This window comes from Bufo gargarizans, chromosome 3, assembly GCF_014858855.1.
Source record: "Bufo gargarizans isolate SCDJY-AF-19 chromosome 3, ASM1485885v1, whole genome shotgun sequence".
In the NCBI taxonomy this organism is placed as follows: domain Eukaryota; kingdom Metazoa; phylum Chordata; class Amphibia; order Anura; family Bufonidae; genus Bufo; species Bufo gargarizans.
In genome coordinates this window covers 90962271-91106449 of record NC_058082.1, presented here as the reverse complement: position 1 = coordinate 91106449, position 144179 = coordinate 90962271, and the positions used below count along the sequence as shown (strand labels likewise).

Here is a 144179-nt window from a genome sequence, read left to right as displayed (position 1 = left end):
AAACAATCAAGCGCTACAAAGAAACTGGCTCACATGCGGACCGCCCCAGGAAAGGAAGACCAAGAGTCACCTCTGCTGCGGAGGATAAGTTCATCCGAGTCACCAGCCTCAGAAAACGCAGGTTAACAGCAGCTCAGATTAGAGACCAGGTCAATGCCACACAGAGTTCTAGCAGCAGACACATCTCTAGAACAACTGTTAAGAGGAGACTGTGTGAATCAGGCCTTCATGGTAGAATATCTGCTAGGAAACCACTGCTAAGGACAGGCAACAAGCAGAAGAGACTTGTTTGGACTAAATAACACAAGGAATGGACATTAGACCAGTGGAAATCTGTGCTTTGGTCTGATGAGTCCAAATTTGAGATCTTTGGTTCCAACCACCGTGTCTTTGTGCGATGCAGAAAATGTGAACGGATGGACTCTTCATGCCTGGTTCCCACCGTGAAGCATGGAGGAGGAGGTGTGATGGTGTGGGGGTGCTTTGCTGGTGACACTGTTGGGGATTTATTCAAAATTAAAGGCATACTGAACCAGCATGGCTACCACAGCATCTTGCAGCGGCATGCTATTCCATCCGGTTTGCGTTTAGTTCGACCATCATTTATTTTTCAACAGGACAATGACCCCAAACACACCTCCAGGCTGTGTAAGGGCTATTTGACCATGAAGGAGAGTGATGGGGTGCTGCGCCAGATGACCTGGCCTCCACAGTCACCGGACCTGAACCCAATCGAGATGGTTTGGGGTGAGCTGGACCGCAGAGTGAAGGCAAAAGGGCCAACAAGTGCTAAGCATCTCTGGGAACTCCTTCAAGACTGTTGGAAGACCATTTCAGGTGACTACCTCTTGAAGCTCATCAAGAGAATGCCAAGAGTGTGCAAAGCAGTAATCAAAGCAAAAGGTGGCTACTTTGAAGAACCTAGAATATGACATATTTTCAGTTGTTTCACACTTTTTTGTTATGTATATAATTCCACATGTGTTAATTCATAGTTTTGATGCCTTCAGTGTGAATCTACAATTTTCATAGTCATGAAAATAAAGAAAACTCTTTGTATGAGAAGGTGTGTCCAAACTTTTGGTCTGTACTGTATATGTATAATGAACATTAAGTTTTAGTATAAGATAATCAATAGAACATATGTATTGTACTATGTTGTTGAATATTATGAAGGACGTCAGTGCATCTATTATCTTATATATTTCTCACTAGAAATGTATACACTCCTAAAGCATGATGAGAAGAATTTTAAGTGTAAACTTTGTTAGTAATATAATAGTAGTTTTTGGGTTTGGGAGGCACTCAGTATATCTCAGGTTGTATGTAAAAACCACAAAGATCGTGGTGCTATTAATAATTTATTATGTTTACAAATCAAGTGACCAAAAATTATTAAAAGGTATGAAAAACGTACTGACAGTTGATCCACTTGAAAAAAATATAAATAAAAATGGAATCAATAATCTGCAAAGATACATAGTGATATGCAGTACCCAAAATTCGCCACTAGATGGCAGAACGCAAATACCAGTGTATACACAGTACCTCTCAGACAGAAGAATATAATTCCATCCGCCTCGACCACAATTTTTAGATATAAATAATAATAATAAAAGATACGAACCCTTGCTCTGCACCCAACTATGACAAATCTCGGATAATGGGGTAGCAATATAAATTATCAAGCCTGGATTGACTATGGAATGAAATTATTCCAATCAGAGTTACCTCTGAAATCAATATGTAGGTCTTTTATTCAGTAATATGCATCGTTACTGAGTGGTGACAATATTGATGTAGCACTTTTAACAACTGTACATCCGCCAACAGTGGGGAATTTGCTAAATATCAGGCTGATTAATCTATATCAATACTACACGAAACAAAGTTATACATTACCGAAAATACAGATGATATGCAGGGACTAAGGGAAGTCAGCTCTAATGTACGATCTGGTCATTAGGATCTTTCTCCTTGGCTTTCTTTGTTTTTCTGTGTTTTCTCTATTTTTTGTTGTTGTTGGTGGTGGCGGTGGTGGTGCCTTTCCGCATGTGTGTGTGGTTTATGATCACAAACTTATCAGTTAAACACACCTTCCTAGCTTGGAGTTTTCCAATCATTGTCGGCTAGGTGTGTACATGTGATAAGGGTGGTGATGTCACTACATCACCCAAAATGCACTTCTGCTACTGTTGTAATGTCACCTACTCATACCTAAGTGGCAATGTTGTATAAGCTATTAGCATCATACTATAAAGCATTAACTACGCAAGTCTGACTTCATCTTGCATTCTATACACATGACCTCTGGAACCTCAATTAAAGCTATAGGGATTCATTCTGACACTTCTTACCAGATAAGGACAAACTTCTAGTCACCCCTTGAATGTTTCTCACACTCCTAAATTCATAATATAGATAATAAAATGATAAGCTTGTTTTCTCACAGAGCTATCTGTGCCTCCTCTGCTACACCAACGGTTAATAGATATTTAGTTAAAACACCACATCTTTATAGATACTCATTAACAAAGTCCATACCCAAATTGTCATCATATAATAAGCGTATAATATATGCGTTCCTAATTTTATATATATATATATATATATATATCCATAAAAAGATTCAGGCAGCACTCCCTTTAGTGCAGAAATAATGCAGGTGCCCGCGGTGGTCCCTCGATATGGGACAAATTCAGTAGAGAAGGAAAGTCCGCAGCACTCCTTTAAGTAAAAAAGTGAATTTTATTCACACATGTCAGACAACGTTTCGGTCCTCTCACAGGACCATTTTCAAGTCAAGTGAACAAAAAAGTGCACTTTTTTGTTCACTTGACTTGAAAATGGTCCTGTGAGAGGACCGAAACGTTGTCTGACATGTGTGAATAAAATTCACTTTTTTACTTAAAGGACTGCTGCGGACTTTCCTTCTCTACTATATATATATATATATATATATATATATATATGATAACAGATACAGTTGCAAGAAAAAGTATATGAACCCTTTGGAATGATATGGATTTCTGCACAAATTGGTCATAAAATATGATCTGATCTTCATCTAAGTCACAACAATTGACAATCACAGTCTGCTTAAACTAATAACACACAAAGAATTAAATGTTACCATGTTTTTATTAAACACACCATGTAAACATTCACAGTGTAGGTGGAAAAAGTATGTGAACCCCTAGAGCTAATTGGAGTGAGGTGTCAGCCAACTGGAGTCCAATCAATGAGATGAGATTAGAGGTGTTGGTTACAGCTGCCCTGCCCTATAAAAACACACACACACCAGTTCTGGGTTTGCTTTTCACAAGAAGCATTGCCTGATGTGAATGATGCCTCACACAAAAGAGCTCTCAGAAGACATACGATTTAAGAATTATTGACTTGCATAAAGCTGGAAAGGGTTATCAAAGTATCTCCAAAAGCCTTGCTGTTCATCAGTCCACGGTAAAACAAATTGTCTATAAATGGAGAAAGTTCAGCACTGATGATACTCTCCCTAGGAGTGGCCGTCCTGTAAAGATGACTGCAAGAGCACAGCGCAGACTGCTCATTGAGGTGAAGAAGAATCCTAGAGTGTCAGGTAAAGACTTACAAAAGTCTCTGGCATATGCTAGCATCCCTGTTAGCGAATCTACGATACATAAAAAACACTAAACAAGAATGGATTTCATGGGAGGATACCACAGAGGAAGCCACTGCTGTCCAAAGAAACATTTCTGCATTATTACAGTTTGCACAAGAGCACCTGGATGTTCCACAGCAGTACTGGCAAAATATTCTTTGGACAGATGAAACCAAAGTTGAGTTGTTTGGAAGAAACACACAACACTATGTGTGGAGAAAAAGAGGCACAGCACACCAACATCAAAACCTCATCCCAACTGTGAAGTATGGTGGGGGGGGCATCATGGTTTGGGGCATCAGGGCCTGGACGGATTGCTATCATCGAAGGAAAAATAAATTCCCAAGTTTACCAAGACATTTTGCAGGAGAACTTAAGTCCATCTGTCTGCCAGCTGAAGCTCAACAGAAGATGGGTGTTGCAACAGGACAACGACCCAAAGCATAGAAGTAAATCAACAACATAATGGCTTAAACAGAAGAAAATACACCTTCTGGAGTGGCCCAGTCAGAGTCCTGACCTCAACCCGATTGAGATGCTGTGGCATGACCTAAAGAAAGCGATTCACACCAGACATCCCAAGAATATTGCTGAACTGAAACAGTTCTGTAAAGAGGAATGGTCAAGAATTACTCCTGACCGTTGTGCACGTCTGATCTGCAACTACAGGAAACGTTTGGTTGACGCTATTGATGCCAAAGGAGGTTCATCCAGTTATTAAATCCAAGGGTTCACATACTTTTTCCACCTGCACTGTGAATGTTTACATGGTGTGTTCAATAAAAACATGGTAACATTTAATTCTTTGCGTGTTATTACTTTAAGCAGACTGTGATTGTCTATTGTTGTGACTTAGATGAAGATCAGATCACATTTTATGACCAATTTGTGCAGAAAAAAATATAATTCCAAAGAGTTCATATACTTTTTCTTGCAACTGTACATAAAAGTCCTTAATAATACGTAACAATATAAAACGATACATATGTCTTAGTGATTTTCTTATACAAAACTAAGGTTGATTATAAGCGTATATAGATATCACAGATTTTCTGCCCCATTAATAAATACCAAACTGTAGAGGTAATTAGCACCAGCTGCTTCTGGAGAGCACCCTTATCGCCTGTCATAAATCCATAAGGAGACAAGAGGGCCTCTTTTCAGACTGAGAAGAAATTATCTGAATTGTCCTTCCCATGACTCTCTCTCGACCATCTTTAAAATACATAACATATAACAATATGGCCTCTTATAGGTAAATATAATAATATCCACTATAACTAGGATTTAGATAAATGTTTTATACCCTTATGAGAAGCACAACAGAGTAAGAGACAGCAAGTGGGAGAGAAAGAGACTTTTCCCGGTAATCAGAGCACTTTCAATATAAGATATACAGATATAAGATATATAAGATATACAACCCATCTAGCTAGGTGACGCGATGATGTAGTTACGCTACGTTGCGCCTCCCTCCTCCCACTCCCCCTGCCACGCCCTGTAACCTATCTGCCACCCTGAACGATCCGAGGGTTTTACCGCTGTTGAATCCTGGTGCATGTCCGCACCTTTCAGATTTTCCCCGCCTCTGTGCAGTGACTGCCCGCTTCCATCCGTGGAGGGCTCCTGTCCCCGGTCTCTGCCTGTTCTCCTCAGCCTCTCTGCTCCCTGTTCCTCTGCCTCCAGCCGGTCTCAGCATTTAGGTTTGAAGAGACGCTGTTCTGTGTCCTCCCTGGCTTGTTTCCTTCTGTGTGTTCTCTGTCCCTCCTGTGTTTGCTTCATCACAACAAAGGTCTGTCTTATTCAGTACTTCTTTGAATGTGCTATTGGACTGGAACTGGTCCTACTCTGGATGATCTATATGATCCTTTTTTTCTTCCTTTTTTTCAGTGTGGTCGGTGGGGGGGGGGGGGGCAGATGAGAAGAGGTGGTCTTAGTTGAGAGATCTGTCCTAAGATGGTGGCGGATCAAGAGTTGGTGGGTTGGGGGGTATGTAGTTTGTGGGGTGGGTTGCGATACGTCTTCCAGGTTATGGGGGGAAGAAGTGGGAACTGCCCTATTATTATTATTTTTTTTGCTGATTGATGTCGGTTAGAATTCTTACCTGGAATGTTCGGGGTCTTGGCGATAAACTAAAAAGACAGGCAGTTTGTGATCGGGTTCGGAGACATCTTCCAGCAATTATAGTTTAGTAGAGACCCATTTTACTGAGGGGGAGATTCCTCAACTCGGTGGGGGATAGGCAATGCAGACTTACTATTCCACTTTTACTAGCTATTCAAGAGGAGTAACAGTATTAATTCATAAAGGGGTTGATTTAGTCTGCCGGGCCTCCTCCACCAACAAGCAGGGGAGATTTGCATTTCTTTATGGAAACCTATATGGGAAATCATGCATTTTGGCTTTTATTTATATCCCTCCCCTTTTTTCTCTTTATGTACTTAATTGTTTACTAACTTTTATGGATCAGTGGCCTGAATGCCCTGTCATCGTTACAGGGGATTTTAACTGTGTTATTGATCTACAAAAGGATAGGGTTTCTATGGAGAGAGATACAGTCCTGATCAAAAGTTTAAGACCACTTGAAAAATGGCAAAAAATCATATTTAGCATGGCTGGATCTTAACAAGGTTCCAAGTAGAGCTTCAACATGCAACAAGAAGAAATGGGAGTCAGACCAAAAAGTGTTGATCCCATTTATGGTAGAGTCTTGGATCCTGACTGATCTTTCCAAGGTAGGGTGCCATAAGTCCAAACGGATTCTTTTGGTTAAAATAATATTTTTGGCAAGGCTTTTGATTGCACAGGCTTGGTTCTCATCCAATACTCCAAGTATGAATACATGGTTAAATCTTGTTATTAACATTAAAAGGTATGAACACATCTTATACAAACAAAGAAATTCTGAGTTAGTTTTATTAAATAAAAAAAAGTCTCCAACAAACAATGCCAGAATGGCAGTTTTTTTGTTTATTTGCTACCACAAAAAAAATGAATAAAAAGTGTTACGTACCCCAAAATCATATCAATAAAATCTACGAGTCATTCTTCAAAAATCCTCACACAGCTATGTAGAACAAAAAATAGTTATGAGTCTTGGGCTGTGGCGAGGCAAAAACATTTTTTAAAGGGGTTTTATTGTGCAAAAGTAGTAAAATGTTGAAAAAAAACATGTATTTAAAATTATACAAGTTATAGCATTAAAATTGTAATGCTATTTATGCCAAAAAATAAACACTGCAAAATGTATAATGTAAAAACTCAGCAGATTATGTGTACCCCAAAATGGTGCCCTTCAAAACTACCACTTGTTTTGTAAGAAAACAAGCCCTTACATGACTACATTGACAGAAAAATAACTTTTGGAAGACGACCGTGGAAAAATGAAAAAGATTGCTTGGTTACTAAGGGCCAAAACAGGCTGGTCACTAAGGGGTTAAAATATAAAATGCTTCCCGCAAACCTTCGCACAGCTATGTCGCTGGAGAGATTTACAAAATGATGTCTCTTGGAAGGCGGAGATGAAAAAAAAAATTGAAAATGGCTATCACAGGAAGGAGTTAATGATATCTTTTTGGTTAGTCATACTCCCCCATTATGGCATAACAATGGCCCTGTGATCTCCCTGCTGCTATCTGATCTGCTTATCACCTGTAAAAGGCTGGTAACAGTGCAGCATTAGACATCATTAAACTCTGCAGTTGTCGAGTCCTGGAAAAGCTGCTCTAAAGGTCCCTGTGCTAAAATTACAGGTTTTACCAAGCGCTCACGCATTTCTGAGCAGTGTATTAACTGAGGAATTTGACTTTGTAGTGTTATCTTTATGTAGTCTCTGCCCTGACCGTACATACCCCTGCTGTTCATCCACTCATCACAATGTGACAGTGCAGCATCGTCGGGCACACTACTTAGGGTTTCTTAAAGGGCTTCTGTCACCCCCAAAACCCAATTTTTTGGGGGGGCTTTTTAAAATCCTTATTTAACGACTATTCCCTATATAGGGCTCTTACCTTTGTCTGTGGCTTCGTTTCCTTAAAAATCTATCTTTTAAAATATGCAAATCACTTCACTACCAGCAAATAGGGCGTCTACTTGCTGGTAGCCGCCGCAAAAAAAACGCCCCCTCCTCCTGTTGATTGACAGGGCCAGCGAACGCTCTCCTCCGGCTGGCCCTGTCAGCATTTCAAATCCCGCGCCTGTCTTCATTCGGCGCAGGCGCTCTGAGAGAAGGAGGCTCGCCTCCTCAGCACTCCCTCAGTGCGCCTGCGCCGATGACGTCACCGAAAGAGAAGACGTCATTGGCGCAGGCGCACTGAGGGAGTGCTGAGGAGGCAAGCCTCCTTCTCTCAGAGCGCCTGCGCCGAATGAAGACAGGCGCGGAATTTGAAATGCTGACAGGGCCAGCCGGAGGAGGAGAGCGCTCGCTGGCCCTGTCAATCAACAGGAGGAGGGGGCGTTTTTTTTGCGGCGGCTACCAGCAAGTAGACTATTGCTGGTAGTGAAGTGATTTGCATATTTTAAAAGATCGATTTTTAAGGAAACGAAGCCACAGACAAAGGTAAGAGCCCTATATAGGGAATAGTCATTAAATAAGAATTTCAACAAGCCCAAAAATATTGTGTTTTGGGGGTGACAGAAGCCCTTTAAAGTACATATTTGTCGTGATGCAAGTTGCAATTAAGCAACAAGGGAACAGGGCCCATTTTAGTGATATGGTAGTGATGGTACCCAGGTGTAGGAATACCAGAGTGGTGTAGGGTGGCCTAAATGTCCCTTAATGATGTTACATGTGTCATACGCTGGAACGCCAGACGTGGCCTTCCGATACGCAGAAAAGGGGGTAGTTGTAGTAGGGGACGAAGAACAAATTGAGTCCAGACCTTGTGATGAAAATGATAACAGCTTTACTTGAATAAACTTTTCTCCAAATGATTTATAGGCTTTATCTTGGTTTCCAGCAGGTTTTGGCATTAACTGTGGCAGGCAAACTCCTCTCTGCTACATCAGTCGCTCTCTGACTCTGCTGTGTTGACAGGATAGCTATGGAACTCAGCTTTTTCTTTATGCTGTACTTCACTTTGTAATCTGGTCTGTCTCTAAACTGTCCAGGGAACACTTTACTCCTGGTCTCTGAGGCTTCCAGCTTCTGCCTCCATGTCCAGCTGAGCTGAAGGTGCTCCAGCTGGCCTAAACAGGGCACATCCAACAGGGAGTGCACCTGCTGCCTTCCCCTATCAGGGGGTAAACTAGACTCTCCCCTAGCAGGGGGTGGTCTGAACTCTCCCCTAGAAGGGGGTAAGCTGAACTAACTAACTAACACTCCTCCCTCCCTGCAGCAAGTGGGACATGCCCACCACACCACAGAGGGGGTTAGAATGGAAGGAAAAGCTCCATTCTCTGTGAGCTAGCTCTACCGTGGTTGCTGCTACCTGCTGGTGAACCAGGCATATTACACTTAAACACAATAGTTACATGGAAATAGATATGCACATTGTGGTGAACCTGGAATAAATACACAAGATGACATTTAGGTTAACCATAGGACATAGTGGCAAGGTGCAAAAGTGGTAATGCACCTCTGGGGCGTTACAAAACAATTATGGAGTAATGTAGCTTTAGGTTCCTTTGACGACCTGCAAAATGTTCTATAAGGTTCCACCATGATTTTTAGTATTTCTGAAAACGTGCACACCAGTATCTACAGGGAAAGAGCACCTCGAACATAGAAGAAGGGGAGCCCATGACAAAGATTAAACGGGGCTCTTTCTTTTGCCACACAGATTAGAAGGGCCTGTGCTTGTTTCCCTCATCTCACACTTCTATGACTTTTGGGCCAAATCCTTGTTTGATCATTTGCAGTTGAGTATCTTCCATAGAGGCAGACCCCAGAGGGGTCCAACGCTGAGCTGCTTTTTCTGTTCCAGACATACAAACACTGCATTTGCAAGCCACTGCCTCTAGGGGGAGCTCCGTGCAAAGAGATTTTTTTACAGCTTCCATGGCTGTTATGGGTAGCTGCAGGGGTGCACCACCAATGAGGCCAGGTGAGGCGATCGTCTCAGGCAGCACCAGGTAGGAGCAAGAGGCAGCGGAAGGGCCATGGGCAATGAGCGCTTTCATTGTGGAAACGCTCATCTCTACATATTAAACTGCATAGCTGTAGGCCTAGTTCTTGTAGCCTATCAGAGGCCGGTGTTATCATTATGGACCTCCCTGAGCCAAGCTGCATAGACCTTAGAGACTAGAAGAAGTCCATTTCTTGCACTGCATCGCTGACAGCAGAATGGAGGTATTTGAGTTAATTATTTTTATTTTGGCATCATGGTGTTTGGCCACAATGGGGTGGAGGCATTATTTTGTAATTGGAGAAAGCACTATGGGACATTGCAGCTGTAAAAAGCAGCATTTTTGTACTGGCACACATTATAAGGGGGACACTATGGGGATATTCTTGTAATGGGGGCACTAAAAGGGGGTAATTTTTTGTACTGGCACATAAGGGGGCATTTTCCGTACTTAACACACATTGTAAGGAAGCTAGTGTCGAGCCTGATAAACCGCTACGGCTACTACTTCAAAGCAAGGCAGCATGAGTTGCAGGCCTGCTGGTGAGCTGACCCTGTAAAACATTATATCCGAGGGCCTGCAGCTGAGCTGACCCTCTAAAAATTTCTATGCGAGGGCCTGCATGTGAGCTGACCCTGTAAAAGATGTGAATTGCGGGCCTACAGGTGAGGTGACCCAGTAAAAGATTTTAGGTGCGGGCCTGCATGTGAGCTGACCCAGTAAAAGATTTGAGTTGCGTGCCTGCAGGTGAGCTGACCCAGTAAATGATTTGAGTTGCGGGCCTGCAGCTGAGCTGACCCTTTAAAAGATTTTAGGTGCTGGCCTGCATGTGAGCTGACCCAGTTAAAGATTTGAGTTGCGGGCCTGCAGGTGAGTGAGCCCTCTAAAGAAATATATGTAAGAGCCTGCTGGTGAGCGGACCCTGTAAAAAAAATTGATGTGAGGTCCTGCTGGTGAGCCCCGGCGCGGCCTGTTGCCGCTTCCCCACTGCAGTGCTACACTGCTTCCAGCTACCGACTGAGTGGAGGAGGAGGCGGAGGAGGAGAAGTGTGGGTTAGAGCCACTAACGTAAGTGGTGGCGGGAACCCGGTTGGAATTGGGGCCCGCAATCCTTGGTGTCGGTAGCACCTGTGCCATCCCAGGGTACGAGTCGCTCCCGGCCTCCACAACATTCACCCAGTGTGCAGTCAGAGAAATGTAGCGTCCCTGGCCGAAAGCACTTGTCCATGTGTCCGTGGTTAAGTGGACCTTCCCAGTAACTGCATTGGCCAGGGCACGTGTGATGTTAAGGGACACATGTTGGTGTAAGGCTGGCATCGCACACCTTGAAAAATAGTGGCGGCTGGGGACTGCGTAACGAGGGACGGCTGCCGACACCAGGCTACGGAAGGCCTCAGTGTTCACAAGCCTAAATGGCAACATTTCCAGGGCCAGTAATTTGAAAAGCTGCACATTTAGTGCTATGGCCTGTGGGTGGTTGGCTGGGTGTTTGCGCTTGCGTTCAAATGCCTGGGTTAATGACATTTGGACGCTGTGCTGGGACAGGGAAGTGGATGTGGTCGCTGATGGTGCTTGCGAAGGTCCAGGTGCAGGGCGGGAAGCATCCGGGCCTGCGTCTTGGACAGGGGATTGGCCAGCACGTAACACAGGGGAAGAAGAGGCAGTGGTGTGACCCGCAGACACAGATTATGGACCCAGGCATTTGGCCCACCTATTAGGGTGCTTTGATGCCATGTGGCGGATCATGCTGGTGGTGGTGGGGTTGCTAGTGTTCATGCCCCGACTCATTTTGGTGTGGCACAGGTTGCAAACTACTATTATTTTGTCGTCCGCACTTTCCTCAAAAAACCGCCATACTGCCGAACACCTACCCCTTGGCAAGGGAGATTTACGCAAAGGGGTGCTCCGTAGAACAGTTGCGGGCCTGTTCGCTGGCGCCCGACTTCTACCTTTTGTCACCCCACTGCCTATTCCAGCCTGTTGCAGTGTTGCAGATCCCTCCCCCTCTGTACTGCTCTCCTCGCTCGGCTTGTTGCCACCTTCCCAGGTTGGGTCAGTAACCTCATCGTCCAGCGCCTCCTCTTCCACTTCGGCACTCTGATCATCCTCCTGATTTGTTGATCTAACCACAATCTCAGTGATTGACAACTGTGTGTCATCCTCTTCCTCAACCACTTGAGACAGTAATTCCAGTTGAGTCATTGGCAACTGTGTCTTATCATCATCCACCTCATTAAACACTAATTGCCGTTCCCCAGCATCATGTTCTTGTGACTCTGGATGCTCAAGAGGTTGGGAATCGGGGCACAAGATCTCAGTTCCCTCTTCAAGCGTGCTTGGCGAGAGGGCCAAATCAATTAATGGCAATGCAAAGAGGTCCTCGGAATATCTGAGTGTGGGATCACTTGTTTGGCCAGACTGTAAATTGTCAGGAAGGAGGATCAGGGTGAGGATTGTGTAGACCAGACTCCTGGCTACTGAGACTGGACTTGGTGGAAGACAGGGTGGTGCTTAACCGACTGGAAGCACTATCTGCTGCAATCCAACCGACCACCTGCTTGCACTGGGCTGACTTCAAGAATGGTCTCCTGCGCTGCCCTGCAAACTGGGACATGAAGGTAGGTATCTTGGATGATTGTTTTTCTTATGCTCTGGCAGCAGGCACAGTTTCAACGTGACCAGGGCCACGGCCTCTGCGTGCACCATCAGCATCACGCCCACTTCCCTGTCCCTTAATGCTTGCCTTCTTCATATTAATTGTTATATGCATGCTTGACACACACGATGTGGCACGGATGTCTCAGTTTACAGCAAGCATAGTATATGGAAAAAGTACGTAAAAGTATGGAAAAAGGAAAATAGATTTCACTTATATTTTTACAATCTCTTGTCCTGACCCACACACACACGCTATTGCAGAGCAGATGTGACAATTCACTACAGACACCATTTATAGGCAAAGTGTGGATAAATTATGGAAAAAATATATTTGTTGTCACTAATATTTTTCCCAATATCTGGGCCTGACCCACAGATGCTATTGCAGCACAGATGTGACAATTCACTGCAGGGACTGTTTATAGGAAAAATGTGGATAAATTATTGAAAATAAATGATTGTTTTTGCTAATATTTTTCCCAATATCTGTCCCTGACACATAGACGCTATTGCAGCACAGATGTGACAATTCACTGCAGGGACCGTTTATAGGAAAAATGTGGATGAATTAGGGTAAAAATATAATTGTTTTCAATAATATTCTATACTGTGGGTGCTGTATCTTGTGGAGTGCTATACTGCTGTACTGTATACTGTGGTGGGCTGTATACTGTGGAGGGCTGTATACTATATACTGTGGGTGCTGTATATTGTATATTGTGGAGTGCTATACTGCTGTACTGTATAGTGTGGGGGCTGTATACTGTGGGTGCTGTATATTGTGGAGTGCTATACTGCTGTACTGTATACTGTGGGGGGCTGTATACTGTGGGTGCTGTATATTATGGAGTGCTATACTGCTGTACTGTATACTGTGGGGGGCTGTATACTGTGGGTGCTGTATATTGTGGAGTGCTATACTGCTGTACTGTATACTGTGGGGGGCTGTATAGTGTGGGGTGCTATACTGCATACTGTGTGGTGCTGTATACTGTGGGCTGCTATACTGCTCTACTATATACTGTGGGGTACTGTATAGTGTGGGGTGCTATACTGCATACTGTGTGGTGCTGTATACTATAGGGGGCTATACTGCATACTGTTGGTTGCTGTATACTATAGGGTGCTATACTGCATACTCTGGGGTGCTGGGGTGCACTGTAACGCTAGGGTGAGCTGAGCACTGTTCTCCTTCCTGCAGAGCGGTGCCCACTTCCATCCGGAGCCCAGATTTGATAGATGTTACCTGCAGTCCTATGTAACATCCCACATAACACAGTGAACTATTGTGTTATGTGGGGTGTTACATAGGACTGCATAGAACATCTACTACTGTTATCTGGGCTGTTACATAGGTCTGCAGGTGACAAATTAAAATTTTGAAAGGAGAGAGAAGTCCAGCTCAGTTCAGGTGCGAATACGTGGCTTCTTTATTTCAGCGGTTATAAAATTTCCATACAGCAAGGTGCAAAGCAGTGACGCGTTTCAGACCTCTATAGCATAAGGGTCCTTCTTCATGTTTGTCATGAAGAGAACCCTTATGCTATAGAGGTCTGAAACGCGTCACTGCTTTGCACCTTGCTGTATGGAGATTTCATTCATTCCCGCGTCCAGGTGCGGTGTCTGTGCCCGGAGGGTGTCGTGGAGCAGGTGAGAGCTGCTTTACGCCTAATCAAATTAAAATTTTAGTTGCCAAATTTAAAATACATACGATTATGATTAAAAAAAAGACATGGAGGAGAAGATGAGACGCAGGTCACAGTGGTGAGCCAGCTCTACGTATAGGGGAATACAGCACCACATACCATTTACATTCAGTAACTTCTCCTGTCATGAAGATCTTCTCTTTCCTCTTCTCCTCCATTTGACCCAGACCGCCATGACAAATTCTTTCAGCCGCATCTCGTCTACAGAGTTTTTTACACAGACACGTTAGATTTCTCATAATTGGGGTCATTTATCAAACTGGTGTAAAGTACAACTGGCTTAGGTGCCCATATCAACCAATCTGATTCCTCCTTTCATTTTCCAAAGGAGCTGTCAAAAATGAAAGGTGGAATCTGTTGCAATTGGTAACTAACCCAGTTCTACTTTGCACCAGTTTGATAAATTACCCCAAAGGTCCCTATAGTGTCTACAGCAATTATAATGTCCCCTAGAGTCCCCCACACTGCCCCCATATAGAAATTTCACCCACACTGCCCCATATAGTAATTTCCCACATAGTAATTTCCCCCATACTGCCCCCACATAGTAATTTTCCCCACACTGCCCCATATAGTAATTTCCCCCACACTGCCCCATATAGTAATTTCCCCCACACTGCCCCATATAGTAATTTCCCCCACACTGCCCCACATAGTAATTTCCCCCACACTGCCCCATATAGTTATTTCCCCCACACTGCCCCATATAGTAATTTCCCCCACACTGCCCCATATAGTAATTTCCCCCACACTGCCCCATATAGTAATTTCCCCCACACTGCCCCCACATAGTAATTTCCCCCACACTGCCCCCACATAGTAATTTCCCCCACACTGCCCCACATAGTAATTTCCCCCACACTGTCCCCACATAGTAATTTCCCCCACACTGCCCCCATATAGTACTTTCTTACACACTGCCCCCATATAGTACTTTCTTACACACTGCCTCCATATAGTAATTTCCCCCACACTGCCTCCATATAATAATTTCCCCCACACTGCCCCCATATAGTACTCTCTTCCACACTGTCTCCATATTGTAATTTCCCCCACACTACACCACATAGTTATTTCCCTCACACTGCCCCATATAGTAATTTCCCCCACACTGTCCCATAGGCCTCATGCACACGACCGTTGTGTTCCGTTCCGCAAAATGGGGTTCCGTTGTTCCGTGATCCGTTTCCGTTTTTGTTTCCGTGTGTCTTTCTTTATTTTTGGAGGATCACCAGACATAAAGGAAAGTAAAAAGAAATCTAAGACAGGTTTGCCATGCAAATGATAGGAAAAAAAACTGACGCGCGGACGCAGAGGACAATCTTGTGTGCCTCCGTGTTTTTTTAGCAGTCCCATTCACTTGAATGGGTCCGCGAACCGTTTTCCGCGGAAAAAAATAGGACAGGTTATATTTTTTTGACGGACTGGACCCACGGATCACGGACGCGGATGACAAACGGTGCATTAGTCGAGTTTTCAACGGACCCATTGAAAGTCAATGGGTCCGCAGAAAATCACGAAAAACTGAACGGACACAGAATAAAAAAACGGTCATGTGCATGAGGCCATATAGTAATTTCCCCCACACTGCCCCATATAGTAATTTCCCCCATACTGCCCCATATATAGTAATTTCCCCCGCACTGCCCCGATACAGTAATTTCTTCCACACTGCCTCCCATGTAGTAATTCCCCCCACAAAGTAATTTGCCCCCCGCACTGCCCCCATCAAGTAATAACCCAGACACTGCCCCATTAGATAATTTGCCCTGATACTGCCATCCATATAGTAATTTGACCCCACACTGCCATCCATTAGGTAATTTGCCCCCACACTGCCATCTATATAGTAATTTGCCCCCACACTGCTATCCATTAAGTAATTTGCCCCCACACTGCCCTTCATTAAGTAATTTGCCCCCCACACTGCCCCCTTTAGATAATTTGCCCCAACACTGCTATCCATTAAGTAATTTGCATTCCACAGTATTAATTTCTCCACACTGCCCCCACAGTATTAATTCCCCCATGTTAGTTATTTGCCCCCACAGTATTAATTGTCCACCACACTGCCCCAGAGTACTAATTTCCCCCACACTAGTAATTTGCCCCCACGTAGTAGTTTGCCCCCACTGTCCCTTCAGTGATATTCTCCTGTGCCCCCAGTAATGTCCCCCAAAGTTGGCACACAAAAAAATAAAAAAATAAAAGCTAATACTTACCTGTGTCCTAGTCGGCGCTCACTCGTCGATGGTGCAGGCACGCTGCGCACACACGTCAGTGTGCTGCGTCCGGGCACAGGTGGGGATTTTACTACCGCATAGGCATCAGGCCTACTAGGCCTGAAGCCTATGGCAGTGATTGGCGGACAGCGGCGGGGCCGGGAACTATGCACTCCCGTGCCCCGCCGTAGTTTGCGGGCCTTTGGGTCGGCGTTGGGCCCCCCCAAGGATGCCGGGCCCGGGGCATCCGACCCAAACGCCCCAATTATAATTTGCCACTGTTGATGACCTGTCCTGCAATAACCTCGAGAATGGCAATGCTACAGTAACCAGACGAGTTGTTTCAGTGCCTGGTTCAGGTGCACTGCAGCTCCAGAAGACAAGAAAGGGAGCTGGGAATCAAACCCACAATGATCTGATATTGATGACCAAAGGATAGGTCATCAATATGATTCTCCTATAAAACCCCTTTCCTGTTAAAGGGAACCTGTCACCATCCAAAACCATCCCAAGCCACCAGCAGCATGTTTCTGATTATGCCTTTCTTCCTGAAGGCAGATGCAGAAAAAGTGCTGAAAACGTAGTTTTATCCCCTGCCGGCGCGCTTCTCTACACATGCTTGAAGTCAAGGAGGCAGCGACCTCCTTGCTGCAAGTCACGGTAACCACGTCCCCTTCCCTGCCAGTTCGGCTGGCTTTGCCGAACCCTCTACATAAGCGCTGTAAGTCACAGCGAAGGGGCAGGGAAGGGGGCGGGGTTATCGTGACTTGAAGCAAGGAGGCCGCTGCCTCCTTGACTTCAAGCATGTGTGGAGAAGTGCGGCGGCAGGGGATAAAACAAAGTTTTTAGTACTTTTGCTGCATCTGACTTTAGGAAGAAAGACATCACCAGAAGCACACTGCTGGCTACACGCAGGTACTGCTGGCGGCTTGGGATGGTTTTGGGAGGTGACAGGTTCCCTTTAACTTTTGATGGTGGGTTGTGTAGGTGTCAAATCTGAAACAACATCTTTTATGCTGATTGAAACAATACATTTCTTTTTTGTCTGTATGTTAAACAGTTGCAAAGATATCAGTATTTTTATTTATATGCAAATCAGCAGTGGTGGAGCTGAATCCTTGGAGGGCTGTGTTTATAACAACCCTGTGCTCTGCACACAAACCCCTCCCCTTGATTGACAAGACTAGACATCAGCATGCTGAGGGCAGAGATGTGTCCTAGAGCTGTTTCCTAGCATGTACAGTCCTGGCCAAAAGTTTTGAGAATTACATAAACATTGGAAATTGGAAAAATTGCTGCTTAAGTTTTTATAATAGCAATTTGCATATACTCCAGAATGTTATGAAGAGTGATCAGATGTATTGCATAGTCCTTCTTTGCCATGAAAATTAACTTAATCCCCAAAAAACATTTCCACTGCATTTTATTGCTGTCATTAAAGGACCTGCTGAGATAATTTCAGTAATCATCTTGTTAACTCAGGTGAGAATGTTGACGAGCACAAGGCTGGAGATCATTATGTCAGGCTGACTGGGTTAAAATGGCAGGCTTGACCTGTTGAAAGGAGGGTGATGCTTGAAATCATTGTTCTTCCATTGTTAACCATGGTGACCTGCAAAGAAACGCGTGCAGTTATCATTGCATTGCATAAAAATGACTTCACAGGCAAGGATATTGTGGCTACTAAGATTGTACCTCAATCAACAATTTATAGGATCATCAAGAACTTCAAGGAAAGAGGTTCAATTCTTGTTAAGAAGGCTTCAGGGCGTCCAGCAAGCGCCAGGATCGTCTCCTAAAGAGGATTCAGCTGCGGGATCGGAGTGCCACCAGTGCAGAGCTTGCTCAGGAATTGCAGCAGGCAGGTGTGAGCGCATCTGCACGCACAGTGAGGCAAAGACTTTTGAAAGATGGCCCCTGGTGTCAAGAAGGGCAGCAAAGAAGCCACTTCTCTCCAAAAAAAAACACCAGGGACAGATTGATCTTCTGCAGAAAATATCGTGAATGGACTGCTGAGGACTGGGGCAAAGTCATATTCTCCGATGAAGCCTCTTTCCGATTGTTTGGGGCATCAGGAAAAAGGCTTGTCCGGAGAAGAAAAGGTGAGCGCTACCATCAGTCCTGTATCATGCCAACAGTAAAGCATCCTGAGACCATTCATGTGTGGGGTTGCTTCTCATCCAAGAGAGTGGGCCCACTCACAATTTTGCCCAAAAACACAGCCATGAATAAAGAATGGTACCAAAACACCCTCCAACAGCAACTTCTTCCAACAATCCAACAACAGTTTGGTGAGGAACAATGGATTTTCCAGCACGATGGAGCATCGTGTCATAAGGCAAAAGTGATAACTAAGTGGCTCGGGGACCAAAACGTTGACATTTTGGGTCCATGGCCTGGAAACTCCCCAGATCTTAATCCCATTGAGAAGTTGTGGTCAATCCTCAAGAGGCGGGTGGACAAACAAAAACCCACTAATTCTGACAAACTCCAAGAAGTGATTATGAAAGAATGGGTTGCTATCACTCAGGATTTGGCCCAGAAGTTGATTGAGAGCATGCCCAGTCGAATTGCAGAGGTCCTGAAAAAGAAGGGCCAACACTGCAAATACTGACTCTTTGCATAAATGTCATGTAATTGTCGATAAAAGCCTTTGAAACTTATGAAGTGCATGTAATTATATTTCACTACATCACAACTGAAACAAAGATCTAAAAGCAGTTTAGCAGCAAACTTTATGAAAACTAATATTTGTGTCATTCTCAAAACTTTTGGCCACGACTGTACATATCATATACACTACTCACTGTAGCCTTACCATGTTGAGAAGATTGGATTTCTATGCTTAGATGGCTAATACATATTTCTGGTTTATTCACAGGCACAATATATGATTATAAAAGACCAGTAATATTAGATTTCTAAGTATAAAAAAAAATAATCTTTATTTGTAAGTCTATAGCCTGGTGATAAGTTGTCAGGCTTGCATGTAGAGATCTAGGTTCAAGTCCTAGCAGAGACTTTCAAATTTTGGGAATAGCGTTTTTATGGTTCGACAACTAAAAACATATTTGGTTTATTCACAGGCACAGTATATGATTATAAAGAAACCAGTAATATGTATAAGCTTTCTAAGCATAAAATCTGTATTTTCAATATTGTAAGGCTATAGCCATTTATTTTTGGGTCAAATGAGGGAGAAAAAAATTCTAAAAGTCTATCCCAGGATTCAAATTTGAGATCTCTACATGCAAGGCAGACCACTTGCCTCCAAGTGTCACGCTGCTGGATAGGAAGGGGGTAGGTGCACCCACTGTCTGCCACCCACGCCTCTGTCCCTACCTACTTGCACTTGCCTGTACTAGGTAACGGAGCACAACTGGGCGACGGTCCCTGACCTCAATAAGTGCGTAGAGACAGAGAGGACAGAGATGGAATAGCGGGCGGAGCAGTGACACAGTAAAAGACCAAGCTAGGCCAAGAGGGCAGCTGGCAAGGCTGGGGTTCCTACACTGAGGTGGAGTCTACACAGGGAGAAACAACAAGACGAGTCCGTAAGCAAGCCAAAGGGTCAAAAACCAGGAGGTTGCGTCAGTACACAGGAGTGGACAAAAACAGGTCAGGTCACAAGCCGAAGGTCAAGCCAAGAGGTCACCTCAGGAACTAGGAGCAGGCAGTAGCTGGTCAAAAACAGGCACAGGTCAATATCCAGATTAGTGCAGGGAACACAATAGCAATAGCCTTAAGACACTTAATCACAGGCAACCTGTGGCCAGCAGGTTGCCTTCTTATATACTGAATGGCAGGGGTCATCTGACGTGGCCAGCTACACATGACCTCCCACCATGACTGCAGCCGAGCGCCGAGTGCCCAGCTCGGCGCTCAGCCCCCTGCCCATCACCATAGGAATGGGGGACGCCGGCTGCACAGAGAGGAAGCGTGCAGCCTGGCGCGCTCCGCCCCCCGTTACCCCAGCAACCAGGACGCCACAGCAGGATGCGGAGTGCGTGCCTGCCTCCGTTTCAGACCAGGGCGCCGGCGGTGCAGGAGAGGCGAAGCACGTCACCGGCGCCCTGTGACACCAAGCTACATTAAGGTTTTTCTATACTTATTTTATTTATTTTACACACTTATATAGTGCTACTTCAAAAGCTAATACATACAGGTCCTTCTAAAAAAATTAGCATATTGTGATAAAGTTCATTATTTTCTGTAATGTACTGATAAACATTAGACTTTCATATATTTTTGATTCATTACACACAACTGAAGTAGTTCAAGACTGTTATTGTTTTAATATTGATGATTTTGGCATACAGCTCATGAAAACCCCAAATTCCTATCTAAAAAAATTAGCATATTTTATCCGACCAATAAAAGAAAAGTTTTTTTAATACAAAAAAAGTCAACCTTCAAATAATTATGTTCAGTTATGCACTCAATACTTGGTTGGGAATCCTTTTGCAGAAATCACTGCTTCAATGCGGCGTGGCATGGAGGCAATCAGCCTGTGGCACTGCTGAGGTGTTATGGAGGCCCAGGATGCTTCGATAGCGGCCTTAAGCTCATCCAGAGTGTTGGGTCTTGCGTCTCTCAACTTTCTCTTCCCAATATCCCACAGATTCTCTATGGGGTTCAGGTCAGGAGAGTTGGCAGGCCAATTGAGCACAGTAATACCATGGTCAGTAAACCATTTACCAGTGGTTTTGGCACTGTGAGCAGGTGCCAGGTCGTGCTGAAAAATGAAGTCTTCATCTCCATAAAGCTTTTCAGCAGATGGAAGCATGAAGTGCTCCAAAATCTCCTGATAGCTAGCTGCATTGACCCTGCCCTTGATAAAACACAGTGGACCAACACCAGCAGCTGACATGGCACCCCAGACCATCACTGACTGTGGGTACTTGACACTGGACTTCAGGCATTTTGGCATTTCCCTCTCCCCAGTCTTCCTCCAGACTCTGGCACCTTGATTTCCGAATGACATGCAAAATTTGCTTTCATCCGAAAAAAGTACTTTGGACCACTGAGCAACAGTCCAGTGCTGCTTCTCTGTAGCCCAGGTCAGGCGCTTCTGCCGCTGTTTCTGGTTCAAAAGTGGCTTGACCTGGGGAATGCGGCACCTGTAGCCCATTTCCTGCACATGCCTGTACACGGTGGCTCTGGATGTTTCTACTCCAGACTCAGTCCACTGCTTCCGCAGGTCCCCCAAGGTCTGGAATCGGTCCTTCTCCACAATCTTCCTCAGGGTCCGGTCACCTCTTCTCGTTGTGCAGCGTTTTCTGCCACACTTTTTCCTTCCCACAGACTTCCCACTGAGGTGCCTTGATACAGCACTCTGGGAACAGCCTATTCGTTCTGAAATTTCTTTCTGTGTCTTACCCTCTTGCTTGAGGGTGTCAATGATGGCCTTCTGGACAGCAGTCAGGTCGGCAGTCTTACCCATGATTGCGGTTTTGAGTAATGAACCAGGCGGGGAGTTTTTAAAAGCCTCAGGAATCTTTTGCAGGTGTTTAGAGTTAATTAGTTGATTCAGATGATTAGGTTAATAGCTCGTTTAGAGAACCTTTTCATGATATGCTAATTTTTTTAGATAGGAATTTGGGGTTTTCATGAGCTGTATGCCAAAATCATCAATATTAAAACAATAAAAGGCTTGAACTACTTCAGTTGTGTGTAATGAACTAAAATATATGAAAGTCTAATGTTTATCAGTACATTACAGAAAATAATGAACTTTATTACAATATGCTAATTTTTTTAGAAGGACCTGTATTATTGGTGTCTTAATAATCATATATTGTGCATGTGAATAAAACAGTAATATGTATTGGCTTTCTAAGCATAGAAATTCACTCCTCATTATGGTAACGCTATAGTAAGCAGTGTAATGATATTTAGATGTTAGGAAACAGCTCTGCCCTCAGCATGCTGATGTCTAGCCCTGTCTATCAAGGAGGGGGGGGGGGAGTGTGCAGAGCACACAGGACGTTACAAAGCAGTGCTCCAAGGATTCAGCCCTGCCGCCTGGTGCTCCAATGTGCTCATTTGCATAACAATAAAAACTCAAATATCTCTGCAGCTGTTTAGCATACACAAAAGAAAGGTGTTGTTTTATTCAGCATGATTAACCCTACCAGGCGGTATGTTTGGTTTATTAGAGTTGACGGAGGCTTGTACAGCTCTGACAGAGGCTTGTACAGCCCTGTATCAAATTGCACCACTAGAGGGAGGTAGCACTAACAGCATATTGTCATGCTCTGGTGTACTCGCCCTCTAGTGGTGGCAGAAGGCAGCCTTAAAGTTATGTTTTAAATCTAGGTCCATGCAGGGGATTTGGATCTCTCTATCAAAAAAAATGTTCTGACTGTTATAAAGATATATTAAGAAAATTATTTGTAAATTTTTACAGAAAAGGACATGGTGTCAAAAGTGCAAACGTGTGAGGTACGGAAATACAATTTCTAACTCATCCTAGATGGCTTGATTTTTATAGTCCAGCTAAAATGCCGAAGGAGCATTTAAGTATTGTGATTAGAAAGGGAAAGCCTGAGTCTGTTCTGGCAGCGTACCAGTCTCGCTGCAGGGCGATGTACTGTAACCTGCTTTCCTCTGCCAACAAATCGGCTGTACCACTCTATTCTTTGTTGTGCTCTCTGTGGCTGCCTCACTTCACATGCAGTTCAGGTTAAGGTTTCTCCTGCTCCCCTGGGAACGTTCCCTGCCCTTATCAGTTCTGCGAGGTTTTGAGCTTATTTGCTTGCTACTTTATCTATTATGGGTATTACAAAGATATGCTGTGCATGAATGCTCCGGAAAAAGAGCTTGTACATTGCTCAAAGCATGTTACATAAGGCATTTACAGGAACCTGCCGCGGGGTAAATAAGCACATTCTGTGAAATAGTTTTAATTTGTAATAATTGTAGAAGGCACATTTTGATATAATACGACCGATTTACAGGAACAGCAACATTTACAATCCATTATATGGAGCCGGAGAAATACGTGTCAGAGTTTATTTTCCCTCATTATTCTCTATGTAACACAATATCCTAGTAGACAGTACCACCATACAAAATATCAGGGCCCTCATATAATCAAATGGTTGGAGACCCCCAGTAGGCTCCCTTCCCAGATTTTATATATGCCATATCATACCCCCATTGGGTGGGAAGGAGGGTGTTGGCGGGATGGATAAATTATCATATTACTGCCATTTCCATGCACATTGTCTATTATTGGAGCCCTTTTAATTAATACAGTTGGAAATGTGTGGACCCAATTGGTATCCGACAGGCTAGCTTATTAGCTTGGACCGTGACTGGCAACCATCTGTTCTGCCCTGATGATGGCCTAGTAGAAGCAAATAAACCAATAATCCATGAGTGAGCTTAAATTCAGCATTGATTAGCAAGAAACTAGCCTGACTAACCTTTGGGGAGAGGTAGACAATTCTTGGTTGGTCCTGTCCCCTTTGTTACTGTGGATGAGAACCTGTGCAGGAACCCAGAGAAAACTACATGGCAATACATAGCATATGCTTACCAAAACACATAATAAATCCTCTAACTGTAACATTAGTGAAATAAAACGCCAGACTACAGAGTGGAGACACGTGGAGGCCTGTTTATTTATAATTAAACACAACTTTAATATATAACCAAAATATTAACCATATAAAGACCATATGCCTAGTCATAAACTCTGACTCGTTTAAACCATCAATACATCAGAGTCCATCCCATCCCGGGATTACTATATCAACCACCCTGAACAGACCTCGACATTACAAAATAAAGGGGTGGGGAGGGGGGAATGCTTGGTCCAGGCACCCCGGGCAGGTGCGGCAAACAGGCAAACCGGCCCTCGGAGCCTGCACATTTATAGCCCTTATCCCCACTGACCCACCAATAACTAACTGCCACCAGGGCTCGGGCAAACTTCGCCCGATCCCTGTGACCTCATAGGTCATCCAAATGACCAATAAAGAGCATCGCTAAGCAGAAATAAAACACTGCCCTATACTCCCAACAGAACGAGTAGAGATGGCAGGTGCAGTGTATGTGAATGGGAGAGACATCACATGGGGGTGATTTGACTGGTCACGCGACTCTCCATCAGCAGCCATTTTATGGACAGGACCTCTATGTGGACGGCACAAAAGACTTTGCAAACAAGGGAGAAAACCTTATGAAATATAGAAAATGGAGCAGAATTTCAACAAAGACTATATTAGTAAGTCCCATATAATCATCTTTGGTCAACAGTAACCAGAAAGTGGCCAACCCCTTTAACTATCTCAGTCTATGCTGATCATTTCTGAGAAGCGAGTCTATTTGCTCTTCATTTTCTGCTTCTATTTGCTCTTTATTTTCTGCTTTCATTGCTTATTACTTTTGTTACTTGCAGCTGCTACCGTTTTCACTTTCCTGTTCAGTCAGTGATGTAACTCTCTGCCTCTTGGCGTTCTTCTTACCCACCTTGTCTTTATTCATTTGCTTCTTTATTCTTTATTAACCTGATGTTAACATCACTTGTTATTTAGGCTGGCCAGATCTACTGTATCCTCAGGTTCCTCCTCCTTTTCTTGGTTCATTAGCCGAGTCCCCAACCTGTCTTATTCAATGGAAATTCCATGACAAGTGATGTCACCCTGGGAAATATCGTACAGTGATCCCTCAAGATACAATGGCCCCAGGATACAATATTTTCAACACAGTCTTTCCTGGCCCATCGTAGGTTGAATCTAGACTCCACATACAGTGCTTCAGACTCAACCAACCAACTAACATGGCCATTTCTCTTGTAATGCACCTGTATTAGTTGTCTACAGTTGTCTTCTTTAGAGTACAGTGTTCTGTACAGCCCCCTGTCTGTACCAGGATGAACTACCCCTTTGGATGTCAGGTATGGACGGCTCCATTTTATTTTCCTGTTACACTGTGTAGTCAGTACAGGATCCTGAAGAAGCTCCTTCCCTCATCATAGAAAGTGATTTACAGCTTCCAACAGCTATTTCTGACGGTGACAGGTAAGAATTAGCTTTTTGCATCTTAGTTATCTGCTTATTTTATTTAAATCATAATTTCCTCTTATTTTTGAACAATATTTATAGCTAGGGATGAGCGAATTTGCATCATACTTCATTTGAATACTGTACGGAGCGAGTGCTCTGTAAGTATTAGAATGTATTGGCTCCTATGATACAAAGTTATTACTTTGCGAAGTCTCGCGAGACTACGCATAATAACTTCATAACTGTGGTACCTTGGAACTGAACCAGAGTTCGGGAAATGTTTTTTTACAATAGAAATTAATTTATGAAGTTATTATGCGAAGTCTCGCGAGACTTCGCAAAGTAATAACTTCGGTTCATAGGAGCCAATACATTGTAATTGTCACGGATGGTGTTACAGAAAACTAGAAGACACAAATGAAGATCCGACTGACTTGATCCAAAACTAAGGAACAAAAGGGTAAGCCCTGTAACAGCCCTTGCTCTCTCCCTTACTGCTCAGCCTATGCAAAAATCTCAATGGTAGACAATTGCATACCCTCGTTCCTCGACTGTATGACACCTGAACACCCTATAATGGTGAGGGGACACGAACACCGGCTCCCTACACTTAATACGGAGGGAGACAGGGTCACCAGAAATAAAGAAACAGACTTATCTTGTGAATGCAGCAGTAACAGCTTCTAGCATCAGCACACTCCAGGAAGTTGTATAAACCGCAAGGTAAGGCAGTATGGGGAGGAGATATATAGAGAGTCAATCACTGCTAATAGATGACAGCTGGGAGAGGGAGGAGAGATGTCAAAACGAAAGCAAAACAAAAGAAGATCATGCAGAAGGTACTGAAGAACGTCTAACAGAACTTCTCAAAGATCTGGTGGTGACAGTAATACTGTACAGAGCACTTGCTCTGTACAGTATTCAAATGATGTATTATGCAAATCGACTTCAGATGTTTCATCCGAAGTCGATTCGCTCATCCCTATTTATGGCCTTTGGAACCAATTACTAGTTTTCCATACAGTTATGGTCTCAAGTTTCAAGGGTTTCAACGTACAATGGTCATCTTGGAATTACAGTACATGTAAACCCTATGCTGTGCAGATTATATCATAAACAACTTATTTTTATTAACTCTCTGTTAAAGGAAAGTTAAGCATCACATTTTCAGGCTCAAATCTCTACAAATTCCAGAAAAAAATTTGCTCATCTCTACCTAATTGCCTCTGCTGTGGCTGGTGACCAACGAAAGGTAGCCCAAAAGTCTATTTGATCTACTTGGTCTATCATTAGGAACATTTCTTCTGCAAAACCCAGATTTTCAGACAAACGTTGGTGTTCCATCAGGAAGAAGGGGGCAAAAATAGGTCCCTACTGGGACACATATTTTCTATCTCCATTGGGAGATGAGTCAAGACACATGGCTAGACTGAGCTGCAGTGCAAAAACAGTATCTAGGCCCATTGTTCCAGTGGGGACCAGAAGCGAAGGAGTAGAGATTTTGGCACTGGTCCTGGAGCACATGGGACAGTTGATACCTTGCCTGGCAATCTAAACAGGGGTTCCCAGTCTTGGAGAACCCCTGTAATGTAACCCCATCAGCAGAAGGCAAGTTATTTCTTATTACTTCTGTCTTCCCTTTTACAAGAGTGATGCATTAACCCTTCGGATACCAGCACCGTACATGTACGGCGCAGAAATGCGGGACAGAAATCCCAGCGCAATACAGGTACGGCACGCTGATTGGGCGGGTGCAGGAGCTGCACCCGCCCGATCAGAGGCAGAAGTCAGGCTGTCACTGATAGCCGAACACCTGCGGTATGCTCCGGCATTGGTGAAATCACCGAAGCTGGCGCATTAACCCTTACACGGCCGCGGTCAGCGCTGACCGTGGCACGTGCGGTATCCTCATGGGTGCTGGTTTCCATGAGGTCCCCGTGCTGTTGTGATGGGGACCCCATGGCAGGGAAGGCAGCCTGATGCCTTCCTTAGGCATCGTGGCTGCCTTCCGGGAGAGCCTGTGAGATCCAGCCCCCGGGATCTTACAGGCAAACAGGCTGTAAGTGTATTACTGTGTGTAATACACTTACAGCTAATGCATCACAACCGCGGCACGTGCGATGTGTGGAGGGAGGGAGAGAGCAGCCATCGGATCCCCGCGTTGCTGTGACGGGGACCCGATGGCAGGGAAGGCAGCCCGATGCCTTCCTTAGGCATATTGGCTGCCTTCCGGGAGAGCCTGTGAGATCCAGCCCCCTGGATCTCACAGGCAAACAGGCTGTAAGCATATTACAGTGGTAACACACAAAAAAAAAAGCGTCCTTTTCCAAAAAGAAAGTTTAAAAAATTGTAAAAAAAAAATTGAAAAAAGAAAAGTAGACATATTAGGTATTGCCGCATCTGTATCGACCGGCTCTATAAAAATATCACATAAACTAACCCCTCAGGTGAACACCGTAAAAATAAAAATAAAAACTGTGTCAAAAAAGTAATTTTTTGTCACCTTACATCACAAAAAGTGTAATAGCAAGTGATCAAAAAGTCATATGCACCCCTAAATAGTGCCAATCAAACCGTCATCTCATCCCACAAAAATGATACCTACCTTAGACAATCTCCCCCAAAAAAAACTATGGCTCTCAGACTATGGAAACACTAAAACATGATTTTTTTTTGTTTAAAAAATTATATCATTGTGTAAAACTTAAATAAAAAAAAGTATACATAATAGGTATCGCCACGTCCGAAACAACCTGCTCTATAAAAATATCACATGATATTAGGGTAGTTTTATCCTAATGCATTCTGAATGGAGAGTCCGTCCCTCAGGATGCATCAGGATGTCTTCAGTTCAGTCTTTTTGACTGATCAGGCTTTTCAGAAAACCGTAGCATGTTGTATTTTTATCTCCGGACAAAAATCCTGAACACTTTGACTGAACGCCGGATCAGGCCTTTTTCCCATTGACTTGCATTAACTCTGGATCGCCGGGTGCCGTGTGTTCAGTCAAACCGGATCCGGCTTTTGCATGTTAAACCCGAAAAATGTGAAAAAAAAGTTAAAGTCCATAAATAGCGGATCCGTTTTTTCCAATGCATTTTTTCATTGTGATCAAAATCCTGATCAGGATTCAAATGTAATCCGTTTTCACACGTTTTTCCGGATCCGGCGGGCAGTTCCGGTGTCGGAATTAAACGCCGGATTTAAACAACGCCAGTGTGAAAGTAGCCTAAGCTGGCAGTACTATTGCACTACGGGGAACAGTGTGGTTAACCAGCCATGTTACCAGTTAGTGGCAAATATGAAGTTTTTATGTATTTAATCTTATTTTAAAAACTGCCCTGAGGCATCCATTTTGGAGGAACACACTTCCTGTATTGTCTATATGGCGTGTTCTACGGCAGCTACAATGAATGGGAAACAATGAACAGAGTAATGTAATTCACTATTAGGCCCCCTTCACATGCGTTCAGGGTGCATTAGGGGAAATCTGACCTGCGATTGCGTTCCAATGTTTAGTTTTTTCTGCACGAGTGCAATGCATTTTGAACGCACGTGAGAAAAAACTGAATGTGGTACCCAGACCTGAACCCGGACTTCTTCACTGAAGTTTGGGTTATGTGTTCGGTAGATTTTATTATTTTCCATTATAACATGGTTATAATAGAAAATAATAGCATTCTTTAACAGTGATGGTCAGTTTGCAGTGTTCGCCAGCGAACACATGCGGGCTGCCATCTTTAGTAAGGTAGACTCACCCGTCCGGCGATGCACAGGTAAGCCCTCATCTGTGCCGGGAGCCGGTCTTAAATAAAATGCAGTCACCGGGAGCAGGCAGTTCCGAGAACAGCCGCCGGGGACCTTCATCGGGCTGTTCTCGGAACTGCCTGCTCCCGGTGACTGCATTTGATTTTTAGACCGGCTCCAGACACAGGCACAGGAGTTCACTGTTCTTTAATACAGAATGCTAAGTATAATGTCAATTGAGGGTTAAAAAAATAATAAAAACATAACTCACCTCATCCACTTGATCGCGCAGACGGCATCGTCTTCTTTCTTCTTCTTTCAGGGCCTGCAAAAGGACCTTTGATGACGTAATCACGCTCACCACTTATAATAATGTGTGAAAGGGGCCTAACGGTCTCCTGAAAGTGATGGAAGTTCAGTTCCTTCTACAAAGACCAGGCAGTGACAGTAGAGCTGCATATTGTGCTGTCTCCACCCCCCATCCTCTGCTGACCCTGTCCCAGTCTACACAGCAAAGCTGAAAACCTGAAGTGAGCTGCGGAAAAAGGGAGATGGCAATCACATAAGTCATACATAACCCACATTTGCTGTTGAAAAATATAAAATGTGAACGACTCTGTTCTAATCTCTCTCACATATCCACCTGTGCCCCCAAAAAGTGATTCCTACAATACACATCTATTTCCAGAAGAAAGGGGGACCAGCATTGTGAGTTCCTGCAAACCTAGTGACCGAGATTCTTGTATTGATTAATAGCCATATCACGGTACACACGCGGCTTCAATAAATATAGGCCAATAACTGTAAGTGGTAATTATAACAATTACCTGGGATATTAGTGCTATCAGTGGTAATTAACAGGTCTCGGGTCCCCTATCGGGTTTGTTTTTCAGTAATACATTGATTTGGACCATTTATCTGTGTTTCACTGGCAGCAAAAATAGATTTAGGGCAAGTCTGACTCAGTAAGCGCTGAAAGGAGCCAGAAGATTGTAGTCAAAGAAAGTCATTATGTAGGTCAGTGGACCAGTCTATTCAGCTTTTCAGCAGCAATTGTCAAAAAGTTTCCACACACGTGACACTAGTGACACACGCTGCTATGGAGTCGGAGCACAGGGGTGGTGTATTTCAGCCTCGGCCATCCTTCTCTGTTAATACAAGTACCTTGGCGCGGTACATGAAGGGTCAGTCTGGTCGGCCTTCTGTTGTGCCTAGTGTGCGACACAAAACCCTCTCTAAGGCCTCTTGCACACGACCGTATGGTTTTGCGGTCTGTTTTAAACAGATCCGTTTTTTCAGTTATTTTGTTTCAGTAGTGTTTCCATTTCTGTTCCGTTTTGCCGTTTGGTTTCTGTTTGTGATCTGTTTTTTTGCGGATCGCAAACGGAAACGGAAGCATACAATAATGCTTAAACTGTAAGTACATAAAAAAAATTGGGCTGGGCATAATATTTTCAATAGATGGCTCCGCAAAAACAGAACAGATACGGAAGACATACGGATGCATTCCATATGCATTCTGTTTTTGTTTTTTGCGGAACCATTGACTTGAATGGAGCCAAGGATCGTTATTTGCGGGCAATATTAGGACAATTTCTATCTTTCAGCAGAACGGAAACACGGAAACAGAATGCATAGAGAGTACATTCCGTTTTTTTTTTTTGCGGAACCATTGAAATGAATGGTCCCGCATATGGACCGCAAACAGAATCCGCAAAAACAGTAGGGAAACGGAAAAATTCAACGTTCGTGTGCAAGAGGCCTAAGGCTATCCTATCAGCAGATCACTTGCTATGTCTTTTGGGGGTTAATTCCTAAATAACCCTTTAGCCCTTAGAACAGGGGTAGTAGGGTGTTTCATTTTTCAAAAAGATGTGATTTTCATATGACTTTGCTTAATCCCCAAGTCTCAATAAGGTAAAAAAAATATATATTCCAAATTTCAAGAAGATTGGATAATATTTAGGGGTTGCACACATTGATCACTTATATTACTACTCTCACTCCTGTACCCAGGAGGTTGCCCTCGTACGGCTATGTGAGTGGGAAATAAAAAAGTTATGGCTCTGTGAAGGCAGGGAGTAAAAAATGGGGGGGGGGGGGACTGAAAATGGCCCGGTGCTGAAGGGGTTAATGCATTTTCTGCTCTTCAAACTCGCAGCACTTATATTATTACAAGCTTTTAGTATTTAGTCATTTTATGGCATTGAAAGTACTTACCTATAACTATACATCAAACCCCAGGGGAACAGATTTGGAACTTTTCGTGTGTATCTGAGAACTATTTACTGTGATATTCTAAAATTTGATAAAAAGGGAACATACGACAGGCGCAGGACTACTTGTGATATAGGCTGGTAATGACATTATAATATGCGGCATGTCATAGAGGAGCGCTGAGCATGTGAGGGCTGATTTCCATGTCTCGCTATTTTCAGTAACTGTTAGAACATCTTGTCTCGAGAACAAAGAAAATCTCCACTTTACGCTTATCACATTGAAAAACAGCAAAAATTACATACATTGAGCGCATCAGAATATTTTTTGCATAGTGAATAATGACTGTTAACTAAGGAAAAAAACAACAACATGTACTTTTCGTTGCAGACAATACAGAGTATTCTTACCGCAGAGGCAGAATCAATACCAGGGCTACATTAGCTGCAGCTTTCCTGGATTGTATATGGACTGGGCTGGCAGGGAACGAGTCATCTCCAATTGGCCTATTGTTTAAATCAAGTTTTTATGTAAAAAAAAAAAAAAAATGTAAGAATTTTCGGTGATGTCATTTGACGTCACTAGCTATATTTATCTTAAAATTCCGCCGTTTTGGCACTGGCCACTAAGCCTAATAATAGGTGCAACTTCTTGGTCTGTACGGATCGTTTTTTCAGCAGTCATTCCATTATCATCATAGGCAGGATGGCAATGACAGATAACACCTCTATATTAATAATAAAGGATCCACCAGACACAATAAGTGATATCACAGCTTATCTATTCCTTCCTTGTACAATGACCTCTGCACAGGTCACAGAGCCTAGACAACTCTCCCATAGAATTAAGGAGGTCCCCTCCTGACCATTGTGTCTATGGCTGCCGTAAAGCAATTTTCTAAATGTTGTTAAGAACAGCTCAGGCAAGATGGCCACCCCCGTAATCATGTTCAGAAAATAGAATAAAAAAAATCTACAGTCAGAAAATAAAAACAGATTAGAAAAAAGGATATGTGGCACTACCTGGTCTCAGCCAGCCTTCACATGCGTGCCTCTGTGTCCTACAGTAGGCCGGGATCAAGGTCCAGGAAGATCCGAAAATTTGGCCAATATCACTGTGTGGATTTTTTAATGTTCTTTTACTGGATCAACAATAAAAAGCATCTTCCAGGGTGCCAGCCAAGTAAATGGCTACGGTATCCGGCTTTAACTGGACGAAAGTGGAGTGTTTTTTTATTTTTTTACTTTTTTATAATCACATTTTGGGGGTGCATACTATTTTTATCACTTTTTATTCTATTGTTAAGGCAGATGAACCAAAAAAAACAAATGCTAGCACTTTTTTTTATTATTATTACAATTAGATATGGCAAATTTCTGCTTATGAAATTCTTTGCGATTCGTTTACTGGTAAAAGCAGAAATGCGTTATGGATTCCGTTACCACGGACCATAACGCAATTCTATGACGGAATGCCTTTAGAGGATTTCTGTCAAAATAGAAGTATCCGGGCTGCATAATGGATCCGTCCCGTTTCCGTTATGCAGGGGAGTTTTGCAGCCCATAGACTTTTATTATAACGGAATGGCATTCTGTTATGCATTCCGTCATAGAGTTGCGTTATGGTCTGTGGTAACGGAATCCATAACGCAATTCTGCTTTTACCAGTAAACGAATCACAAACAAATTTTAAAATATGAAATTCGCTCATCTCTAATTACAATATATACACCATGCAGGATAAATGTGACAATTATATAATGCATTATGGATGCAGCACCGATATTTACATGCAGCTATGTAGATTGTGCATATTCCCTTCCATCTGTCCTATTTCTTGCCATGTTACCAAATGTATGCTTGTAAGAAGTAGGGGCAAATGGAAGGGTGGATGACTGCACACTACACAACTGGAAAACCCCTCATCTTCAGAATGTGGGGTTTGGAGCGCATGTAAGTAGTCTTTAAGCCCTCCATCACAGTTCTTCACTGTAAAGCCCTGCTTCCTTCCACCCCATGTGCAGGGAAATGTAGCAGAGCCTGTTCCCCTGAATGGAGCTGTGCTCGTGTTTCAAGCACAAGAGGATGCTGTTTTGAAAATGGGGAGGTATGAGGTGGAGAGGATGGGAGTTGTCTCAGTGCCGCTGAGGGTGGTTGTAATCCTCACGGTAGTAAGCCCTGCTCCGGTGCTCGCCGGGCCAAGCGTGCCATGTTTGGAAGCACGCTTTCTTCCTCTTGGGGCATACCCTGGTTTTGGGGGCTCTTTCCTGGTGGCAGCTGGGGTGTCCTTGATGTCAAATGAGCAGCGGCGTGCAAGGCAGGAGGACAGGGGCCGGGGGAAGAGGGAGGGAAAATGACCAGGCTGGCTTAGTTGCAACCAATACAGTCTTTACTGGGAGGAAAGATAGCAAAGTGCAGATATACTTAGTAGGCACAGTTCTCAGGTATAGCACAAGACAGTATATAGGACTCAGGTATATCACAAGACACAAGTCTTTTCCTAAAGGTTGTGTATTGGGGTGGATGGTATGAGGATCCCCTCTGAGTCGCTCTCTTGGCTAAGTGATATCAACTTCCCAATTCGGACAAAGGCATGCAATTTCTCTATATATATATATTTCTGCAATGCCCAATGGTTGCAGTCTTTTAACAGATAGACAGCATGTCTATATGATGTGAAAGGGCACCTGAGGCAAACGGCCCTATCCACGTGCAGTGAAGTCCACAGCCTAACACATGCATTCCCTTCACTGGCTTCTTGTAGATGTGCTGTCCCTTTTTATGGCTCTCTAACCTTCTGTAAAGGTTCTGTCCTCCTATTACTCAGCGGCTTTTCACCTGACAGGGTTGGTGGTTCCCTGGATAAGGATGCTCTCTTCTCTACACACAGGCTGCTGCTCACTCTCCAGCAGCTATTATATAGGCATACACATCAGCAGTAACTCACAGACTTCAAGAAAAACTACTCACAAATGGTTTGGAACCAGACCACAACCGGCCACTGTATCTAGTTCAGTAGTTAACTCCATCCTCCCTGTATTCAACTCTTGGAATTACAAGTGCATACTAGAAGTGTATTAACCGCTCTTTTTGCAGTGAAAGTGCATAATCAAATATACTGTATGTTAAACCCTTTTAGCAGTGAACTATATTACATAATACCATTAACCTGTATAGCAGTGAACCACCGGATCACTGCAGATACACTCGTAGCAAACTCAATTGTGAGAAGTAAATAATTTTCCCAGTGGGTTGTAAACCTGGGTGTATTCATTCACATACAGCAAACAGACATCTTGAAAATGACATAGAATGACAAGTCATCAGTATACAATCAACAGGGGTCTGAAACCCTTCCCCCCTACCAATCAGCCATTCTGCAGTAGCTCCAGTGTTGGAAATGGACACCAACAATCCACATCTCCGTCCATTGTATGTAGTAAACCATGCGATTCGTGACAAAGTAATTCATCACAAAGTGGATTTTTTAGCAAAATTCGGCGAAGCAGCCGAATCTATTTTTTTATAATTTGCTCATCTCTTTATATAATAGAAGAAATACAAACTATAGTTTCTAGCGCAGATCCCAGAAAGCAGAATACTTGGTGGAGCCGGTGCTTCTCGGGGGTTAGCAATGTCTTCCCGCCTTGTAGGCACCTGCTGAGAAAGTTGGCCCAGGGTCAAACACACTTGTCAGAGCGATCCATGCGCACTCAAGGTCTGGATTAGAGCACGCATCATTGCACTGCATGTAAGAAGCGTGTCCGGGGAAAGTGAGGAGAAATAGCTGTCGCCTACACAACAAGACATTACTCAGGAACCCTGCTCATTTTTTGTTTTCTTGTTCTCTTTAGTACTTTACACATTTCACAAAAGTACTAGCCCTAATGCAAAGCTCACGTTGTATATGAAGCCGTTTCTAACATGAAAGACGAACAGCACGTCTATATTTTTCATATTTCCTCAACTATGAAAAGCCAAATTTTGTGTACTTGCTAGAAAACCACCATTAAACACGTTAAAGGGGTTTTCAAATAGTTTTTTTTTACTGATTACCTATTCTCTGGATAGGTCATCAGTATCTGATCCATGGGGGTCCAACACCCAGGACCACATCCGATCAGCTGTTTGAGAAGGCGCCGCTGCTCACAGTAGCGCCGCGTCCTTCTCTTAGCTCATCAAGCACAGCGCCATACATTGTATAGTGGCTGTTCTTGGTATTACAGCTCAGCCACATTCAGTTCATGTGATCGTCATTGGCCTAGGCTAAGGGTACTTTCACACTAGTATTGTTAGAATCCGGCAGGCAGTTCTGTTGCCAGAACTGCCTGCCAGATCCGGAAATCCGTATGCAAACGGATATCTTTTTTTTTCTGGATCCGGATACAGATCTGTTAGACTTATTCATTGAAATACCGGATCCGTGTTTCCGGTATCATCCGGAATTTTTCAAAGCTAGAAAGAACTGAGCATGCGCGGAACGGAAAACGAGATCTGGCAATGTGGCAATTCCTGGAACACTTGGTACTGGATCCGGCATTAATACATTGCAAGTGCAGTGATGTTCCGAAATTTTGGCCGGAAAAAAAATAGTACCGTACAAGGGACGAAACGGAAGAAATCCTGATGCATACTGAATGGGTTCTTTTGGGACAAAACGGAAGTGTTTTTTTCCGGTATTGAGACCTTTTACCGGATTTCAATTCTGGAAAAATATAACGCTAGTGTGAAAGTACCCTAAGCTGTGAGAAGGCCATGGTGCTACTGCGAGCGGCTATGCCGTCTCAAACAGCTGATCTGTGGGGTCCCGGGTGTCCAACCCCCACCAATCATATACTAATGACTTTTCCAGAGGATAAGTCATCAGTAACAAAAAAATTGGAAAACCCCTTTAAAGAGGACCTGTCACCTCTTCTGACATGTCTGTTCTATGTAACTACTGGCATTCCCCATGTAATAACAGTTTTGTAGCACCTATTCTAATGACTCTATGTTGTGTTATTCCTCTATTATTCCTGTTAGAAGTTATGAATGAATCCTGGGAGTGTGTCCTTGCACAGTCTGACCCTGGCAGCACTGATTGGATAGTGTCAGACTATAAACAGATGCTTGTGGGTACTGACCTGTACGAATATACTCAGTCTCTGGGTGTCACTCTAAACCCTACTTGTTTAGGCTATATGCACACGACCATTGTGCGTTTTGCGGTCCGCAAATTACGGATCCACAAAACACGGATGGCATCCGTGTGCGTTCCACTATTTGCAGAACGGCACGGACTGCCATTAATATAACTGCCTATTCTTGTCCGCAAAACGGACAAGAATAAGACAGGTTATATTTCTTTTGCGGACCACGGAACGGAGCTACGGATGCGCACAGCACACGGAGTGCTGTCCGCATCTTTTGCGGACCCATTGAAGTGAATAAGTCTGCATCCAAGCCTCAAAAACTGCGGTTTGGATGCGGACCAAAACAACGACCGTGTGCATGTAGCCTAAATCTGTTTTTGGCACACTGGGTGCTCTATCTTGCTGGATCTCCCCCTGGATCTAAGCTGCCACCAGTGTTTTGAAGGCTCCATTTAACCATTGACTGCCAATTGATTAGAATGCTGATGCTGCCATACTGTAGGCCCTCTGTACCTTAAAGGGGTATTCCCATCTGAGACAATGGGGACATATCACTAGGATATGCCCCTATTGTCTGATAGGTGCGGGTCCCACCTCTGGCATCCAATTCCCAGCGGGTGTATTTCAACTTGCCTGACGATCAAGCGGCCGACTAACGGAAAGTCAAGGGTGAGATTCTGGCAAGACTGGGAGTGAATGTGTTGGTCCAGGCCCAGCGGGTGCATCAGTGTCACGGCTGAGGATGGGGGAAACCCCCAGCCGTGAGATGCCAGGTGTTGCAGTGGCTACTCGGCCATGAGGCCACAGGATAGGGAGCAGGTCACCTCCTACAGCATCCCTACCCTGACCCTAACTCCTAACCTGCATGGGCCAACCTTTAGGGTAGGAGGGCCCATGCGCAGGAACCTCGGAGCCCTATCTTACCCTCCGCAGAGCCCTGCGCTAGGAGGCCAACTACATCATGCCTCAGCTGCGGTTGACACAACAACCAAAACCGCGGGCAACTGTATGCGGCTCCCAAGGAGTCACGACCATAACCGTGGCCGTGACAATCAGTGGGGGTTCAACCCGGCGGAGGCTGCAAGACCCCAGTATTATAACTTACTTCACCACTTGCAAAAATGGCTACAGCCTGACGTGCTGAGTCCCACTGCTATGCTGGATTGTCTGTTGGCTGATTTGTTTCGGAATGGCTTTGCCATACCCTCTCCAGCACTGGATCGGTCAGGTGTCTCCTGGCAATGCCCTTGAGATGGTGGACTTGGTGGAACGCTATGAAGCTACCAGGAATCTAAAGGAGGGTTCTGTCGGGAGGGGGGTCCGCAAACCCTGGAAATCTCCACTCCAGGCTCGGAGATTTGAGTTGATAAAACCCACCCGGTATGTACCCATGGCAGACCTGACTCCGATAGTCTGCTGGCAGTGTCAGGAGCCTGGCGATGTAAGGGCTGACTGTCCCCATCAGGTTGAGCCCATGGACACTAACTATGGCTACCATCAGTCGCTATATGCCAGGACGCTGTGTGCAACAGGTACCCCAGAGTCTCTAGATCATTTGTGCAAAGTGGAAGTGGCAGACCCTCTGGCGGAGGATCTGCTGGACTCAGGGAGTCTGGGGACCCTAGTAAGAGCTACCCTGGTGCGGTCCCCTGAGTATACTGGCCGGAAAGTCGGGGTGATGTGCATCCACGGAGACTTAAAAGACTACCCCACCGCGCTGGTGTCTCTTACTACGGTGGCCGATAGATGGACCCACTAGGTGGCTGTTGCCACAAATCTACATTATGAACTCATAATAGGGAGAGAATTCACGGGCTTCCCGGAACTGTGGCCTGCCATGAGAGTGACTGATGCCCATGAGACAGGGGTAACACTAGCAGAGTGGCCAGGCTCAGGGGGAAGACCAGAACCCTGGGAACCTGAGACCAAAGGGCCAGTGGTAGGGGTGACCGCCATTTCGGTGGAAGAGGGGGAGACAACCCCGCTAAGTGTGATGGTGAGAGACATGGAGGACTTGCCGCGGGTCCTGAATTGGCAGACCTCAATGTCTCCGGGGGATAATTTTGGTACTGCCCAACGTCCGGACCCAACCCTATCCCGCACCTGGGAAAATGTGTTAATAGTAGATGGTGAACCACAACAACCTGGGGCAGAGTCAGTGTTTCCCCGTTTTGTGGTTCATCAGGATATGTTGTATCGGTTAAACCAATTACGGAATGAGCCTATTGAATAATTGGTGGTCCCCAAGGCAAGCTTGTGTTAGATCTAGCCCACCAACACGTTCTTGGGGGTCACCTGGGGCTGCAGAAAACTCAGGATTGTATTCTACAGCGATTTTACTGGCCCAGCATATTCAAGGAAGTGGAAGAGTTTTGTAAGTCTTGCCCAACCTGCCAGATAACTAGCCCTCAGCCACATTTCCGTAGTCCCCTAGTACAGGGCTGGCCAACCTGCGGCTCTCCAGCTGTTGTAAAACTACAATTCCCACCATGCCATGGGAGTTGTAGTTTTGCAACAGCTGGAGAGCCGCAGGTTGGCCAGCCCTGCCCTAGTACCTCTCCCAATTATCGAAGTAATATTTGACCGAATAGCTATGAATCTCATATGACCAGTACCAAAGTCCGCCAGAGGGCATCAGCACATCTTATTCATTCTAGACTACGCCACTCAGTACCCGGAGGCGGTGCCACTGGGACATACCTCGGCCAAACTCATAGCTAAGGAATTAATGGAGATGTTTTCCCGAGTAGGACTACCTAAAAAGGTCCTGACTGACAAAGGGACCCCTTTTATGCCCAAGGTGATGAGGGAACTCTGTAAGTTGCTGCATATAAAACAGCTACAGACGTCCGTTTACCAGCCGCAAATGGACGCTCTGGTAGAAAGGTTTAACCAAACATTAAAAATATGTTGAAAAGGGTGGTGGCTAAAGATGGGAAGGACTGGGACCTCCTTCTGCCCTATCTCTTGTTCGTAGTGCAAGAGATACCCCAGGAATCTACTGGGTTATCGCCCTTTGAACTGCTATATGGCAGACACCCTCACAGTCTCTTGGATGTGACCAAATGCGGTACACAGCCCTTCAGGGTGAGGCAAATGGTGAGGTCACAGGGTAGTTACTAACCGAGGGTGGTTATAGTACTCACAGTCTTTTATATACCCTGGGCAGACGTACAGCAGTGATGGAGAGGCTGGCACAGGGGTCCTCTGGGGCACTCTCTGTGTATAGGGACCAGGCCTGATGGTAGGTGAGGTGCCCTGGATGTTGCAGCTTTGTTTAATGTGCCGGTGGCAAGATCCCTTTAAATTCGTGACGCCAGTGCCGGTAACGGTGGCACACCGATTTATGGTAGGAATAATTGAGGAACATGATGTTGTGGTGAACCAAAACTTCTGTTTACTGGAACAGTTAACTATATACAGTCTTTGGTCAGAGTTCCATATGTAAGAAGCAGTCACAAGCAGGCTTTACATCAATGGCAGGCACAATGTTCTTGCAAGATACTCAGAGGGTTAAAACACTTACAGATCAGGTTGCACTTTTCCTCCGAATCCTGTCTGTCTTTATCCCAAGGCCCGTATGCCCTATTGCTGGCTTTATCCTTGGTTACGGAAAACTTCCTCAAGTATATATCTCCTTGCTTTAAATAGATCCTTCTGCCTTCAGCTCTCTGGTTCAGCTGGAAACACTTTTTCTCTGCTCTGTACTCTCATAGGAACTTCAGGTTTCTCTCAGGAGGCAACTCTTCCTCTGGTGACAAGCTAGAAGCCTGGGCTGTCTAGTTGCATGTCAGGAGTTGGCCTTCAGCTCCACTCTGGCTAAAGTACCCACTCTCTTCTCACTCTCCACAGACTCTTGACTGACTCCCCCTGAGCTGGGCCTTACTATAAATACTAGGGGTTCCCTAGCTCCCTCTGCTGTCTAGGAGGAGGAATTATACCCTAACAGGCCTGATACACAGATAACAGGGACAAATCACATAAAAAACATTATATACAATACAATGACCCTGTCCCGCAGGAGGTGGGAACAACGTGGCCCAATTGACCCTTGTGTAGTGCCCACATTACCTAGTGGGACACTACACAAAGAGGCGTGGGAACAACAACCCACTCCACGTAAAAGTGTAATTGAGTACCCAGATGCAAGATCGGATAGAGACAGTGTTTCCTCTTGTTAGGGAGCATATGGAGGCAGCTCAGCGAGCCCAGAGTCTGGTATATAATCGGCAGGCTTGGGTCCGGATCTTTAACCTGGGTGATCGGGTTTTGGTTCTGGTGCCAACCATGGACAGTAAGTTCCTGTATATGTGGCAGGGGGTCTACAAGGTACTCGAGAAAACTGGAGATGTAAATTACAAGGTACACCAGCCAGGGCAGCGAAAGCCAGAGCAGGTTTACCATGTTAATTTTTCTGAAACCGTGGAAAGATAGGGAAACCTGTACAGAAGACAGCACGCGCCGGGTTTTCTAGGAGAAGAGTTACCGACCCCTCTGTCTGATGCAAGAGAGGTGGCTGCCACAGTAAAAATTGCTGACAGCTTCTCCTCTAAACAGACTCAGGAGGCCAGGGAGTTCGTTAGTCGGAACGTGGATGTGTTCTCGGACCTCCCTGGACGCACTTCCATAATCCAGCATGGCATTGTCACTGAGCCTCAGGCAAAAGTCTGATTAAAACCATACCGGGTACCTGAGGCAGGCCATATCTTTCGAAAACTTAACAAGGTTTCCAAATTCGATGCGTATCTCATGCCCCGGGTGGATGAGCTCATTGAGAGGTTAGGACAAAATCCCGGTATTTTTATGTTTTGGACCCCACGAAAGGGTACCGGCAGGTGCCCTTAATAGAGGCTGCCAAAAAGAAAACTTTTCAGTGACTAATGGACATCGTGCTTCCTCTACATCGTCGGTACACTTCGGCTTACCTGGACGATATTGTCATCCACAGTACCGACTGGGAAAGTCACCTACCCAAAGTGCAGGCTGTAGTGGACTCCCTTCGGAAAGCTGGCCTAACCGCGAACCCCAAAAAATGTGCGATAGGTTTAGAAGAGATTAAGTACCTGGGGTATGTCATTGGGCGCGGAGTCATCAAACCCCAAGTGAACAAAATAGAGGCGATACAGAATTGGCCCCGACCTGTCACCACTAGGCAAATAAAGTCATTCCTGGGAATGATGGACTATTACATGAGGTTTGTTCCCCACTTTGCTACTCTAGCCGCTCCCTTGACAGGACACAAGTCAATGATGGTTCGCTGGGATGATCAAAGTCGGCCCTGTGCGGGTTCCTGGTTTTGGTGACGCCCGACTTCAAAAGGGAGTTTATAGTACAGACTGATGCCTCCGAAGTAGGCCTCGGTGCTGTACTGTCTCAGGAAGTCAACGGGGAGGAGCATCCCGTTGTCTTCCTCAGCAGTATGCTCACCCCAGCCGAGACCCGGTATAGTATAGTGGAGAGAGAGTGCCTGTCTATCAAGTGGGCAATCGAGTCTCTCTGCTATTATTTATTGAGGAGAAAATTCTGCTTGGTGACTGACCACTCCCCTCTCAAGTGGATGAGCCAGGCCAAGGACAGAAATGCCCGGGTCACCAGATGGTTTCTCTCCCTACAAAACTTTTTCAGTGGAACACAGGGCAGGCCAGTTACAGGGAAACGCGGATGCCCTGTCCCGGGTACACTGTCTAGTGTGTGTTCACCCCCTCAAGGTTGAACAAAGGGGGGGGGGATTATGTGACACAGTGAGAGGTTTTGTCTGGGAAAACAGGTATTTTCCTCATAGCATGTGCTGCTGGCTGATTTAGAGCCAGGTGAGGTCAAATACCGGACCAGATTTTAAGTGCTGGTCTGGGTTTTAGCAGCACCTGGCTGTCCATAAATAGGCAGCTGGGCTCAGAAGCGGTGTCTGTGTTGGGATCTGGGAGCCTTGTGTCTGGATGAAGGCTTGTTACCTGTTTGGCGTGAAATCAGGTTGGTGCTGCTATCAGCAAGGTCTCTTTGAGGCAGAATTGCTGCATGGTGTGAATTACCACCAACACCGCAAGGTGACTTTTAGTTTTGATCATGACTGCTTGTTTTGTCACTTGCCTAAAGTGTGAATAAAACACTGAACTGTTTGATTCAAATAACTTGTTGTTGCTTCTATACTGCATCCGCTAATACTGTCTACTAGAGTGAAATCCCACAATATATATATACAGTACAGACCAAAAGTTTGGACACACCTTCTCATTCAAAGAGTTTTCTTTATTTTCATGACTATGAAAATTGTAGATTCACACTGAAGGCATCAAAACTATGAATTAACACATGTGGAATTATATACATAACAAAAAAGTGTGAAACAACTGAAAATATGTCATATTCTAGGTTCTTCAAAGTAGCCACCTTTTGCTTTGATTACTGCCTTGCACACTCTTGGCATTCTCTTGATGAGCTTCAAGAGGTAGTCACCTGAAATGGTCTTCCAACAGTCTTGAAGGAGTTCCCAGAGATGCTTAGCACTTGTTGGCCCTTTTGCCTTCACTCTGCGGTCCAGCTCACCCCAAACCATCTCGATTGGGTTCATGTTCGGTGACTGTGGAGGCCAGGTCATCTGGCGCAGCACCCCATCACTCTCCTTCATGGTCAAATAGCCCTTACACAGCCTGGAGGTGTGTTTGGGGTCATTGTCCTGTTGGAAAAATAAATGATGGTCCAACTAAACGCAAACCGGATGGAATAGCATGCCGCTGCAAGATGCTGTGGTAGCCATGCTGGTTCAGTATGCCTTCAATTTTAAATAAATCCCCAACAGTGTCACCAGCAAAGCACCCCCACACCATCACACCTCCTCCTCTATGCTTCACGGTGGGAACCAGGCATGTAGAGTCTATCCGTTCACCTTTTCTGTGTCGCACAAAGACACGGTGGTTGGAACCAAAGATCTCAAATTTGGACTCATCAGACCAAAGCACAGATTTCCACTGGTCTAATGTCCATTCCTTGTGTTCTTTAGCCCAAACAAGTCTCTTCTGCTTGTTGCCTGTCCTTAGCAGTGGTTTCCTAGCAGATATTCTACCATGAAGGCCTGATTCACACAGTCTCCTCTTAACAGTTGTTCTAGAGATGTGTCTGCTGCTAGAACTCTGTGTGGCATTGACCTGGTCTCTAATCTGAGCTGCTATTAACCTGCGATTTCTGAGGCTGGTGACTCGGATGAACTTATCCTCCGCAGCAGAGGTGACTCTTGGTCTTCCTTTCCTGGGGCGGTCCGCATGTGAGCCAGTTTCTTTGTAGCGCTTGATGGTTTTTGTGACTGCACTTGGGGACACTTTCAAAGTTTTCCCAATTTTTCGGACTGACTGACCTTCAAGTAATGATGGCCACTCGTTTTCCTTTACTTAGCTGCTTTTTTCTTGCCATAATACAAATTCTAACAGTCTATTCAGTAGGACTATCAGGTGTGTATCCACCTGACTTCTCCACAACGCAACTGATGGTCCCAACCCCATTTATAAGGCAAGAAATCCCACTTATCAAACCTGGCAGGGCACACCTGTGAAGTGAAAAACATTTCAGGTGACTACCTCTTGAAGCTCATCAAGAGAATGCCAAGAGTGTGCAAAGCAGTAATCCAAGCAAAAGGTGGCTACTTTGAAGAACCTAGAATATGACATATTTTCAGTTGTTTCACACTTTTTTGTTATGTATATAATTCCACATGTGTTAATTCATAGTTTTGATGCCTTCAGTGTGAATCTACAATTTTCATAGTCATGAAAATAAAGAAAACTCTTTGAATGAGGTGTGTCCAAACTTTTGGTCTGTACTGTATATATATATATATATCAGTTGATTTTGTACCTTAGCGGGTACCATTCCACTTAATGACCAGTGTTTTGACCACCACGAGGGGCATTAAGGAACTTCTGCGACCATACGTTGCCTCTTGGCCATTCAGGACCATGAGTTCCGATGACTGGCATATGGCACGCTTCCATTAGACGATGTCCGATTGGCGCCCCTTTTAGTGGTTGCAGATAGTGACTATGGATGAGCAAATCGACTTCGGATGAAGCATCTGAAGTCGATTCGCTCATCCCTAACAGTGACCGATTCTGCTTTATATTTCTGGCAAAAAAAAAAATAATTTTCTAAGCCGCTGTCTAGAATTTAGGGACATATTCATGCCTATTGTTGCTTTCACAGAAGAAATGGTAGGTCTGAATGGTCCTGAGTGGTCAGTCCTGGGCCGGCAGCTGGTAAATGGACTTAATTCTCTGAACTAACACTTGCATTTTCATCCCGAAGAAGTCAGTGAATGTGACTTGAGTAATCCCGACTTGCTCCGTATTTCCTTTACAGATGTTGTAATGTGCTTACCATTATCTGATGCCAGTGACTAATCTGAGCTGAATGTCACAGCGGGCACTGATTAGCTTTTTAGGATGGCGGCCTTTTATTTGCTGCGTGAAAAGACCTCTAATCCAGTGCTACAGATCAGAGGGCCTGCTGTTCACGTCGGTATCTCTCCTCAGCCTTTCTGATCAAATACAAGTTCTGCATTTGTGTCTCCCATTTCCTAACGGACTGGAGTTTTGCATATGAAATGCACGTAATATTAATAATGGAGAGTGGGGCACGGAGGAGTCTTATCCTGAGTGTGTTATGCAAATAAGGCCTCTCTCTTAGGAGGCAGAAGTTAGAATAATCACTTTACTTGCTTTTAGCTGCTGCCTGATAGAGATAATGGACAGATTTACAAGTCTACAAAACATAATTAGGATTTAGGGCTGAGGACTGGGACAGTTATCGGGAATGAATGTTCCTACGAATGCTCGTTCCTGATAATTGCCCCATGTAAAGGTGCCGCTGATCAGCCATTGCTGCTACAGTACGTCCGGTACATGCATGGTGGAAGCTGGGCGCTTAAAGGGGTTCTTCGGGCTTTTAATATTGATGACCTATCCTCAGCAGCGGTGAACAGGAAGAGAGATGGGAGACGGCACGTGCACACTCCTCATACAGCTGATCGGCAGGGATGCCAGGTGTCGGACCCCGCCAATCTGATATTGATGACCTATCCTGAGGATAAGTCATCAATATTAAAAGCCCGAAGAACCCTTTTAAGGATGGTACCATAGCCATCAGGTGACCACTGTGTTATACAGCAGAGACCCACAGACAGCTGAAGTTGTCTCCAATCACGGACATTTAACCGCTCAGATTCCATATTTATTGTGAACCCAGCATCTGAGAGGTCATTAAGAGGGAGTGGACCCACGTAAACCCCCACCCTCCCCATCCCACAACAAGATCACAGTAGCCCTTCGTTTTTTTTTGCAGCTCGGAGCCTTGTGAAAACTCACAAACTTGCCATTGTAAAGTTCCTATTAAGCTCTGCCTCAGGCACTACTTAATAGAAGCACAGCATTTTTGCCATGGACTCCAATAGAATTTTATTGCAGTCTATGGTAATAGCGATCCAATAATCGCATGTCAATAAAAAGTTTAAATAAAAGTAAAAAAAAAAAATGAAAGAATAACAATTGAAATCATTCCCTCTCCAATTTTACTAATAAAAAAATATGAACAAAAATATAAACATGATTGGTATCTGCGTGTTCCAAAATGCCTGAACTATTACAAAAACACATTTATCCAGTTACTTACTACCTTTTGACTAAAAATCCAGCAGATTCACAAAATTTGTGGGCATATTACGTTGGGAGCAGCAATGCGACCACATTGATAATCATTAGGTGTGTTGTGACATAACTGCAATCTACATATTCCATGGCCAAGTCATCATGTAGCCCTAGCCTTGAACATAGCTTACTCAATGGTACCATCATCAGTGCCAGCTCATGCCCTCATTTATAATGCCTGTCCTATGCTTTTTTAACAGTGTCACCCGTATTCCTCTGCCACTTCTGCCTCTCATTAGAGTGAAGGCTCATGCCCCTTCCAACACTGCCAACCCCATGCAAATGACCACAGTGCCAACCACGTGCCTAGGTACAGCACATTATGAGTGATCTAGGTGTGTGGGGAGTATCTCTCAAAGAGAACAAGTCAGTATGAACAAGAAGCCACCATTGATATATTCTGTGCCCATCCCTCTACTGATCAGCCATAATTTTGCTCTGACCAGATGTATGCCAGTCATATTATGGGTATACACGACCTCTAGGGAGAGCGTAAATACCAGACCTCCAATCTCTGGATTTTATGATTTAGAATCTGTTTTAATCTCCATAAAATTACATTTTAACCGGATAGACAAAGGATTACAGTCTGGTCGGATTATAGTATACCACCCTATAATAAATAATCCACATAACAGAAACAATGTGGGACAAATCCTACTAAGGCATCGCAGGGAGACATTACCAACAGCATAGAAGGTGGAAAAAAGACAGACATGAGGGTGATAGGTCAAGCCTCCACACGTGTCACTCATGGCCTGAAGAGAGGACACAACTGATGTCTAAGGTCGTTCTGCATTTCTGTTTCATACTAACCTATTTTAGAAAGAAAACAGAATTGAATTATTTAGGTGGTTGCTATGTTCTCCAGCACTCAGCAATTCTCCTGGTACAACTTTGACTTTATTGCTGGTCAAAGTGTGAACTTCTCCTACTCGAGACAGCTGCTGGTTTCTAGGACAGTACAGCAATACAGGATGAAAGCCCCATTCACCACCACCTCCTGTACCTAACGAGGGTGGACATATCATTAGTGCAGTGGTCCTGTATGTATAGAGATCAGTGCTACCATAAAAATAAAGATATTGCCCACTCCTGTCCACTAGATTGCAAACCAGGGATTTTGCTAACTTCCATATATGTCTCATAATTATAGACACATTGGTAGATGTTTTTCAGGAGAGCCATTTATGAGGTGGTCAATAGCTAGCACCCTTCTCAAATGATCACTTACAAAACACAGGGACAAGAGTCCACTTGAGTAGTTACCGTAGTTAGTGTATGGCACAGTGCTGCTGAGCCAAGCAGCACCTTGCTCTAGTTAGTGTATGGGGAGGAGGACCAGTGGCTGGAGCTGGGCCTGCCTAGAGAGGTAGATAGTCTAAGATCCAACAGGGTGGGGATGGACCGCCGTCTATGCCATGGGACTGCTCTGGACTTCTGCCACAGTCTGGGCTTCTTGAGTAAGTGCCCGTCTTTGGTGAGGAGACCGCCTTGAGAAAATCAAAGGGTTGTGGATCACTTCCAATTTAATGGCTTATGCACACGACCATTGAATGTTTTGCACTCCGCAAATCGCTGTAAAATAAAGTAGAAGGGCTTGGTGATTGAAAATAAACTTAACTACACTCACCTAAAGAATTATTAGGAACACCTGTTCTATTTCTCATTAATGCGATTATCTAGTCAACCAATCACATGGCAGTTGCTTCAATGCATGTAGGGTTGTGGTCCTGGTCAAGACAATCTCCTGAACTCCAAACTGAATGTCAGAATGGGAAAGAAAGGTGGGCTACAACAGCAGAAGACCCCATCAGGTACCACTCATCTCCACTACAAATAGGAAAAAGAGGCTACAATTTGCACGAGCTCACCAAAATTGGACTGTTGAAGACTGGAAAAATGTTGCCTGGTCTGATGAGTCTCGATTTGTGTTGAGACATTCAAATGGTAGAGTCCGAATTTGGCGTAAACAGAATGAGAACATGTATCCATCATGCCTTGTTACCACTGTGCAGGCTGGTGGTGGTGGTGTAATGGTGTGGGGGATGTTTTCTGGGCACACTTTAGGCCCCTTAGTGCCAATTGGCCATCGTTTAAATGCCACGGGCTACCTGAGCATTGTTTCTGACCATGTCCATCCCTTCATGACCACCATGTACCCATCCTCTGATGGCTACTTCCAGCAGGATAATGCTCCATGTCACAAAGCTGGAATCATTTCAAATTGGTTTCTTGAACATGACAATGAGTTCACTGTACTCAAATGGCCCCCACAGTCACCAGATCTCAACCCAATAGAGCATCTTTGGGATGTGGTGGAACGGGAGCTTCGTGCCCTGGATGTGCATCCCTCAAATCTCCATCAACTGCAAGATGCTATCCTATCAATATGGGCCAACATTTCTAAATAATGCTATCAGCACATTCTTGAATCAATGCCACGTAGAATTAAGGCAGTTCTGAAGGCAAAAGGGGGTCCAACACCGTATTAGTATGGTGTTCCTAATAATTCTTTAGGTGAGTGTATATAAGTGCAACAGACCTGGTGGGAGACGTGAGGGTAGAAGACGAGAGTGGTAGTGGTGTGAGGATGGTGTCACTCATGGTGGCAGCTGTCATGCTCCAGTGCTCCCTTGGGAAGTGCACAGTGAGGAGGGAGCATACCTGATGGTAATATTCCTAGGGGCCACACCCTGGTCAGGGTCTCCTGCCTGTTGGAAAGATGGGTGCCCTTAATGTGGGTAGCAGCGTGAAGTGCAAGGCAGGAAATGGAGAAATTGGAATAGAGGTAGAGGTAGCTAATGGAACAAGTAAACACAGAGGCCATGATGTATCATGCCTTTACTCCAGAATTCAGATTTTTTGGGCTCACTTGTGACTTTTTGCATTTTTACACCACTCACTGCAGGTAATATAGGTTGAGAAGTGGGTGTGATTAGCTTGGTTAATGAGTTTCACTTCAGATTTATCACTGAGACTTTTCGCAATCTCACTCCGGCAGGTGGGTGGCGTAGGAAAAATGGAGCAGCTTTTCTAGACGAAAGTGTTAGGTTTAAGGATAAGACAATTTTATCAAACAACATGTGACATTTGATAAATGTGGTATAAAGTATGCTAACGCAGACTCAAGCAAAACTGACTTCAAATATTCGCCTCATCATAAATTCCCATCAGAATCTGCAGAGATGCAATTTCAAATAAACTGTTCTATACCAATTCATCCAGGTGTGTGTCACAAGTGTAATAATCTGTCTGCATTTCCTTCAGTGGTGCAGGCTCTTCTTCTCAATCAGCAGGGATACGAACAGGGGCCAGAAGCCTTTACAATATACCTAAACGAGTGCTGCCATTCTGGGTATGACCAGGGGCTGTGACCTTTAGACCTGGCCAGGTGCTGGGAAGTCTATAGCCTTGTGCGTTACCTTCACAGATTTCCACACACACCCTCTTGTTATGGCTGCTTGACCTTCTTATGGAATTCTGAACTACAATCCTTCTTGGAGAAGCTTCCTGGTCTTTACCCTGGGTCTCTGTATGCTGACTGTGGCTGCTACTTAACTGACTATGCATTTAGCTGCTCACACTTTAGCTACCAGATCTAGATGAGTCTAACTGAACAGGAAAGTGCCTACCCCAGGGGTTAGGAGTGCGCCTTCCTTAGAGAGCATACAAAAACTGAAAGAAGTTTGGAATGAAATAAAAAATGAAATAAATGGATACCTACAAGCTGACTATGTTCTTTAAAGGGGTTTTCCGACACTTTTTAACTGATGAGTGACCTGTCCTCTGGTGGGGCTTCCGACACCTGGGACTCTGCCAATCAGCTGTTTGAGAAGGCACCAGTGCGTGCTGTAGTGCCATGGCCTTCTCGCAGCACATCCTAGGCCAGTGATGTCACGTTCATCGGTCACGTGGCCTAGGCGTCGCTCAGCTCCATTGAAGTGAGCGATATTAAGCACAGCCAGTATACAATATACAGCGCTGTGCTTGTTTAGCTGCAACAAATCGAGAGGATAGGTCATCGGTTAGAGTTGGAAAACACAGACACTTCTGATTCTGTGAGCTGGTAACTCCATACTGCCATAATAGCAGAATTACAACCTACCGATACACTGGGAAAGAAACGGAGCAAGTCTGCCAATGAACTTCATTCTTGTCGATGGATGATAACTGGTATTGCATCTCAGTTCCATTCAAATGTACATAAATTATGTTAATCACAGCAAAATAAACCTTGAGGTAACCGTCTACCACCTACAACTCAGTCTTCTTCATCGGTCCCCTCTCTTCAGCCCTTTCTGGCATGGCATATAGTCCCATGTAAAAAACATCACTCATCTCCCTTCAGCCCCTCCAACATACAGTCTCATGTAAAAAAACATTGCTGTCCTCCCTTCAGCCCCTTCCAACATGCAGTCCCATGAAGAAGAAAAAAACATCACTGCCCTTCCTTCAGCCCCTCAATAAACAGTCTCATGAAAATGACATCTCTGTCCCCTGTGACATGCAGTCCCATGTAAATAACATCCCCCCTCCCTTCAGCTCCCTGTAACATACAGTCCCATGTAAAAATATCCCTCTCCTCCTCCTTAGCCTTCTGCAAAAAGGGTCCTAAGTAAAAGAAAAATAAATCTTTATTCGCATCCACACACCAATCTGCAAAAACCAGCTCCTCTCTCCACTACAAGCCTCTCCTGTAATCTGGAGGCCACACCCACTAGATGACAAGACTCCGCCTCTTCCTCTGACATCATACCAACTAGGAGCACCTCTATTCTATTCCCAGGGTAGCAGAAGACCTGGCGCAGGCAGACGCTGGTATACTGCCTCATAGGCTTCAGGCCTAACATGGTTTGCGTGGAGCTCAAGACCGCCACCTCTTATAGCTCAATGTCGATCAGTCGATTGTGTTGTCAATTGTTTGTGTCTAGTTTTTGAAGTTATTCCCTATACACAGGGCAAGAAATAACTGATCGGTGGGATTTGACCAGTGGGAAGCTCACCAATCCTGTTCCCTGTCCTGATGGAACATGCATCCTGCCACTCCATACATTCTGTATGGGACTGCTGAGCATAGCTTAAAGGGGTTGTCTGAGTTATGGAAAAAAATAAAATAGCACTGTAAATCGGATGGTCAGCGATATATAACTAAGCTAAGCAAGTTTTAGGCAAAAAAAATATCTATTTCCTCCCTGGTTCTCTTCTGGCCCTTTGTTTACTGGCAATAAAAACAAACTCTGCCCCTCCCCCTGCACTGCTAAGGGCCCTTTCACACCTGCGTTATAGTCTTCCGGCATAGAGTTCCGTCGTCGGGGCTCTATGCCGGAAGAATACTGATCAGGATTATCCTAATGCATTCTGAATGGACAGTCCGTCCTTCAGGATGCATCAGGATGTCTTCCGTTCCGGAACGGAACGTTTTTTGGCCGCAGCAAATAGCGCAGCATGCTGCGCTTTTTGCTCCGGCCAAAAATCCGGAACACTTGCCGCAAGGCCGGATCCGGAATGAATGCCCATTGAAAGGCATTGATCCGGATCCGGCCTTAAGCTAAACGTCGTTTCGGCGCATTGCCGGATGCGACGTTTAGCTTTTTCTCAATGGTTACCATGGCTGCCGGGACGCTAAAGTCCTGGCAGCCATGGTAAACTGTAGTGGGGAGCGGGGAGCAGCATACTTACCATCCGTGCGGCTCCCGGGGCGCTCCAGAGTGACGTCAGGGCGCCCCAGGCGCATGGATGACGTGATCGCATGGATCACATGATCCATGCGCATGGGGCGCTCTGACGTCATTCTGGAGCGCCCCGGGAGCCGCACGGACTGTAAGTATACCGCTCCCCCGCTCCTACTATGGCAACCAGGACTTTAATAGCGTCCTGGGTGCCATAGTAACACTGAAAGCATTTTGAAGACGGATCCGTCTTCAAATGCTTTCAGTACACTTGCGTTTTTCCGGATCCGGCGTGTAATTCCGGCAAGTGGAGTACACGCCGGATCCGGACAACGCAAGTGTGAAAGAGGCCTAAGGGAGTGAATACAAGAGCTGCCCTGAGTGACATGTCTGCCTGCTGGGAGACTCTGCAGCATGTTGTATTTGTAGAACTACAAGTCCCAGCTCTATAATGGGACTTGTAGTAAATACAAGAGCTGCCCTGAGTGACATGTCTGCCTGCTGGGAGACTCTGCAGCATGTTGTATGTGTAGAACTACAAGTCCCAGCTCTATAATGGGACTTGTAGTAAATACAAGTGCTGCCCTGAGTGACATGTCTGCCTGCTGGGAGACTCTGCAGCATGTTGTATTTGTAGAACTACAAGTCCCAGCTCTATAATGGGACTTGTAGTAAATACAAGTGCTGCCCTGAGTGACATGTCTGCCTGCTGGGAGACTCTGCAGCATGTTGTATGTATAGAACTACAAGTCCTAGCTGTACAATAATACTGCTAATACACACAGGATCTTCCCCCTACCTGCAATGCTCTGCAGAACTTCTCTTTCAGCTCCTGTGCCCAGCATTTGTCTCCTCACTGCCTGCAGCTACACAGTAAGGCTGGGTTCACACCTGAGCGTTCTGAAACGAGCGCTCTATATGTGCGATTGTACGGGCGTTTACAATCGCGCATACAGAGACAGGCGTGCACACATTGTCGCGCGTTCCCGAATATCTATGTGCGGGAACGCGCGACAAACGCCCCAAAAAAAAGCTCAAGCACTTGTTTGAGCGTCGGGCGTTTTACAGCGCGATCGTACGCGCTGTAAAACGCCCAGGTGAGAGCCATTCCCATAGGGAAGCATTGGTTCTTGCCTGTTGTGCGTTTTACAGCGCGTAGGAACGCGCTGTAAAACGCTCAGGTGTGAACCCAGCCTAAGGCTACTTTCACACTAGCGTTCGATCGGATCCGTTCTGAACGGATCCGATCATATTAATGCAGACGGTGGCTCCGTTCAGAACGGATCCGTCTGCATTATATTGGCAAAAAAAAGCTAAGTGTGAAATTAGCCTGAGCGGATCCGTCCAGACTTTTACATTGAAAGTCAATGGGGGACGGATCCGTTTGAAGATTGAGCCATATTGTGGCATCTTCAAACGGATCCGTCCCCATTGACTTACATTGTAAGTCTGGACGGATCCGCACGCCTCCGCACGGCCAGGCGGACACCCGAACGCTGCAAGCAGTGTTCAGGTGTCCGCCTGCTGAGCGGAGCGGAGGCTGAACGCCGCCAGACTGATGCAGTCTGAGCGGATCCGCATCCATTCAGACTGCATCAGGGCTGGACGGAAGCGTTCAGGTCCGCTCGTGAGCCCCTTCAAACGGAGCTCACGAGCGGACAGCCGAACGCTAGTGTGAAACTAGCCTAAACACGTCAGCCCTGGGTCTGTGCAGCTGAAGGGGTTAAGAATCCTGGGAGTGAGCAATAAGCAGCAGCTGGCAGTGCAGGGGGCGTGGCCAGCACTGTGAGATCTCCTGTACAGATCTCTCAGGCTTGTGCACAAACATTATCAGAGCAGGGAGAGAAGCTGACATCACAGGTCATGTGACCCTCAGTGAAATCTGAGAAACCAGCCACTGGAGATAAAGTGAGTGAATTGGAAAGCTGTTACATTTGCCTAGTTAGAAACACAGAAAGAATAAAAAAATAACTCGGACAACCCCTTTAAGATCGGCTGCCACCCAAACACAAATTGGCTTGACAAAAGGCCGTATCACGTTATGGCCCGAAACATTGCTACAGTAATGCAGTATCTATGGCTGGAGTAATAAAGAAATGATTAACTGCAATTGGAGTGCTGTCTGAAGTCGTTTGTCTGCATCTAAGTTACAAGGTCCTTAGGTGAAGTAGGACCAAAACAGGACCAGCACCCTACAAAAGCCCCAAGTTGGATAAGTGCTGTGGCTGATATACTTATAAAAATATGTTCCATTTATAATATTGGTAACTTCTTATATGTCACAGGGGTATTTGAACCCCTTCAGACACTAGATCCCAGGTGGGACTGCTACCTCTGCGCCCACTATAGGTACAGCCCTGCTTCTACCCTCTTGTCTCATTGGTATGTAAAGGGTTTGTGCCACCAAAAATGTTCTATGTTTTTCAAACCAGCATCTGGATCTGAATAATTTTGTAATTGCATGCAATTAAACATTTTGTATAGCCACTGAGTAATTGAAATAAATGTATAGCGCCACATGCTGTTTGTTCTTTTACCTATTTCTCTGTCCACCTCTCTGAGGTGGTCGAACGCGCTCAGTTTAAATCTTCAACTACCACAAGCCATATTCTCTGTTCACAGTTAAAGGGAACCTGTCACCGGGATTTTGTGTATAGAGCTGAGGACATGGACTGCTAGATGGCGTTAGCACATCCGCAATACCCAGTCCCCATAGCTCTGTGTGCTTTTATTGTGTAAAAAAAAAAACGATTTAATACATATGCAAATTAACATAAGATGAGTCCTGTATGTGAGATGAGTCAGGGACCGGACTCATCTTAGGTTAATTTGCATATGTATCAAATCGTTTTTTTTACACAATAAAAGCACACAGAGCTATGGGGACTGGGTATTGCGGATGTGCTAGCGCCATCTAGCAGTCCATGTCCTCAGCTCTATATACAAAATCCAGGTGACAGGTTCCCTTTAAAGGATAAGAGCTACAGCAGAAAGGACAAGCACTGAGAGAAAGGGCATGCTTCCTGAGCTGGCAGCCTTAAATAAATCTAGCAGAACAATCGGAGCAATGAATGGGGAGATTTCTGGATCCATGTCAGGTACAGGACTGGTTCTAGCTTTGTTAGAAAGATATTACCATGTACTAGATGATGTCCAATGGAGGTGGTGTAGGGTCCCTACGTGTCTAGACTGTCTTCCAGGTTAGCTTTGCAGCGAATGATTCAGGATTATTCCAGAGGTGACAAGGGATGGTTCATCTAATCCTTTGATTGGGTACGAGAATTCTGGAATCTGAGAACCAGTTGAACACCAGTGATGTAATTTGTCTGATGCTCCTTTGTAGAGTTTAGAGCAGCCGTCACCCTTTCCCCCATATTGTCTTTTCAGTTGAGACCCTGTTAACACTATTTGTATAAGGTCCGGCGCACATCACCATTTTGTTTTTCATTCTTCTGATCCATCAGAAAAAGAAAGATACATTTAAAAAAAAAAAACAGATCCATTATTTTGGGCATCAGTTTGCACTAAAAATAGCTTTTTTTGAGCATCAGTTATGATCAGTTTGCATCAGTTTGTGTCACTTCCGTCAGAGATTAGTTATTTTTGACCAGGACTGTTTTTCCTTCTAAAATAATGGATCTCAGTCAGAAATGGCTAAAACAGGTGCCAAATGAGCATAACGGAAGCTTAAAATATGGGATCCATTTTTTTCTTTATTCTTCTGATGGAAAAATAATCGGTGGTGTGAACCCGGCCTAAAGTCTTTTTTTAGTTGCTACCTCTATATGAAGATATTGTCATACGTCACCCATAATAAATACCGTAATCTTTCCTTTTCATTTGGACTTTACAATTCGGTGTCGGCAGCTGTGAATACTGAGCTCTATCAAACTCCCTCCCAGATAGAAAATAGGATCTACATCTGAGAAAATGGCCATGTTACTGTCAGTACATATTTTGCAAGGGGTCAGCAATTTGCTTAGACACAGTTATCCGATAAATAGGCGACTTTCGCAGCAGCCTACTGTCCCTTATGTCCAGTGTTCAAAGATTTGCTCAAGGAAAAGCCTTTCTGACTATTGACTGAGCGCACAATAAAACTGCCCTTGTTCTGCATGTTACTTACCATCTGTTCCCATTCTCTGAGCTTTACTATTTAAAATTCATGGTAAAGCAGGACTTCAAATACAAAAAAAGTACATTATGTGCAGACTGTGTAAACATGGTGCGCTGCTGAGTGTTGTGGTGCTCCAGGGGTCACTCGGGCTGGATCACACATAAACTGCTCGTACATATCAGTCCAGCAGCAGTGGGTCCTGGAACATATTTGCAATTTATTTAGTCATAAATTCAGATAAAAAGAGTAAAACATCTGTCGCTAAAAAACCTCATCATCAGTGCACATATTCTGGCCCATTTTTACATTTGCAGTTTCCCTCTGTGCTGCCATTAGTTTAGTCTAATTCATAAATTAGGCGCATCTATGGTAGTCCTTGCGCCTGGCGAGAAAACTTTGCCAAACCTGGCTGGCGTCGTTTTTCCAGGCATAAATGTTAGAAAAATTGCCAGACCCGGCCCCCCGGCACATTCCCACTCCAGCTGTTTTGAAACTACAATTCCCAGCATGCTCCGTTCATTTCTATGGGAGTTCAGGAACAGAGCAAGTATGCATGCTGGGAGTTGTAGTTTCACAACAGCTGGAGTGCGTGCCGGAGGTTGCCTACCCCTGGACTAGATATTAAAAAAGGGTATTGCAACTATTTTTTTGACTAAAACAGTCAAATAACCCCCATAAATAACCCCAGGCCAGTATAGATAGCTGAGTACCGTTTAAAAAAAATTTTGGGGAAATTTGTCCTGTGTTTTTTTTTTTATTGAATCGACCCCACGTGTCATATTAGTGAATGGGAACTGGTGAAGAACCTCTGACCCGAGGGTAGTGCCCTGAGGTCGTTCATGTGGTAGAATAGCTGGTCCGCAGTGTGTTACATTACCAGCAAAGTGGAAGACATTTTACCAAATCTCATCCACGTGTTGTGTGGACAAGCTCTGAACCTCTCTTTGTTACCCAGTGCAACCAATCAGGGCCCAGCTTTCATCTTTCCAGAGCAGTTGAAGAAATGAAAGCTTCACTGGGATTGGTTGCTATAGGCAACAAAGACAGTCTTTAGACAGCTCCTAGGCCCCAGTGCAAAATATGTAATGGGCCCTCACTCATCAGCTGTCTTTTTATGTGGCCTTCGGGTCTAAAAAAAATTCTGCCACTATTTAGCGTAAAAATGTCAAACAACCTTTTTGCAACTTTTTGAACATTTATGTGATTTTTTTTGTCGCACAGGCGTTCTTGCGCCGCATTTGACACACAGGAGTGTTGAGGGTGTGGAGGGGCTGGCACACAAAGTGCTGAAGGTGCACCTAATTTTTGACGAGGTGCATCTAACACCAGCAAAACCAGCAGAAAAGGAGAGTAAAAGACCAGCGTAAAAAGCCGGTCATTGTAATTTGCAGCGTCCGGGCCACAGGGGCGCATGAGAGTGTAGATGGCTGCAGTGGCGTACACACAATCCATGGGGCCCCGGTGCGAAACTGATCTATGGGGCCCCCTCCCCGTCGCCCCCCCCCCCAACCTGCCTCCTAGCCCCCCCCCCCCACTACCTCCCCTACCAGTGGTGTAACTATAGTGTTATGGGCCACAGTGCAAACATTTTTTCAAAGAACCGGCAGATTTTTTTACTAAGGGCTCTTTCCGTGCGGCTAATCCGTGGCGTGACTGAGTGCCAAGCCCCATTCTAGACAGCAGAGACACGGAGCAGTAACATGATTGACTGTGATCTTTTTACTACAAAATCACGGTGACAACTTTATGTCTCTGTGATTTTGTAGTAAAGAGATCACAGAGAGGCACGGAGCATAATCAGTCATGTTAATGCTCTGTGTCTCTGCTGTCCGGAACGGGGCTTGGCTCTCATTTACGCAGCGGATTCCTCGCACGGGATCCGCTTGTGTTAAAGAGCCCTAAGCCCAATGCATGGCTACACTCACCTAGTCCTAATAAAATCTGGTCCTACCTCATCCAGGGTGTCGCTGGCGTCGGCGTGATGTCCGCTTGATCCAGAACAAGGTCCCTGTGGTGAGAAAAAAAGAATAATCACATAAGGAAGGGATGGTGACTGCCCCTGTGAAATCACCAGCTGGCCTGTAAGACTGAGCCATGCCAATGTGTAGCAGGGTAATCTAGGACATTTCCCCTAAGTGCAACCACACGGTACTAATGCCCACCTTGTGGCCCCTCACAGTAGTTATGCCCACCTTTGTTCCCGTCACAGTAATTATGCCCAGATATGTGCCCCCTCATAGTAATTATGCCAAATATGTGTCCCCTTACAGTAGTAATGCCAGATTATGTGCCCCCTCACAGTATTAATGCCAGACTATGTGCCCCTCACCTAGTAACGCCAGATTATATGCCCCTTACAGTAGTAATGCCAGATTATGTGCCCCTCACAGTATTTATGCCCAGTTATGTGCCCCCTCAAAGTAAATATGCCCACATATGTGCCCCCTCAGAGTGGTTATGCCAGATTACGTGTCCTCTCACAGTAATAATGCCAGATTATGTGCCCCTTCACAGTATTTATGCCCGGTTATGTGCCCCCTCAAAGTAAATTTGCCCAGATATGTGTCCCCTCAGAGTGGTTATGCCAGATTATGTGCCCCTCACATTAGATATGCTCACATATGTGCCCCTCACATTGGTTATGCCAGATTAGGCTCCTTTCACACTAGCGTTCGTCGGTCCGCTCGTGAGCTCCGTTTGAAGGAGCTCACGAGCGGACCCGAACGCCTCCGTCCAGCCCTGATGCAGTCTGAATGGAGCAGATCCGCTCAGACTGCATCAGTCTGGCGGCGTTCAGCCTCCGCTTCGCTCAGCAGGCGGACACCTGAACGCTGCTTGCAGTGTTCAGCTGTCCGCCTGGCCGTGCGGAGGCGAGCGGATCCGTTCAGACTTACAATGTAAGTCAATGGGAACGGATCCGCTTGAAGATGAGCCCATATGGCTCAATCTTCAAGCGGATCCGTCCCCCATTGACTTTACATTGAAAGTCTGAACGGATCCGCTCAGGCTGCTTTCACACTTAGAATTTTTTCTATTAGAAGTTATTAATGCAGACGGATCCACATCCCAACCTGCAAAAACTCATTTCAGGGAGGTGCACTTCTCATTTCAGGGAGGTTTTCTTTCTTTTTTTTTCACGAACATTTTATTACATTTTCCAAACATATGAAGTATCTGCACACTTTGCTCTATGGTATGGAGGACCGGGCTCATTACCCTGCCCCAAATTATCATATTTATATATATGATTAAAGCATCCAGGGGGTGTGAATTTAACACTGGGGTAAATAATATAATTAAAATGGAGGGTTAGGCTACTTTCACACTTGCATTCGGTGCGGATCCGTCTGGTATCTGCACAGACGGATCCGCACCTATAATGCAAACGCTTACATCCGTTCATCGTTTGTTCATGATAGTGCAAACGGATCCGTTTTGACTTTACATTGAAAGTCAATGGGGGACGGATCAGTTTTTTTGAAAATTGAGCCATACTGTGTCAACTTCAAACGGATCCGTCCCCATTGACTTACATTGTAAGTCTGGACGGATCCGCACGCCTCCGCACGGCCAGGCGGACACCCGAACGCTGCAAGCAGCGTTCAGGTGTCCGCCTGCTGAGCGGAGGACAAACGGTGCCAGACTGATGCATTCTGAGCGGATCCGCGTCCACTCAGAATGCATTAGGGCTGGACGGAAGCGTTCGGGGCCGCTTGTGAGAGCCTTCAAACGGAACCCACAAGCGGAGCCCCGAACGCAAGTGTGAAAGTAGCCTTAAATGTGTAAATGTATTTTTTTTTAAAAATGCATCTCTCTCAATAGTTATATAGCTACTGAATGAGACAAAAGGGATCCCTTTAACATATATATCTCCTTGAGAAGCCAATTTGACCCTAAAGGGTTAATTCAACCTGTAATCTAAACTCTGTCCTGTCACTTCTCTTATCTCTCTGCTCTGCTATCTGACTGAGATAAACCTTTCCGGGAGATATTGTTTCACATGCGGGTGTCAGGGAGCCGCTATCTAATAGCGGGAGACTCCCTGAACCTCCGGGAGAGTTGAGATCCCCGGATCCGCTCTGAACGGAGCCTCCGTCTGCATTAATATGATCGGATCCGTTCAGAACGGATCCGATCGAACGCTAGTGTGAAAGTAGCCTTACATGCCCCGTCACAGTAGTTATGCCTTCATATGTGCCCCCTCATAGTTATGCCTTTATATGTGCCCCCTCACAGTAGTTATGCCACATTAGGTGCCCCCTCAAATTAGTTATGGCAGATTAGGTGCCCCTCAGTAGAGATGCCAACTTTTGTGCCCCCTCACTCTAGTTGTTCCCATCAATCCCCTCTGCCCCTCTGCCCCTCTGCCCCCTGCCCCCCTGCCCCCAGTCTGCAGCATTAGAAAAAAAAATTCTTACATACTTACCTTCTTCCCTGATGAGAGTAGGCAGCTTGCCGGGTTTTTAGGTCTCCTCCCACAGTGACAGGCAGCAGCGCGATCTGGGGCCAGCAGGGGGAGCTCCTGAGCTCTGAAGATCAGTGAAGCAGGGAGCAGAGAGGTTTCCCTGCTTCACTATAGAAACGGAACTGCCGGCCCTGTGTGTGTGAGTGCGTGCCCCCCCCCCCCCTCCCTTACTTGACCCTCCGGCCCCCCCACCCCCCATATTATACATGTAATGGTGGCATGGAGCGCTCTGATGGGGCCCGAAATTGCCACTGTACTTCATGCCGGGCCCCACCAGAGCGCTCCATTACATGTGAGTACAGCGGGAGCCCTGCCAGCGGCCTGGGGGGGGTCCACAGGCGGCCGGGCCCCCTGGAGTGCCGGGCCCGGTCGCAACTGCGACCCCTGCGACCCTGGTATGTACGCCACTGGATGGCTGGATGGGTGCAGTAGTCATACTCATGGTTTCCTGAAGCTCCCTGGGCGCGATGTGCAGTGACGGGAAGGATGTACGGTTCTTACCTTTGGGGCACACGCTGGTTCTTGGGATCTTCTGCTTGATACCGGTTGAGGTGCCCTTAATGTTGCTGTTTTACAGTGCGAGTCGGGGTCCCGGTTGCCGTGACGCCAGCACCTTGTGGGCCAAATATAGTGAGGTATAATGATGAGACTGGTTCTGATATAACAAATCCATAGTACTTTACTACAGCCGGTCGGCAGGTGATCCACACAAGCACTATTCACATGAAATGCAGTCCATACAGTCGATTCAAGTGGTTCCCAAAGGTTGTATATGGAGGCTATCTTCTCTCTCTCTCAATCAGACTGGTCAATCTCTCCTTTTCTCAACCTAAAGGGATGCACTTTCTCCATCATGAGATATATATAAGCATATGATATCCACAGTATCCCCAGAGGGATACAGTCTCTGAACAGGGTGCCCTCCTGCCCTTTGGTTATGGTGGGCAGGTTGTGCTACACCCCAGATTGACATTACCGCTCCTACGCCCTGCTTCTATCTGTGTATGCTAATATCATGTCAGCTTGTGTATTTATTTAAGGTCCACTATAATAAGCATTTCTATTTCTAATGTAACTGTTATGTTGACGTGTAATATGCCTGGTTCACCAGCAGGTGGCAGCAAACACGGCAGAGCTGTACTTAGCTAGAATGGAACCTTCCATTCCATTCTGACCCCCCTCTGTGGAGGAGTGGGCGAGTCCCACTTCCTGCAGTAAGGGTGGGGATAAGAGTTAGCTAGTTCCAGCTTACCCCTTGCCAAGGAAGGGTGTGCTGGGCACGTCTCTTCTGGACATGCCCAAGCAAGTCAGAGCACCCTCAGCTCTGCTGGCCATGGAGGCCAAAGCATTAAGCCTCATGAGCAAGGAGTATAGTTCCCTAGCATAACTTAAGAGACAGACTACAAAGAGAGAAAGTGCAGCAGACAGAAGAATCTGAGATATACAGCCAGCGCCAGCCTGTCAGTACAGCAGAGCCAAAGAGAAACAAGTGTAGCAGAGATGAGTTTGCCTGCCAAGTTTTAATGCTAAAGCCTGCTGGGACCAAGATAAAGCTTGAAGATTGTACTGGATGAACATTTATTCAAGTAAAGCTGCTGTTCAACTTTATATAAGGTCTGAACTTGATTCTTTCTTCAATCCCTCAATTATTCCCCCTATTTATTGCTTCGGAGCCTAAGCCTGGGGTCCAGCTTTATCCAGGTAGGAGCACCGTGACACACATAAAAGGACATTTTAGGCCGCACTATACCACTCGGCATTCCTATACCTGGTTCGCATTACATAGAGGGCCCTAGGTGGAGGCGCCCATTGTAACTGGTGTCACAAACAGGATTTACTTGCATGCCTTTATATTACAAGGCCTATAGACTTGTCAAAAAAAACTTTAAAAATGACTTTATTATGTTTACTGCGAAGCGACAGGCGCAGAAAAGTGCGTGTTGGCATCTGAGGGGTTAATCTGCCATCTTTCCCTGTTATGGCATATCTTCTTCTTGCACCCCAAGAGCGGGAAAAACAGGGAACGCCCAGCCCTAGAGCGGGAAGCTACAGCCCTGCCCACAGGGAACAACCTGATGCAAATATACAGAAAGGAAACTCCACCCCAAAAGCTCCTCCCCCCTCACCAGTTCATTGTGGCTAAAGAGGAAATAAGATGGCATGGCCTAAACCGAACTGGGGCGGAATGGTCTGGGGAGATGAAATGCCTGAGATGAAGGCTTCCCTGCAGGAGATTCATGTGTCCCAACTGCAGCGACACCCCGGGAAACAGTCTGAGGCATCCGCCGAGTCGGCTGGTGCGGGGGAGGTAGCCAGAGTACCCACTACTCCGCCCAGGAAGAGCGGGACATTTGTGGGACTAAACCCTAGCATGTACCATGTGGGACTACAGAAGAGCCATAGAAGACTGGGTGGTCCGTGTGTTGGATCGACCACAGCTGAGAGACCCAGAATTGGAGAGGAAAAGAGGAACTGTCATCTGGTTCTCTGTAGAGACAGGCACCGGCTTCCTAAGGGACGATGAAACTGGTGAGGAGCTGTTTGTCAATCGTCGCTCAATTAAGTGCCCCTATCTGCCCCAGGCCTGGCACAGCTTGTACAAAGGAGATCAAGTTGAGTATACTCCCATAGAGTCCCACAAGGGAACCTTCGCTACCGGAGTGACCCTTCTGGAGAAGCCCCTTATCCCAGCGCTGGCACCGGAGTGCTGGTAGGAAGACCCAGCAGGTGTGGGTCGGGTCCGATGCCTGCAGGAGACCGCAGGGGAGGTACTGCGCTTCTGTGAAAAACCCCAACCAAAGCCGGAGCTTCTAATGCCTGGTCTGCCACCACCACCAACGTACCAACTGGGATGCGCATGTACCACAGCATTTATGTATAGCCCGACGATAGTGCAATGCCAGTTACCGTGGAAGATGGCGTCGGCGATGACGAGAGACACCCAGGATTCACCACCACGACCGGAGGATTGGCTACCAGCTCCTTTGCAGCCAGATATCCTGAATCCCTTTTCCATGGCAGGAGGTTCCGGACCCATGTATCAAAAATTTGCAGCAGTGATGACAAGTGTGACCACCAGGTCACTTCCAAGATCTGCCAACAGGAGTTGCCAGAGCACCACTGTTGCTGCACGTTTAGCCTACAAGAGGCAGGAGAGACCCCTGATGTCATTCAGCAGCAGTAGCAGTGAGGGGGATCTAGGGTACCTTCTCTAAGGAGCTACTCTACTACAGTCATCATCAGGACCTAAAGAACTTTGGACTAATGGGAGCCACTTCATAGACTGGACTTGACGGGTGAGGACCTGTTGGCTGTTTTGTGTGTCTTGTTGCCCCCGTCTTATCCTCACCCAGATGGACATGTTTCTCAGGACTCCCCCCATTTGCAAGAACATTTCCAGTTGCGCACGTCTGCGCCAAAATCCCCCCCCCCCCCTCTCAGGTTAATTGGGAGCCCCCTTTGAAAAAAAAGAAGGATTCTCATTATTATTGCTGCTATCCTATACCCCATGTGGATTACAAATGACATTGTGCCTTATGTGGATTACCAATAATGACGTTGTTATTGCTCGTGGATTACAAGGGACTTTTCACATTAAAGGTTCCAGTTTGGGCATTTCATCTGCCAGCATTGAAGAAAAGGACTTGAATGTGATTTTATTGCACTATTTAATTGCATAATATATTTGCACTATTTCTGCACTAACCTTTTCTAGTTTTCAGCAACGTTTAAAGTATTGTGCCTGTTGTGTGTACTGTATTCCTTTACAGGTACTGCAATGTGATTGTATGCACTTTAATTGGATCTTTGCACTTAATCCTGTTAGCCAGATAGTTAGCTCATATGGACTGCCTCTGAGGACGTCAGGTTATGCTAATATGTGTTTGGAGGGAATAACTCTCATGGAGAAATGGGAGAGAACCGGCTCCTTCTCCTAGTCTGTCTATGTCCTAAGGCCTTGTGCACCGCCTTAAGGAAAATTTTGTAGCTACCTGTTAGTCATCAAGGTGACCGTGCGAAAAGCTATTTATAGACCTTGGTGCTTAGAAGGGAATATACGACTTTGGCCACGTCCCAGAGTATTTGAGCGCTTTGTGCAGTCTTGTTTGGTTCACTAGTTATTAACGAGAGGGCAAACTGTGAATAGACACCCTACTCATACGGGGAGGAACCTAGTGGTAGCTGTTTCTATGTCAGTCTATCTATGTGTGTAATAGTCCACATTTTAATGCAGCACTTTAACTTTTCCTTGGATACCCTTAGAGCATATCCTAAGCACAGGTCGAGGGCGGTTTGGTTTTAAGTAAGGGGGAATGTAACGCCCCAGAGTGACATTACCGCTCCTATGCCCTGCTTCTATCTGTGTATGCAAATATCATGTTAGCTTGTGTATTTATTTCAGGTCCACTATAATGTGCATTCCTATTTGTAATGTAACTGTTACACCAGCAGGTGGCAGCAAACACGGCAGAGCTGTACTTAGCTAGAATCGAACCTTCCATTCTGACCCCCCTCTGTGGAGGAGTGGGCGAGTCCCACTTCCTGCAGGAAGGGTAGGGATGAGAGTTAGTTTGTTTCAGCTTACCCCCTGCCAAGGGAGGGTGTGCTGGGCATGTCTCTTCTGGACTTGCCCAAGCCAGCCAGAGCTCCCTGAGCTCTGCTGGCCATGGAGGCCAAAACATAAAGCCTCAGGAGCCAGGAGTATAGTTCCCTAGCATAACTTAAGAGACAACCTACAAAGAGAGAAAGTGCAGCAGACAGAAGATTCTGAGTTATACAGCCAGCCTGTCAGTACAGCAGAGCCAGAGAGAAACAAGTGTAGCAGAGACGGGTTTGCCTGCCAAGTTTTAATGCTAAAGCCTGCTGGGACCAAGATAAAGCTTGAAGATTGTATTGGATGAACATTTATTCAAGTAAAGCTGCTGTTCAACTTTATATAAGGTCTGGACTCGATTCTTTCTTCAATCCCTCAATTATTCCCCCTATTTATTGCTTTAGAGCCTAAGCCTGGGGTCCAGCCGTATCCAGGTAGGAGCACCGTGACACACATAAAGGGACATTTTAGGCCGCACTATACCACTCGGCATTCCTATACCTGGGTCACATTACATAGAGGGCCCTAGGTGGAGGAGCCCATTGCAGTTGAAGCTTACAGTGTTTCCACCATATGCAGAGGAGGCTGTAGCCAGATTAGTGGCAATTACTTTATTTGCCAAAGTCTGAAATCCCCTTCTGTCAGCTAAACCTTCTATAGATCTTTCCCCTTCTTTTGGGCTGGCACATTCTTGTGGGCTGTAGGAAAATGGAATTTCCCTACAGGGGTTGCTTCTTGCTGCTCTGAGGTGTTCACTCCTCAGCAGTCAGCCATTAACTCCAGAATCTTCCTCCTAGAGAGGAAGGGTAAAGCCAGCCAGGACTAGCCTCATGGGATGACTACCAAGCCAAGAAAGGAGGCCTATTCTCCCCCATTTGAATGATGCGGCACGGCAGTCACTCATGCATGCATGTCCGGCGTTCCATTCAGCTCTATGGGCCTGATGGAGATAGTCAAGCTCTTGTACTCAGCTATCTCTGACAGTCCCATAGAGTTCAACGGAACACTGGACATGCATGAATGTCTGCTGGTCCATTCAGTTGGTGGAAGACAGCCCCTGTTCTCGTGATCAGCTGGGCCCCGATGGTTGGACCATCACCAATCAGACACTTGTCCCCTGTTCTTTGGATAAATGTCTGATCTGATTGACTAAGGCTAATTTTATAGCCATAGTTTCATATGCATTGCCGGAAGCTTAAACGGCGTCACCGCTAAAGGGGCCGACCCACAACGTTTAAGCTTCCGGCAATGCCAGAATGCAAAGAGCAGGGGACAGCCTGCCAGATACTAAGCGCTAGTGTGAAACTAGCCTAAGACAAATATGCATCGTGCTCCAACACCATACATGACATTAGCACCCTTCATGTCCATATCTCCTTTTCAGAAACCCAAAAAGGGACACTTAGAGTGGTTGTTAGAGTTGAGTGAGAATGCTCAGAAGAATACTGCATGTGCTCGAGCGCAATGCTCGAGTCTCCTCCCCGCTAAGCAGCCAATAAACGTGCAGGTAAGTACTGCCCTCACTGTAATGTCAGTAGTCATGTTGGCTACTGGCATTACAGTGATTGGCTGGCCGGAACGCGTCATCCGGTGCTATATAACACCCAATGACGGGTGTTCGGCTCATTCGAGCATAGAAAGGGACAGACAGTGTAGGGAGTGTATATTGAATATTATTTCTGTACAAAAACGTTTCAGAGACCCAAAAGTCCTTGTAAGGACTATTGTGTGTGACAGCAGCAATATGTTTGTAGCGCAACCTGCGCTGAATTGCTCAGTGTTAGGGAGAGCTGTGCATAGGAAGGGACAGACAGTGTAGGGAGTGTAATAGGAAGATTTTTATATAAAAAACTTTTCAGAGATCCAAAAGTCCTTCTAAGGACTATTGTGTGTGACAGCAGCAATATATATTTTTAGCGCATCCTGCACAAAAATACTCTGTAGTAGGCCGCTGCGGACAGTTAAATTATTCGCGCCACATCTCCTGTGTAAATTGTGTGCATCCCTAAAGTATCAGTGACATCCAGTACACTTTTTCCATAGACAGTGTCCGCTGCGGACAGTTATTATCCGCGCCACATCTCATGTTTAAAGTGTGCGCATTCCTAAAATATCAGTGACATCCAGTGCACTTTTTACGTAGACGGTGTCCGCTGCGGACAGTTAAAGATACCTGCCTTGGAGGTGCTGTCCTACCCTGCCGCCAGCATTTTGTCTGAGCGGGTATTTAGTGCTGCTGGTGGCATTATAACAGATAAGCGTATCCACCTGTCAACTTAAAATGCTGACAGGCTGACTCTTATAAAAATGTACAAGGCCTGGATTGACCATGACTTCTCGACTCCACCAGAGGAAAGCTGATAAACATAAAGGCACTTTACATGTGTTGTTTATAATATACTGAATACACTGTATTCCCATGCACCCCTTCCACCACAAACAAGGGTATGTGGTTGAATCTTCCTTTTTTCATCCTCCTCCTCTTCCATCATATCAACATGCTCATTTGTCACATATAATGCCCTCGCAATTATTCCCTTCGCATATAATGTTTTACAGGGTCAGCTCACATACAGGCCCTCGCATATAATTTTTTAGAGGGTCAGCTCACCAGCAGGCCTTCACCTACAATCTTTTACTGGGTCACCTCACCAGCAGGCCCACACATAAAATCTTTTACAGAATCAGCTCACCTGAAGGCCCTCGCATTTAATTTTTTAGAGGGTCAGCTCAACTGCATGCCCTTGCATCTAATGTTTTACAGGATCAGCTCACCAGAAGGCCCTCGCATATAATGTTTTAGAGAGTCAGCTCACCAGCAGGCCCACACCTAAAATCTTTTACAGGGTCAGCTCACCAGCAGGCCCGCACCTAAAATCTTTTACAGGGTCAGCTCACCAGCAGGCCCGCACCTAAAATCTTTTACAGGGTCAGCTCACCTGCAGGCCCACATCTAAAATCTTTTACAGGGTCAGCTCACCTGCAGGCCTGCACCTAAAATCTTTTACAGGGTCAGCTCACCTGTAGGCCCGCACCTAAAATCTTTTACAGTGTCAGCTCACCTGCAGGCCCTTACCTAATTATACCTAATAGGTAATCTGTGTGCATGCTGCATTGCTTAGATGTGGTAGCCATAGCTGTTTCTCAGTCTCCCTCTCCGGAATCAAACCATGATTCCCTCGTTACCCATTGCAGTGTCGGACTGGGGTACCTAGGGCCCACCAGTAAAATTTATTTTGGGGACCCACAGTACCATACATTCAAATATAATAAATTATTTGTGGTCGTGGCAACCAAGTACGTGTCTGTCCTACCTGAGCTACCCTACCCCTAAGCGGTCAGTGTTGTGCCGTGACCGTGTCGTGGAGGGACGCCTGAAAGAGGGCATCCCCTTTGAGAGTAACAGGAGAAAAGGGTGGGTGGGAGGACTCTGCACTACGTACGTTTGTGGGAGGGCGCCGGCCGTTTAAGTAGGTGGCCAAGCCCCTCCCACAAATACAGGCCAATGAATCGGCCTTACACTTGTGGTCGTGGCAACCAAGTACGTGTCTGTCCTACCTGAGCTACCCTACCCCTAAGCGGTCAGTGTTGTGCCGTGACCGTGTCGTGGAGGGACGCCTGAAAGAGGGCAAAAGACATACTGGTAGGCAGAAGTATTTATTGCAAAGACGTTACAAAGCTAAAGTTTGAAATGCTGCCGACATTTCGGCTTCAGGGTGTGGTATGTAACGGTTGAAACAAGACGAGTGCCAACGCCCCAGTTTCTGAATGACATGCGCAGGCACTCGGTTCTTGGAGGCCGCGGATGCCGCGCCTATGCGGAATGAATGGCCCGAAATGGTGGCAGGGTCGCCGCCCGTGCTGGCCACTAGTGACCTAACGTGGGATATGAACTGCTGGGTGGTGAGCGGCACCACCCCGAAGGGTAACAGAGGACTGTTCGGTCCGGCCCCGGACAAGGCGGACCGTAACCGACGAAGCACCGTGACGGGACACCATTGATGTGCTGTGGGAAAGTAGGATATCGGGACAGGGGGTCCCAACTGGGAGGTTTTAGACGTCTTGAGCAGCAATGTGAACCCGTCGGAGTTCTGGACCAGTTGGCTGACCTTGAGGAAATTGTCGCTGCCTGGTGAACAGGTGAACTCCCCAGGTCTCAGGAAGCCGTAGAAGGCCAAGTAGATGGCGGATTTAAGTACCAGGCTGGCCAAAACCCCGAAAGGATTACCGTCCAAGGCATCAGACAGTTTGCGGAAAAGAGGGCCGGTGACCGGCTGCCTGCGTACTTGGCTTTGAGGCCCGCACTTGCTTAAACCCTTGAGGGCGGCTTTGACAGTGTGTAAGGTGAACACTGATGCTAGCTCGGGGTGGCTAAGAGAGAGAAAGTGTTGTACTCCCGCCAGGTATGACCTCACTGTAGCGTGGGAGAGCTTGCGTACAGAGTGGCAATACCCGATGAACGCCAGGATGTACTCTGGAAAACTGGAGTCCTCCTGAGGACATTCTCCTCGAAACCTGCAGAACGTCTTCCACCCGGTGTTGTACGCCCTGGTCGTGTTAGGCGAGAGGGAATGGCGTATTAGAGCGTGGGCCGTCCCAAGGTGGTCGGCTACACTAGCCTTAAGGACTCGAGAGGAGGGATGGTGGCGCCTGTCGCATCTGCCTCTGGCATTATCTGGAAGAAACGAGAGAAGTTAGCCCTCGACAAGGCGTCAGCAGCCCCGTTCTGCGCACCTGGCACATGCGCACTAAAAACATGAAAGTGGTGTTGCAGGGAGAGCTGCACTAACCGTCTGAGAAAACACATGACTTGGCTAGATTTCGACAGTCCACTATTGAGAATGTCCACTACGGCTGTGTTGTCAGTCACGAACAGAACAGACTGACGTGCCCAAATCTTGCCCCAAATGTGGGCGGCTACCACAATGGGGTACAGCTCGAACAGCGCCGAGGTCTGGAGGAAGCCTGGGATTTGTCCCACCTCGGCAGGCCATGCGTCTGCCACCCAGTGGGTGCCGAAAAAGGCGGCAAACCCTGAGCCCGCAGCTGCATCTGAAAAGACTGTAGGCGACTGACACGACAGCTCGGGTACAAATAAGGAGACCCCGTTCCACTGGCTCAGGAAATGATCCCACATGTGGAGGTCCGCTAGGGCTTGACTGTCCAAGCACACTGGGCTGTCCTGTTCTGGGGCGGAACTCAAGAGCGCGAGTAGGCGGGATATGAAAGCTCTGCCCTGTGGGATGATGCGCATGGCGAAGTTCAACATGCCCAGAAGAGACTGAAGGTCCGCCTTAGTGACCACGGTCGTGACTGCGAACCTGTGAATGACTCCTCTAATCCTTGTTAACTTGTCCGCCGGCAATCTAGCTAGCATGCGCTGGGAGTCTAATTCGATGCCAAGAAAGGTGATGACTGTGGCCGGGCCTTCTACTTTCTTGGGGGACACCGGGACACCTAATTGGGAAAAGCACCTGAGTAACTTGCCCAGCCCTAGGGGGAGTGCCCCTGGCCTCTCAATCAGCAGGAAGTCATCCAGGTAGTGGATGACAAATTCACAGAGGACTACGTGTTCCAGGATCCAGTGGAGTGCCTGAGCCAACTGATCGAAGAGCCAGGGGCTACTCTTGGAACCGAAGGTGAGCTTAGTGGAGAAATAGTACAGGCCTTTCCACTTGATGCCGTGCCACTGCCAGAGGGCTGGCATGATGGGAAGCAACTTGAAGGCATCCGATATGTCGGCTTTGGACAGCCAGGACCCTGGGCCCGTTTTCATGATGATAGCGATAGCCTGGTCTATCGAGGCATATCTCATGCCCACTTCCTCCGAAGGAATGAGGGAGTTGAGGCTGGGGACCTGGGAGCCGTGTGGGGCCGACAAGTCGATGATGAGTCTCTCCTTCCTGCTGAACTTGCCTGTGACTACCCCCACGGGACTGACTCTCCAGCGTTGAAAAGGGGGCACACCAAAGGGACCGATTAAGAACCCCTTGCTCAACTCGGCTTCTATCAGTGCGTCTACCGAGGCGGGATTTCTTTCGGCTGACTGAAGGTTTTTGCACTCGTGTGTGGACTCTGGAGTCGTGATCAGTCCCGTGTGGAAACCCTCGTGAAATCCTGTCACCAGGAACTGAACAAACCCAGGGTTGTGGTGGCCTCGCAAGAATTCTTGTAGACGGCTGATATTGACCACACTCATGTAGCTTTTTACGGATTTTAATGAGCATGCTACTCGGGGGTGGGCCCTGAAACAATTGGTACAGATATGCAACAACCGGCACTGCCCAAAATTACAGGAGGCGTAATTAAAGTTGTTGCATATCTGTGCCCTTCCTAGATGAATGATGGGCCGGCCCAGCTTGTCTACTGAGCTGGGGGGACTGAAGACCTCAAGAGGACCAGCTGCCGAGCTGGAGGGGTAGGACGCCGTGCTGACGGCGGACTTGTCGCACCACTCAACCGAGTGGAAGATAGATTGACAGGCGGAACAGGAGGGAGCCTTCAGACCTGCAAAGTGTCTGCAGAAAAGCTCAGTGTCCAGGTTGGACCAGTCAGTGATGTGCTGAAACTGGGAGAGAGCCGCTGCCGCCTTAGCTGCAAATGAGCAGTGGTAGTCGTAGAACGCGGTTCCTCCATACCTATGACCCAACTCTGTGACCCTGAAGAGATAATGGTCTAGTTCCTCCCTCCTGTCCGGCCTGGCAGTGCAAATGACATCCCTGAAAAGACTAAATGCCATGACGAATTCCGGGATGGACAATTTGCGGTTGAGCCGGTGGTCGCGGCTCCTTAGTACCACCGACACTTCTCCACAAGCTATAACCCTGTTATCAGAGAGGTCCCTGGATGCTATGAGTAGAGACGCAAGATTGACATCCCTACCCTCCAGGATGTCCTTCCTGATGTTGAGCGGGACATAGTGGGAGGGAGTCACGTTAGGGACGGACTGGGCAGAACGAATGTCTGCTGTGGCAGAGGTGGAGGCGACCGGAACCTCAAGGGAGGAAACTGGTGCGACTGTGCTGCGAGCCTCGATGGACTCCAACCTCGCCTGCATGGATGTGACGGCCGACGTCAGACTGTTTAGCATGACGTGTATCTGAGTCAGCGATGTCTGCATCGTAGTTGCAGGGGGATCATTGGCACTGGGTGCCAGGGAGTCTCTCCACAGCCGATATAGTTCTGCTTTCCTAGCGGTTGCCGGGAAAGGAACGCCCCGCTTTGTCAACTCCGCCATCAGCCTAGGAATTGTCCAAGCACGTAGGGACGGTGTGCTGCCCCTCTCGGATGTCTGTGCTACGACCTCGTCCACCGACGCGTCGACAATGTCCGAAGCACGTGACATAGCGGCTGTGGAAAGAGTAACGTAACATGACCGACTAGCCTGATGGTCGCTGGCACCCGTGCAGCTGTCTAACCACGTACAGAAAGTGAACAATTGCCGTGAGGTATGCACACTGAACCAGAAGAGCCGTGAAGGAATGGCCAGGAACCGCCACCCGGGAGTCCATGCAAGGAGACCCGACGTACTTACCAACTGAGAATCCCTATGCACTGACCTCACGGAAGTGTAATGAAATGAAAATGACCTGTGCGTTTAACAAAAAAAAACATGAGACCCCAGCCTGAGACCAACCACTTCCCATCCCCCGACGTGTACCTCACTACCTTGGTAGCCAAGGAAAAATCAATTGAGATCCCACCAACTTCTCTCAAACTAACCACTGTGTAGAACCTGGAAAACAACAATGGAACAAATGCAAAAGAATCAGTCAATGCGTGAGGCTCAATACCAGGACGTGTTCGTGAGGGGAGGTATGGTGACTGGTGGGAGAGGGTGTTTTTTTTTTTTTTTCCCAGTGCATTGCGTTGATGATGGAAAAGAACCCCTACCTATCTAGGCGGCACGGCGGCCCGTGCCAGACTTTAATGTGGGCGGGGAGCGAGCCGTTGCCTGCACCGCCGTGCTCCATGGTAACCGCGTGGGGAGCGCGGAGTTCCCTGGTACCATGAACCACGTGGGGATAGATATTGGCAACGGCTGACAAACCCTGCAAACATGAGACGAGTGCCACGTGGAGAGCTGACGCATGTCCCTGACAGGGTGCTCAGTGCGGGGCCCTCTCTGTCCCTGGGTGGCGCCGTCCGCCGGCTGAGCACTTCTGCCGCGTGGGGAGCAGCGCAGCCCTCAGGCATGAGGTCGGCCCAGGGGGGCCCCTGGCGACGAGGGCCCCATCTTGCCGAGGCTAAGCGTGCCGCGTGGGGGGCTTCACCGGTCCCTGATGGGGCGCCCAGTGCGGGGGTGCCCCCCTACTGGACGAGGGGCCGCCCCCCGCCGGCTGGGCACCTCCACCACGTGGGGAGAAAATGTGCCCCCTGGCGATTTAGGGGAGTGGGGGTTGCCGGCCCACAGCTGGTGGTGCTGCCGACCCGGCGAGGGAGCGAGGCAGGCACAGGCTGTGTGCCGGCCGAGAAGAGGGGGGCGGGAGCGGGTGGGGAGGCGGGCGGGGGGTTTGGTCGTCATGTGACCACTGGCTCCGCCCCCCACCGGAGAGCGGTGCCGTGCGCGAGCCTGGGCAGTGGAGGAGGGCGGTGCCGTGATGGCTACATCCCCACCCCTCCCAGAGGATGACAAGGTGCCGCTTGTGAAGCGGCCAGGAGAGATGAAACCGGCGCAGCGTATGGCGGCCCCTACGCACCAAAGGGCCGACCACAGCACGCACGCCTGCACTTACCCGATCCACGAAGGAACAGCCAGGTACGAGCGCGCTTCCAAAGGACTCTGCACTACGTACGTTTGTGGGAGGGCGCCGGCCGTTTAAGTAGGTGGCCAAGCCCCTCCCACAAATACAGGCCAATGAATCGGCCTTACACTTAACAAGTTTTTTATATGAACATAGGCTAGTGGAAGTGCTGTACATTGAATATATGTCTGTAGTGCAGTAAATCGAATGTGTTATGTGCCACTTGTGCAGGGGGTGGGAGACTAGGGGCCCACCTTGCTCAGGGGCCCACCGGGGGATTCCCCTGTACCCCTGTGGGCCAGTCCGAGCCTGACCCATTGTCTACATGGTACATGGTTTGGGCTGAAAATAACATCGAAAGTTGATAGGGCAGACATCCGAATGGATCGTCGCCGTCACGGGGACGTGCGATCGTCCCCAGGATATCTAGAGTCACCAAAGTGGAAGCAGGCCCTCGCCCATAATTTTTTAGATGGTCAGATCAGCAGGCCCTTGCTCCAAATGTTTTTGAGGGTCACCAGCAGGCCATCAATCATAATTTTTCAAGGCTGTGTATGATGCCCTCCTTTATGTGTAATAAAGGGTGTATTGTAGTGCCAGTTCCTTGTAATTTTTGGCAGCCCTTTCACTTAGTGCATAGGGTTTATGAGTGTAGGAGTCCCACTACATGGACAATTGTACCACAATGTGAATGAGGCCCTCCTTTATGTGATATACAGGATGTATCGGAGTGTCTCTTCCTTGTAATTTTTGGCAGCACTTGCACTTTATTTACAAGTAAATATACAGGAAAGAATGTTTCCTATCAATTTTTCCTATAAAATCGATTATTTTTTTCCGGTTTTGTGCGTATTATTGTCAGTCTGTAAAAGTGGCGTACTATTCGGACAACATCATTCCCAGCAGCGACCTGGGAGTCCAAGATGCATCCAGACATCCTCCCCATGCTGTTCCCGAACCATTTCGGTGGTGTTTACATCAATTTCTGACATTTTCCTATGAACCAGGCACCCTCCCCTCTTCAGAGCAGGGGGTGCCTGGTTTAATGCTCGGGTTCTCCCATTGACTTCCATTATACTCGGGTGCTCGGTCGAACATCCCAATGTGTTTGGCCCGAGCCCCCGAGCACTACAGTGCTCGAACAACACTAGTGGTTGTACACTGTGCGGATTATGCATAGTTTTTCTGCATGGATTTGATCCATCTTTTCTTGTATGATAATATCTTTAAATAGTTATTAATTTACACATAAGCACACAAAAATATTGCTCTAGTCCCCACTACTACTACTCTCCACTTTCTCCAATGTGCCACTCCAGAAATGCCAGGAAAGTCATCTCAGACAGTCACTGGCCATATTGGTGACCAACTTCAGCCACTGAGCAGGCTGCTCCTGGCACTTCTGGCATGTCAACTTGGTACCAGTAAGTGTAGAGCAGCGAGGACTGGTGCAATGTTGGAAAAGATGGTTATTCTTGAGGCCCAACCTCATATCACCAATAAAGTCTAATAGGTTTTGAATCGCAGGAATAGACCCTAGTGGAAAGTGATTGGCTCCAAGGCAGCCATATTTTTTTCTGCTGGACCTTTGGGGCCCTAATATGGTATTAAAGCCTGGACTCACCGGAGGATCCTCTAGCACTCTGGTGGGCGAGTCCGACCCCGGTGATCAGTGAGGGTGAGTGTGGCTACTTTAAAATTTTTAACAGAGAGGTAACAGTAGGGACGTCAGTCTAAAATTGGGACATCTGAGAGGTATGCCTATCACTATGCTCTACTCCATGCCCCCATCATCCCAACTACTGAATTTTTTGTTTTCCACGAGTACTTCCGAATAGGACGTACGTAGCGCAGCCTCTCTATCAATATTCCCCTTAGTTCCATATGTTGTCCGTCCAACCCCTACAAATACAAAACTTTTGCCACCAAATAATTTCCTTCTTTGTTTGGTGAATTTAGGAATAATGCGAGAACGTGAGGCCTGTCCAGAGCCAGGTGCTTTCTGTTGGCAGCTTGTTTGCTAATGACTCCAGCTCTCAGAGAGCAGCTGCCTTGCTGCCTCCTTTGTATGGCCTATTGTTGCAGCACGCCCCTCGTTAATGCACATGCTGCCTGGGGGCAGACCCTGGGAATGGAAGCATCTCAGAAGCCTCCAAACCTGACACAGAGCTAGGGTTTGCTTTGCATCTGCCTGGCCCAGTCATTGTGCACCTGCTGTTCCCTCATTGGCTGCTTGTCTACTCGGTAATAGGTTCAGCAGAGACACTGCTCTCCCATCTGTCCCCTTCTTCATTGTTCACGCTGCCTGCCTGGGATCCTGGAGCTGACACTGTGTTAAGGACTTTGCTGCTAAAACTACTCTGGAAAAACCAATGTCTGTGTGTTCACCGGCTAAAGTGAGTACAGGGCGGATTTGTGCATTTGCTGGATTTATGGATTTTCTTCGTTTGGAGGCAGCAGAGCCGAGTTTGTCATTTGGCCCAACACCTCATGATATGTGATGTATGGTTTCCATAGGGCTGCAGGTAAAGCTTCTACTTTATCTTAATGGAGTTAAAGCTCCTTGCCAAGGTTTCCATCAAGAATGTTTTTCCGATTATAAACCTTGACTGTATACTTTTAATGGATTCCACTTAGTTATACCTGCCATAACGAGATTTTTTTTTTTTATATTGTGCAGTATACTTTTGAATGGAATAGAGCATTTTTTTATTTATTTTTTGCTCTAATCCAAAAGGACATTATTTTTGGCCTCATCTGGTGAATGGGGGCCTGTGGATCCATCAGAGGTATATGGTGGGAGTTTTACTAGCAAATACGGAAAACTGATAACTAAAGCGCAGTCTGAAAAGAGCCTAAGATGGACCAACGAGGCAGCTACTAAGCGTTAACTAACTTCAGCTCTGCTGCATCTGTATTTTGTCTTAGCAGACGGTGATCAGAAAGTGTTTAGGACGGCAAGTAAACTTACTGCTATAGCCTCATGCAAAATATTATCTCTATGAATGATGCAGTGGGATAAAACCCCCAAAATACAGTCTGTGTCCTAAGCAGTAGATACCGCCAACCCCCCCCGCTGTATACATCAGGGCGCTGTGTTTACATGCTGCGCTGATTGGCTGCATTGATGTGGTGCTGAATCTTCCCTGTACAGGGCGGACATGGACCCCGGAGCAGGTGCCGGATCTGCCGGCGATGCTGAGGGGGCAGTGACAGAACAGCTGGATGAACAATTGTCATAGTTGCATTTGTATACAAAATACCATTGAGAAGTGAACTGCACTGATACAGTGTTGCAAAGGAGCTCTCTCTAGATGTGATCTGCGGTGTGTACGGTGTAAACGTATTAGAGAAGCCATGATGGTATGTTGAGCACGAACCTCCATCTGCAACGGTATGCCTGGTGTATCGATTGCAAGCTCTGCGGCCAAGGTCTGCCAAATGCATATGTTTTTTTTCCTATGATGGAGGTGGTTATCCATACCATAGTGTAGCATGTTGTTATAGGTCTCCATGATGCATTCACAGATGCTTTGCTAGTGCTAGAGGTTTCCAGTCACATACCATTCAGGCAGTGGCTGACCAATTGGAAAAAAATACAAATAAATGAGGCTACAGGCGGATAGTTCGAGCTGAGTTTGTCATTTGGCACAACTGTCACAATGTGTGCTTTCCCAAGGCTGCTGTTGCAGCACTCCAACATTATTCAGCACAGCTACATCTGACCGTGTAGTGGGGAGGGGGTGGTAGGAGTAGAGTGGGAGTTGCACATTCAGTAGTGGACTGTGATTTGTGTTTAGGGAGCACGCCAAACTCTTAATGGGGGTCTTTTGTCGATGAGTGCTGTCGAGGCAGGTGTGTGAAGGGTTAACATAAAGGCAGCACTCGTGCCACATGCCCCTATTATTCCGAAATATGCATTAGGCTATTGAAAGTTTCCAGGAGACGGGCAGACCACCAGTTGCCGATCTCCTGCAGCTCCAGTAGACATCTGTTGCCTCCGAGTATTAACCAATCTGTTCACTGGGACGTCCGTCCTTTGTGAGCTGGAGGTTAGCAGACAACAGCACTCACATACACAATGGCCGTCAAAGGCAGAGGATCCAGGGCCCCAGCTTTTTTTTATTACATATTCATTCTATTTCCTACATTGTCTCTCAATGTTGCCCATCAATGCCTTAATCAGGGGGGGGGGGGGAACTGCCATTCTGTATTCAGCAAAAAGAGCTACCATTGGGATTGATTATTAAAATATCTTTAATGAGCTGGTTACTTAATTATTACAATGTATCAGCTCACTGTAAACATGGCACAGGCATAACAGACAAACCAGTATACAGATGTGCTGGGGAAATATAAATCTTTTTATTTACATCTGTATGTAAATATTTTCATATATATGTGTGTGTATACAGTATATACCGTATATTAATTCCTGCCAATCTGGAACTGGTCAGAAGTCGTCCGAATAGTCTAGGTGTGCCCATACAGATTTCTGTGCGTTTCTGCACCATATCCGCGCTGCAATCCGCAATTTCTAATTGCGGATTAGCTGCGGTTTTGCCTCAGATCTGGCCCTTCCATTGAAAAGGGTGAAATCTGCAGTTAAGGGCTCTTGCACACAAACGTATTTTCCTTCCGTGTCCGTTCCATTTTTTTTTATTTTTTTTTGCGGACCCTATGCGGAACCATCCATTTTAATGGGTCAGCAAAAAAAATTTAAGTTACTCCGTGTGCACTCCGTTTCCGTATGTCTGTTCTGCAAAAAAAATTGCAGACAAGCATAGGACTGTTCTATTAGGGGCCAGCTGTTCCGTTCCGCAAAATACAGAATGCACACGGACGTCATCCGTATTTTTTGCACCACAAAATACATACGGTCGTGTGCATGAGGCCTAAAACCGCAAACATAATTGACATGCTGTGGTTTTAGAAATCTCAATTTCCGCCGCACAGAAAAAATCTGCAAAGTATACGTGAGATTTGTGTTTTGCTGGTGATGTACAACGCTGCGGTTTTTCCTACGGGAAACAGAGCAAAAAAAAACACACACGTATTCTGCGACATATGCAGGCGGCCTAATAGCGATCAGTCGAATGCTCTGTTAGCCCCAGCTTTTTCTCCGGGCTCCCCCATACACATGGTTCACCAGAGCATGCATGTGTTTTCAATGGCAGAAGAGGAGACAGCCGCTGCCATTCACCTCTGGCGGAGGCTTAGGATAAGTTGACATGTGCAATGTGAACTCCGGCAGCCTTATCCGGCATAGGAACAGATGCCAGAGTTCACCGTATCTGGCAGAACCAGGCAGGGCCGCGCACTGATGGATCCCCTTTGACTACAATGGCATCCGGGCAGTTTCTGTCATAAATGTCGGCTTTCAGCCAGACAAAAAGTCCTGCAAGATATCGGTCAGATCTCATCGTAGCCAATGGGGATCTGGCTAGGCCGGATCTGGTCAACTCCGACAGTCTGTTCCTCTGCCATATGAGGCTGCCAGCGTTCACATTGCATATGTGACTGTAGCCGTATCTCCAGCCAGATCAAGGATATCAAGCGCTGAAAGTTTTTCTGGAGGAGGTATTTGAGGCAGATTTTCCTGCAGGTTTTTCAGCCAAAGCCAGAAGTGGATCCAGCAGAAAGGAGAAGTATACTGTACATCCTTCCTTTTTATATTTTTGATTCATTTTGGCTTAAAAACCAGCTGGATAATCTGCCTCCTCAAAAAAAAAACACTACGTGAACCTACCCAAATTCAACTTTCCCAATCCTTCTCTTCCCCCGACATCATCTGACTCCCATGTATAGTAGATACTCTAGCACAGGGATGCTTAACGTGCGGCTCTCCAGTTGTTGTAAAACTACAACTCCCACTGTGAACTCCTGTAGGCTGTCTGGGCATGCTGGGAATTGTAGTTTTGCAACAGCTGGAAGGCCGCAGATTGGGCATCCCTGCTCTAGCATGATCAAGTCTGTATGACGGCATTAAGGCTGAATTCATATGTGGCCAATTTCTGCAACCATCTTTGAGCAGAAGACAAAGCATGGGTGGCCCCATCTTGCCCAGGCTCTACTCTTGAAGACTGTAGCTCTGTACTAATGTCTGCCCATGTGCTGGATTACCAGAATTTTCATATACCACACACGCACATCATTTCTGCACTGGTTCTAAACAGTGAGTCACCACAGTAAAGTATGCAATGATCTTGAACTGTCAAACTTTTCATATTGTTCTTGGAATTATACATCTCAGGATGATTGTAACAGCTTTTATGTAGCACGTTACATCATTTGGGCAATTATTCTGCTAAAATGATAACAAATGGTGAAATAAGCATGAACGTTGACCAGAAATATTGAAATCTCGCTCACACATGGGTCTCACATGTCAAGGTAACATTGGTAGGAGGATATGAAATTCAGACCCCCACCACTGGCAAGGTCAGGAATGAAGAGGTCACAGCACCTGGTAATGTGTCCATCAGTTTGATTGTGGTCAGAGATCTGAGAGTGAGTTGTTGACATCTAAGGCATAAAAGAAGATCAGGGAGGTTACCAAATGTATGCAGCAAGCTTATGGGTCCTTAGTGATTTTACTTTTTCAATTTCTATATTGTCAGAAGATTTTTGGTAGTGGAAGACCCCTTTAAATATTCATAATAGCATTATCTTCAAAAGGCCTTGGACCTTCATGTACTTCATGTCAATTACTGACCATAAGAGCTTCCATGTGTAGGTTTATCAATACTGGACTTGGCAATACAAGCTCAATAATCTGGTTTGGTGAAGATGTGATCCGTTCCTGTTCCCTTCAACCATTAGAGGGGTTGTCCAGGTTCAGAGCTGAACCCGGACATACCTCCATTTTCACCCCGGCATGCTCCGATGCTCTCCTAAATCGCGGGGCAAAGATCCGTAGTGCTGTACCGGGGCTCTCCATGGGGCTGCCAGGAAGCCAGGTGACTTCACTGGCACTGATGGGGGGGGGATTTAGCGTTGCCCTAGCCAGTAAAACGGCTAGGGCAGAACTAAAGCCCGCCCATCAGAGCCGGTGACGTCACCGAACACACTGCCGGGCAGAAGCTTCTGCCCGGCAGTGTGTTATTGAAAACGAAAGAGACCTTGCCCTGCGCGATCTAGCGCAGAGCAAGGGAGCGCATCGGAGCATGAGATGCTCAGATGCTAGCCTCAGGGGTGCTGCCTGGGTGAAAATAAGGGTATGTCCGGGTTCAGCTCTGAACCCGGACAACCCCTTTAAGATAATCTGCAGTTATAAGGTACCACTAAGTTTATTCCACCCATCTCCTGGTAACAGATCAATAGTGTGTTTCTCCACAATGTCCTGTCTTCTGTTTGGCTCATCAGACTTTTCCATGATTTCTATACTAGTCACCATTCATCTTGCAGCAGGTTGTCCTCTTCCTGGATCCCCTACAATTCTTCATCTTTAGAAAAATGGTTCAAAGATGATTCAAATAGTCATCCGAAGTTCTGGCATCATTTTATTTTTATTTAACATGGTATTTATTGTACATGATCGCATTTCACATATAGACTATAGACACATAAGACATGGATGGAAGGGCACATACACAAGGAAGGTAATGATGAAGTTACAGAGGTCTTATTTAAGATGAAGATAATGCATTATTCATGTATCGTGCTGAATATTGTGTGAGCGGAGATGAACACCACTGTCCCCACACCTTGTCGAACTTAGACTGACATCGCCTATGCTTCTATACAATGTATTCTTATGAAATTATGACATTTACCAATGTTTTCCACTGGTTTAGTGACGGACTTCTCTCTCCCATCCATCTTAAGGCAATGGCTTTCCTTGCCAAGAATAGTGAGGAATACTCTGATATAATGGGAGTATACCACATCATCTAATATACCGAATAGACATATCTTAGGGTGGGTGTCAATCGGTAGCTTGGTCAAATCTGCTAGGAATTGAGTGATTTCCGTCCAGAATGCTCTGATAATGGGGCAAGTCCACAGCAAATGCCAAACGTCCGCACCATCCCTGGCACAGCGATGGCATCTGGTGTGGGGTAACCTATCCATCTTATGCAGCCTGACCGGTGAGAGGTAACTTTGATGGAGAATACATAGCTGTATGAAACGAATATTAATCGCCGGGGACACATACATAGGCGATTCCAGCAATTCAGAAATGTCTTCATCCGACAAGTCAGGGACCACAGTCGTCCATCTCTCCAGCACCTGTAGCTGTGTGGATTGTATTCTAGTAGTGATCAAAGAGTGTATGTAATACCTCTTAGGACCCTGTGACCTCAAAACTCCAATTAAAGGATATTTGGATATAGATACCGCGGTGCCAGAAAATTGGGCATTTAGCGCATGTCTGACCTGCAAGTAGCGGTAGAAATCTGTACGGGTCATATGACATTGCGTTTGAAAGTGACTAAATGGGTAAACCACATTGGGCCAGATTTATCATTAGCTCAAGTCAGAATAATGGAGTGAAAAAGTCGAAATTTTTTGCGCAATCACTAAAACTGCGCAAAAATTTGCGACTTTTTTCTGCTCTGCACTATGCTCGCCAGTTTTCTGAAAGTGGGCGTGTTTTCTTATGTAAATTAATCTCTAGACAGATTTACTATTGGGACTATTTAAAAAGTCGCAAAAAAGTCGCAAAAAAGTTGTCGCAAAAGTCGCAAAAAATTGCGCAATTTCACTCCAGTGAGGACCATGCTTATCTTATGAGACTTTTTAATAGAACATGCGACTTTTTCATAAAAACGTGCGACTTTTATTCGTAAAGATGTGCGACTTTTGTAAAGCTGCTTACTGACGGATAAACTGCTACCATCAAACCACATTTATCACAGTCTTAAAGGGCCGATCATAAATCTGACTTGGCTAAAACTGACTTTAGCCATATGTGAAAGTGGAGTGAGCTGTCAGAGTCGTGATAAATCTGGCCCATTGTCTTGGTATACATCCTTAGGGTCCATTCACACGTCCGTAATTTGGGTCCGCATTCATTCCGCAATTTGCGGACCCATTCACTTTCAATGGGGCTGGAACGGATGCAAATCCACATTTCCTGGATCCGCATCCGCGTTTTTGGGATCCGCATCAGTTTTTTTCGGGATCCGCAATTTAGTTCCTGAAAAAAATAGAACATGTCCTATTCTTGTCCGCAATTGCGGACCAGAAAAGGCATTTTCTATTATAGTGTCTGTGATGTGCGGTCCGCAAATTGCAGATCGCACATTGCAGGTGTCCGTGTTTTGCGGATCTGCAATTTGCAGATCCGCAAAACACTTACAGATGTGTGAATGGACCGTTTTTTGCGGAACAGATCTGGACCCATTCATTTTCAATGGGTCCTGAAAAAAATCGGACAGCACAATGTCTGATTTTTTTTCAGGACCCATTGAAAATGTATGGGTCCAGATCTGGTCCAGATCTGTTCCGCAAAAAATGGAACAGATCAGGAAAGAAACAACGGACGTGTGAATGGACCCTAAGGCCTAGTTCACACGAACGTATGGCTTTTATAGTTTTTTGCGGTCCGTTTTTCACGGATCCGTTGTTCCGTTTTTGAGTTCCGTTGTGTTTACGTTTCCTTTCCGTTTTTCCGTATTCCATGTACAGTATACAGTCATTACATAGAAAAAATTGGGCTGGGTATAACATTTTCAATAGATGGTTCAGAAAAAACGGAACGGATACAGAAGACATACGGATGCATTTCCGTATGTGTTCCGTTTTTTTTACGGACCCATTGACTTGAATGGAGCCACGGAACGTGATTTGCGGCCAAATATAGGACATGTTCTATCTTTCAACGGAACGGAAAAACGGAAATACAGAAACAGAATGCATATGGAGTACATTCATTTATTTTTGCGGAACCATTGAAATGAACGGTTCCGTATACGGACCACAAAAAAAGGCCCGTACACTCGCAAAAAAACGTTCGTGTGAACTAGGCGTAAGGCCTAGTTCACATGAACTTATGGCTTTTATAGTTTTTTGCGGTCCATTTTTCATGGATCCATTGTTCCGTGTTTGAGTTCCGTTGTGTTTCCATTTCCTTTCCGTTCTGTTTTTCCGTATGCCATGTACAGTATACAGTAATTACATAGGAAAAATTGGGCTGGCCATAACATTTTCAATAGATGGTTCAGAAAAAAACGGAACGGATAAAAAAACGTTCGTGTGAACTAGGCCTAAGGCAGCATATGTTATGTGTTTTCCAATATTGGGAGTCGGGAAAGGCAGACAAAATGGGAAACATAGGGTTATCCCAAAGTTCTGGCATAATTTTAAATGGGAGTTTGCAATGTTTCGCTGTTCTACGTGTTTCAGCAACATGGTCGGAATGACTACTTGGGCATCGGCTGTTTCAAGAGGGCTGCCTCCGCTTCAATATTATCTGTGCGTCAGGGGTGTAACTATAGGGCAGTGATGGCTAACCTCCGGCACTCCAGCTGTGGTGAAACCAGGGGTGCACCTAGCCTTTCTGCTGCCTGAGGCTAAAACTGAAACGGCGCCACCCCCCCTCCCCATGCCAATTTCTTAACCTAACCCCCTTTGCCACAATGAAAGCGCTCATTCCCCATGGCCCTTCTACTCCCCCCCCTCTTGCCCCTACCTGTTGCTGCCTGAGGCGATTGTCTCACCTGTCCTTATTGGTGGTGCACCCCTGGGTGAAACTACGACTCCCAGCATGCTCCATTCATTTCTGTGGAGTTCTGAGAACAGCCAAGCAAGTGTACATCTTGGGAGTAGTAGTTTTACCACAGTTGGAGTGCCGGAGGTTAGCAATTACAGCTATAGGGAAGCAGGGGAAGTGGCTGCTCAGGGGCCTGACTCAAATGGGGGCCACCCAGGAGGAGGACTAAAAGATTTTATTGTCGGGGCCCCATCAATAGTATTATACAATGAGATTATATACAAAGACACTGTAGGAAACTGATGGAGCGGCTGACGGGCCTTGTCTGAGAGAGAGATTTTGACTAGCCACAAGAGTGAGGGTTGCACGGGATGAGGGGGGACCCCGTTTAAACAATTACTGTCTGGCCCAGTCATTTCTCGCTATGCCACTGCTGTGCGTCATCTCCTTTGCAGTGGCGGCGCAGTGCAATTACAACAGCTCGACCCTACACTGCTCGTCCCATTCACTACTTTTGTAGCAGAAGCTACCCCTTCAAAGAGCTGACCAGATGGGGTTTCAGGAGCTGGACCCTTGCTGATCTGATATTGATGACCTACTCTGAGGATAGATCATCAATATTAAGCCACTGCAAACCCGTTTTAATGTTTATCATGGCTTTAGTGGCCACTAAGGGGCATCATAAGAGCCATCCCAAGTTGTAGTAGTTTGGGTTCATGAGGGGTTTACCTTGAAGGGAAAGCAAGCATTGTGGGGTGAAAACAAGGGGACCATCCCTAGAAATCCAAGACCTATGGGAGCCTTACAGATGGCTCACTGCCATTTTAGTATTTAGTATTTAGTATTGATTTGATTTTTTTTTTTTTATGAATATGGCCACTGTGAAGGCAATTGTTTTATCTTACATTTGAAGCATTTTTTTAATCCTATTTTCTACAAAGAATTTCAACAACTATGTGGAATCTTGGTGGAATGGTTATAAACCAAAAACATGTAAGGTGTTCCATATTACTTTACTTTTTGACATTGGTAATATGACAAGCACAACTTATGGAAGCAGATGGCATCATCTTGTGTACAAAGGCAGGGACTAGGGAAGGGATGGACAGCAAGCACTATTTGGATCAATCCAGGGGCCAGTTTCACACATTGTATGGCCCTGCATATGCCCTTGATAGGCCTGAATAAGAAACAATAAAATCAGGAGCCAGTAACAGATTTTGAAATGCATTGGCTACTTGGCTCTTGGGATTTGGCCAGCCCTGACTTGCTACCACTTTGAGGAACATGACAGATGGTGCCCATAGATATTGGGGACTGAAAAAAGATTTGCCATTTGTTTTTGGTTTTTTTGAGTCATACATTGTATTCGAGACATTTAATCAACTTTTATTTTTTTATTTTAGACGTTCTAATCTTTTGATAAGAAGAAGGTCATCACCTTCTTGAATTGTTTTAGGCGATGTCAGCTTATTGGTCTTGGTCATTATATTGCAAAGATGGAATCGTGATGGACTCAATAGAAGCCTATAGGCCCGTCTCGATTCCATCTCCTACTGCAAGGAGAGAGTGCAACATATGAGTGCTTCTCTCTCCTCGTTCTAGCGATTGGTTTGCGTCTCGGCACTCAGATACGCACTGATCAAAACCTTTGATATCTCTCTATGACATGTCAAAAAGTTTCTAAAAAGTCACTGAAGCTTAATATATAGATGTCTGCGTGTGTTTGTAATTAAAAAAAGGCTTGGTTTATATACTATACTATTCTCATCTGACATCCGTTTTTTTCCCTAATGTTCTTATTGGTCATACATTCCCATGCCGTGGGGATATACAGCCAAAGGCTGTCCAGGAATGCTGGGAGTTGTAGTTTTGCAACAGCTGGAGGCACACTGGTTGGGAAACACTGATCTACTGTATTGATAGATAATAAAAATTAATGAGGAATATCAGCCATCAGTGGGAATTTTTTGGACTTCACCACCAAGGAGACCAGTGGAAGTTTTTGAGGATGTATTTTGTTTCTGCTGGCAGTATTTTGTGATGGACTGTGGTATTTGGCTCTGCTTGGGTGGTATAATGTGCCACAATATGGTATTGCTGGCTCTGCCTTCCATCAATTTGGGCTACAAAACAGGGCCACTTCTAGTATTTTTTCAGGGCCACTTTAAGTTCCCAGTCCGTCCCCGATTGTGTTAGATTATTGGCCTACACGAACCAACCCAATAGCCCCCATGAATAATACCAGAATATACTCATGTAATATATTATAAATCTTTATTATTACAAAAATGTAATGGACAAGGTGAAAACAGAAGAAAAGGGGAAGGAGATAACTGGATCTCCTCACTCCTGATACCCCTGATAGAGGGAATCGCACAGGTACTCAGCTGACTGTAATAATGATGTGAAATAACCCCGGGTAAAACATGTATAGATGGCTCCCACAATGCACAGTGTGAAAAGAAAACACCAAATAGATCAAAGGGTCCGCATGTCAAAGTGTATAAAAAGGGGGCTGCAAGTGACCACAGCTACTAGCTGCAATGAACACTAGTGCAAGATACATCAACAGATGCCCACAGTGAATATGTCAATGAACATACAGAGAAGATCGAGCTGCATGCAGGTGGTTTGGGGTGACCAGTGGTCTGTCTGACAGATATCTAGTACCAGATTATATAATATAGCCCAATGGTAAACCCACACAACCATTGCTGTAAATAACCCAATGACTGTAGAGAAACATTGTTAATTACCCATGATGAGCGGAGTACCCGAGGCAACAGAAATGCCTATGCCGCAACGCGCGTTTCGCCACCCTACTGGCTTCGTCAGGAGGCTGATGTCAGTGAATTAAAAGCGGGTATTTATGCTGAAACAATCAGCAAAGCATGTCCAGCAAAGTAAAGGCACCTGAGGTGGATGTGTGACGCATATCCAGCATGTTGAGTTTTGTATCTTGCACTAGTGTTCATTGCAGCTAGTGGCTGTGGTCACTTGCAGACCCCTTTTTATACACACTTTGACATGCGGACCCTTTGATCTATTTGGTGTTATTTTTGACTGGACACAGTTCCGGCTTGATAGTGGTCCCCATTCTTCGTGTGTATATTTCAGCTGTACCATCAACTGCTATCTTTTTGCACAGTTACAGTGTTTTTTATTCACACTGTGCATTATGGGAGCCATCTATACATGTTTTACCCAGGGTTATTTCACATCATTATTACATTCAGCTGAGTACCTGTGCGATTCCCTCTATCAGGGGTATCAGGAGTGAGGAGATCCAGTTATCTCCTTCCCCTTTTCTTCTGTTTTCACCTTGTCCATTACATTTTTGTAATAATAAAGATTTATAATATATTACATGAGTATATTCTGGTATTATTCATGGGGGCTATTGGGTTGGTTCGTGTAGGCGCTGCATTATGTATGTCTAGGCCCCTCTGTTATTTACATTGATTTATCTGAGGTATATGTCGGTTCTAAGATTATAGGCAATGACCTGTACGAAAATACAACATTTATTTAAAGTGGTATTCCAGTTGCTAAAAGTTATGACCTATCCACAGAATACAGGGATAACTATTAGATCGATGGAAGTTCTACCTCTGGGAAAACCAAAAAACCCCTGGGAGTCCCTCAAAAAGAACAGAGCAGCAGGTCAAGCTCTTGGCTATTTCAGGAACTCCCATTGAGGTGAATAAAGTGGCAGGTTGCATGCCCAACCTGCAGCTCTGTTTATTTTGGGGTGTTCCAAGGGGTACAGGTCCCCATTTTCCTAATCAGTGGGGTCCCAACAGTAGGACCCCCTCCTGCCCATGGATAAGGGATAACATTTAACAACTGGAATGTCTCTAAGTTTACAGGATTTCTCTACCCTACACATTTACATTTCTATAATATTCAAAAATTAAATAAATATATATATATATTAGGACCGAAACGTCCAGTCAGCAACATTATCAAGAGTGGTTTATCCAATTGAGCTTACAATGTAACTGGATCATAAATTTTGTATTATATTGCATAAATAAATAATCTAAATCGCAAGCAAATATTCTCTGTGCCGCAATTTACGTATTATATATACTGTATTAGACAAATGCATTATATGGATATTTAATGCTACACCTCAAGCCAATACGATCCATACAACTGCTTCTAGGTCTGTACATTTTTATTATTTTCCCTCACTTTTAAAATCACTTTATCATCACAGTTGATGGATTCTAACAATGAATGAAAATAAGATAAAAAATAATGGAACAGGAGATTGATTATCTGTAGAAAATGTACACTGAATGAAAAAGCCCAATTTTATAGAAAGTCCTGAATCTCATGGCCCCTGGATCTGCATTATCTAGAACCAAATTATGATGTAGCCAAGTAAAGAAGCAGATATTTGATATATTACAGTGGTATTTACTACAGATGACAAATAGACCCCTCCAATATTGGAGATTTACAACATGTCAACACTGTTTAGAGGGTGGGCATCTGGTTGTGTAGTCTACAGAGCATATATAACAGCAGTCTGGTTGTGTAGTCTGGACCTCCTCCTATAACAACAGTCTGGCTGTGTAGTCTGGACCTCCTCCTATAACAACAGTCTGGCTGTGCAGTCTGGACCTCCCCCTATAACAGCAGTCAGCAGTCTGGCTGTGCAGTCTGGACCTCCCCCTATAACAGCAGTCTGGCTGTGCAGTCTGGACCTCCCCCTATAACAGCAGTCTGGCTGTGCAGTCTGGACCTCCCCCTATAACAGCAGTCTGGCTGTGCAGTCTGGACCTCCCCCTATAACAGCAGTCTGGCTGTGCAGTCTGGACCTCCCCCTATAACAGCAGTCTGGATGTGTAGTCTGGACTTCCTCCTATAACAACAGTCTGGATGTGTAGTCTGGACCTCCCCCTATAACAGCAGTCTGGATGTGTAGTCTGGACCTCCCCCTAGAACAGCAGTCTGGCTGTGTAGGCTGGACCTTCTCCTATAACAGCAGTCTGGCTGTGTAGTCTGGACCTCCTCCTGTGACAGCAGTCTGGCTGTGTAGTCTGGACCTCCCCCTATAACAGCAGTCTGGCTGTGTAGTCTGGACCTCCCCCTATAACAGCAGTCTGGATGTGCAGTCTGGACCTCCTCCTGCGACAGCAATCTGACTGTGTAGTCTGGACCTCCTCCTGTAACAGCAGTCTGGCTGTGTAGTCTGGACCTCCCCCTATAACAGCAGTCTGGATGTGTAGTCTGGACCTCCCCCTAGAACAGCAGTCTGGCTGTGTAGGCTGGACCTTCTCCTATAACAGCAGTCTGGCTGTGTAGTCTGGACCTCCTCCTGTGACAGCAGTCTGGCTGTGTAGTCTGGACCTCCCCCTATAACAGCAGTCTGGCTGTGTAGTCTGGACCTCCCCCTATAACAGCAGTCTGGATGTGCAGTCTGGACCTCCTCCTGCGACAGCAATCTGACTGTGTAGTCTGGACCTCCCCCTATAACAGCAGTCTGACTGTGTAGTCTGGACCTCCCTCTATAACAGCAGTCTGACTGTGTAGTCTGGACCTCCCTCTATAACAGCAGTCTGGCTGTGTAGTCTGGACCTCCTCCTATAACAGCAGTCTGGATGTGCAGTCTGGACCTCCTCCTGCAACAGCAATCTGACTTAGTCTGTACCTCCTCCTATAGCAGCGGTCTGGCTGTATTGTCTGGACCCTATTATATATTATTATATTATATCATCGCTATATCAGTTATGTCTATGGTAGCCACTTGCTTCACCTCAAAAAGGAGGACATTGTAGGCCACTCGCCAACTCCACAAAGTCATTCCCCTACCTCTTTTAAGCCACACCCCTTCCCAGTAATGGTGGCAGGCAAAAATAGAAAAAAAAAACGATGTGAAGACCTGCAGGTGAGCTCCGTGGGGGTCCGTAATGCTTCTCTTACCCTCTGTGACTGACGAATATGTTGGCAGGCTCTAGTAACTGGGGGTGAGAGATGCCTCAGTCAGTCAGTTTGTGGCAGAAGCTGTTGCTCAGACAGAGCAATACATGAGGTCAATCCGCATCAATTGGTACGGATTTGCATGCGGATGTGATGCGGATTTTCTGCATGCGGATTTTACTAGACGGCCACACTAGAGCCGGAGGCTACAAGCTGCACGCATGGCATCAGTGGCGTGCAGCCACTCTGTGTTTGTTCGTGTAGGTTGTCTCGTTGTTTCGCTCCTGATGAAAGGCTGTGTTAAATATCAGCCAGGAAACGCGTCGAGCTCTAGATGCAACTTAAGTAGCAGCAACTACGGCACCATATGTAGCCATTAAGGCGTTAGATGTTTCATGGGAGGGATCCCAGTATATACTGTGGGCGACCTGAGTTCCCAGTGTCTTGAAAGGCGGTATATAGTGATGGCTGCTATGAAGCCAGTACATAGGGCTTTATTGCATTAAGACAGCCATAGAGTGTATATAGACCGTATATTGGGATCCTGTATATTTCTCTGTAGGTGGAGTGGTATAGAAAGTGAATCTCCAGTACAGAGATAATATTAAAGGAAGGGAGTTTGACTGATGGAATAGCGACTCTGCTAGTCATGTGCTAATAGAGTATATGGCACATGGGAGGCAGATAATAGTGGAGGTGCAAGAGATATTACGTTTTAATATGCACCCCTGTATCTCTGATCCCCCTAGTTTGTGAACTATCGCCTTGTTTTAATAGTTCTTTAATAAAAGTATGTTTTAGCGATATTAAGTCAGGCAGTTAACCATATTACATTCAATATCGCCAATCTCGGTAGTGTTGTTTAGTTATCCTCTCCCCATTAAAGTGAATGCAGAAAATCCAGTCACCGAAAATATAAAATAAATTTGACATGCTGCGGATTTTAAAATCCGCACTGCAGGTCAAAATCCGTGCGGAAAAAAATCTGCATCGTATGCATGAGAATTTCAAATTCTCATAGAATACAATGTACACGACCTACGGTGCGGATTTTCCGCACGCAATCCTGATCGTGTGCATTTACCCTAAGTCTACCAGCTATATTGGTTTCTTTTAAAATCCAAGTAGGATGGGACACTAGTGACTCTTTGCCTCAGGGATTTCATCACTGAACTGCACATCCTAGCAAAAGAATAGTAACCATCTGTGTGACCGGTGACTGACAAAGCAGCCTAATGAGAACAAACATGGCTGACAATTACAGTCATCCGATGGCTTCTTCCTGCTCATAAAACTTTGAGAAGCGGCGGTATAGGGTTCAATCTGCACATGTAGAATTTGAAGTCCAAAAGGATAGCTAAATTTCAAATTGGAACTTGTACTCATCAGGACCCTTGGTGACTCTTTACGTATGAGACCCAAACTGTACTCCTTGTGATATTATGTCCCAAGTGTTCCACACCGAGGGGATGGTTGTCTATATTTCCATTGACCTCAATGTAAATGACATGTCCTGATGGTGTAATGCATTCTTAGGGCTCATGCACACAAACGTATTTTCTTTCCGCTTCCGTTACTTATTTTTTTTGCAAACCGTATGCGGAACCTTTTACTTCAATGGGTCTGCAAAAACAACGGAAGTTACTCAGTGTGCATTCAGTTTCCGTATTTCAGTTCCGCAAAAAAAGTAGTGCATGTCCTATTATTGTCCGCAAGTCGTGGTCCGAGGCCCCATTCAAGTCAATGGGTCCGCAAAAAAAACGGAGCACGTCCGTATTTCATCCGTATTTTGCGGATCCATACTGTAGAAATGCTATGCCCAGCCCATATTGCTCATGTGTTTGGTGATTAATAAGTTACCGTTTCTGATCCGCAAAAAAAACGGATCGCATATAGAAACCATACGGATATGTTTTGTGGAATAACTGAACGGTAGAGGACTTAAATCGGAGGGAAAAAAAACACAGATATGGAACAACGGATCTGTGAAAAACGGACCGCGAAACAACAACGGTCGTGTGCATGAGCCCTTACCCAGAGCAAATGAAGGAGATTCTTGAGCCTCTGCGCCCAGACATTCAGCCATTGACTTGTGTCTAAAATATTTGTGATCTTACAAACTTTATGAAGAGCAAAACCATCCTCCACATAAAAGACAACTGCAGAGAAGTCTTCTGCCCCCAAATCCACAGGGAATAAAGAGGAGGACACAGATGCTACTTAATATATTCAGGACCTTCGCATTTGCAAGATGACCGTGGGCCCGGCAGCTCAATGCATTTGTCTCAGACTTAATCATAAGGTTTCAGATTTCATGGGCTTTCATATTGAAATTTCCTGACCCCCCAATAGACAGACGTGTGCTCCAGCAGTTAATTCAGGCAGCAGGCTGTTAAAACGCAGTCACAATGCGATTCCATAAGTACATCTGCCGTTTTGTAAATGGTCATCACGCTCAGAGTCTCACCATGATGACACAACAGAAAAAATAGAACATTTAAATATGTGATCTTGATTAAAAAATAAATAAATAAATACAATAAAACAGAATATTTTTTTTTCCAGTTTTACACTTTTTTTTTCTTGTATAATTTTGCCTTTTTTTAAAAAAAAAATTTAAATATAATATTCAAATATCTGAACAGGAGAGGTAAAGACTTTTTAACTTCTATTCTGCTTGGCTACATTTTCAGATTAAAAAAAAAAAAGGAAAAAAAAAAACTTTTTATTTTTCTTTTGATTTTTTTAGTTTTTGCATTATAATAAGATTTGCATGCAGATTACCTCATTTTCATGCTTAAAAGTCATTGAATTGCTTGCCCACTGATCTATTCTGATTACCAAGGCAGAATAAAAGTTGTCCTCAACTTTCTAGAGCAGATTAGGAAGAAAAAAAAAGTTTCTTATTAAAGACACTTCTTCGAGCCCGAGAGCGTTGCTGGACTTAGTGAACAATGATGTTGGTGGTTTCAGATTGGTTTGGCAGCTTCATTGTTCTCGAAGCGTAAACCAGACGCACTTATGTCCCAACCTCTTTCATAGGCCTTTTCTTCATACCAAATTAATCTTTTTTTTTTTTCTGTGATAGCATTCATGATGGTATGTTAAAGGACTTGTATCCTAGCAACTGAGGCTGGTTGCTCGGCAACAGAGTTGCTGGTAGGATTTCCTTGTGAGGATACTTTTTTTTTGTATGAAGGCTGCACATATTAAAAACTAGCACATTCAAACTTAAAAAGGTGGGAACATAATTTGTGGGAGGCCCCAGTGAATAAGTTGTGGGTGCTCCTAATTGGAAAACTTCCTAAGTTGTATCTTTATTTTTAAAGGGGGTTTTCCAAATTATTTTATTATTTTTTTTACTAATGACCTATCCTCTGGCTAGGTCATCAGTATCTGTTTTGTGAAGGTCCCCTCGCCGATCGGCTGTTTGAGAAGACACTAACGCTCACAGTAGCGCTGTGGTCTTCTTCCTGTTCAGCAAGCACAGCGCCGTACATTGTATAGTGGCTGCGTTTGGTACCGCACTCAGCCCCATTCACCTCTATGGGGCTGAGCTGCGCCTAGGCCAGTGGTGGCGAACCTATGGCACTCAGAGCCCTATCTGTGGGCTGTGCAAAGGGTTGGCCCCTGTGCACTATTACTAATGAGCGCTTACATTGTGAAGGCGCTCGTTAGTACCACCTTTGCCCTCCTCTTCGGCTTGTGTTAAAAAATGAATAAATAAAATGTATCAATGTGCAGGGCAGGACCTGCGCTCCCGCGTGATGACTTTTCACAGCATTGACTGGAAGCCACTAGAGAGGAAAAATAATACTAGGAGGCACTAATGGGGGCATTCATTTTAATGGGGCCATTAATGGAGGCCTTATTAATTCTGGGGGCTACTAATAGGGGCCTTATTAATTCTGGGGCCACTAATGGGGCATTATTAATACTTTGGGCCACTAATGAGGGACTCATTAATACTGGGGGCCACCAATGGTGCCTTATTAATTCTGGGGGCCAGTAATGGGGTATTATTCTCGGTGGCCACTAATGGGGAATTATTAATACTGGGGACCACTAATAGGGGCCATTATTAATACTGGGGGACACTAATGGGCCATTATTAATACTAGGGGCCACTAATGGGGGCATTATTAATACTGGGGGCCACTAATAGGGGCCTTATTAATACTGAGAGCCACTAATGGGGCATTAGTAATACTGAGGTCCATTTATAGGGCATTATTAATACTGGGGGCCTCTAATGGGACTCTTTTTTTAATACTAGAGGGGTGCCAAAGAGAGTAATCATTTTACTTGGGCCAGTGTTAAGCCATGCCCCCACAGCCTATATTTTTCAGAATTCAGGCAAAATTGCCGTGTTGGCACTTTGCAATAAATAAGTGGGTTTTGCCCTGCAGTTTGGGCACTCTGCCTCTAAAAGGTTCCCCATCACTGGCCCAGGGCTGAGGGAAAGCTGCTAGAAGGCTGCAGCGCTACTGGAGGCACCGGTTCCTTCTCCAACAGCTGATTGGTGGGGGTCTTGGGTGTCAGACCCCCACTGAGAGGCTTGGACTGGCCCACAGGAATATAGGTGAATCCCCTGATGGGCCCCTGAGCAAGGTGGGCCCCTTGTCTTCCACCCCCTGCACAAATTGCATTTAACACAGTAGACTCATTGCACTACATATAGTATTACAAATTTCATATAAAAAACTGGGTCGAACATTTAAGAAACTCCCCAGTTTATTATACACGTTCATGTGGCTGATAGGTACAGAGGCAGGGCGGCCAGTATCCTCCTTTCCAAGAGACCAGCCTGGAGGGACCCAATAATCAATCAGCTTGCTGCTATGTGAGCAGGTAATATTTGGATGTATCCACACGGTGGGCCCCCAAAATACATTTTCTTGGTGGGACCTAGACACCTCAGTCCGACACTGCCCAACAATCGGATACTGAAGACCTATCCAGAGGGAAAAAAACACTCGGAAAACACCTTTAACTAGGATGTGAAGAAGGGCGTTTTCACATTTGTTTAATATGGTGGCATTTTTTAATTTATTTTTTTGCCTCCATTACCACGCAGCTTTAATCACCCAAAATAACATGATCACCTGTCAGGCCGGCATTTGTGGCCATGATATGTACCCATATTACTCTCATGTAAAACTCTTACATATGACCCTATCATGGCTCCATAGGAGTTCCAAGTGGTGTGGAGCTATAATATGGTTGCCAATGAGGACAATGGGCTAGTGTTGTACCTCTGGATGCCTCTACTATCATACTTCGGGTGGGTTCGCACTAGATTTATGGCATTCTGTTATAGGTTCCGTTTATAATTGAATGCCCAAAACAAAGTCCTGCATAACAGAAACCAGATGGATCCGTTATGCTGCCCATAGACCTCTATTAGGACGGAGCAAAACGGACTGCATGCCATCTGGGCACAATGTTTACTGAGTAATCTTCTGCTTTCATGAGCACTCAATCCATCTCAGTCAGTGTGAAAACTTATGGATATTCATGACTGGATCATTTTGGATAGGATCTATCTATTGTGGGGTTTCAGGCTCCATTCACACGTCCGCAATTTCGTTCTGCATTTTTTGGAATGGAATTGCGGACCCATTCATTCCTATGGGACAGCACGATGTGCTGCCCGGACACGGAATTGCGGGTCTGCACTTCCGTTCCGCAAAAAAATAGAACATGTCCTATTCTTGTCCGCAGTTGCGGACAAAAACAGGCATATTCTATTAGTGCCGGCAATGTGCGGTCTGCAAAATGCGGAACGCACATTTCTGCTTTCCATGTTTTGCGGCTCCGCGTATCCGCAAAACACGTTGCGGACGTGTGAATGGAGCCTTACTCTGGTAGACAGCATTAGCGGACGCAGTATAGAGGCAACAACAAGTTCTTTGGATCAAACAGTTCAGTGTTTTATTCACACTTTAGGCAAGTGACAAAACAAACAGTCATATTCGAACAAAAAGTCACCTTGCGGTGTTGGTGGTAATTCACACCATGCGGCAATTCTGCCTCAAAGAGTCCTTGCTGGTAGCAGCACCAACCTGTTTTCACGCCAAACAGGTAGCAAGCCTTCATCCAGACACAAGGCTCCCAGATCCCAACACAGAGACACCGCTTCTGAGCCCAGCTGCCTATTTAAGGACAGCCAGGTGCTGCCAAATCCCGGACCGGCATTTAAAATCCGGTCCGGTATTTGACCTCACCTGGGTGTAAATAAGCCCAGCAGCACATGCTGGGAGGAAAATACCTGCCTTGCCAGACAAAACCTCTCACTGTGTCACTATCTATCTATCTATCTATCTATAATCATCTCAAATAAATATCAAACCTTGCTTAATACTGGAGTTTATGTTTTTGATAAAATGTGGTGGTTATCCTGTCTATTAGATGGTTTATACCAGTGATGGCTAACCTTGGCACTCCAGCTGTGGTGAAACTACGACTCCCAGCATGCTCCATTTATTTCTACAGAGTTCTGAGAGCAGCCAAGCAAGGGGGGAATCTTGGGAGTTGTAGTTTTACCACAGCTGGAGTGCCAAGGTTAGCCATCACTGGTTTATACTGATATCTACTGTGCTGTTACGTAAATGGCATGCTTTGGTTTTTCGAAAGCAACATGAAAAACATGATTGAATTGCTGAAAAGGCTCTTATAGCTGATGATATCATCGTAGATGGCCATATCTTCCCCTCCCCCTCCAAAGTGCACATTGAAGTCAACGGGTCCCTTAAAAAAAAATGCGGACGGCACACAGACTGCAACTGTATTCTGTGGATCCGCAGTTTGCGGACTGGATATGGTCGTGTTCATGAGGCCTTAAAGGGAACCTGTCACCCAAAAATCGCCTATTAAGCTGTTGACAGTACCTTATAGTGCTGTATACTCGGTTCTTGATGCACTTTTTGTTCGTTTTCCCGCATGTCTGCTCATTCAGAAATCGTAGTTATATTCAGCTGCTGCCCCGTGCTGCAAGTCAGGCTTGAAGTCACGGGGGCAGCGGCCTCGGCGTCTTACATGGCCCTCTCCCCGCCCCCTGCCTCTGTTACTGACAGCCGAACTCCGAATCCGGGACCGCGCTCAACGGCCGCATGCGCAGTAAAGGGCGGCAGGAGCGCGGTCCCGGCTGCCGCGCGTACTACGCGCCGTCTTACTTTCGCCGCACTGCGCATGCGCCCGACATCCTGTATCAAACGCGCCCGCGCCCAGATGCCGGGCGCGGGCGCGTTTGATACAGGATGTCGGGCGCATGCGCAGTGCGGCGAAAGTAAGACGGCGCGTAGTACGCGCGGCAGCCGGGACCGCGCTCCTGCCGCCCTTTACTGCGCATGCGGCCGTTGAGCGCGGTCCCGGATTCGGAGTTCGGCTGTCAGTAACAGAGGCAGGGGGCGGGGAGAGGGCCATGTAAGACGCCGAGGCCGCTGCCCCCGTGACTTCAAGCCTGACTTGCAGCACGGGGCAGCAGCTGAATATAACTACGATTTCTGAATGAGCAGACATGCGGGAAAACGAACAAAAAGTGCATCAAGAACCGAGTATACAGCACTATAAGGTACTGTCAACAGCTTAATAGGCGATTTTTGGGTGACAGGTTCCCTTTAAGCAGTGCAGTTTCTAGGTAAAATTTCTCTCAGGGCGAGTGTCAAAAAAACTCCCCCCCCCCGTGAGGTACAGTGAGTGAGCGCCGCCGCCCGCACTGCCTGCCTGTGGGGGGACATTATTTTTAATAAGGATCACTATGGACATTATTTAGAATGGAGGCTGCTGTGGATGTCATTATAACTGTATAATGTCTGATAGGCCTAGTCCTGAGTTATATTACCCTGCCCTGTATAATAATGTACCCTGATACCCCTTAGTTATATTACTCCAGCGGGGTAATATAACTAAGGGGTATCAGGGATGGGTACATTATTATACAGGGCAGGGTAATATAACTCAGCTCAGGACTAGGCCTATCAGACATTATACAGTTATAATGAGTAATGACACCAACAGCAGCCTCCATTCTAAATAATGTCCATAGTGATCCTTATTAAACTTAATGTCCCCCACAGTGACAGTGGCCCCCATTTTCATGTCTCCCACAGTGGCCCCCCCATTGTAATTAATGCCCCCCCATTGTAATTAATGCCCCCCCCATTGTAATAACCCCCATCCCCCCATTGTAATTAATGCCCCCCCAGACCATCACTCGCCTCACAGCAGGCATCAGCACTGCTCAGGGGCTCAGGGCGGGCGGTAACAGGCAGGCAGTGCGGCGCTCACTCAGTCACTGTATGTCATGCGCCTGCGCCGCCTAGTGGGAGGATCAGGCGCGTGACGTCAGTAAGTCTGACCAGGGCCGGTGCAAGGATTTTTGCCGCCCTAGGCAAGATAAAAATTGGCACCCCCGCCCCCCCCCTTATCAGATCCGGAATTGCGGACCCGGATCCGCAATTCCGAACCTGAAAAAAAATAGTACATGTCCTATTCTTGTCCCCAATAAAGGACAAGAATAGGCATATTCTCTTAGTGCCGGCAATGTGCGGTCCGCAAAATGTAGTATTAATAACTAAACAATTAAATAATACACATATTGCATTGTCTACTTACCACCAGGACAATTAGATGATCTGGTCTCTGGCTGCAGTCTGGCTCTGCGGACTCCCTTGTCACTCTCTTCTCCCCCCCCTCCCTTGTCACTCTCTTCTCCCCCCCCCCTCCCTTGTCACTCTCCCCCCCCCCTCCCTTGTCACTCTCTTCTCCCCCCCCCTCCCTTGTCACTCTCTTCTCCCCCCCCTCCCTTGTCACTCTCTTCTCCCCCCCCTCCCTTGTCACTCTCTTCTCCCCCCCCCTCCCTTGTCACTCTCTTCTCCCCCCCTCCCTTGTCACTCTCTTCTCCCCCCCCTCCCTTGTCACTCTCTTCTCCCCCCCCTCCCTTGTCACTCTCTTCTCCCCCCCCCTCCCTTGTCACTCTTCTCCCCCCCCTCCCTTGTCACTCTCTTCTCCCCCCCCTCCCTTGTCACTCTCTTCCCCCCCCCTTGTCACTCTCTTCTCCCCCCTTGTCACTCTCTTCCCCCCCCCCTCCCTTGTCACTCTCTTCTCCCCCCCTCCCTTGTCACTCTCTTCTCCCCCCCCTCCCTTGTCACTCTCTTCTCCCCCCCCTCCCTTGTCACTCTCATTCTACTACTCCCCCCCCCCCCTTGTCACTCTCAGTCTACTCCCCCCCCCCTCCTCTCATTTCCTCCCCCTTGTCAATGTCACCTCTAGTGTAGCGTGGCCGAGCTCTGTTCGCTCCGCGGTACAGGAGCTTTTGTTTCCTGTACCCGGCTGACAGGAAGTGCTCACTTAGTGTGCACTTCCTTTCAGTCCGGCCGGGTACAAGAAACAAAAGCTCCTGTACCCCGGGCCGGACCGAACAGAGCTCGGCCACGCTACATTAACAACTCAGCAGTCTGCAGCGCAGGCAGGCTGCGCAGGACTGAGCCGGCCGCTCAGGAGGCTCAGCATGAGGGGCGCCGCCGGCCGGCCGCCCGATCCTTTAACAAATTTTTTTTATTTTTATTTTTTTATTTTTTTGTACCTCAACGGGCGCCCCCTGCTTCCGCCCCTAGAAACGGCCCTGGCCTTAAGCAAATAATAAATGATATTATATATTAATCTTTATATATTTTTTTTAATTCTTTATAGTGTTTAAAATGTACTAGATGCTGCATGGCAACTCTCAAGAGTGAATTGGGTCACGTTGCGTCCACCAGGTATGGACTTCCTTTGTCCATGTCGCAGCAACTTACGGGTAGCAATGTAACTCCATTGACTTTAATTTGCTGCAACGTGGGCAGCACTACATTGTGATCCTCAGCCATGCCATGGAGCACCAGCATTAGGCCTCATGCACGTAGCTTTATAAAAAAAAAACAAGTGCACCTGGATTTATGTTGCAGAAACCTTCATGATAGACATGTATTGATCAATGTTGGTTTACAGTCACGTAATGCCTACAGGCTACAACACCTCCCTAGAGAATGCAGGTCTTACATCAAAGAACAGATCAAGTGGCTGATGGAGAAAAGCTGATGAAAACTCAAGAGTTTAGCAATTGAATCCTCCTATCTAAGTAAAACCCGAGAAACTGTTGCTTTCCATGCTGGTAACATTACTCAGTTGCTACTTATGATGTTGCTTAGAAGACCATATCAGTTACTTCTGTTCAAAATATATGTATAGCAGCACAACAAACCTTAGCGTTTACAATGGAAGGGCGCGAGGTGGAGACGAGGTATAAGGACTCGTGCACACAGCCATAAGTGCATGCTGCCATGACCTATCCTGGTCTACAAAACAAGAATAGAACATGTTCTATATTTTTTTTGCGGGGCCACAGAATGGGCTTTCGCATAGCACACGGTGTGCTGTCTGCATCTTTTGCCGCCCCATTGAAATGAACGGATCCTCATTAGTGTTAATCGAGCACCAAAGTGCTCGGGGGGCTCGGGCCGAACACATCGGGATTCTCGGGTGCTCTACCGAGTGAGCACAATGGAAGTCAATGGGAGAGCCCGAGCATTAAACCAGGCACCCCCTGCTCTGAAGAGGGGAGGGTGACTGGTTCATAGGAAAAGGTCAGAAATTGATGGAAACACCACTGAAATGGTTCGGGAACAGCATGGGGAGGATGTCTGGATGCATCTTGGACTCCCAGGTCGCTGCCGGGAACGATGTTGTCCGAGTAGTACGCCACTTTTACAGACTGACAATAATACGCACAAAACCAAAGATAAAATCGATTTTAGAGGAAAAATTGTAAGAAAACATTCTTTGCTGTATATTTACTTGTATATAAAGTGCAAGTGCTGCCAAAAATTACAAGGAAGAGACACTCCGATACAACTTGTATATCACATAAAGGAGGGCCTCATTCACATTGTGGTACAATTGTCCATGTAGTAGGACTCCAACACTCATAAAGCCTATGCACTAACCCTAAGTTCACACCTGAGCGTTTTACAGCGCGTTCAAACGCGCTGTAAAACGCTCAACACATGAAAACCAATGCTTCCCTATGGGAATGGTTCTCACCTGGGCGTTTTACAGCGCGTACGATCGCGTTGTAAAACGCCCGACGCATAATCAAGTACTTGAGCTTCTTTGGGGCGTTTTGACGCGCGTTTGTGGCCATAGGACACTGCAGTCAATCACACAAACGCGCGTCAAACGTGCGTTTACTATTACAAAAAATGCGCATAAAAACACGCGACAAAAACGCGCGTTTGAGAAACGCTCAGGTGTGAAAGCAGGGTAAGTGAAATGGCTGCTAAAAATTACAAGGAACCAGCATTCCAATACACCCTTTATTACACATAAAGGAGGGCATCATACACACCCTTCGAAAAATTATGATTCATGGCCTGCTGGTGACCCTCAAAAACATTTGGAGCAAGGGCCTGCTGGTGACCCTCAAAAACATTTGGAGCAAGGGCCTGCTGATCTGACCATCTAAAACAGGCATGCTCAACCTGCAGCCCTCCAGCTGTTGTAAAACTACAACTCCCACAATGCCCTGCTGTAGGCTGATAGCTGTAGGCTGTTCAGGCATGCTAGGAGTTGTAGATTTGCAACAGCTGGAGGGACGCAAGTTGAGCATGCCTGTTCTAAAACATTATGGGCGAGGGCCTGCTGCCGCTTTGACTCTAGATAACCTGGGCCCGATCGCACGTCCCCGTGCCGGCGACTATCCATTCAGATGTCTGCCCTATCAACTTTCGATTATATTTTCAGCGCCAACCACGGTGACCATGGGTAATTGGAAATCAGGGTTTGATACCATAGAGGGAGCCTGAGAAACAGCTACGGCTACCACCTCTAAGCAAGGCAGAATGTGCGCAAATTACCTATTAGGTATAATTAGGTGAAGGCCTGCAGGTGAGCTGACCCTGTAAAACATTATGGTTGAGAGCCTGCTGCTTAACTGACTATTGAAAAAATTTACAGTGTTCAAACCAGGCCGGGTCGCCTGACTACTTCAGCTAGGAATATTGGAATAGGAGTCCGGTTCTATTTTGTAGGTTTTCGGAACTGGGGCCATGATTAAGAGAGGCGGCAGGGGGCATCCGTATTGCGCTTCTAGAGGTGAAATTCTTGGACCGGCGCAAGACGAACCAAAGCTAAAGCATTTACCAAGAATGTTTTCATTAATCAAAAACGAAAGTCGAAGCTTCAAAGACGATCAGATACCATCATAGCTCCGACTATAAACGATAACATCCGGCGGCGTTATTCCCATGACCCACTGAGCAGCTTCCGGGAAACCAAAGTCTTTGAGTTCCGGGGGGGAATATGGTTGCAAAGCTGATAAAGTACACTGTATGTCACAGATACATTTTTGAAGCGCACATGTTACACTGCAAATGTGGCCCTGGTAATGTCACTGTCAGAAGCGGACACCGTCTATTGACAAAGTATACTGGATGTCACTGATATTTTTGGGATGCTCACACTTTACACAGGAGATGTGGCGCAGCTAATGTCACTGTCCACAGCAGACACCGTCTATTGAAAAAGTACACTGGATGTCACTGATATTTTAGGGATGAGCACATGTTACACAGGAGATGTGGCGCGGATAATTTAACTGTCCGCAGCGGCCTATTAGACGCTAATTAGCGCAGAATGCGCTAAAGATATATATTGCTGCTGTCGCACACAATAGTCCTTAGAAGGACTTTTGGGTCTCTGAAAAGTTTTTCTAATAAAAATCTTCCACTAACACTCCCTACATTCTGTCCCTTCCTATGCACAGCTCTCCCTAAGACTGAGCAATTTAGCGCAGGTTGTGCTACAAACATATATTACTGCTGTCACACACAATAGTCCTTAAAAGGACTTTTGGGTCTCTGAAAAGTTTTTGTAATAAAAATCTTCCAATAATACTCCCTATACTGTCTTTCCCTTCCTATGCTCAGCTCTCCCTGACTAACACTCAGCTGAACACGTGTCATCATGGCTACGGCATTACAGTGCTTGCCAGTACCTCCCTGCACGTTTATTGGCTGAGTAGCAGCCAAGAAACGTGCGGAGAGGAGACTCGAGCATTGCGCTCGAGCACATGCGGTCCTCGGCCGAATACCGCCATGTGCCGAGCATCGAGATTCTCGATCCGAACAGGTGTTCAGTCGAGCATGCTCGATCATCACTAGTCCTCATCCAATCCGCAAAATATGCAGATTAAAAATATGGTCGTGTGCCTAAACCCTAAGAGTGGTGGCAGCAAAGTCCTCACGGTGGATAATCCCTCCTCCAGTACTCCCAGGGCTGTGCGTGCAATGAATTGAAAGAGGAACAACCCTTCTTCCCCTCAGGGCATACCCTGGACCTAGGGGTCTGCTGCCTGATGGTGCCTGGTTGTCACCGCTGGCCCTGGGAGAGATCTTAGAAGTTCAAATAGACTGAAGACTCAGGAGTCTTATCTGACAGATCTCTCGAGTTTTCATTGTTGCTGACAGGTTTCCAGCCCTTCACAGATGCTGCTCATTATCAGTCAGGTGGCCCTTTATATGTTCCGCCTCTCACTTGTTTCCGTGCGGCTGATAGCTCTTCTGTGGAGTGCTCTGCTTGTGTGGTGGTTCTCCTGTTCCAGTTACATCTCAAGCTAAGTCCTTTCCCTTTTATTGGTGTGTCTGTCCTGACTAGACCTCAGAGAGACACTGGCTCCTTCAGTTTGAAAGGAGTCGGTTGCCTCTTTCCCTGTTCCCTAAGCTGAGGGTTTAGTGCAGTGTTTCAGCAGCCTCAGGTTCCTGTGCATGTGCATTTCTACCATTGAGATTTGCACATGTTGTTAGCAGCTTAGGGTGAGTATCAGGGAATGCTAGGAGGTGACCTCTTTACTCCCTAGGTTTGGGGCCTAGTCCGTTGTTGTTTAGTTGTGGTTCCCTTTGGTTGCCTTTCCTTCCCCGTACTTCCCGTGACACTGGGGTGCCCTTGATGTTAGGTGAGCAGCAGGTTTTGTAGGGCAGGAGAACAGTGGACCGGATCCGATGTGGAGGTCAATGACCATGTGCCATCTTTTACTGAATAACTGGTGTCACAGTGAAAACACAAGCAGTAGGCACAGTTTTCAAGTGTTTCACAGAATAGGCTTTTCCCAAAGGCTGTGTATAGGGATGGCTACAATGATGGTTCTCTTTGAGTCTCTTTCCACAGATACATGCAGTCTTCTCAAAGAACCAAAGGCGTGCAATTTCGCTCAATGTTCCTCTGCAATGCTCAGCTCCGGGGTACAGTCCTAGATCAGATGGCTAGTCCATCCTCAAACCATGTGCAGTAAAGTTTACAGCCGTATGCATGCATTGCCTTTACTGTCTTTCCCTTTAATGGTCCTCAAGTTTCTGCAAAAATGTAATGCTTCTTTCCTTCACAGATTAGTTCTCAGCAAAGTTGCTTTTCTGTTTTCTAACTCACTTGGATGGTGTTTCCCTGGAAAAGGATTCTTTTCTTTCTCCTGCTTTAGCATACACGTCCTCTCTCTTGGCTGAATTGCCAGGAACTACCGTATAGCCAGGGAAAAGTGGGGCTAGCCAACCACCTGACAACTATTCCTAAGGACTGTTAGTTAAGTATTTCCTACCCATATTCACGTCAATGGGCCGGAAAATATGCGTACAGCAGGGGCTATATTCGAATTCGCAATATTTCACAAATATTTTGTAGAATATTCGTCATATATTCGCGAATTTGAATTTATTTGAGTGAATGTGAAAAATCGGCAATGTAAAAATCGCGGAATGCGATTTCGCAACGCGAAATACAGGCGTGGGTCACTTTGGCTACATTTTTCAAGCTGCTTGAAAGCAGTAAGCATTGGATTACTTAGGACCATATAGACTTTAGAAAGGGAAGCAATTGCTAATATAGGGTCATACAGAATATAAAAAGGGAGCTAGTGGATAATATGGGGTCATATGTGGGCAGCACGGTGGCTCAGTGGTTAGCACTGGTTTCTTGCAGTGCTGGGCTCCTAGGTTTGAATCCGACCAAGGACAACATCTGCATGGAGTTTGTATGTTCTCTGTGGGTTTCCTCTGGGTTCTTTGGTTTCCTCTCACACTCCAAAGACATACTGATAGGGAACTTAGATTGTGAGCCCCATTGAGGACAGCGTGATGCTAATGTCTGTAAAGCGCTGCTGAATATAGAGGGAAGTAATGGGTCATATAAGGTACTATATCCTATAAAAGTGGGGATTAAGGCTATGATATTTTAATTGCCCATTATGGTAAAGAATACAAAATTTCAAATATAATTTTTCAATATTTAAACATGAAAAGAATTTATTTTCCCCCAAGTTCCACAGATGGAAGTATAACTAAGTATAATTAAGTCAATTATCACAGTCTACTGATTTCTGCAGAAAATGGTCCTAGCAGAATTGGCAGGATCTCATCAGGTCTCACAGTGATTGGTTGTCACACAGATGTCAGGTTTACAAATGGAAAGCCGTAGTCTATAGCATCCTAGCCATCTGCAGCTTTCCCATAACTGACAGGGGCAGCGGGAATGTCTGCAACATGCTGAACCTCAAGATAATTCTTATAGGACAATCTTCCTGATTAGGTGCAATTAGTTGTAGCAGTCCGTGGATTGGATGCAAGTGTAAGTTTCCCAAGGGACCATTCTGTTTGCACAATATGTTTAATCTGTCATCCTCTCCATCCCATACAGACGATCTGTGCCCAGTAACCTTCCCTATCATTGGGGGTACAGTGCAAATTAACATTAAATTTGCAGCAAGCATGCATTAAACCTCTAATTACGGGTGCCCATAGGTGACAGATCCTAACAATCGGGCTGGTAATATAAAATTGGTTGTGTAAACTGGAAAACCTCTTCCAGGGTGGCTGTGCTTCTTTGTAATAGAAAGAACGTTGGTGGACAGGCAAGACAGCTAAAGTGGAGGACTGTGGGGGAGGGGTGTCATTGTGTAAGCTGTGAGGAAGAGTGAATACTGGTGGGCATGATCATATGATCATGGTCATAAATTTGTTTTGGTAGATACTTTGCTCCCTGTGAATTACTGTATAAAAGGTCGAACTTGATGTTCCTGGGCCCCAATGCAAAACCTGTAATGGGGCTCTCTAACCAATCATATTCCATCTATAATACTGGTGGCTTTTTATGGGACGGAGGGACCTTTTGTTCCCCCTCATGACACTCGTGCAACTTCTACCTCTGCAGCCTCTATAACTTCGCCCCTGCTGGTGTTTAGCCAGACCAGGACCCCATCCTATGGTTTTTGCTTTAAAATCTCTTTATAGATTGTGAATTGTATCAGAAAAAGTTGTATCCATGCCAGCACATGACCTCTGCCTGACTTCATTATGACATTTTCTAGGACTCATTTTTGCTTTCCTTCATTTTCAGGAATTCAGGTCATTTTATCAAGGCTTCAGAAATAATAACAAGGTGGAGTCGGACACATGCACCGGCTTCATGGGCTTGAAAGATGACTTTGGCCATAGCTTTGGGCGCCTTTACACAGAGACCGGTGATACACACTTAAGTGCAATTGTACCGTGGACTATTCTGCGGAAGCCAACCATGGATAAAGTCAATTCCAGGAAGGATGATTCAGACAAAGATACCTCGGAAGGAACCTGTAGTTCGAGCTGTGACTCGGAAGAAAGCACAAATTCTGATAACGAGTCTGAGCTGTCAAGTAGACTTGTAGTAGAACCCTGCCGGGTGACCAAGAAGCATAGACAACTCTGTCGTTCTCCTTGCATCGAGCCGTACATACTAAAAAGGAATGAGATTCTAGAAGACCTTAAAAGTCAACACGACCAAACAGAATCTAAGGATATAAAGAAACCACCAGATGAAGTAAAGGAATACCAAACGAAATTGGACTTTGCACTTAAATTGGGTTACTCCGAAGAGCAGGTTCTTCTTGTCCTCAACAAGCTGGGTACAAATGCTTTAATTAATGACATTCTAGGAGAACTTGTCAAGCTTGGCAGCAAGAGTGAAACTGAACAAAATGGTGGAGTGAGTAATGCCGTTCTACGGGAAGCATCTTCCTTCGAGTCTCAACGACCTGAATCTCCTTTTCATCAGGAGGCAATAGATGACAGTGAAAACCTAAGACCAATTGTACTTGACGGGAGCAATGTTGCCATGAGGTGAGTGACTGTGTGACACAAGATGTGCGAAATCGAAAATACTTCAAGTAAATTCCAATGATCTGGACAAAAATATTCCATTACAGATGAGATTCTTTTTCTTGAATTTTTCCAAAAAGTTGGTTTGGATACAAATCAATAGAGAAAGATTTGTTTTTTATAAGTTGGAAAAAAAATGTTAAAACGATTGTTCAGTTTAAAAAAAACAATTACCCTTTTGGGGTGCACTGTTCAGGAGCTTCATTTCTTGGCCAGCTCCAGAGGACCTGTCTTGTCCTGCATAAGTGTACGTTCACATATGTAGCACCGTATCCGACAGGTTGTTCCTTCAGAGAGCAGCCTGCTGGATCTGCCATTGCCAGATTCTACAGTTCACCGCTGTATGCCCATGGGGTCCAATGGTGATCTGGCTACTCTCCAGCATAAATGCCAGGTTTCGGACAAACAAATACCGTTGTATGCAGAGGTTTTTGTCTGGCAGACGGACGTCATTTATGCCGATGCAGGCTACCGGAAGAGCTGTGAACGTACCCTTACACTGACAACCAGTTGGTTGGAATGATCACTGTGTAATGCTTACATTTCCCTTTGGTGGTGCTGTAGGGAAATTGATGGTTTTCTATCAGGTTTACCCATGGAGAACAGCTGGTCACTGGTGGTGATCAGCTCATTATATGAAAGGACATTTCTAAGAAGTAGACATTACAAAAAGCCTAGAACCCCTTTGAGTACAGACCTAAATTACGAATGATACAGGGGACCCACACAGTTTATCTGGATATTGTTATTACATATAAGGTTTCAAAAGCTCTAATTTTTGTTGGTGGGACACTTTAACCACCTCAGCTCCCCTAGCTTAAACACCCTTAATGACCAGACCACTTTTTACATTTCTGCACTACACTACTTTCACCGTTTATTGCTCGGTCATACAACTTACCACCCAAATACATTTTATCTCCTTATCTTATCACTAATAGAGCTTTCATTTGGTGGTATTTCATTGCTGCTCACATTTTTACTTTTTTTGTTATTAATCGAAATGTAACGAAATGTTTGCAAAAAAATGACATTTTTCACTTTCAGTTGTAATTTTTTTTTTTAAAAAGACATCTATATATACATTTTTCTCTAAAATTATTGTTCTACATGTGTTTGATAAAAAAAAATGTTTGGGTAAAAAAAATATGGTTTGGGTAAAAGTTATAGCATTTGCAAACTATGGTACAAAAATGTGAATTTCCGCTTTTTGAAGCAGCTCTGACTTTCTGAGGTTCTACAATGCCCAGACAGTAGAAAAACCCACAAATAACCCCATTTTGGAAAGTAGACACCCTAAGGTATTCGCTGATGGGCATAGTGAGTTCATAGAACTTTTTATTTTTTAGTTAGCGAAAAATGATGAATTTTTTTTTTTTCCTTACAAAGTCTCATATTCCACTAACTTGTGACAAAAAATGTAAAACTTCGATGAACTCACTATGCACATCACGAAATACCTTGGGGTGTCTTCTTTCCAAAATGGGGTCACTTGTGGGGTAGTTATACTGCCCTGGCATTCTAGGGGCCCTAATGTGTGGTAAGTAGTTTGAAATCAAAATCTGTAAAAAATGCCCTGTGAAATCCTAAAGGTGCTCTTTGGAATGTGGGCCCCTTTGCCCACCTAGGCTGCAAAAAAGTGTCACACATGTGGTATCGCCGTACTCAGGAGAAGTTGGGGAATGTGTTTTGGGGTGTAATTTTACATATATATCCATGCTGGGTGAGAGAAATATCTTGGTCAAATACCAACTTTGTATAAAACAATGGGAAAAGTTGTCTTTTACCGAGATATTTATCTCACCCAGCATGGATATATATGTAAAATGACACCCCAAAACACATTCCCCAAATTAGTTTCAAAGTAGACATACCAGCATGTAGGGTAAACGTCCTCTAAAACATATCTTTTGTGTGAAAATCCAGTCCTCTATTCCTGAGAAATCCTTCTTTTTATTGTTATGCAAATAAAGTTTTTGGTGCACTATGGCCGACGCTGCTCCAGTCAGTGCACCTGGCTTCCTTTGCCTCATGGCTACTAGCTTTGAAATCTCTGGGACTGTCAATCAAACAACAGGAGGAGGCAATGGGTCACATTACTGGCAAAGTAATTGTACACCTAAAAGAGCGGCCCCACCCACGGTGCACCAAAACGTTATGGTCATGGTTATGTTTCAGGTCACCAAACTTATATGGAGGCATTCTTACTTTGAAACCAATTTTGGAGGTGACAGACTAATTTTAACTACAGTTGGACTAGTAGGATAGTTGGACCATTAGAGGTAAAGTTGCCGGTGGGATGTTGAGGCGCTGGACGTGTGACCCTCCAGGTCAGAAGGCATATTTATACCGTGTAGTAGTGTCTGGTGGTCTTGTATATAGTACATTTGATCTGACCTTACAGTGTTATATCTTTATATCAGGGGTGGCCAACCTTACAGACACAAAGAGCCAGAAAAAAAAAATTGTATGACTTCCAGGAGCCACAAGCTATCCGTTTACACAAATATGCGTGCACACGACAGTATTACTGCAATTGAGTTATCAAACATTTAAACCACCTCTCCTACCTGTAATGTAGACAGCTTTAGTAAAACTTCTGGCAATCTGTGTTTTTCACAATGTGTTTTAAGATTTCTCAGATGACCGCCCCATGCTCAGATGACCGCCCCATGCTCAGATGACCGCCCCATGCTCAGATGACCGCCCCATGCTCAGATGACCGCCCCATGCTCAGATGACCGCCCCATGCTCAGATGACCGCCCCATGCTCAGATGACCGCCCTATGCTCAGATGACCGCCCTATGCTCAGATGACTGCCCCATGCTGAGATGACTGCCCCATGCTGAGACGACCGCCCCATGCTGAGACGACCGCCCCATGCTGAGATGACCGCCCCATGCTGAGATGACCGCCCCATGCTGAGATGACCGCCCCATGCTGAGATGACCGCCCCATGCTGAGATGACCGCCCCATGCTGAGATGACCGCCCCATGCTGAGATGACCGCCCCATGCTGAGATGACCGCCCCATGCTGAGATGAATGCCCCATGCTGAGATGAATGCCCCATGCTGAGATGACTGCCCCATGCTGAGATGACTGCCCCATGCTGAGATGAATGCCCCATGCTGAGATGACCGCCCCATGCTGAGATGACCGCCCCACCCCCCATTCTGAGATCATGTGGGGGGGGGGGGTGATTTGACAGAGGGGAGATGTGAGCATGGGGTGTCTGATTTTTGGTGTCTTATGTGAGAACTGGGGAGGCTTATTTTGTGGGTCTGATGAGGATTTGGGGGGTCTTATCTGAGCTCATACTACCCCCATATCAGATAAGACCCCCATGATCAGTACTTTAATAAATAAGAAAACACTGTGTAGGAGGCTTATCCTACCTCTGCTGCCGCTGCTCTGAGGACTGTGGCGCCCTCTCCACAGTGACCTGAAGTGCACACCGTCAGGTCAGAGCGCGGGCCTCCGCGTATTAAGGGGGGGGGGGGGGGGTGCACTGCGCCACCAATGACAATTGACCTTTAATACAGATACAGGAGGCGTGTGTCGGCAGAATCACATGACGGTGCTGCGATCCCCGGCAGTTAACCCCTCAGGTGCGGCACCTAAGGGGTTAACTTCCGCGGATCTCAGCTACCTCTCATAGAGGTCAGGAGCCGGCTATATGATTCTGCAGCCAGCACCCGCCTCCTGTATTTGAATAAATGAGTGAGTTAACTTCATTGGTGGCAGTGGCCACAGCCCCTCCCCTCCTCTTCCCCTCTGTGTTCTCATTGGTGGCAGTGGCCACAGCCCCTCCCCTCCTCTTCCCCTCTGTGTTCTCATAGGTGGCAGTGGCAGCGGCAGCAGCACAGGGGGGAGGGGTGGACTGCTTAATTCTCCCCTGTGCTGCTGATATTTCGATACCTGCGAGCGACCTCCCTAGTACAGAAATAGCTGGCCCGCTCCCCTGCAAGCCGCATATGTAGAGGAGAGCCCGTTCCCCCGCAAATAAAGGTGCGAGGAGCCGCAGGTTGGCCACCCCTGCATTATATCATACTACTTTACACACAAGGGTTTTATATGCAAATTTACAGCTCGGAGCAATGAGGGCATCACCGTTGCACCTCATTAAACTGTAAGCCACTCTCCATACTCCTGGCTACTCCACCGGCCACCCAGCTATGGCTACTTTCACACTGGCTTTTTGGCTTTCCGTTTGTGAGAACCGGCTCTCACAATCGGTCCTAAACAGATCAGTTTTGCCCTAATGCATTCTGAATGGAAAAGGTTCCGCTCAGAATGCCTCAGTTTGCCTCTGTTCAGTCTCCATTCCGCTCTGGAGGCGGCCTGCAGCGTTTTGCTGTCCGCTTGACGAAACTGAGCCAAACAGATCTGTCCTGGCACACAAGGTAAGTCAATGGGGAGAGATCCGTTTTCTCTGACACAATCTTGCACAATAGAAAACAGATCTGTCTCCCATTGACTTTTAATGGAGTTCATGACGGATCCGTCTTGGCAATGTTACAGATAATACAAACGGATCCGTTCATGACGGATGCATGCGGTTGTATTATTGTAACGGATCAGTTTTTGCAGATCCATGATGGATCCGCCCAAAAAGCTAGTGTGAAATGCAGGCATTGAGAGACTAAGATTTGAGCTATAATACATAGCCTTTAAGGACTAGCAACCCAGACAGAAGACAGGACATTCTGGAGACTTGAATCCATGCTCACCGCCATATTACAGCTTCATGCAATGTATGGAGCAGTAAGCCACCTATAGAAGTCTGATGGTCCATACTATACCCCCATATGCTTTTGGTTTTGTACCTGCCTGTTGGAATCCGTATGAAAACTAAAACAAAAAATCTGCAGCTTGCCCATCATACTACACATTACTGAGCAAATAACATAATGCAGAGTATATAAGGCACCATATGGCGACATAGAGTGCCTAAGACTCTATAGTGTATAGGAGCAGGAACACTGGGTACCTCCATACAACCCTAATCTTCAGTGATGTTGATCCCTGGGCCAACTAATTGTAATATAGGGTATGTTCACAACCAGATGGTACCTACAGCATTTTCGGTGCATGAAAACCTATCAAGTTCCCAAAACCAGAAGCAAGGACCTAGGGGGAGATATTTTTAATATGACCAGTGCACTAGTCCTTTTTCCCAGTGGAAAGTTAGATCAAAGGGGCGCTTCCTGTACAAAATCATTTGTCGTGTATGTACATAAGTGCAATCATAAGCTGAGCAGAACCATCATTAGATTCATCTAGTCAAGAAACAAGTGCAACACAACACTGCCCCTTGTGGCCACACCAGTGTATGCATTTTCTGAATGCAAGCCTTGATTGAATTAACCAAAAACGAAGCCTCTCTGCGGCGCTGAGGTGTTCCGCTTTGTCTGCAAGTTTATTCTGCCATGTATCCCTTTAATGCTTTGTAGACTGTCCTGTGAAAAGCAAGTGGTGCATTTTTTAAATGTTGAAGACCTTTCGGTGGGGGTTCTTCTCTTAAAGGGGTTACCCTATGACTTTATCATGTAGCCCATGACAATCTCTTTCTAACAAAGCTAGAACCAGCCCTGTACCTCACATGGGTCCAGAGATCTCCACATGCATTTCTCTACTAGATTCATTTCAAGCTGGCAGCTTGGTTTTGGGATGGTAGGGGGATCCTTTCTCAGGGGGCGTGCCCTTTCTGTTGCAGCCGGTGGCAATTAAAGGATAGAGCTGAGCATGTGCTTCCACCTCAGTGAGCAGGACAGAGAACTTATCAAAAAAGCAAACAGCAGGTGGCGCTATACAGATAGATTTCAGTGAATAACTCAGAGGCTATAATAAATTTTTAATGACATGCAATTACAAAAGTATTCAGACATGTCTGAACATCACTAATCATCATCCCATCATTGGTATATGCAAGCCCAGCTGTAGGGTCCATTCACACGTCAGTAATTCTGGCTCCGCATCCATTGCGCAATTTTGCGGCTCGGAGGCAGACCCATTCATTTCAATGGGGCCGCAAAAGATGCGGACCCTCAAAAAAGATAGAGCATGTCTTATTCTCGTCCGCAAGAAGAACAGGCGTTTCTATCACAGGGTCGGCCATGTGCGGTGTGGAGCAAAATGAGGAACGCACACGTCTGGTATCCGTGTTTTGCGGATTCCCAATTTGTGGAACCCGAAACACTTATGAACCTCTGAATGGACCCTTATGTTGGGTACCCTATATGGTTCCTTTTTTTTTACATCTGTCCATATGATGCACTCGGTGTCCAAATAATGCTACCATATAGTGCCAGCAGTGTGGTGCCCACCCAACAGAGTTATATTTCGGCCACAAAACATGGACGCCTACATGAGGGAAGCAACGCTACTCACTGGAAAAAATAATATCCTGTACAGTGCACAAATCGCAATGAAACACAACGCTTAACATAATACCGCCATCCAGTGCTGAAATAATACTAGCATACAGAGGAGAACTAACAGCTCCATGCTTAATCCAACATGGCGGTCCCAAGCCTCAGTGGAAGGCCATCTGTAGCGCCCCCTTCTGCGGGAGCCACTGACGCTCCCTGTTCGACTGCCTAGGCGGCCCTAGCTATGTGTGCACGTGCCGCAGAATACCGGTGGCGATCACTGGGTTCTGCGGGCGATGGGGCTTGGAACTAATTTGGTTCTTCCGCTACAGCATCACGAAACGTTCCAAAATGGCTAATTACACAACTCCTGGCAGAATACTGTTCTCCGTGGAAAGCGCCTATTGTCTGGCATTTAGAAATTCTAGCAATCGGGAAAATGTAGTTAAATTCCGCACGTCGTTCAATTAATTATCTTTCCATTGCGGCAATTCCCGGCGCGGCTCTGAATAGAAACGCATGTGATAAGTAGTCACAGGTATAATTGCTAATGTTCTCCGAGATCCCGCTCTAGACAAAAAAATCATTACATCCAAATTGCTCTTGTAATTTCCTTTTCATCTGTAGGATTCCAAGAGGGGATGTCTGACAAAGGTTCTGCCGAAAGAGAACGGGGGAGAATTTTATAGAAGCTACTGTAGAAGTGACTCCTATGTGTTTCTGACACTGACTGATGGCGCGGTGATTGGTATTCTAAGAGCCGTGGAGCCAAACTGTGCACTGTAAGGGGTTGCATGAGATTTTACTTCCAAAAACTGCGCCACCCTTGTTGATGGACGTATCTGGTATTGCAGCTCAGCCGTGTACAAACCTTTTAAAGATGTCAGCAGATTTGTACCTATGAAACTAGTGGATCTGATTGGCAGCTGAAGGCATCTGTGTTGGTCCCATGTTCATATGTGCCCGCATTGCTGAGAAGAATAATGTCTAATATATGCAAATGAGCCTCTAGGAGCAACGGGGGCGTTGCCATTACACCTTGAGGCTCTGCTCTCTGTGCAATTTGATTGACACAAACATCATCACACCTGGCCCTGTCAATCAAAGTGCATAGGGGGCGGCACCAACAATTCCAGAGAATCTATTCTTATGACTCTATGACGTGTCATTCCTTTATTATTCCTGCTAGAAATGATGAATGATGCAGTGAAGGTCCAGATGGGTAATACCAGTTGGGGGTTTGCAACACACCCAACTGGTAACACCCATCTGGACCTTCAAAGCAAACTGCTAGCGGTTCGTTCATAACTTCTAGCAGGAATTATAGAGGAATGGCACAACATAGTCATAAGAATAGAGGTTCAATGTTGGTCATTACATGGGGACTGCAAGTGGTTATTAAAACAGACATATCAGGAGAGGGGGCTAGTCCTCTTCAAGGGTCCATTCCGACGTCCGTAGTGTTTTGCGGACCACAAAACACTGACGCCGCACATCGCTGGCACTTAATAGAGGATACCTATTCTTGTCTGCAGCTACGGACAAGAATAGGACATGCTCTATTTTTTTGCGGAGCCGCGGACCGGAAGTTCGTGGACGCGGACCAGAAATGAATGGGTCCGCACCTGTTCCGCATAATTGCGGAACGGATCCGGACCCATTCTACGGGCGTCTGAATGGACCCTTACCTAAGGACGGCTATAGATGGAAATATTTAACCTCAGTAAGTCATATCGTAGATTACAAGGCTCATCTACAAACCACGAACATGCAAAAATAGTTTCCCACAATTAGATTTTTCCTTCGTTCCTACCCAAAGCCCTATTTAAATTTCACATTTGCATTGACCTGCATGGAAATTCTCCGCCAAATGCTTTTCACTGCTGCAAGGAAAATAAGTCGTGAATTCCGAATTTTTTCTGATTACTGGAATAGATTTCCCCTGGTCAGAACGCTCTTTGACATTTATACGTTTTTACTGCTCAGCAGTGCAAAGTAGATTTGGCCTCAAGATCTCCCGGAGAGTCTTAGGCCTCATGCACACGACCGTTGTTTGGGTCTGCATCCGAGACACTTTTCTTTGCAGCTCTGACCCATTCACTTCAATGGGGCCGCAAAAGATGTGGACAGCACACAGTGTGTTGTCTGCATCCATACCTCTGTTCCGTGGCCCCACAAAAAATATAGAACATGTCTTATTCTTGTCCTTTTTGCGGACAAGAATAGGCATTTCTATAAATGGGCCGCCCATTCTTGCGGAACGCACACCGGCGGCATCTGTGTTTTGCGGATCCGCAACCTGTAAAGGGAAGGTGACCTAGCTGCTTCCCGGCGTTGGCTCCCGGCTCCATCTCCTCCAGGCCTTCAATGCTTCGCTGGGCTCCCTCGATGTAAACATCCAGTTTGACATTGCCGCAGCCAGTAACTGACCACAGCAGTGACCAGCTCCCCTTACATCATTACGAATGGTAACGTGGCGCAAGGGGATCGGTCTCCGCCGTGACCAGTGATTGGCTGCAGAGATGCCATCGAAGGCTTGGAGGAGAAGGAACAGGGAAAGTTCCCTTACTGGTCCAGCCAAGTAGGCATCCAAAACCCAATGGAGATATATATACATACATATATATATATATATATATATATATATTTAAATGGGATCTCCACTGATCTGGGTTAAATCTTGGAACTAAGTCTTTGAAAAGTGGAATAGCCCCTCATCTCCTATTACCTTCCGACTAGAGGGACAGACTAAACTCAGCCCTCGGCACTTTGAGTCCACAGAAGTAAAAAAACATGGCTGCTTTTCTTCTAAAAACAGCGCCTCCCCTGCCCACAGGTTCTGAGAGGCATCGCAGCTCAGTCTTATGTTCCGTTAATGGGGCAAGGCTGCAGTACCAGACAGAACCCATGGACTGATGTGGCGCTATCTCTGGAAGAATGCAGCCATGATTTTCTAAACCTGTAGAACCTCATGAATTGCCTTGTAAACCATACAGCGTCCATGTAATGGGATATCCATTACATCCCAGGGGTAACTGATTTACGGCACCTTCTGCCTCAGATGGGGTATCCTCTTCTGGACCTCGGTGGCCTTAGTTCTCAACATCTTATCAGAATTTGTCCTCTGGTGGGGCGGTCTCCCCATACCGGATACGCAGAATTCACTAATCCCAACTTCTGTCTGTTTCAGTCATGGAAATAAAGAGGTATTTTCTTGCCGTGGGATCAAGCTTGCTGTCACCTGGTTCCAGGATAGAGGGCATAAGGATATTACAGTATTTGTGCCTGCCTGGCGGAAGGAACAGTCACGGCCTGACGCTCTTATTACTGGTAAGTGATGATATCCAACCCATCCTAAATCTGAAATTGTACCACTGTGTTCCAGGGTGAAGCCAAACTTATTGATGCCTACAAATTCTCTGCATTTATTGCCCTATTTTAAAAAATAATATAATAAAAAAAAAAAATAGAACTGTCCAGGTCTCCTGACATATCTGCTGTGGGTCCTTCCTCTTTTATCCCTTCTGAAAAAATATGAATAAATTGCCACTGGGTGTTCCCGTTGCTCTTGATGATGGGCCATTCTCCTACACACAGACAGTGTCTAATTAGTGCTGACAGTGTGAGATGTTTTTTATAAGTTGCGGGTGCAATGACAGGGAGCTGCTATAGCGCCTCCCCCATCATTGTACCCCTCACATGCCGCATTCATACATGATCGCGGCATCTGAGTGTCAAAACAGTGTAAAATTAACAATAATATTTTTTATTTATTTAAACTTATCGCCTCCATTTGCTCACAACGAGCCGGCCACCATCATCTTGCTTGATAATCTGGAGCGAAATCTCGCGCGGTGCGAGATTACATCATCACGCCGGCCGGTGTGGTGACGTCATACATCACCGCGCACGGGATTTCGGCCGAGATCTTCAATCAAGATGAAGGCTGGCGGCCCGTCGCGAGCAAATGGAGGAGGTAAGTTTGAATTTTTTTGTTTTTTACATTTTCAGGTTAAATCGATTTGCTGACACGAAGCACGAGGAAATTCGGCTTCGACGGGAATCGAATTTATCCTGAAATTCGGATAGAATTGCACTTCATGGGATTCGATTTGCTCATCTCTACTGTATATGTTCCTTTGACGATGGCAACAACACCACCCAGCTGTCACTTTATTTATCCATTTGCAGGAGTAATAACAGCGGAAAGACAAAACTATGAAAAGGTGCTTTTTAAGCCAGGATCCATCTCCCATCAGTCTTAATATTAGGCCTCATGCACACGACCGTATATGTTTTACAATCTGCAAAATACGGATGCGGTCCGTATGCCTTCCACATTTTTTTTTTGCAGACAGCAGGTCAGTGCTTTGCATTTTGCAGACATATTCTATCGTTTTGCAGAACGGACGTGCAGATCCTCTGTGTGCTTTCCGCATCCGTACGTCTGTTCTTCAAAAAGATAGAACGTGTCCTATACTTGGCCGCAAAATGCAGACTATGGACCCGTTGAAGTAAAAAAATGCGGAAGCGACACGCATGGTATCCGAATTTTGCAGATCCACAATTTGCTGACTGCAAAATACATTTTTTGGTCGTGTGCATGAGGCCTTATATCTGAAAAGTGGACCATCTTTAGATAATTTATTTTTCTGATTTTGACCCAAGCAGAATACTAATCATTGCATTGTAATCCCTTGTTTCTTTCCAGATCAAGAAATCCTACGGAAGTTGGAGAAGGACAAGTTCCTGGTATTTACACCGTCACGGCGGGTGCAGGGCAGAAGAGTTGTCTGCTACGATGATCGCTTTATAGTCAAGCTGGCTTTTGAGTCAGATGGCATTATCGTGTCAAATGATAACTATAGGGATCTGGCAAACGAGAAGCCTGAGTGGAAGAAGTTCATTGATGAGAGACTGCTCATGTATTCATTTGTCAATGACAAGTAAGTTCATCATCTATTCATAAATATGTATACGACTGGCACTCACTATGTGGGTCACATCAGCATCATTTAATGAATCGGCACAGTAAAATCAAACAGCAAAAATTCAATACTGATCACGCTTTAAAAAGTACAATAATAATAATCACACTTTTAAAAACCACAGTTCCGGATTACACAATATCTGTGAGAATCATAAATTCAAAGTGATCACATTCAGAACACACCCTAAAATGTAAAAATATCAAATATACAATCCACTAGCAGCAGGTCTCTGCGTATGGGATAAGGTCTTGCAAAATGGGGCCTTATGGGTAAATTCCTTCCAGCGTAATATTATTGCGTTGCCCAGGCCCTCGCTTTCCTAATCCTGTATGGCAGGAAGTTGTTCTTTGACAAGAAAGTTCAATATTGTCACTAGGACACTGTTCATTTAGGTTTTACATGAAACGTGTATCCAGACAGTTTAGCTCCAAAAAGTCTCTCTCTCTAAAGTGCAATGTCCACGTTTAATGAATTGTAGTCCGGTCCGATAGGGAGCAGAAAGCCTTATTAAGAATTTGTAATGTTCCCAATGTTGTTATGGGCAGTATCACATGGTGGTCGATGCTGTAAGAATGTGTAGCTTACCGGTATGTAGTGGTACTCGGCAGTCCCGTTTCTCAGCTCTTTACTCACCACCGTACGGCTGTAGCTGTTCCCTCGGCGTCCTCGCTCTCTGGTGCGTCTCACGTGACTCTTCCAGAGATATCGCGAGGTTTGATGTCTAGATCCGGTTCGTGGGTGAGATTGTACTCGCAGAGTAAAGAGATATGGAGCGCTCCAATCTTAAGATTTGCTTAGATGATCCAAGTCATATCCAGGTTCTTTGTCAATGCAGGGATATAACACCAAACGCGTTTCGGGGACCTCACTCCCCTTCCTCAGTGGCTATATCCCTGCTAAAAGGTCACGTCCTTTTATACCGCCATGAGTCCTCTTCAAAATCTGTACTGGAACATACATTTTACTTGTTGCGGTATTGATGCGTCTTCCATGCGTTTTTTGGGCAACACATGCGTTTTTTCTATATTCTCCTCGTATTGTTGCGATTAATAGAGGTAATAAAGGAAAAGTTGCTGTGGAAGCTCTGAGAAGCTAGGAAACCCTTGACGACTGGGTGTGCAGGCTTGACCGGTGTCCAGAGCTGGCAAAATTTGCCATGGAACTCTTGGCTTGCCCCTCGTCGAGTGTCCTGTCCGAAAGGACATTCAGTGCAGCAGGGGGGATCGTGACCGATAAGCGCACTCGCCTAGCTCACGACAGTGTGTGGACTACCTCACATTTTAAAAAATGAATGAGGCATGGATCTCGGAGGAATTTAATACCTGTGATGACCACATGTATTTGAATTTCCTCATGCCAGCCCATAAATATCCGCCATCACCCAGAACAAAGAATGGTCCTTGTCTTATGTATATACAGCGGCATAAAAGGCCTTTTCTGTCAGGTGAAGGCCTAATTTTTGGGGCCTCTACTGGCTGACAGTTACATTTTATTCATGTACCTCCAGCGCACAGAATACTAAGTTCTTTGCTGTCAGGTGAATGCCTATTGGCAAATTTTTGGGGCCTGTACTGGCCGACAGTTACATATTTATCCTGTGACCGCCTAATATGCCTTCAGCCACAGAATCCAAAGTTCTTTGCTGTCAGGTGAATGCCTATTGCCTAGTTTTTGGGGCCTGTACTGGCTGACAGTTACATATTTATCCTGTGACCGCTTAATGTACCTCCAGCCACAGAATCCAAAGTTCTTTGCTGTCAGGTGAATGCCCATTGGCTAATTTTCGGGGCCTGTACTGGCCGACAGTTACATATTTATCCTGTGACCACCTAATGTACCTCCAGCCACAGAATGCAAAGTTCTTTGCTGTCAGGTGAATGCCTATTGCCTAATTTTTGGGGCCTGTACTGGCTGACAGTTAAATTTTTTATCTCTATCCACATAATCACACCGCTGTCTCACTCCTCTGCCTCTCATTATGGTGGCGTATGAACCACATTCGCCATAAGGACTTTCTAATGTCACAGGGTCATGTGACTGTGCCCCCTTATACCCTGCATTGTGCCCTCTTACCACACCCTGTGCAGTGCCCCTAGTCATTCCCTGTACTGTGTCCTCTTATATCCTTTTATCCGGTCACGGTATGGCGGTGTTATCCGGTTACTGTACAGAGGTTTTATTCGGTCAATGTATTGCGGTAGTTTCCAATAACTGGATGGCCATAACTGTATCCCTTTCCCTGCCCACGCCATCCTTTTTTAGACCTGGCATGAGCGGAAAAAATATGCAGATTGCGGTGCTAAGGACCTTTGCGCCACAGAGCCTAACAGAGCCTAACATAGACATATTTCTATATAATAAATGACCGCCTAATTGTATTATTATTCGTGGGTAGGGATAATATCTTTATATTATATAGATTCTAGTGTATTATACTGTGTCCTGTATTTCCCAGTAGAAAATGATCCTTGAGAAACATAGTCCTCATCCCTGACCACCAGGACCAGGTAGCGCTCTATCAGTACATGGCGGCCTCCCCTCTCCGCCATGCTGCTCCGCTGTGTACTGGTGCTTATTATGACACTAGGGCTGGGTTCACATCCTATTTTTGCCATCTCTTTAATGCATACCAAAAATGTATGCGTTAACAGATGAGTACATCACCGCTTCCACAGGGCCGCCGGCGGCTATTTTTAATTGAGGCCCCGGCTTCTGTGCTCTATCAGGACCCCCCGTGGCTTATTTTTCCCTGGCCAATGTAATTTGGGGGGAGGGGCTTGTGTTTGCCCCACCCACCACGCCAGCAGCAGAGCAGAGGGTGAGTGGGCTCCGCCCACTTTTGGATTCAAAGCACCTGGCGGGACGCTGATGGACTGGCTTGCTGCTTGGAGGGACACAGGCTGGGTAAGTGCTGTTTGTCCCTTCTTACAGGTCCTAACCTTCCCCTCTTCCTCGGTGCCAGGATCATCACTATGTCTGAGCCGAGACCCCAGGTCCCGAAGCAGGCGGTCCCTTTGGTTCGTCATTTTACTTGTGCATTGTGTCACGCAAAATTTCCATCCCCTCAGTCAGACTCCCTCTGCTTTGCGTGTGCTGTGCCGCCATCAAGTGGCTCGGCCCCAGCCCCTTTGCTCCCCGCTGACCAACCTACGGAAGAACCGGAATGGACGCGTTCCCTGTCTAGGGTGGTACAGGATGTCTCCAATACCAACAAAGCTATTGTGGATATATTGGGGCATTTGTCGGCAAGGCAGTCCTCTGACCAGTCCGACTCTGGGGATCATGGGGCGCGTGCCCATTGCGGCCGTCCCACAAAACAAGCCAGAACATCCTCCCCCAAAAGGGTGTCTGTGTCTCCCGTTTCCTCGGCCTCTCCTCCTCCTACTAGAGAGTCTCACTCCGATGTGTCCTCAGTTGAAGAGGCATGTTCTGAGGAGAGAGGGTCAGATGAGGATGTTGTCTCGCCAGAGGGTCAGTCGTCCAACTGTCCTCCATGGTGGACAATCTAATTACGGCGGTTTTTGAGACGTTGTAGGTTGAGGATCCCGCACCGTCAACTGCCGGCTCAGGTTTTTTTCTTTAGAAGGTCCCGTAGCTCGCACAATTGTTTCCCCAACCACCAGGAGTTTGATTTCTCTCTCCAAGGAGTGGAATTTTCCTGATAGACGTTTTATATTGCCAAAACGCTTGAACGTCCTTTATCCTTTTCCGGAGGATTTGACTTGCAAATGGCGGATGGGGCTTCTTTTTCTGATATCAAAGATAAAAAGCTGGAAGCGTTTGCAAAATTTGCCTTTGAAGCAGTGGGCACAGCGCTGCAGCCAGTATTTGCCTCTACGTGGGTGAGCAAGGCTATGGGGGAGTGGGCAAGTAATTTATGTCAGGGTCTTGACTTGGGAGTCCCCTCTGGGGAACTTGCAGATGTGGCCCTGCAGCTCTCGCATGCCAGTGCATATATTTGTGAAGCAACTTTGAACGCGGCCAGGTTTATGGCTCGCTCGTCAGCCCTGTTGGTGGCTATTTGCCGTACCCTATGGCTCTCCTACTGGGCGGCAGATAATGCTTCAAAGTGGACCCTGACGGCCCTCCCCTTTACCGGCAACAGACTTTTTGGTAAGCGCCAGGATGAGATCATTTTGAATGCTACAGGCGGTCTAATAGGTAAAAAAAGCGCAAGCCTTTTTTCGCCCCTTTCTGAGTTTTTCCAGCCCCAAGAGGGCATCTAGCAAGTCAGCCACGGATCAGAAGCGCAAACCTTCGTTCAAACCACGCCCTTCCTGGCGTTCCTGTCAACTGGGCTCCAAGTCCTTTAACCCTAAGAACTCCACTGCATGACGGGCAGCTCCCGGCGCCCTCCGTTCGGTTGGGCGGCCGGCTTCATGTGTTTCGCATGTTTGGCTGTCTCACGTCTCAGATGCGTGGGTGAGGGAGGTCATTACAGAGGGCTACAAGTTGGATTTCAAATCTTCTCCTCCGTCCCATTTTTTTTCGTTCGTCTCCTCCGGCCTCTCCCGCAGCCGCAGATTCTTTTTTTCTGGAAATTTGCACGCTGCTGCAGCAAGGTGTGATTGTTCCGATTTCCTGCGCAAGACCGTTTTCAGGGGTTTTACTCCAATCTCTTTGTGGGCTTTTTGCGGGTTCTGGGGCACATGGTCTCTGCCTTCGAAGCAGTTCCCTATGCTCAATTCCATACCAGAACGCTTCAGTGAGCCATTCTGTCCAGCTGTGATCGCTCCCCAGCCTCTTTGGATTGGCCAATGCGTCTCCTTGCCCAGTGCGCCAGGCCCTCAGATGGTGGATGGTCTCTCTGATGTTGACGTCGGGTCGCTCGTTCCTCCATCTCTGTTGGAAGGTGTTAACAACGTACGCAAGAATAAAGGGTTGGGGGGGGGAGTGTTGGAAAATCTCTGTTCAAGGGGTATGGTCACACGAGGAGCACTCCCTTTCAATCAATGTTCTGGAGTTGATGCCGATTCGGCTCTCTCTGCAACATTTGGCCGACCATCTCAGGGATAGTCCGCCGCGGGTTCAGTCCGACAACTCCATGGCAGTGGCGTACATCAATCACCAGGGTGGCACCCGGAGCCCTGCAGTCATGGCGGAGACAGTGCTGATTCTCAGATGGGCGAAGAAACATGTTCCGGCACCGTCGGCAGTTCATATACCCGGCGTCGACAACTGGATCGCAGACTTCCTCAGCCGAGACCTGCAGGTCTTTCGGGTCATATGCGAGAGGTGGGGTCGGCCGGATGTGGATCTCATGGACTCACTGTTTAACAACAAGGTCGAGGACCTCGTCGCATGGTCCAGGGACCCCATGGGCCTGGCATGCGACGCGCTGGTGATGCCGTGGAGTCAGTTCACATTTCCTTACGTGTTCCTGCTTCTTCCTCTCATTCCGCGTCTTCTCCGCAAGATCAGGTCCGAGGGACTGCGCGTCATTCTCGTGGCCCCAGATTGGCCGCGCAGGGTGTGGCACGCGTCCCTAGTCGCCCTTCTCGCCGACGAACCTTGGCGTCTTCCTCTCCGGGAGGACCTGCTGTCGCAGGGGCCGATCTTCCACCCGAATTTAGGATCACTATATTTAACGGCATGGCTGTTGAAGCCGCCGTACTGAAGGCTCCGGGTTTTTCGGATGCGGTGGTCCAGACTATGATTTGGGCCAGGAAGCCGTCATCTTCCAGAATCTACCACCGGACCTGGAAGTCCTACTTTAGTTGGTGCGAGCGGCGACAGCTGTCTCCCGTTCGTTTTCTTTGCCACGACTCTTGGTTTTCCTGCAGTCGGAAATGGACTGGCTCTCGGCTCCCTCAAAGAGCAAGTGTCGGCTCTCTCCATTCTTTTTCAGCAAAATTTAGCTTCGCTTACGGCGATTCTGACTTTTCTACAGGTAGTGACGCATGCTGCGCCCCCTTTCTATCCTCCATTGGATCCTTGGGATCTTAATCTAGTGCTCAACGCTCTCCAATCTTCTCTGTTTGAGCCTTTGCAGCAGGTGTCGCTGAGCTTCCTGTCTTATACGGTGACTTTTTTGGTTGCAATTACTTCTATCCATAGAATGTCGGAACTCGTGGCTCTGTCATGTCAGTCGCCCTTCCTGATCTTCCATCAGGATAAGGTGGTCCTTCGCCCTGTGCAGTCCTACCTGCCGAAGGTGGTGTCGGAATTCCATCTAAATAAGGAGATTACTCTCCCTTCATTTTGTCTGGACCCATCTCATCCTCAGGAGCAGTTGCTCCATACCCTGGATTTGGTATGAGCCGTTTGAGTCTATCTGTCCCAGACGGCATCTTTCCGATGAACAGATTCCCTGTTCGTGATTCCAGAGGTACTGAGACGAGGGCTGGCAACGTCAAAGACTTCCATTTCCCGAAGGATTTGTTTGGCTATTGTGGAAGCGTACCACATTAGGGACCGGGCCCCCGCCCTTTCGGGTGACTGCTCATTCGGCTTGGGCAGTGGGGGCCTCTTGGGCAGTGCATCACTGGGCTTCGGCCCTCCAGGTGTGCAAGGCGGATACTTGGTCGTCTTTGCATACTTTTTCCAAGTTTTATAGAGTGCACACCTTTGCGTCTGCTGACGCGGCTCTGGGGCGTAGAGTTTTGCATCCAGCGCATGCGCAGATAAAGCCGGGTCAGCACCACTCGGTTCACTGCACATGCGCAGTCACAGGTTCCATTATTGACATGTTCTATGTATAATAAGAATAGAGTTTACAATGCAATTAAAAGTGGACGTCTGCATGTTCTGTAGAGGTAGAAAATGCCTCTCAGGATCACCACCTCTAGTACGGACAAGCCCAGGCTGAAGCTCACACAGGAAGGTAGACTGAAAAAACATGACCTCGATCCTATATACTGTATATAGTTCTGATACTTATTAACTGTGACACATTCTCCTATGGTGTGACACACCGAGGAGGAAATGAACTCTGACCAGAAGCGTCCTCTAATAAGCGATCATGGGAAGCCTAAAATGACTTTTAGTAGAGGTTCTGGACCTTCGTTATTCATACTGTGCGTTAATAAACCCTGTATGTCACATCCTCCATTGCCTCAGTGTGATTCAGAGCAATGTTGACACATCGTAAGTATGGTAATAAAATAAATCTCATTGACGGGGGAAAAATAGAACATAGAAGACATCAGATTACTTTCAAAACTTCTTCTCTAAATAGCAATAACGTAAAAATCTTCCTTGCTCCTACACAGATGAATGCTTGTCAAGCTCTTCTGAGTCAGAGGTTGATGCAGCCTCCCATTATTTTTTGATCATCTTTGAGAGGTTTCCACACCTTGACTGGAGTCCACCTGTGTAAATTCAGTTGATTTTAACTTGATTTGGAAAGTCAGTCCCTGTCTATATAAGGTCTCACAATGGACAATGCGTATCTGAGCAAAAACTAAGCCTTGAGAAGGAAATAACTGCCTGTAGAGCTCATAGACTGGATTGTGTTGAGGCACACGTCTGAAAAAGGGTACAAAAAAATTCTGCTGCACTGAAAGTTTCCAAGAGCACAATGGCCATCATAGCTCTTAAATGGAAGAAGTCTGAAAGAACCAGAACTCTTCCTAGAGCTGTCCATAACACCAAACTTTGAATGGTTACTTTTATTATACATAGGAAGTGCCATATATTAAACAAATATTGAGATAATTGAGACACAAAATGGCTGGTTTAAACGTAGGTATGAAGTAATGTTTTTGTTGTTTTTTTTGTAGATTTATGCCACCTGATGATCCCCTAGGCCGCCATGGACCAAGCTTGGATAATTTTTTAAGAAAGAAGCCTGTAGTGCCTGAGTACAAGAAGCAGCCTTGTCCTTATGGTAAGTTACTGGTTATGTACAGCAATGACTCTGAAAGTATAATAGATCATTATGGTAAGGTACTAAGAAAATGGGGTTCTAAAGTTCCAGCACAAGCCAAATCTCTTCAAACCTAACTTTGGAGATGATCACTTGCCAGTATGGTTGATGGGGTCTATTATTTTTTTTTTTTTAAGAGGTTGGGCTTGATGAACCCCTGTCAGGGTGTCAGAGGCAGGGATATACACAGGTCTCATAGGGTGCCATAGCAAAGCTTAGTAGAGCACCATGTATCCCAGTGTGCATCACACACTCCCTGTCAGTGCAAAACACAAAGTGCAAGCCGCCAGATCTTTTTTTTATTTATTTTTTTAAAGGGATTCTGTCATCAGATTTAACCCCTCTAACCTAAACATATGCTCATGTCCAGACTAATAAGAAGAATCCTAAGCTGACCTTATTAAACCTCACTGTGGCGCTATTTGCCCAAAAAACAGGTTTTTATAACCTGCCAATCACTTACTTAAGGTGCCCAAGGGGAGGTCCGTTAATACAGGGTGCCCAGCCGCACCCCTCGCCGTCCGGTGCCCAGAGCCGCCCTCTACAGCTCAGCGCCGCCTCCGCAATCCTCCCCGTCCCTCTGCCAGATCCCGCGCCTGCGCACTAGGCTCAGCCTGATGCGCCCGTGCGGACTCCTGGCAGCGGCTTCGTTGAGTGAAGTGCGCATGCGCCGGCCTGATGCGCACTTCGCTCAACCCTGATATGACCTGCAGATTGGCTGAGTCTAGTGCGGAGGCACGGGATCTGGCAGAGGAACGGGGAGGATTGCGGAGGCGGCACTGAAGACAGGGAAGGCGGCGCTGAGCACCGGACAGCGAGGGTGTGGCCAGGGACCCTGTATTAATGGATCTCCCCTTGGGCACCTTAAGTAAGTGATTGACAGGTTATAAAACCTGTTTTTTGGGCAAATAGAGCCACAGTGAGATTTAATAAGGTCAGCTTAGGATTCTGCGTATTAGTCTGGACATGAGCATATGTTTAGGTTAGAGGGGTAAAATCTGATGACAGAATCCCTTTAAGTGAAAGAAATTTGTTATAAAAAAAAAATTGTAATAAAAAAAGTCTTGCTCTGCCTCACTCTGACTGTCGTAAAAAGTGTAACAGATGCTTTATGGATATGAAGCTCATGCTGAACACCATATTTCCTAATGTGTTTTACACCAGACAACTGGCCATAAATACACTAATACATTTCCTGCTTCCCTTCACACAGTACTTTATATTAGAAATCTGGCTGCCTGGAACCACCACAGGGGGGAGCTCAGTGCATAGAAATGTATACAGTTACCATTTATATCAATGGGAGCTGGAAATATTCTCTTTACACAGAGTTTCTCCTAGTAGCGGCTGATGGGAAATACAGTGTATCTATGTCAGTAACAGGAGAAGCTGTTCAGCGCTGACTACCCTCCACCCAGGCCTTATAGCAATTGCGTGGTCTGTCTCCATGGTAGATATGCCAATGGTCAGTGATGAAAATCACTAATAAGCATGAAAGTGGTTAGGATGCATTGATGAGCACCAAGGCAAAGACGTTTTGAGGATTGGTGGAGGGCCAAGCTCAGACAGAATAATCCTCTAGAATGACAGCATTCCTATTCAATTTTGCCTCTTTTGTGTTATTAGTAGTATTAATAGTAGTAGAAGTCATAGTAGAGTTAGCAGTAATAGTATTAGTAGCATTATAGGAACTGAAGGTTAAATGGGACCATGTAGACCTTTGTGAAAGTTGGTGTGATCCATGCTTTCAAAGATAACAGACAATTTGTTTTGGGTCAGAATTACTAATTATGTCATATTGGGTGTTTTTAATTTTAGGAAAGAAATGTACCTATGGACATAAGTGCAAGTATTACCATCCAGAAAGAGGAAATCAACCTCAGCGTTCAGTAGCAGATGAACTTCGTGCTATGTCTCGGAGCAACATTACCAAGTCTGCCAATGAAGTTGGGCTAGTCAAGAGCAACAGTGTTCCATCAAACACCAAGATTGACTCCAACTCAGATGGAAAGCGCTCAGCCCCAAAGAGGCAATCAGACCCCAGTATTAGAACTCAGGCTTATGACTTGGAGGAGAAGCTTCCCTCCAAAAACAAGTTGGAAACAAGGTCTGTGCCATCCTTAGTTAGTATGTCAAGTATGAAACCCCAAAGTACAACTCCATCTCGAAATGGCTTACTTACTACTGTGCATTTACCATCTCAGGACCAAATACCACCCGGACTCTACTCTCCAATGCTAATGTCCACAAAAAATCATGGGACGATCTCATGTGAACAGTACCCCAAATGTGAATCTCCAGTGGATATTGGATATTATTCCATGATGAATGCTTACTCAAACCTCGGTATATCTGGAACCCGGAGTCCAGAACGGCGTTTTTCACTAGACACAGATTACAGGATTAGCTCTGTGGCATCTGACTGCAGCAGTGAAGGTAGTTTGAGCTGTGGAAGTAGTGATTCCTATGCAGGATACAATGACCGTTCCTATGTTAGCTCCCCTGATCCACAACTGGAAGATAATATGAAGTGCCAGCACATTCATTCACACAATCGTTCTCAAGCATTCATGCAAGGCTACCATGACTCTTTGACGAGAGTTCAAAGTTTTGGGCATGAACAAGAGGTGAAGCATCACCACAAGACGCTCCCACCTTATATGTCTTTGCCTCTGCAGCATCCTGTCGTTGCAGCAAGGTCAAGCTGTCCAAATGAGTACCACGTTAGCCAAAAATCGCCTGCATCAAAGAATGGAATTATGGGAAGATCTCTGGTTTCTACAAGAATGGAAAGCATCTCAGATTCCAGACTATATGAAAGCCCACCACAGCGTCAACACAAAACCTATTTAAGTCAAGAAAGTCCCAGAAACTGGGATCGAATGAGTTATGGAGATGCTTATGGTTATCGACCAAACTACCCAATGCTGGGTAACCCTTCCCAACCATGTTATGAGCAATTTGCTTTCCAAAGCCCACCAGAAAGCCAAGATCCTTCTTGGAGGGTACCATATTGTGGAATCCCTCAGGAACCCCAAAGATTTTCAAATACCAGAGAAAAGATTTTTGTGAACTTGTGCAACATCTTTCCAGCAGAACTTGTGCGACTAGTGATGAAAAGAAACCCGCATGTCACTGACGCCCAACAGCTTGCGGCAGCCATTTTGGTGGAAAAATCCCAGTGTGGATATTAAAGATGATAACATAGAAACTATACACCTTTTGCGGTGTGAAGTTTATTTCTTTTGTTCAGCTAATGCTGAAGGAGGTTTGCTACAATAGCATTTGTAATCTCCTTCTCAGCAAGGGGGTTATATAGTAAATCATGTATGTTAATTACTGAGCCATCCATCTCCGATGTACACCAGTATGCTGACATTTTAGCAGTGCTCATCTATTGTATTGAGGTGTGATTGCTCAGTTACAGCACAGGGTTATATGGCATTTGTACTACAAGCAAAGGTTGATTTTTTATTTTATTTTTTTTATTATATATTTTTTTCTTTTTTTTAATGTAATTGCCTTGATACATTACATAACCGGCAGCCTTTGACTTGGGCCAAACATTAATTTTATAGACATAGATATTTTATTTATATTTTCATATATTTGGTGCATCATCTTATTTCCTAATGAACCAGCTTTAAAGCACCAGTCCCTTTTTTTATTTTATTTTTTTACTTGGGCCTCATTACCATGATTACTCCATGTGGTGCCATATGGGGCTCAGCACTGTGCCATATTACAGACATACTGTATCTTCCCCTAGAAGTAATGCCTTCCATGGTATCCAGAGGCATGCGGAGGTACGACAGAGCTCCATAGGCTTCTAATGGGCCAGATTATGGCTCCATACATATCCCCACGCACATGAGCCCTGATATAAGAAGCAATCATCAGTGGTGACGTGCTTGTGGGTTGTTTTTTTTTCTCGTTTTTTTTTACAATTGACAATGATCTACGTTAATACAGTAAAAATAATTAACCACTTCTTCCACTAACACTATCCTTTAGTTCTTCCGAATTAATTTATTATTATTGTTCTATTTATTAATTATTTTTTTCCCCATTGTTCCACTCTAGATTAGAGTTTTGACTGATATCTATGTATATCCTCAGAAAAGGACTAGTGAAATTAAAAAAGGGACTGATTCTTTTCGTAGTGGGCTATTCATACATGTAGTTTATTACATGAACTAAGCGTTATAACACTGTAGATTCTTTGTATTATATGATTCTTTTTCTATAAAACAAAGACCAAACGAGCACTGATTTTATTTTTTACCTATTTATTTTTATGTTTTTTGTTTTGTATTTTGTTGACTAACATGGGTTACGATATATTGATTGATGTACACGCAATGTGCGGCACTTTTATTGTACTTTTTTTATTGATTTTTTTATTTGCTTTATTGATTTTGTTTTTTAAACAGGAGCTAACATGATCAATTTGAATGGGGTTTTCCAGTTTGCATCAACATCCTTTACAATAATCCTTTATGAAGGTCGCTGTAATTTTGTAATGTATTTCTTATAACTTTATTGCTCCTATCTTTCGTTCTGGGCTGTAGTCACATGACCATGTCCATACAGCTCTTTTTTTATTTCCTGTGATGTCATGTCCATGGGCAGGGCAGTGATAGGGGAGTGTAACTAGCTGGGTGGGAGGAGCTATATACTAGCTGGGCGTTGTTAGGGGTGAGGCTGGAGCTGTGGCAGAGGAAGGAGCAGTGCATCATGGGTTTGGTTGGATACAGGAACAGGAAGTGCTACATACAGGATAGAAACAAACCAGAGGGATTTGTTTACATGGTGAAAACGGGTCAGGAGAGTGTACATGAGGCAAGTAGTTACGTGAACATATTTGTTAAAAACCATAGTAATCCCAGAAGAACCCATTAAGGTAAACTGAACTATAGATTCATGTGTGTCTACTTTACGGAAATCTATGTTTACAATCCAGTTTGTAAAAGGGGCACTAATTGAATCCATTTTTTTGTGAATTTTATCCAGTACAGAGGACTTTGTGTTATACACAGTTTTATTGTATCCCTCTGCATTAAGGAGCATAGCTGGAGCTTATAAAACACTGAAGACAGAATAGATGGTGGGGGTTACAGTAGGTATGGAATATTGAAAATGAACATGAAGGCCGACTTTACCATGAACTTCTTATACAGTCAGAGAACTCTCTGGTTGGCCCACACCTTGTGGCTCATGCAGTTTAGCGGAGTCTACTCCTAATTTAAAGGGACCATGCATTTGTTCTGTATAGGGTTGCTCTCGGTTTTATCTGGCTGATGGTAGTCCAAACCGACCCGAGATAAAGTCATTCCTAACGTGTATGTCATATCTAAAAATCCAGATTTCTTGTCTCTTTTATAGACAGTGACAGAACTTTTTCAAGTATTTTTATTTTGATAAACAATAGTTTTTTAGTTCCTCTCAATATTACAACTGTAAATAATTTCATAATTCAGTTTCTGATGCAAATTGTTAGCTTTATGAATACAATTTTCTTTGACCATAATGGCAGTGTTCACAAACAATTTACTTTAGTGTTTTAAATGTGATGGGTAAACTGAAATTCAGCTATTCCCATAGCAGCTGAAGATCCTTTGTGAATGTGACATTCATTTTTATAGGGTGAAACTTTCTACAAAAATGTCTAAAAACGACTGGAATATAGCAGATCTTTTATTGGTGGTGACTGCTTGACAGTTCCCCCATGGGGTTTCTTATTGGTCTCAAGAGAAGTGTCACCAGAGGAGTCTGACTTCCTCTAGCCTCCTGGCACTCCAGCTGTGGTAAAACTATGACTCTCAAGATGTACACTTGCTTGGCTGTTCTCAGAACTCCATAGAAATGAATAGAGCATGCTGGGAGTCATAGTTTCACCACAGCTGGAGTGTCGGAGGTTAGCCATCACTGGTCTAACCCAACTCATTATAGTAATACCATGCCGACTTGCCTAAACCTAATGTGTATAATAGAGCAATGACTAAAAGATAGCCGTAGGCTGAATGATTATTAAGACAACAGCAATATGAATATATGCTAGGTTTAATTACCTCATGGGCGTGTTATTCATTATTGTTTTCAGGCAAATATCATCGTTTTCTTTGAGTAACTTGGCTTGAAGTGGGCAGAGGAAAAAGTAAACCTTCAATAATTTGATGGCAATGATGACAGCAGCAGGAGGGGAGTGTGTTGATCTTGTGGGAGGTAGTGACTTGACCATTGATGCGGTTATGCTACTAAAGACATGGCTGCATGCTCTTGAAGCTATATCATGAATTCTGATAGGCTAGAACAACCTGTAAACAGTCAAATCATAATATGGATAGTGGCAACAGCAGAATAAGCACAACACTTGTCTATGGCTGTGTATGTGTGATATTGAAGTTCAGCCCCAGTCACTTGAATGGGAATGCCCACAGAATGGACAGATGTTGTACTGTTCCTGGGGGCAAAGTTGACGCTTTTCTCTGATCATGGACAACATCTTCAGAACAAGTGGATGGACATAGACAATTAGTAGATGCAGTAGTTGGACCAAAGCTTTTCCACGGTCTTAATTCCAAAACAGATATTTTCTGAAGTAAGCCATTGTTTCATACATTGTGGGTATCAACTAGATTTCAAAAAGGAACATTAAGAGACGTGGTGAAGATTGATCTCAAATAAAAAAAAATGTGATTTGATCTAAAATGTGATATTAGATACAGGTCGTCATTGAATACAATATATATATTTTTTAATACCCCTATAGGTAAATATGAGGTGTATAAATGTAGTGAACCGTAGGGGAGGCAAGGATGGGAGGAATGGTAGTGACTATGATTTGGTAGTAGTACTCAGTTCACAGTGGCAGTCCTCACCCTGACTCTCCCTGGCTCATGCAATGAATGGAGTCATGCAGTGAATGGAGTGTGCACATGTTATTCCCTCAGGGCACTTTCTGAGCTCTTTAGAGGCTCCTGCCTGGTGTTAGGGGGGGGGGGGGACTTTTATATTAGGTGGCTGGCAGAGTGCAAGGCAAGAGGTTAGGAGCAGGGCCCGGTGAATGGTGGAGACAATAACCAGGCCCAGTTAGGTGATAAGAAGGAACAGTTTCTTTATTGAGGAGGATGAGTTGTAGTGCATATAGCAGCAATAGGCACAGTTCTGAGGTATAACACAGAGCTCACTTTTCCCAAAGGCTGTCTATAGGCAGTGGCAATCAGGAGCGGACTGGAATTTTAGTGCCCTGGAAATCCTAAAAGTAGGTGGGTCCAAATTGACAGAAGGCAGGGGAAACACAGGCAGGCAGGGACAACAGAAGTAGGCAAGGCCAGCAACACTGTAGTGCGGTACAAAATACCACCCCAGCAAAACCATATACCACAGTACAGAATACTGCTACCCCTGCTCCAGTATTCGACTGCAGTTGAATTCAGTAAGGCTCCTGTGGCCAAAAGCCAAGTGCATAAGTACCTGATGTTCCTACATTAATTAATGCTGAGCGCATCAGATAGTTATGTACCTGGCCTGAGGCTCAGATGACCCCCTGGACATTGGCCCACCTGGAAATTTCCCTGTAGGGTCTATGGTCTCTCCGAACACTCTGCAATCTTCTCAAAATGTTCATAGGAACAGCAAACTTTCACAATCAGTACTGCAGTTCCCACTGTGGGGTGCAGATCTTCAAACAGATGGCCAATCCTTTATAAAAGTGTGGTGGGCACTGGAGGCAATATACCCTCTCCACAAGCAGTAAGGTCCATAGCCACAAACGAGCATTACCTTTGCTGTCACTTATAGGTGATCCAAAATATTCTGCAGGTAGCTTTCCCGCTTTCTCTCAGGGTTCTCCTGGCACAATTGCTTTTCTCTGTCAGCTTCTTCCTCCATAAGAATGGTGTGCTCCCTGCAAAAAAATTCTCTTTCCTTGCTATCAGCTTCTGCCAGACTCGCATGTTGTAGCTTCAACCTCTAAAACTAGACAAAACTAACCAGACAGGGGCATGAGCAGCACATCATCCTGGCAACAACATCAAGATGCTGACAGATTAACTATTTCCTCGTCTATATTCAACCATGTGGGATACACAGTGCTTAAAATAAAGGACGTTAAGCCCTTTAGCAATAATTAACCCTTGCAGTGGTCCTTTGGGCTACAGCATATAGACAGCAGCTCCTCCAAACTGTAATGATTGGCATTTGACACTCGATTAAAATGTGAAACATTCAGTGGCCTTAGAAGAGGCCGAGATTGATTTCTAAACAATGAATACATAAATGATAAAAGGTATTTATGTGAATCATGCAAATTCTGATAATTTGCGTCTGAATCATTACAAAATCTAGGTTTTAACTTTTTGACAGGCTTTGTTCAAAAATGAATAATGCGTTCATAATGGGATCTTACAGGTTAGCAGAGGGGTTTCCAGATAAGCTTAGTGAATGTAAAAAGTCAGGGATTTGTAAAGAATAACTGAAAAGGGGGAAATACATTTTTAACAAACATTCCTCTGAGGCCAGGTTCACACAGGGTGTCCAGTGCTTCTCTGGTAGCTTACCACAGTAGGTAGTCGTCTATTCTCATTCTCAGGTCATGTACTGTCTTTTTTGGAGCTGCCCTTGTTGTTTTTGTTCAGTAGCCATATGATACTGGGTGACTTAACCCAGTTGTATAGGAAACTGCATGTTGGATGTACTGCACCACTTACTGGACCAAAAAAAAACAACAACTTTGCACATTTCTGGTTTTGTACACCTGTTTTCTCAATGGGGGACATGTACTCTAATATGTGCCATATACCATATGTACTGTCGCACAAGGGCCCGCCATCACCCTTTCAAGCCACTACCTACTGTCTATTAAATTTCATGTAAGGAACCAGTGACTTGATAGGCTCACAATTACAAGGAGCTGGGATTCCACTTAGATTTCAACTAATAGGAAATCTTAACAGAATTTTTGCTAGAAATTTTTTAAGTATCTGTTCCTTCTATCTAATATAAAGCTTCTTTTGATATAATAAGAAAAGTATTTTTTTTTTGTGAAATATTTTTAGCTACATAAAATGTTGTGGTCAGTTGATAGATATTAGAATGGTCAGAAGGACTCCTCATTTATCTAGGGAAGGATAGAGTGTCTGCCAACATTACTACTGGCTCAGTCTTTGTATACAACTAAGGCATTGTTACCTAGCTGGTTCATTTCACTTGAACCTGAACCTACATTTTTGTGGAACTTCAAAGGAACACAAAGCCCCCTAACTTAACCCCAAGAGAGAGGATGTAGGACTGTAGATTAACGGGGCCGTCCAACCACATAAATGTGCATTAAAATAATAAAAGAATAATGCTCACCTTACGGATCTCCTGACACTCCTTGTTCGATTGCCTCCTGGGTCCCTACCGGTTTCTGTAGTGATTGACTGAGGGGGTCACATTTCCATTTTGACAGGGCCCAGGAAGTACAGCGGCGGATGAGGGAACCAGGAAGCATCAGAAGGGGAGTAGTGAGGGATCGGTAAGATGAGCATTGCACTTTGTATTATTGTAATGCAATATAAGCATTTTATTTTAATTTTTTTATACATATGTGGCAACCCCTTTAAAGCTTGTAACATAGGTCTTCAGTCAGCTGGGCCATTTAAGGTGAACATTTAAAGGGGTTTTTCGGTTTGCATCTGCATCCTTTAAAACAATAACTGAGTCCGTTCACACGTCCGCAAATGGGTCCGCATCACTTCCGCAATATCGGGAACGGGTGCAGACCCATTCATTCTCTATAGGGCCGGAAGAGATGCGGAGAGCACACTATGTGCTCTCCGCATCCAATTTCCGGAGTGCGGCCCCGAACTTCCAGGCTTCGGCCCCGAACTTCCGGGACGCGGCTCCGCAAAAAAAAAAAAAAGAACATGTCCTATTCTTGTTAAAAATAGGCAGTTCTATGGGGGGTGCCAGTCGGGTGTATTGAAGGTCCGCAATTTGCGGATCCGCAATACACTACGGACGTGTGAATAGACCCTTATGAAGATAGTTGTATTTCTTTTACCGTTATGTCCATGGGCGGGGCAGTGATAGGGGAGTGTCTATGTAACTAGCAGGGTGGGAGGAGCTATCAACTAGCTGGGCGTTATTAGGGGCAGTAATAGGGGAGTGTCTATGTAACTAGCTGGGTGGGAGGGGCTATATACTAGCTGGGCGTTGTTAGGGGCATTGCTGGAGATGTGGCAGAGGAAGGAGAAGTGCATCATGGGTTTGGCTGGAAGCAGCGACAGGAAGTGCTACATACAGGATGGAAAGAAACCATAGAGAATGGTTTACATGATGAAAATGGGTCAGGAGAGTCCAAACTGAAACAATAAAAGCATGGAGATGTACACGAGGTAAGCAACTATATAAACATATATCTTTTAAAACCATAGTAATCCCAAGAACACCCCTTTAAATCAGTGAAATTGGGTAGTTCGTTCAATCATATTTACTCCAAAATTAAATCCCTTAATTCTCATGCTCATAGCAATGCCAAATCGGTGCACATTGTATAACGTATGATGCTGCTATAGTGCTACCAGAGCAATATTTTAGTTTTATATGAGCGCTTTCTCCAGGAGTTTGCAGAATTTGCAGACAAAGAGTTGGTCTCTCATGAAAGTCCGGACCGCTTGATGACATTATGCAAAGGTTCAGTGACATCCAACAGAGAACAAAAAAATAGTGAAGACTACTCAATTACCCTGTTAATTAGGTAGGGATTCTCCATGTCTATTATTCACCTTATAGGATTGAATGATCAGTCATCAAATCTTAGGCTTTGTTCACATCAGCATTGTGGTTTCCCTTTATAATTTACAATGTTATAGTAAACTCCTTACATGATGGACACTGCTGGAACCCAATGAACCCCAGCCGCATTGACATAATGGGTTCCATCTGACTCCATCAAGGTGTCCATCGTTTTGACTGGAAAAGTAGCACTGTGTGCTGCACTATACTTCCCATCAAAATGACAGAACCCAAGATGGTTAGGAACAGAACCTCCCATGTCAGTGAGAATAGATCCTTAGATTGCCTCCCTTTACTCTAGCTGTGAAGAATGACTTATACTGGCAAAGATTTAGACCAGTTACAGTCCATCCTTGGAAGCCACAGCGCATCCATGAATGAGTCCAAGGTCGGTTACAAGAAAAATGTCAACTTCTAGAACCAAAGGCAAAGTAGACTGAATACTGTCGACCCATATGTAATGCCTTAAAGTCACATTAAAGGGGTTTTCAAACTAAACATTTATGATTGGAGAAGGTTCAACCACTTGGACTCCATTGAGACTGGGAGAGGCAGAAAAAGCCAAAAAAAGTTCTTACACTCTACTGCCCATCTTGGGCACCACTGTAGAGTATATTTTCTATGTACATTAATTCTAAAAGGAAACAACACTATGACATATGCTTTTATTGGCTAATATTTTTTTAAGTCAAATCAACTATTTCAGAGTAAAATGTTATCGGGAAAATAATATTGACAAACTATTTTTTTTTCAAAAAACATTTTTTAGTGAATACATCAAAAATGATATTTTTGCATCCAGAATAAAGAAATTTTACAAGTATATGACAAAAAAATATATGGCTGTTACATCAAAGATATTTTGTAGAACATTTTTTTACGCCTTCCATTTTTATTTTTTTTATATACCCGAAGGGTAATTTCACTAATAACATGGTTTATGTCCAAGCTAGTAGAGATGCGGATATGAAGACTATAAAAAAATAAATCTTTCTTTATCTATGATCTTGCTCATTAGGGGTAAAACCTACTGTCCTAGTCCAAGACAAGATGCAAAAACATCAAAGTTCAGCAAGTAGTTACTGACACTGCTGGACTATGGCATGGGCAAAAGAGGTAATTGCCCTGAGGCCTCCACCATTTTTGAGACTACATTATCTTATTTCTACCTTCTGTAATCTACTGCAGGGTCATCATGGTTTATATCAAGGTTTTTGTTATATAGAGGACAGGGGATTTGAGAATGTGATGCTAGCTACGATGGACCTCAACCTTTCTTTTTTTCCTGTTAGTGCCCAACATGGCTGACATGCTACATATCCAATAACTGGGTTTACTTGTATAAGGTTAGCTATAGACATTTGATCTTAGGCCTCATGCACACGGGGCCGCGGAACGTCCGCATCTTTTGCGGCCAGCACACTGAGTGCTGTCAGCATCTTTTGCGGGCCCATTGAAGTGAATGAGTCCGCATCCGAGCCGACCCAAACAACGGTCATGTGCATGAGGCCTTACTTTGAGTAAATCCTATAGGGTTGTAGGGATAATAATGCTCTGTCAGAGTATCTGGACATATCATGATACATTTGTCCATATATGATCTCCATAGGACCTACTTTTACTACCTTTTTCTAATGTATTTATCAACTTTGTCGAATCTTAATGTTTTAGCTTCCTGGTGACTAATATCTAACCGTACATTGGTTGACCACCAGTTTTAATGAAGTCATAATAAATGTGCCATTTTACAGATACCTGAGTGTCAACATTTTATAAAGTATTTTGGAATAAACATTTTTATAAAGGTATTTTTTTCCAATTCTCTGTATATTACAATGCACAGTCCTGTACCTTCATCAGCATTATTTGCAGATACCACTGTTATTGATTGGATGAACAATTTATTAAAGTCTTTTAAAATTCACTTTTTGGAAAGTCCCTTTGGTTTCATTGTGCTCCCTATGCATATACAGAGTGGCCATGGATCAGAAATGCATAGAGTAACATCAGGAACAACAAGGGCCGGATGGACACAGTAGTATAGTGCCTACAGGGGTCCTGAGAGAAGAATAAATGCTGAAGTAAAAATGATGTATGAATATGGTGAGCACTGAATGTTTAGATGTAAATGATGTGGCTTTATAAGTCAATCGGCCACTCTAAAGCCTATATTAGACAGGCAGATAGTCTGCCAGATCATCGTTAACAAGCATAGTAACATAGTATATAATGCCCAAAAAATACATTTGTCCATCCAGTTCGGCCTGTTATCCTGCAAGATGATCCAGAGGAAGGCAAAAAAAAAAAACCCTGTGAGGTAGAAGCCAATTTTCCCCACTTAAGGGGGAAAAAAATTCCTTCCCGACTCCAATCAGGCAATCAGAATAACTCCCTAGAACCAGGGCGTAGTAACGCTCGTTAGCGATGATCTGGCAGTGTAATACTGCCGCGAATTACCAAATGAATGAAAAAAACACTCATTTATCGGGCAATCCTGATTTTTTAAACTGGTTTAAAAATCATTGTTTGCCAGCGGCAGATCGTGCTGTGCAATCACGAACTGCTGCCAGCAAACAACTAGACAGCATGGGGATGAGCGATGGCATAATGACTGCTCCTACCCATACTGAGGAGGAGATCGCTGCATGTAATAGCAGTAGTCTCCTTCACTAGCGAGCAGACTATTGCCAGAAAGGAATGCTTCCCTCCTGACAATCGCCTGGCTGATCGGTAAATGTCATACAGCCTTAAGTGCTGTGGGAATGAAAGGAGAACAGCGACAATGAGCACATAATGGCAACCAATGCTTGGATGTGAAACGTTAAAAAAGAAAAATTGCATAGGAGATGATAGAAAGGATGGCAGTGGGATTGGAGGAGTGACAATGAGTTACTAGAGGAGATAGATATCAAAGAAGACAATGAGAGAAGAGATAAAGTAAGGGTCGGTGGCCTACACTAAAATACAGTGGGATAGCAGATGAGACAACGGGACAAGAAAAGAGTTTGGAATTGCACATATAACAGGGCAATGAAGAACATGAGGTTCTAATCCTGAACAGATTGCACTAAACTACTGTGTAAGGCCTCATGCACACGACAGTATTTTTTCACGGTCCGCAAAAACGGGGTCCGTAGGTCCGTGATCCGTGACCGTTTTTTCGTCCGTGGGCCTTCCTTGTTTTTTGGAGGATCCAGGGACATGAAAAAAAAGTCGTTTTGGTGTCCGCCTGGCCGTGCGGAGCCAAACGGATCCGTCCTGAATTACAATGCAAGTCAATGGGGACGGATCCGTTTGACGTTGACACAATATGGTGCCATTTCAAACGGATCCGTCCCCATTGACTTTCAATGTAAAGTTTGGAGTCCCTTTTATACCATCGGATCAGAGTTTTCTCCAATCCGATGGTATATTTTAACTTGAAGCGTCCCCATCACCATGGGAACGCCTCTATGTTAGAATATACTGTCGGATATGAGTTAGATCGTGAAAACTCATTTCCGACAGTATATTCTAACACAGAGGCGTTCCCATGGTGATGGGGACGCTTCTAGTTAGAATATACTACAAACTGTGTACATGACTGCTGCCTGGCAGCACCCGATCTCTTACAGGGGGCCGTAATCAGCACAATTAACCCCTCAGGTGCCGCACCTGCAGGGGTTAATTGTACTATCATATCCCCCTGTAAGAGATCAGGGCTGCCAGGCAGCAGGGGGCAGACCCCCCCCCCTCCCCAGTTTGAATATCATTGGTGGCCAGTGCGGCCCCCCCCTCCCTCCCTCTATTGTAATAATTCGTTGGTGGCACAGTGTGCGCCCCCCCCACCCGCCCCCCCTTCCTCCCTTTATTGTAATAATTCATTGGTGGCACAGTGTGCGCCCCCCATCTCCCCCCCCTTCCTCCCTCTATTGTAATAATTCGTTGGTGGCACAGTGTGCGCCCCCCATCGCCCCCCCTTCCTCCCTCTATTGTAATAATTCGTTGGTGGCACAGTGTGCGCCCCCCATCGCCCCACCCTTCCTCCCTCTATTGTAATAATTCGTTGGTGGCACAGTGTGCGCCCCCCATCGGCCCCCCTCCCTCTATAGCATTAACAACATTGGTGGCCAGTGTGCGGCCTCCCATCTTTCCCCCCCCCCCCGATCATTGGTGGCAGCGGAGTTCCGATCGGAGTCCCAGTTTAATCGCTGGGGCTCCGATCGGTAACCATGTCAACCAGGACGCTACTGCAGTCCTGGTTGCCATGGTTACTTAGCAATAGTACAATAGTAGAAGATTCATAGTTACCTGCTGGCTGCTGCGATGTTCGTGTCCGGCCGGGAGCTCCACCTACTGGTAAGTGACAGGTCTATGCGGCGCATTGCTAAATGAACTGTCACTTACCAGTAGGAGGAGCTCCCGGCCGGACACAGACATCGCAGCAGCCAGCAGGTAAGTATGAATCTTCTACTATTGTACTATTGCTAAGTAACCATGGCAACCAGGGCTGCAGTAGCTTCCTGGTAGCCATGGTTACCGATCGGAGCCCCAGCGATTAAACTGGGACTCCGATCGGAACTCTGCTGCCACTAATGATCGGGGGGGGGGGGAGATGGGAGGCCGCACACTGGCCACCGATGTTGTTAATGCTATAGAGGGGGGGCGATGGGGGGCACACACTGTGCCACCAACGAATTATTACAATAGAGGGAGGAAGGGGGGGCGGGGGGCCGCACACTGTGCCACCAACGAATTATTACAATAGAGGGAGGAAGGGGGGGCCAGGGGGGGGCGCACACTGTGCCACCAACGAATTATTACAATAGAGGGAGGAAGGGGGGGCGGGGGGCCGCACACTGTGCCACCAACAAATTATTACAATAGAGGGAGGAAGGGGGGGGGCGGGGGGCCGCACACTGTGCCACCAACCTATTATTACAATAGAGGGAGGGAGGGGGGGGCCGCACTGGCCACCAATGATATTCAAACTGGGGAGGGGGGGGTCTGCCCCCTGCTGCCTGGCAGCCCTGATCTCTTACAGGGGGATATGATAGTACAATTAACCCCTGCAGGTGCGGCACCTGAGGGGTTAATTGTGCTGATTACGGCCCCCTGTAAGAGATCGGGTGCTGCCAGGCAGCAGTCATGTACACAGTTTGTAGTATATTCTAACTATCACCATGGGAACGCCTCTGTGTTAGAATATACTGTCGGAAATAAGTTTTCACGATCTAACTCATATCCGACAGTATATTCTAACATAGAGGCGTTCCCATGGTGATGGGGACGCTTCAAGTTAAAATATACCATCGGATTGGAGAAAACTCCGATCCGATGGTATAAAAGGGACTCCAAACTTTACATTGAAAGTCAATGGGGACGGATCCGTTTGAAATGGCACCATATTGTGTCAACGTCAAACGGATCCTTCTCCATTGACTTGCATTGTAATTCAGGACGGATCCGTTTGGCTCCACACGGCCAGGCGGACACCAAAACGACTTTTTTTTCATGTCCGTGGATCCTCCAAAAATCAAGGAAGACCCACGGACGAAAAAACGGTCACGGATCACGGACCCCGTTTTTGCGGACCATGAAAAAATAATGTCGTGTGCATGAGGCCTCTTTCTTGTGTTGAGGGACAATCAGGAGACCTGTCTACCCTCTTTAATACACATAGGCAGGGGCCGACTGGCCATAGACCCTACAGGGAAATTTCTTGGTGGGCTGGAGGCCACCTGAAGCTGCCAAATACGTAACAATCTGACAGTCTCAGCATGAATTAACAATGGGAACAGTAGGTACTGTAGATGCCTTCCTCAATTCAATCCCATGGCTTGCTGCCTCACTGTTCACCCTCATAGGAAACAAGACACTAGGTAGGAAGACTATACAGATGACACAGGAACACAGACATCTCAGGCCAAAGGCTGGAAGAAGCCTGTGGCACTGCAGATGGCTGACTCCACCTAATTGTTTGCCCAGCCTACTGGTGTTGCCCCACCTTTTGTAAATTTGGATGGGGCACTTTTAGGTATCTTCTAGGGCCACTTTAAGTTGCCAGTCCACCTCTGCACATAGCTGACACTCTGTCCAGTCTTCACTGTCCCCTTACCTACTGGACTCTTCTGTCTACTCCTTGGGATGTCAGAGGTGAGGTTGAGGGCAGCTGTTAGGGTCCAGGTGATGGCATTGCTGTTCAGGTTATGCCAGCTCGGGAACCTGGTCAGGGGTCTGTGCTGGCACACTACAAGCAGGGAAGGCACTTATGTTCCTGGGTAGGCATAGAAGGTCCATCTTCTCAGGGATACTGAGACCCTGCAGCCATTCTCCCTGGTCAGTGCAGCTTTCATTATACCTGTCTCTCCATGTCCCTTGCTGAAAGTCAAGTGTCCTCTGTGCAGACTACTACTTCTCCTGTGCTGTGGCATTCAGACTGGATGACGACTGACTAGCCAAAAATCAGATTCCAATGCTATTTCCTGCAGCCTTGATTCTGACTCTGTGAACCCCAGCCACCCAGCGCAGGTGTCACTCTCACATGAGGAGAAGTTGTAGGACACCTGGCTAGCAAAGAGGGAGAGCAACCCTAACCCTAACCGGAGCAATGAGTCGCTGAATGACGATTCTCATGACAGATAGTGATGTCACGCAAAATTGAGTTCATTGTATGTCAAAGGAGAAGTGGTGTTCA

The 144179-nt window shown here is 45.7% G+C and overlaps 1 protein-coding gene across 1 annotated transcript; it reads left to right on the top strand.

The window, feature by feature from the left end:
* The first annotated feature begins 72263 nt into the window (after window positions 1-72263).
* ZC3H12C (zinc finger CCCH-type containing 12C) lies at window positions 72264-129915 on the top strand. Its single transcript, XM_044285472.1, has 6 exons — window positions 72264-72299; window positions 106693-107450; window positions 117054-117193; window positions 118575-118809; window positions 126576-126682; window positions 128540-129915. Exons 1-6 carry the CDS (start codon window positions 72264-72266, stop codon window positions 129913-129915), a joined length of 2652 nt encoding a protein of 883 aa, XP_044141407.1.
* The last annotated feature ends 14264 nt before the right edge of the window (window positions 129916-144179 follow it).

What these genes read in the sequence shown, in the direction of transcription:
- ZC3H12C (XM_044285472.1), top strand. Translation starts at nt 72,264, where the DNA reads ATGTCCGAAGCACGTGACATAGCGGCTGTGGAAAGA. An exon ending in ACATAGCGGCTGTGGAAAGA is followed by an intron (nt 72,300 to 106,692) that starts GTAACGTAACAT and finishes CTTCATTTTCAG; the next exon opens with GAATTCAGGTCATTTTATCA. An exon ending in GGGAGCAATGTTGCCATGAG is followed by an intron (nt 107,451 to 117,053) that starts GTGAGTGACTGT and finishes TGTCTGTTTCAG; the next exon opens with TCATGGAAATAAAGAGGTAT.